Source organism: Diadema setosum, chromosome 10, assembly GCF_964275005.1.
Source record: "Diadema setosum chromosome 10, eeDiaSeto1, whole genome shotgun sequence".
Classification (NCBI taxonomy): domain Eukaryota; kingdom Metazoa; phylum Echinodermata; class Echinoidea; order Diadematoida; family Diadematidae; genus Diadema; species Diadema setosum.
Genome location: NC_092694.1, coordinates 31,874,967 through 32,002,466, shown reverse-complemented (window position 1 = coordinate 32,002,466; position 127,500 = coordinate 31,874,967). Strand labels below are relative to the sequence as shown.

Genomic DNA, 127,500 nt, shown 5'->3' with positions numbered 1-127,500 from the left:
AAGAAAGTAGATTGCACATGTTGTTTATGGATCTCTTCCTTATACGATAACACGGTGGGGAAACTAAAACAAAATCCAGTTCAGACTAATCAGTTTGACTTCCGCTTAGATACGAGAGGATGTCGTTGTTTTCATGCGGGTACAATGCGATCCAGACTAAAACATTAATGTACACTTAAAGGACATATTACAGAGAGAACTAAACGAAGGACTAAAGAAAGAAAGAAAGAAAGAAAGAAAGAAAGAAAGAAAGTGTAAAATGAAACGTGCCTGACACAGGTATATCTAGGCAGACTGTATCACTCCTTGGGTGGTTTAAGTCCTTGTCTTTACAGTATGATTGCAGGGGGTTTGAGGATTGCGTAAAAGTAAGATTAATATTCATATTGACAATACACTCTATACCGTTCTCGTGTGAAGACATCAAAGAGCTTGATAAACGGAGATTCAGTTCAAACAGGCCATGACGGCATCCATTGATCAAGGGAGACAGGGAATAGGTCTCATGGTAAGAAGGTAAACCGCGGCTTCATATTGAAAACATCGAGGCCAATGGACGTAGCTGTCGCTCAGTAACAAAATTATCATGCTTATATTGAGTGGAATTATTGGAGGGTTCTTACTAGTAGGCCTAAGTATTATAGGCCACCACGATGGGGCATGGGACATGGGGCATGGACTCCTATGACGGTGCCTCAGTTCTTCTTTGTTTGAAGCATCATAATTATACAGTGGCTGTTTTCTCATAAATTCAGGCATGAGCGTATAATGTTATGCACGGCTGAACAAATAACCTGCTAAATCTCTAATCGTTGGTTGAAGTTGCAGCGGGAAGATCAAAAGATTATTCTGGTAGTATTTGCTTGCTTCGACATTTTAAGCACTGGAAGTCGTTAGCTTTCATTTTGCCGCTCGACTTTCCTTTCTAGTAACAATCATGGAGTCCGGAGATGTGGTAGCCCTGCACTCTGCCGACGGTCAGAATCTTTGGAACGACACGGCCATCAGACAGACACTTTTAGTCCGCATCTTCAGCAAGCAGCGCGCAATGGGATACTGCGGAGTACAGACCGCCGGACTCCTCATGAGCGCGCGCTACTTCGGGAAAAAATACCCCGAGGAACGGGAACAGACACTCTGTGACGTCAGCGACGTTCCCTACAGGGACACCAATTTGTTCTCCTTTCCTGAGACGACCAAGGTCCTCGACGAAGAACGAGTTCGCGAAGTCGGAGCCACTTTGAAACAGCTCCAAGACCTTTTCCAGTCCTTTGAGATTCCCGCCAGGAGAGTTCACGCAGACGACAGCAACGTGGATGAGTTCCGATCCCTAGCAACGGCGGCGCTCTCACACACGGATTCCAGCCAAGGGGTCGTGGTCAACTACGAGTATCACTGGAGGCAGAGTAACAAAGTGGTCAAGGTAGGCCATTTTAGTCCGCTGGCAGCATATCATCAACAGAGTGACCGCTTCCTGCTGCTGGACACGTGGCTTGACGGTCAGGAGGAGTGGGTCAAAACGGAAGATATATTCAAGCAAATGAATGGGGTCGATCCAGATGTCTTTGTTCGAAGGGGTTACATTATCACTGGATGAACACCTCCAGCCGCTGCTAGTGTTGGATACATTAATTCCCTTTGTTGTTTTGGCGTTGCTGTGTGGTGAGGGACTCTCAACGCAATACAAAACAAACATAGCACACACGCACACACACAAACATACTCTCTCTCTCTCTCTCTCTCTCTCTCGATATATTTATATATATATATATATATATATATATATATATATATATATATATATATATATATATATGTATATAATATAATTATATATTCTTCCCTCTCTCTCCCTCACACAAATATATATATACACACACACATACACACACACACACACACACACTCAGTCAAAACAACACGGTCTACCATAAGACAGTACAGTACATGTAGCTTATAACATTCCGTTAAAAAAAAAAGTGTGATCTTCGTCCCCTATAATTATTCATTTATTCTAAACATGTCTGAACTTAGTATCATTACAAAAGGACAAAGTGCACTGGGTACGGCTATCTAATTTTAAAGCCTGAAAGGCTGCATAGAGGATATGATACTTTTACTATGCAATACACACATCAAACGTTTGTTTGTTTGTTTGTTTTTCAGTCACACTTCGGAGACGTTCTCATTGGAATCCTTCATTTAACAGCTGAAGCGGCTGAAGAATATCTTTGTTAGTTAGTTTGTTTTTGTTTTCTTTTTTTTTACTTCAGTTTCGGAAAGGCTAATCACTTTTGGCGCCCATGCTATTTCGCATTGGTCGATCAATATCAATTTGTTTACGTACAGCTATGTTTCACTCAAGACATTCGATCACAGCCGTCCGAAACTATAGGACTCGAGTCAGTTTCTTGAAAAGTACGTGTGCAAAATTTCCCCTCATTTAGTGTGAATTCATAACATTCACACGATAATGGTACCAAAATATATTTCCCGAAGTTCTTAAGCCATAAACCCATCGCTACCGGGAACGAACTATATATATATTTTTTCGACATCGTCGCTTCAAGTTACTCCTTTTTGTTTTCTTTCAGTATCCCATGATATTGGGAATAAACTGCGTCTTCTAAATGGCAACGTCGTTGAGGATTTTACTCGTTTCCGGCAATTTCACTGATTGAAAATTTTAGAAAATATCAGTACATGTATATCTGTCGGCATATTATTCTCATGAAATTCTGTGAATGTTTTAGAAGAAGGATTACATATGATGTGTTTTTCGAAATAATAATAAAAAAAGAAAGATAAATGAAGTACCCCTGGAGAAGGGAAAATAAAATCAGAGTTAATTGGATTTTGACGGGGTCATTATTTTCCACTTTGTTTTACTCATTCGATTTCTTGTACCTCTGACGTGGGTGCATGATACAATCATGTACCTCAATAAACATCTGTGTCATTCCATCAAAACTTTCGCCCCTCTTGTTGTCTTGTTGTTGGTGTTGTTTTTAGATGATATCATCATGATCGTATAGGCTTGCATCTACCATACCCTCCAACCATGAACAGTTATTTTTGAACATCGGTGCTCGTGAACATCAGCTGTTCAGTGGTGAGCTCCGTTTCTGTGCCAGGAACTTTGGACAGTGCATACAATAATGTGAGGTTTTCGGTTCCAGTCCGCTCTGCACTCGAACTACCGCCTGTATGACGTCACAATCACAAACTGACAGTTGCAAGGTATAGTTTATGTATTGAGATGCCCAAATGAATCTAATGTCCGTTGTTTCATTTGAATACGTTCAAGTAGTCATGCCAATTACATTTTAGTGTGAATAAATCGACACAAAGTTAGTGTATCTCAAGTCGTTCAAATATTTCAAATAATCGTCTGGAACGATGGAGGTTGGAGGATTCTTTGCAGCATAATCGAGTGCGATAGTCGAAGTGACTATTACATAAGTCACAAAAAATTCATATTTTTGGTTTTACTGCAAAATTTTTACATGGTAGGATGTTTTGTGATACAACTGACCTACACATATCACTGCTCCCAATGGTAAACAGTATACCTTTTAGGGGAAGGAATTGTACCCTGGACAAGATATATTACTTCATACACAAACTAATGAAAATGTTGTGAAGTGGTGCCATCGTCATCTTTTTTTTTTCCTTTGCATGTGGTGAAATACAAAAGTGGCAAACAAGAGAAAACAATTTTTTTCTTCCATCGATGCGGATGATACTGGCAAAATCTTTGGCAGTAAATTTGGGCACGCCGAATACAACTCGCTAGAGTAAAAAAAAAAAAATAATAATAATAAAGACATATGGAGGGTAATCATCTCCTTCTTCGGAGATCTCTGCAGGCATATAATGTGATCACGGAGGGGGGGGGGGAGTTAATGTGCTACCCCGATACACGTCCACACACCTCAAAAATACAGCCTAAATGGCGTATTAGGGCACACCCAGTTGGCGCCACTGAATGGCGTCACACCTGTAAAACATACACAGGTGGTGTCACCTCGGGGCGTTGTCTCAAGTAGGCCTTCAACACCTACAAAACTCCCAAGTCCTACAAAAACCCCAAATGGCGTTTTACAAAAATGCCTAATTCACCAGTTTGAAAAATACAACAAAATGATATTTTCCTGAAATATGATAAATAAGGTAGTTGAACAGATGTCACCTATATTGTTAAATCCACTACATTTTCTAGGGATCTTCATTTTTTAAATTTACCCCCCTTGAATGTCAAAAATCTACTTTGAGAAAAAGGACCCTTAAAGGAGACCTCTGGATGATTTTCAGATTTTTACATATAAACAACTATAAATTAGTTATACTAAGGACAGAGTTTCAGAGTTTGTGTTGATTTGGATGAAGAATAAGAATATTTTTCAAAATGTAGAACAAAATTGCAATGAACAAGGATGATGACATGGCAGAGTCACCCTAAGTATGCATGAGTTGGGGCTGAAGGAAACAAAACAAAAGAAGAAGGCATGCATAGATTATACACAGGTGAACTCGCAAGCAAGCGGTATTGTAATGGAATTACACTGCTACATTTCTGAAATATGTGAACCTCCTATGTCATCATCCTTGTTCAGTGTAATTTGTTTAAGGTTTTTCAAAGTATTGTTTCTCTGCTAAAAAAACCACAATAAATTTCACAAATCTGTACGTGGAGTTGTCCATTTATGTAATACGTGATGTGAAATTATGAAAATCGTCTGGAATGTCCCTTTAAGTGGCGATAGAAAAAAGAAAAAAAAAAGAACAACGCATGCACCCCTTTTTTTTAAAGGAAAAACGTCCATGACTCCGTACGTATAAAAACATGCCCTTTTCGACTATTTATCTACACTCGATGAGAGGCAAGCCCTATAAAGGGGCACCCCACCCCTCCATCCGCGCCGTGCGTAGTCACTGAGCTCGCGGGTGCTCGTAACCACCTGCGCAGAGTACTGAGTGTAAAGTGCATTGTATTTCTTGACATAGCAGACGTTAGTTGCTGCGGCGAGATAATCGTGAGTGAGTATTGATTACTTTCAAACCACTGCTTCGAACATTTTTCCTTGCCCTGGTCACTTATCTTTAATAACGTCGCCACTTTGACTTTACTACTCTAGTCTGATCTTAAGCACACCATGTAGCCCCATGAACACACCACGGTTACCAGTGTGTTTAACTGCTTGTAGCAAGCGGTTAGAGCAAAGGAGTCAATGCTGAGCTGCTGTGCTGCCTACACAATGTTAATGACATCTACTGTATGTAGTGGCAAATGGATTCACGTATCGCTTTCATACATGAACAATGCTTCTTTTTCTATGAGCCTAATCTTCTGGTAAAAGCACGGTGTTATTATGAAAATGTGCAACTGGGATCATGCCAAAAACCTCGATTTTATGCCATCAAATCGTTCATACAAATTTAATACTGAGCATGACGTCTCGGTGGGTGTAGTTGCATTTACATGCGCGCCATTCATGTTCAAGGTCTGAATGTCATTGGGAATAATTACATAGTACACGACGTTTATGATGCAGACTAACGAACGAAACCGTCGTGCGTTTATCAACTCCTTTTCTCGGTAGAAACAGGTTATCCAAACAGCTTTCAAGGAATTTTTACGAGTTGATAAACGCAAAGCTGTTTTGAAAGCCCTTTAGGAAAGCCTTTACGAAAGGGTGCGTTTATCAACTCTCCTTTCTCGGCAGAAACAGGTTATCCAAACAGCTTTCAAGGAATTTTAACGAGTTGATAAACGCAAAGCTCTTTTGAAAGCCCTTTAGGAAAGCCTTTTCGAAAGCCCCAAATTTGTGGCGATCCAAACAGCTCTCCTAAACAGGTTTTCAGAAACCTGTTTGTAAAAGCCTTTTGGAAGTTGATAAACGCAAAGCTGTTTTGAAACGGCTTTGTAGTCTTGTACTTCAGGCACGCCTTATGACCTCTTCTCCTCTGGTCGAATTGCGGAATGCAGCTGTGCAGTGACAGGCCAGTTAAAAAAATCGTGTTCGCGAAGGAGTTGATAAACGCAACTATTTTGAAAGCCGTTTCTAAAGGCCCGGTCCCACTGCACTTACGGATGCAAAGAGGATGTAAAGCGTACAAAAAATCTTGCCATCCGTTGGAAAACGCTACGAATCCGCTGTGTACCCATCGCATACGTGTTTCATCCGCTCTATCCATCGAGCATCCGTCCACTGTGATTTCATCCGCGCAAAAAGTTTTAAGCTGCTTAAAACTTTTAGAACGGATGAACTTTCCGCTGTGTACGATGTAAATCCGCGACATACGAGCAACAAACGTTGTATGTCCGTGCGGCATCCCTTAAACGTCCGCTGCATCCTCTCTACATCCTCTGGGCATCCTCGCAACTCACATCCGCTGCAGCTAAAAACGGAAAGAGGGAGGAAAGATATGGTACGTGGAACGTCTTTACATCGTTAATAGCACGTTAATAGAAAGGATGTAAAGCGTATGCATCTCGTATATAAAGCATTTCGAAAGCATCCCCCCTGCATCCGCTCTGCATCCGCTCTGCATCCACTCTGCATCCGCTTTTTCTGCTATGCGTCCGTTTCGCAATTATCTCCCGTAACCTCTTCAGAGCTGTCATCCCCTTCCATCCGCTTTCATCCGCTAGGCTTCCGATGAACATCCGTTTAACATCCCCGCTACATACTACCCACGTCCGTTCTATTTCCGTTCTGTTACCGCCAATTTTCGCCAATTTTGTCAATTTCTGGAGCGGATGAAAGCGGATGAAGCCATCCCCGAAATTTTGCTCGTCCGCTGTGTCCTTTCTGCATACGCTTTGTGTCCGTCGGCCAGTGGGACCGGGCCTTAAAGGGCTTTGGAAAGGGCTATCGAAAGCCGTTTAAACAGGGGAGAGTTGATAAACGCAGCCAAAGTCGCATGCCGCCACTCAGAAATATTTGAAGTATGTGCTAAACTTAGACCGGGGGCCCAGAAGATTTATTCAGCTGAAAAGGGTCACACTTTTTAATGGTCTCATCATATAAGGATGTGTCCAAGGGTCAATAAAATGAATTGCTGGCAAGTCACATCCTGTACCGTAAGCCTAGGGACCACAAAAAGGGACCCCGAAAAATGGATTTATTCAGCCGAAGGGGGTCACGGACAAAAGTTGGTGGATATTGTTCCTTTGGGTGTACTTATCATGAAAACAGCAATGCCAGCTATTTCATCCTGTACGGGGCCCCAGACAGTAGCTCCAAAGGGCCCCACAAAATATGGTGTTATTCAGCTGAAAAGGGTCACGGCTAATTTCTTTTGCAATTGAAGTAGTTCCCATCAGAGATATCCAAAACACCAATGGCAGCTATTTTATCCTGTACGGGGCCCTAGACAGTAGGCCCAAAGGGCCCCACCCCCATAGGCCTACGTACAAACACACACATACATTGATTTTATTCAGTTGAAAAGAGTCACGGCTAATTTCTTTTGCAATTGAAGTAGTTCCCATGAGAGATATTCAAAACACCAATACCAGCTACTTTATCCTGTACGGGGCTCCAGACAGTAGCCCCAAAGTGCCCCACCCCCCCCCCCATATAGGCCATACGTACAAACACACACAAACATTGATTTCATTCGTGCAGCTGAGAAGAGTCACGGCTAATTTCATTTGCAATGGAAGGAGTACCCATCAGAGATATCAAAAACACCAAAGTCAGCTATGTTATCCAGTACGGAGCCCCGGACAGTAGCCCCAAAGGAGCTCCCCCCCCCCCCCCAACACACACACACATTAGTTTCATTCAGCTGAAAAGAGTCACGGCTAATTTCTTTTGCAATGGAAGTAGTACCCATCAGAGATATCCAAAATACCAAAGCCAGCTATTTTATCCTGCACGGGGCCCCAGTCAGTAGCCCCAAATTGCTCCCCCCCCCCCACACACACATTGATTTTATTCAGCTGAAAAGGGTCATGGCTACTTTCTTTTGCAATTGGAAGTAGTAGGCATACTCATCAGAGATATCCAAAACACTAAAGCCAGTTATTTTATCTTGTACGGGGTCCCAGACAGTAGCCCCGAAGTGCACCCCCCAACACGCACACACACACACACACACACACACACACACACACACACACACACTCACACATTAGTTTCATTCAGCCAAAATGGGTCACGGCTAATTTCTTTTGCAATTGAAGTATACCCATCATCAGAGATATCCAAAGCACCAAAGCCAGTTATATCCTGAACGGGGCCCCAGACAGTAGCCCCAAAGTGCCCCCCCCCCCCCTCTCCACACACACACACCTACACACACATACACACTCACACTCACACATTAGTTTCATTCAGCCAAAATGGGTCACGGCTAATTTCTTTTGCAATGGAAGTATACCAATCATCAGAGATATCCAAAGCACCAAAGCCAGTTATATCCTGAACGGGGCCCCAGACAGTAGCCCCAAAGTGCCCCCCCCCCCTCTCCACACACACACACACACACACACACATACACATACATACACACACACTCACACATTAGTTTCATTCAGCCAAAATGGGTCACGGCTAATTTCTTTTGCAATGGAAATATACCAATCATCAGAGATATCCAAAGCACCAAAGCCAGTTATATCCTGAACGGGGCCCCAGCAACGGCGTAGCCAGGATTTGATCTTAGGGGGGGGGGGCGGTTAGTCTGCGAGGGAGCGAAGCGACCGAGCCCGAGCGAGCGGAGCGAGCGAGGGGGGGATGGTGTGGGAGGGGGGTGTCCCCCCTCTCACGGTAAGAACTTTTTGCATTTTGATGTTGTAAATGGTGCAATTTGATGCATGTTTTTGCGCGTTTTATCGACGAGAAACAGTCCCACTTGTTTAAGGTAGCAGTATATTTTGATGTAGATTATTATTTAACAATTTGACTATAAAATGGTACAATTTAAATACACTTCTTGTGTTAATTCTTTTCACTGAATATCATGAACGCGACTGAACCCGAGCGAGCGGAGCGAGCGAGGGGGGAGGGGAGGGTGTGGGAGGGGGGTTTCCCCCCTCCCACGGTAAGAACTTTTTGCATTTTGATGTTGTAAATGGTGCAATTTGATGCATGTTTTTGCGCGTTTTATCGACGTGAAACAGTCCCACTTGTTTAAGGTAGCAGTATATTTTAGTGTAGATTATTATTGATCAATTTGCCCATAAAATGGTATAATTTAAATACACTTCTTGTATTAATTCTTTTCACTGAATATCATGAACGCGACTGAACCCGAGCGAGCGGAGCGAGCGAGGGGGAGGGGAGGGTGTGGGAGGGGGGTGTCCCCCCTCCCACGGTAAGAACTTTTTGCATTTTGATGTTGTAAATGGTGCAATTTGATGCATGTTTTTGCGCGTTTTATCAACGAGAAACAGTCCCAGCACTTGTTTAAGGTAGCAGTATATTTTGATGTAGATTATTATTGAACAATTTGACTATAAAATGGTACAATTGAAATACACTTCTTGTGTTAATTCTTTTCACTGAATATCATGAACGCGACTGAACCCGAGCGAGCGGAGCGAGCGAGGGGGGAGGGGAGGGTGTGGGAGGGGGGTGTCCCCCCTCCCACGGTAAGAACTTTTTGCATTTTGATGTTGTAAATGGTGCAATTTGATGCATGTTTTTGCGCGTTTTATCGACGTGAAACAGTCCCACTTGTTTAAGGTAGCAGTATATTTTAGTGTAGATTATTATTGAACAATTTGCCCATAAAATGGTATAATTTAAATACACTTCTTGTATTAATTCTTTTCACTGAATATCATGAACGCGACTGAACCCGAGCGAGCGGAGCGAGCGAGGGGGAGGGGAGGGTGTGGGAGGGGGGTGTCCCCCCTCCCACGGTAAGAACTTTTTGCATTTTGATGTTGTAAATGGTGCAATTTGATGCATGTTTTTGCGCGTTTTATTAACGAGAAACAGTCCCAGCACTTGTTTAAGGTAGCAGTATATTTTGATGTAGATTATTATTGAACAATTTGACTATAAAATGGTACAATTTGAATACACTTCTTGTGTTAATTCTTTTCACTGAACATCATGAACGCGACTGAACCCGAGCGAGCGGAGCGAGCGAGGGGGAGGGGAGGGTGTGGGAGGGGGGTGTCCCCCCTCCCACGGTAAGAACTTTTTGCATTTTGATGTTGTAAATGGTGCAATTTGATGCATGTTTTTGCGCGTTTTATCGACGAGAAACAGTCCCACTTGTTTGAGGTAGCAGTATATTTTGATGTAGATTATTATTGAACAATTTGACTATAAAATGGTACAATTTAAATACACTTCTTGTGTTAATTCTTTTCACTGAATATCATGAACGCGACTGAACCCGAGCGAGCGGAGCGAGCGAGGGGGGAGGGGAGGGTGTGGGAGGGGGTGTCCCCCCTCCCACGGTAAGAACTTTTTGCATTTTGATGTTGTAAATGGTGCAATTTGATGCATGTTTTTGCGCGTTTTATCGACGAGAAACAGTCCCACTTGTTTAAGGTAGCAGTATATTTTGATGTAGATTATTATTGAACAATTTGACTATAAAATGATACAATTTAAATACACTTCTTGTGTTAATTCTTTTCACTGAATATCATGAACGCGACTGAACCCGAGCGAGCGGAGCGAGCGAAAGGGGAGCGGAGGGTGTGGGAGGGGGGTGTCCCCCCTCCCACGGTGAGAACTTTTTGCATTTTGATGTTGCAAATGGTGCAATTTGTTGCATGTTTTTGCGTGTTTTAACGAGTTGAAACAGTCCTACTTGTTTAAGGTTGCAGTATATTTTAGTGTAGATTATTATTGAACAATTTGCCCATAAAATGGTATATCATTTAAATAATCTTCTTGTATTAATTCTTACACTGAATACTGATATGAACGCTGTCTGCAGTTCAGCAATCAAACAGAAAAAGCATGCACACGAGGGTGCGTAGATAGGGGCATATCCCCTCCCACACGAAGGTGATTTTACGTTTTCAGACCTGAAATTCAGCGATCTGGTGCAAATTTTTGGTGCAATACTTTTTCATCGAAGTGTTAAAATCACGGAATTTAGCTTTTATTCCGAATGTGCACCATTTGTGTGTATGTATAAAGTCTAGTGAGGTAGAGCTTAGGGGAAGGGGGATTCCCCCTCCCGCTCGCGGAGCTTTTGCGTTTTTAGAATTGAAATAAAGCGATCTGGGTATAGCCACAGTCTACTTCTATGCATGGCGGAAAGGGGAGGGGGAGGGGCGGGCGAGCAGGGAGAAGACGTGGGCGAGTGTTATCTCCACCCTTCCCTTCCGATGGAGCTTTTGCCTTTTTAAGGTTGAAATTGAGATATCTCGTATACGCATATTTGATGGAATCAACATTTGGGAAATCACAAAACAAAACAAAACAAAAAAACTGATGGGGGGGGGGGGCTGAGGGAGGAAAGGGTCGATTAAAAGGGGAAATTCCCCTTATACATGACGGAACCTTGAGTTTTCGGAATATAAGTGATAAGTCTTGTGCATTCAGAATTATTCATTTTTTTTTTGTAAATCCCAAAAGTGTACTAAGCTAGGGAAAGAGGCACAGAGGGGGAGAGTTTGGGAGGGGGATACCCCCTCCCAAGCACGAGAGATTTTGCATATTTTGAATTGAAATTCAACGATCTGGTGCACACTTTGAGTGAAATATTCAAAAAAATATCTTATTTGATGAAAGGTTGCAAAGGAGACCCGCTTCATGTGCATGCATACAGTATACACGCATTTTTTTTCCGCCTCCCAAATCCCCGGTCCAAATCTTAGGGGGGGGGGGGGGGCGACCGCCCCCATCGCCCCCCCCCCCCCTGGCTACGCCAGTGGGCCCCAGACAGTAGCCCCAAAGTGCCCCCCCCCCCTCTCCACACACACACACATACACACACACACACACACACACACGGCTCACGGCTAATTTCTTTTGCAATGGAAGTAGTATCCATCAGAGATATCCAAAATACCAAAGCCAGTTATTTTATCCTGTATGGGGCCCCGCACAGTATAGCCCCAAACATGGTAATTTCTTTTGCACTGGAAGAAGTACCTATCAGAGATATTCAACACACCAAGGCTAGTTATTTTATCCTGCACAGAGCCCCAGACAGTAGCTCCACAGTGTCCCATCCATTATACATGTACTGTGAATCAGTTGAAAATGGTCTTACAAATTCTTTTGTAACGCTAATATCAGGGCCTACTGAACAGAGATATCACAAACACTAAAGCAAGTCATCTTATCCTGTATACGGGGTCCCATAGGTTACAGTAGCAAAACACTCAAGAAATTTGCAAAGGAAGCATACTTCTGTACAGTGCACAACCAAGATGACCATATTACGAAAACCAGTCATTTCATCTTGTACTGGGCCCAGGTTACAGGAGCCATAAAAGTGTCCCTTCCCCACATAATTATTATGACATCATTTAGCTGAAAAGAGTCATAGTTGTTTTTCTTTTACAATCGAAGTAGGCCTTAGTTTACATCATAGATACCCAAAACATCAAAGCCAGTTAGGTTTTCACAGCCAATTTCGCACTTTTGTTGGTTCATTTGGTAGAAGGTTCGAATTCGTGAAATGGGTATTCAAATTGGCTGGTACCCTACGTTCATTCAAATTCGCCTTGACTTGCCGAAAGGGTATTTCAGTCATTAAATTTCGCGAAAGACAGTCAAATTCCAAACGTGTTCATTCAAATTCAAATCATGCTATTTCTTTGTTTCAGATCATTTTAACATGTCTTTCTATGCGTGTTTTCGTTTCATCTATAAATTACTGTTATAAAGCAGTAAAAGTATCATATTTCTTATCTAGTATAACCAGACTGGTAACGCTCCTTCTCTTTCATATACATGTCATTATAGGCCTATATGTGTACCAGTAATGCAGATTAACTTCATTTTTTATAGGCATGACAGCACAATAGATACAGACGTATATCCCTAGAAGACATAGAAAGAATTATTAAAAAAAAAAAAATTGAGGATCATAACCTTGACTTCTTGGAACTGGCCGACCTCTCGTAATAAAGCGCTCGTAACGGCCAGATAATTTGTGGCTTCTTACTTCTTTGGATTCAAAAAGCACGTTAAAAAAAATGGTGTCAAAGTCTCTTAAACGAATACGAAAACATGAAATGCTATGATGCTTACAAAACAATAACTACGACGAAAGAAAATAAGGAAAGAGGCCAAGCATGAACATATCTGTTTAATTGACTGCAGAACATGTTAAATTAGATGGCCAGAAATCAATTTGAATGAACGAGCGCAGCATGTAATCATGTGACTATATCATTATGAATTTATGAATGAACGGATAGTAGAATGGTACTTGTCTTATATATATGGATTTCAGTTGAAAAAGTGTTATTTAGAATAAGGCTACAGGTAATGTGAATGTTTCAAAATAAATTTGAATGAAGAGATTAATATGACATTGAACTACTATGTCATCTAGGCGAAATTTTTGCTAAATTTAATTCAACATTAAAGAATTCGATTAAAAGAGGTGCGATATTGGCCCGGATGCAGGGCCCTTGACAGGTATAGCCCCGAGGTATTCCCACTCCATATGAATTAATTGTTTTTAGGTGAAAAGAGTCATGTATGCCTATTTTCCTCGGCAGTGGAATTAACAGCTGAGATACGTAAAACACAAACCCATCCAGTTAAGGGGCCCCCAGCCAGTAGCTGGAAAGTGCTCCCGTATTATTTTATTCTAAGTGAAAATAATCACTGCTATAATTTCTTTTGCAATGGAAGTAGTACTCAAGGTATCAAAACACCGAAACCAGTTATATAGCTGTACGGGGCCCCACGGAGTGTTCCTAAAGTGTCCCCACATGTAATTCCACTATCAAGATCTGCATCCCGATCTATTCAATCTGTCAGATCGGGATAGAGCGGCAAAAGTGTACAGGGACCGGGAGCATCATAGCAGCAGCGTTTGGGTGATGGGGTTGGATCTGGCAATTTTACAGATCAGGAAGAAATTTTGAACTGGTTCAAAATTTCTTCCTCATCTCCCCATCAAGATTCACCTATTTTGAATCGTAGCTCAAACGGGGAGAGAGCAGTGACAGTGTAAATACCGCGGGATGAGCGTAACAATTCCAGGTTTTTCTGACCGTAGTAACAGCGGCACAAGAACGGGAAATATAGTCTAAACTAGACACCGACGACATGATCCCGCTGCTGCGCCGCTTTCTTGATCAAAGCACGACCTTCCCGCTTTAACGACGCTCTCACTAAGTTCTCTACTCTCGTATAAAATCAAGGCCTGTTCCTATGACGCTTCATTCGTGCTTCGATAACGCTGTTGGCCACATTAGCTACGCTGTTCCTACGCTTTCCCAGACTCAATTATGCGCGTATTCCGCTCTCGCCGCTCTAAAATCGAACGTAGCCGATACGCTGGAAAATGTTTGCCAGAACAGCAAAACTGATGATGATGAGGAGGACGCGTTGTCGTTGTCGCGAAAATGAAGACGCTCTCTAAAAAAAATCGTGTGAAAATATTCACTCTTGAAAGAGTGAATTAAAAAAAGAGTGAATTTAGAGTGAAATTGGAGTGAATTTTGAGTGAAAATGTTCATTTTCACTCGTTTTAGAGTGAAATCAGGGATCACTCCCAAATCTTCGAGTGATCCCTGAGGTCACTCCAAAATGAGTGAAAATGAACATTTTCACTCAAAATTCACTCCAATTTCACTCTAAATTCACTCTTTTTTGTATTCGCTCCTTCAAGAGTGAATATTTTCACTCGATTTTTTTTTTTTTTTAGAGAGAAGGAGCGCATATTTAAGAAGAAGAGATGCTAACAATAAAGAGAATAAAGCAAAACACTTTGGAGCTACTGTACGGGACCCCGTGCAGGATAAAATATCTGACTTTGGTATTTTGATATCCGATGGATACTACTTCCATTGCAAAAGAAATTAGCCGTGACCCTTTTCGGTTGAATGAAACCAATCTATGTGTGTGTGTGTGTGTGTGTGTGTGTGTGTGTGTGTGTGTGTTGTGTGTGTGTGTGTGTGTGTGTGTGTGTGTGTGTGTGTGTGTGTGTGTGTGTGTGTGTGTGTGTGTAGGGGACACTTTGGGGCTATATACTGTCTGGGGCCCCGTACAGGATAAAATAACTGGCTGTAGTGCTTTGGATATCTCTGATGAGTACTACTTCCGATTGCAAAAGAAAGTAGCCGTGACCCTTTTCAGCTGAATAAAATCAATGTGTTTGGGGGGGGGGGGGGAGGGGGAGGGGGTAAGGGGCAATTTGGGGCTACTGTCTGGGGCCCCGTGCAGGATAAAGTAACTGGCTTTGGTATTTTGGATTTCTCTGATGGGTACTAATTCCATTGCAAAGAAATTAGCAGTGACCCTTTTTCAGCTGAATGAAACTATTGTGTGAGTATGTGTGTTGGGGGGGGGGGGCACTTTGGGGCTACTGTCTGGGGCCCCGTACAGGACAAAATAACTGGCTTTGGTGTTTTGTATGTCTCTGATGAGTACTACTTCCATTGCAAATGAAATTAGCCGTTAGTCTTATCAGCTGAATAAAGTCAATGTGTGTGTAAAAGAATCACTGCTATAATTTCTTTTGCAATGGAAGTAGTACTCAAGGAGGTATCAAAAACACCGAAACCAGTTATATGGCTGTACGGGTCCCCACGGAGTGTTCCTAAAGTGTCCCCACATGTAATTCCACTATCAAGATCTGCATTCCGATCTATTCAATCTGTCAGATCGGGATAGAGCGGCAAAAGTGATATGTACGGGGACCGGGAGCATTGTAGCAGCAGCGTTTGGGTGATGGGGTTGGATCTGGCAATTTTACAGATCGGGAAGAAATTTTGAACTGGTTCAAAATTTCTTCCTCATCTCCCCATCAAGATTCACCTATTTTGAATCGTAGCTCAAACGGGGAGAGATCAGTGACAGTGTAAATACCGCTGGATAGGCGTAACAATTCCAGGTTTTTCTGACCGTAGTAACAGCGGCACAAGAACGGGAAATATAGTCTAAACTAGACACCGACGACATGGTCCCGCTGTTGCGCCGCTTTCTTGATCAAAGCACGACATTCCCGCTTTAACGACGCTCTCACTAAGTTCTCTACTCTCGTATAAAATCAAGGCCTGTTCCTATGACGCTTCATTCCTGCTTCGCTAACGCTGTTGGTCGCTTTAGCTACGCTGTTCCTACGCTTTCCCAGACATTATGCACGTCTTCCGCTCTCGCCGCTCTAAAATCGAACGTAGCCGAAAAACTGATGATGATGAGGAGGACGCGTTGTCGTTGTCGCGAAAATGAAGACGAAAGAGCACATAATTATTAACAAGAAGAAGAGATGCAAACAATAAAGAGAATAAAGCAAAACACTTTGGAGCTACTGTACGGGACCCCGTGCAGGATAAAATATCTGACTTTGGTATTTTGATATCCGATGGATACATATCTACTTCCATTGCAAAAGAAATTAGCCGTGACCATTTTCGGCTGAATGAAACCAATATAATTATGTGTGTATGTGTGTGTGTATGTGTGTGTGTAGGGGGCACTTTGGGGCTACTGTCTGGGGCCCCGTACAGGATAAAATAACTGGCTTTAGTGCTTTGGATATCTCTGATGAGTACTACTTCCGATTGCAAAAGAAAGTAGCCGTGACCCTTTTCAGCTGAATAAAATCAATGTGTGTGTGTGTGTGGGGGGGGGGGGGGGGGGGAGGGGGTATAAAGGGGGCAATTTGGGGCTACTGTCTGGAGCTACTGTCTGGAGCCACATGCAGGATAAAATAACTGGCTTTGGTATTTTGGATTTCTCTGATGGGTACTAATTCCATTGCAAAAGAAATTAGCCGTGACCCTTTTTCAGCTGAATGAAACTATTGTGTGAGTATGTGTGTTGGGGGGGGGGTGGCACTTTGGGGCTACTGTCTGGGGCCCCGTATAGGACAAAATAACTGGCTTTGGTGTTTTGTATGTCTCTGATGGGTACTTCCATTGCAAATGAAATTAGCCGTTACTCTTATGAGCTGAATAAAGTCAATGTGTGTGTGTGTGTTTGTACGTATGTAGGGCTTATAGGGGGTGGGGCACTTTGGGGCTACTGTCTGGGGCCCCGTGCAGGATAAAATAGCTGGCTTTGGTGTTTTGGATATCTCTGATTGGTTCTCCTTCCATTGCAAAAGAAATTAGCCGTGACTCTTTTTAACTGAATAAAATCAATGTTTGTGTGTGTTTGTATACGTAGGCCTATGGGGGTGGGGCCTTTGGGGCTACTGTTAGGGCCCCGTACAGGATAAAATAGCTGGCATTGGTGTTTTGGATATTTCTGATGAGAACTACTTCAATTGCAAAAGAAATTAGCCGTGACCCTTTTCAGCTGAATAACATCATATTTGTGGGGCCCTTTGGGGCTACTGTCTGGGGCCCCGTACAGGATGAAATAGCTGGCATTGCTGTTTTCATGATAAGTACACCCAAAAGAACAATATCCACCAACTTTTGTCCGTGACCCCCTTCGGCTGAATAAATCCATTTTTCGGGGTCCCTTTTTGTGGTCCCTAGGCTTACGGTACAGGATGTGACTTGCCAGCAATTCATTTTATTGACCCTTGGCCACATCCTTACATGATGAGACCATCAAAAAGTGTGACCCTTTTCAGCTGAATAAATGCTCTGGGCCCCCGGTCTAACTGGAGCTGCCTCACAGATAGGAAGACAATTGATTCATGTGGCATTGCATCATGACTCGTCACTCTCAAAGGAAGATATGTCTTTATTATGGTAATTGCTTTTCGCCGTCCCTTCTTAGAAAACAAGCGGCACATTAATAGTACAGGCAGTCAGGGCTTTGGAAAGGGCTCTCGAAAGGGCTACGGAAAGGGCTTTCGAAAGGGCTATCGAAAGGGCTATCGAAAGCCGTTTAAACAGGGGAAAGTTGATAAACGCAGCCTATGGCAGCCTGTGTCGTAAGGAAATTTAAAATCGATTTTATCTTTTGATAAAACGGGGCCCTGGTGTGACCATCCTCATTGTTGGAGTGTTCACTATAATAATACTTTGGGATAAGGTTTCAATAAACTATCTGCCTTTCATAGAAGTGTAAGTAACGGTATTTGATGAAATTGAAACGTTTGGTGTGAAACTGTGAATCTCTCTGAGGGAGATCGTGTAGATGGTTGATCTAGTACATACTAGTTGATCGGCGTCCAGTATATCATCGATATACGTCATGTACTATATAGGTGTTACAAAAACATTTCCCGCTTTCGATCCTTAATAGGTCAAAAACTATATCAGATAACACCGACATTGATATAAGCAATATCAATGTCAGTATTATCTACAACCCTTTGTACAAAACTTAAACTTTGCACAGTAGTCAACTGGTGTGTATGGGAATGTGTGGTTAACACCCAGACAATGGTCCTGAACAATGGCCAGGGTTTGAATGCTCTGTTACATAATTATTACACTTTACCATTAATTCGGAAGCAGTGCCAAGGGCAATACATCATGAATTATTAATAAAGCATTCATGTGCCTTGGAGCAAAGGACCAGAAACCTAGTCAGCTACAGAGCTCTGAAAAGGTGGTGTTCGTGGTATTCATGTCAATTGTTCAGGGTCATTGTAAGCAAAGACTCACATACACATCAATAATTGTTCCTGTGTGAAGTTCAAATTGTACAGAGGGTTAAAGGTAGGGGATTTTTACCTTTTACAGAACTCCCAAAATGCAGCAAAACATTAAATATGAACCTCAGGGGACTTGTTTAGGCCACTGCTGAGAAATTTGGAAGTCAACAGTTATCTAAATTTGAATAATGCACAAAACTCAACTACTCAGTAGTTCTGTGTGTCAGCCACCAGGGGCGGATCTAGCTTTTTATAAAGGAGGGGGTTGGGGGCGGTATGCAAGGGAGCGTAGCGACCGAGCCCGAGCGAGCGGAGCGAGCGAGGGGGGGGGGGGGGGGGGAGGGTGTAGGAGGGGGTTGTCCCCCCTCCCACAGTAGGGAGAATTTTTGAAAATCTGTCTGTGAAAATGGCGTTTTCTTGCATCTAAAACACCACTATTTTGGGTATAGAGGTCATTGCCATAAATAGAAAAAAATAAAATTACAAGTTTAAAATAAAAAGAGATAAGATTAAAAAAAAATGGTCCCCGGATTTTTTTTTTGGGAGGGGGGGGGGGTTGCAACCCCCCCCCCCCCCAACCCCCCTCTAGATCCGCTTCTGGCCACACTTTTTTTTTATCTATAAACACAAATCTAAAACTATAAGAGCTGATGTAGTAACATGTAGAGTGTGTGGCAAGAATGTATATAGAAATGTTTGTAAGTTTTGATGAACTTTCGCCACAAAATATACATGATGGACACACGTGCAGTGCATGGGTCTGCAAAGGTAGCCTATAGTAATGTACTGGAATTTACGGTGAGCCCCGAAAAAAAAAATCCATTTCAAAATCTAACGGTCAATAAAAATGTATACTAAATGTTACCTTCCACTTTCAATACTTTATGGGAGTTTCTAAAATGATACTCTCTTCAACATACCACTGTATTTATACAACTCTTCATTTAAGGCATGCAAATGGGATTCCCTACCTTTAAAATTTGACCAGAATCTGGAACCTAACTCAAGATTATCATGGATTTAATGAAACTTATTCATGCTTTTCTATTCAAATTGTTTGGTTTCTTATTTATGATGTATTTATGTCGTGTTTTATCCGCACGGACCTGCGGAAGAACAGTCTCCGGACTGAAGCATGTGCCGTGCGTAAATAAAGGAATGAAATGAAATGAAATGAAAAATCACCTCCAACTAAACTGCACACTATTCAGCTATTTCTCATGTCAATTATAGTGTCATTTGATATATGGTTTTCGAACTATTAAGGATCAAAAGTGGGAAGTGCGTTTTTGTAACACCTAGTACTAATAGAATGAATAAGATTAGTAATGCAAGCTTATAGAGCATTAGAGAGTAATATTTGAAGTTCGTATTAGTGGGATGTTAGTAAAATATAAAAAAAAAATGTCTCGGAAAGGTTCCAGCGTAAATTGAAGAAAAAGTTGTCCACTACACTCTTTTATGTAATCCCAGAGAGTATACTGAATCCAAACATTCTTGTCCTCCAGCAAAATCAATAGAGCTTAACTATCTATAACCAAAATGTCTGCCGAATCACCCTAAATTGTCAATTTGGGAAACACAATCTTTAGTAAATTTGTAAAATCATTCAGTCTTTTTGTAGGAATTTACACTTCGATAGGCGAACATTTCGGGGGTTCTTGATTGTTCATATCATCAATCAATTTAGAAATCGTAGTATTCAAATATTCAAATACAGATCATCAGCACTGCTAGCCGAATTTACAACAATATTTTGTGATGTTGTTGTTGTTGTCCGAGGGAGGCGAATCCAACACACGGCGTCATATTTGTTATTTTCTATACAGGGTTAAAACAAAATGCTGAATCTTAAAATACAGTGTGTAGTATGCAAATCAGATGCAGGTTTTGTGAATTTCATGGGTATTATGTGTAACAGAGTCATATTTTGCGCAACAGTGAAATAATATGATATTTCATTCTAAAAGCTTGTTTAAGCGTCTTTGCCTTCCAGGATGTTTTTTTTTTTTTTTTTTTAGAAATGTTATTGTCTCAATGTCAACATAATACAAATCATAATCTTCAGCCATACTCTCGTTTTCTCTTAACATTTCTCTCGTTATCTTTTACACAAACAAATATTGGAGTGACTGCCACTTGACTGCCAAATTGAATCTGTTTGAGCACTCGACACAGAATAAGTATATATCTCATCTGCATAATATTCAAATATTTTTTTCCTCATAAACTTAAATCTAGGAACTTTGTTCGTTGACATTTTTTTTTCCCGAACAATTGTTGCTTCATCAGAATCACAACACAGTTTAAAGCGTCGTTTCTCTTTCGATTTTTAGTTTATAGGAATTCCTTTAAAACCAAAATACAAATTTTCAGACTAAGCTTAAATGTGCTGTATAGAACCTTCATTTATCATTTTTTCTGTTTCATTCCAGATTGACTTATACACGTCTCACATTTATTTAAAAAAAGAAAGATGTGCAACATCTTTCAACACTTCTTTCCAAAACAAACATTTCACACTGCTGACTTTTTTTTCATATGATACAGTTTCTTTTTTGTATCTCAAGCCAATTTCCAGAGTGAAACGAAATATCATATTATGATACTCTCCATTCTTGCAGTTTCAGCAGGACTGTGCAAATGTCCCCATTTAGAATATATCGAGGTTAAACATTTAGTTTTCCAATAAGGGTTTTATAAATTCCTCTACATCCTTTTAATTCCTGTAGTGGTATTTTAATATGTGACGGTAATAGCGGATCTACAATATAATTATATATATGTATATACACACACACACACACAAATATATATATCTATCTATATATATATATACATATATATATATATATATATATATATATATATATATATATATATATATATATATAATGTATATATATATATATATATATATATATATATATATATATATAATGTATATATATATATATTTATTTATTTAATATTTTATATATTTACATATCTTTCAAAATAAACGCCATACCGACACTCAATTACTTGACGTGTGTGTGTGTGTGAATGGAAGGGGGGGGGGCACCCCTGAAATTGTTCGGGCGCATACCCTGTACCCCGTCGCACCCTGTCCCCCTATCGACACCCTTCTACACTGACGCCAATCTGCATATCAGCATAATCAAGTTGACATAATCCTAACATGTTCCGGGGAGGCAAAGGAGGCACACACACACACACACACACACACACACACACACACACACACACACACATGTACTCATAAATTCATACATTATTGAAGAAGTGGACCAAAGAAAATACTATCCTGATTTGTACTCGTTAGCATTAATAAAATATTGAGGAAATAAATAGAAGTACTACAATAGTAATATCTCCTCATTGTACGTTCCTCTCGATCCTCCTTCCCTTTCTTCTCCTTCTCGGAAAAATCTGAAAAAAAAAATATATGGGGTCCGTTTCATGAAAGTCTTATGAGAGACTTCTCACTCATAAGACACACTTTTGGGAGTTCATGAATTGGATAAAAAAAGTCTCTAATAGCTACAGAGTACATTATGAGCGTAAAGACTTTTATACAATGACTTTATGAAACGAACCCCAGGTCTCTACGACTTACTCTGTTCATGTAGTGACTTTAAATGTTCTACACATATCTCAGAAATCACCAAGAAGGCCACTGAACAAAATTTGTTCAGTGGCCTTCTTGGTGTGGGTGTCACATAATTTAATTATGTGACACCCACAAACACAATCACTCAGACGTGCTATTGTGTCAGAGAAGCTGCCTACTTTGAAACCCCTCGTGCGTTCACACTAATATATAGATAATACTTGAGTACTTCTCCGACGTCTGAAACTGCCATTCAATCTGGGAAATTTGGAGGCTGGAAAGATTTCTATGGCAAGTGTATAGTTTGGTGCGTCACAGCTGACTACAGAAGAATAAAGTAGCGCGACTTGTCTGATCAGTATAAGACTATATGTTACGATCCACTTTGTCCATGAGGCGTACAGTGTCAGTGTGCAGACTCAGCATGGCATTATAACAAGCTCGTTGCAATACCTCCGGAGGATTTTTCACTTTATAAGAAGGAGCCCCATTACCTTTAAGCCCCATTAACTTTACATTTCACGCCAGGATACCATCACGGATTATCCCGGATCTTAATCCTGGGTGATTCGGCGTGGAACATCACGATATCCTTTCAGTGGATAATAATACGATTCGAACTATAAAGTATGGTTTGTACACGGACAGACAAGGTAGCAACGCGGACCACATCGGAAACTCATAGGCCCGAATTCACGAAGGTGGTACAAATGAAACCATGGTTTAAACCATGGACAAAAACCATGGAGCGCCAAGTCTCGCACAGAATATTTCGTTACGAAATTGGTCATTTCGTCGACAAAATGACCGTTTTGTTTAACAAAATTATCATTTCGTGGACGAAATGTTCATTTAGTTACAAAATGTTGTCATTTTGTTACAAAATAATAATTTCATCTACGAAATGACTGATTTCGTAAAGAAATATTCCATGCGACACTTGGCACTCCATGGTTTTTGTCCATGGTTTAAACCATGGTTTCATTTGTACCACCTTCGTGAAATCGGGCCATAGGGAGCTAGTTTGATCAGATCTCAAAGATAGAGCACTGAGGCCCCTGGATGAGTTCATACGCGGTCCTTACATGGAGGTGTATGTACATCGTCTACTAGGATATCCGCAAACGACTGGTTATTGTATCATTGTATACAGCAGGTCAATGGACCTAGACCGTTTCACAACATACCGTTCCTGTTCTTCACAAAGGTACAGGTCTGACGCCTTCTTAGGCTCAGACGGACAGGGCTAATGAATTTGAGGGCTGCCTTTCAATATGTTTTTCTCTCCCTCTCTCGAGTATGAGCTCCGATGGCTGAGGAGTTGCTACCCTAGGTGACTCGTTGCCTTCAACAGATTTGCTTCGAGGTGGAGATGAGATCGGAAGTGGATCTTTTTTTTTCTTTTTTTTTTTTTTTTTTTTTTGTAAGTGCCTTTCGACCGCTTCCGATCCTAGGTACGTCTGCTACAGTATCTGCAAAATGATAGTGTGTGTAGGCCTTCATCCATGTCCGTCAAATAGTAATTTGCACTAGGATTATTTGTATTGGTAACGTACATGGAATTTCAATCCTGGATGAAACCTGTGTTAGCACGGATCGGACCTCCCGGATCCCAGATATATGATATATGATATTCGGAGGCTACATGGATGCACACGGTGCCTTCAAGAGAGAATAGGGAGTTCCTTCCACCCGTAAACGGTTTACGCTGTACGTAATTATACGCATGATGTCGGAGGGAGCAGTGATGATCACGGAGAGACGATTCGGAATGATTGTGACACAATCCGTTAAGGTGTGAAGGGGCTTTAATCGGGTAAATGCTTTGTTTAACACTACCCGATCCAACTTTACTTGTTCAGTGATGATTATGTTTGTGTGTGTGTGTGTGTTTGTGTGTGTGTGTGTGTTTTCAGGGTGTTGTTTGTTCGTCGATCGGAAATTGAAATAGCTGGGGTCCACTAATCCGAACCTTTGTCTGTTTGTGCGGTATTCCAGAGGTTCGCTATTCCGGAGGTACCGAAATCGAAAATAGAATAAAGTCCTTAAGGATACTTATTTCTTTTTCGGATTAACCTTCGGAATAACAAACTGAAAACGCGTGGTTCAGACTGTGTTAGAAAGTGAAGAAGAAAAAAACTTTTATTTATATTCGGCCCAAGACTGTTCCGATATTTCGGACTGACAAAAGTTAATTGTTTTGTCGTTGTTGTTGTTTTAGCAAACCCATTCTTCATGGGGGAGTCGGAAATGAGCATACGCATGATTTTGAGGTCTTGGAGCTAGTGAGGGACTCGGGAACACAAATCGGGAAAGTCAAGGCTCAAAGCGCAGAGAAAAGGCAGAAAAACAAAAACGACCTAGTTAATGAAACGAGACAGGAATAACACATGCAGAATATTCTATATACTTGATTGAAATCCTGTTGAAGGAGGAGAGCTTACAACTTTTGTAGGTCTATAGCACAAAACATCTGCGAAATAGCACCTGCATAACCCTTAGAATGAAATATTTTTTGTAAATTATATTCCGGAAAACAAAAAGTCACTGACTTTTTCGATATGGACAGTTATTCTCAGTGTGAAACAGAACATCACTATATGAACACTGTGTGAAAACCACATCACAGTGTTAAATTCGAGCGTTTTCACATAGTTAAACGCTCGAATTTAAGCGCGTGAAAAGATTTCACACTGTGTTTCACAGTCTTTCACAATGTGGACACTGTTCTTTCCAGCAGAGTTGAAACGCTCGAATTTAAAAGTGTGAAATACAATGTGAAACACAATAATGAACACAGTCATTGTGAACACAGTGTTCACCAGTGTGAAATCTCTTCACACTTTTAAATTCGAGCGTTTCAACTCTGCTGGAAAGAACAGTGTCCCACAGTGTGTTCACATAGTAGACTATGTGAAAACGCTCGAATTTAACAGTGTGAGGATAATTTCACACTGTGATGTGGTTTTCACACAGTGTTCACATAGTGATGTTCTGTTTCACACTGAGAATAACTGATTCACAATGTGTTCACAATGTTAAAACGCTCGAATTTAACAGCGTGAAAAGATTTCACACTGTGTTTCACAGTCTTTCACACTGTGGATGCTGTTTTCTTTCCAGCAGGGGTCATTGTGAACACATTCACAGTGTGAAACAGAACTTGCTATGTGAGCTCTCTCTGAAAAACCAAACAACAGAGTGAAACATTTTAACATTGTCGACGATGTGAACACATTGTGAACACACTGTGTTCTTTTCAGGAGGGGATCAAAAGGTAAATTGGACTAAAAACGGACATCAGTCTTATCCTTAAATCTCATTTCCGCCTGACGGTCGCAAATTTCACAGATTGTCAAAAAACACCAAAACACCAAAACAACAGCAACAAAATAACAACAACGTATCATTCTGTCGTTTGGTACAGATTGAAATTGTCTTCACAAAATGCTACTGCGGAGAATGTAGCAAAAATTGAACAGCCTTCCCATAGGTGAACATTATATAGGTGATGACTGGCGGGGGAGGGAACATGCCGAATGTTCCACCCGAAGGGTTTGAAATGCTATTGAGGGCGGTTATAAGTCCCGAGACGAAGTCGAGGGACCTTATAGCCTTCCGAAATAGCATATCAAACCCTGAGAGTGGAACGTTTGGTACATGTTCTCGACAACAAATATGGGTTAGTCAATACGTCAAATACGTCAACGTCAACCACCAGCACAACGCACTCGATCGCTCGCGCAGAGCCAAATTAACTGTGCGCGGGTCCTTCTGTCATTTGTTACGTGAAAATGTTTTCCCATGGGAGAACATAACCAATGTTCCTCCATCATGTGACTGTGTTTAGCCAATCACTAACCGGTATTTGACTAACCCATTTAATATAGCAAAATGTTCCACTATCAGCTGATTATCTGCTTTCTCAAGTCGCTGGTTTGTAGGCTTGGAGAATGCGCAGACCAACACATAATTACACGTCTATCATACTGATTTACCGTGTTTGATGAGTGTTTAGTTATGAAAATGAGATTACTACATTTTCATCATGATTATACTTGAAGTAGTACATTGTAATAGTTATGTTACTGTTAATGATAGTGGTGGTGACATATTGATTTCACTTGAAAACGGCCATCGTGACATGCTGGTTATATTTGATTTATGTCCATTAGACTCGACTCCTGCAAAGCCTAGCAAACGGCATCAAGCTAGGACCACCGATGACATATGGCTGATATTTCGCAGAACGCCGTGGTGCTACAATCTCCAGAGGGGCAGCGTCTCCTACACGGGACCGCCGTAGGGCAGACACTGCTCATCCGCATTTTCAGCAAGCAGTTCGTCAACGGATATTGTGGTCTCCATTCTGCCGCCCTCCTCATGAGCGCGTGCCACTTCGGCAAGAAATATCCAGACACCCTCCAGCACAGCGATTGTGACGTCAGCAATGTCCCTTTCTTGGACACCAACATGTTCGAGTTCCCAGAGACGAACCGAGTACTGAGGAATGAGAATCTCCTAAGAGAGGGGACCACTTTAAAGGAGATCCAGGAACTCTTTCACGCATTCGGCGTGGGCTGCGAGAGGTTTCACACCAGCGACAGCAGTGTTGACGATTTTCGTTCTCGAGCGGTGGCGGCGCTCTCTCACGCGGACTCCAATCACGGAGTGGTCGTTAATTTCGAAATGGAATTAAATTTGGACGGCAAATTCATCATTCTTGGGCATTTAAGTCCACTGGCAGCGTACCATGAAGCAAGTGACTGCTTTCTTCTTCTCGACACGTCCGTTCACAAAAGAGAATTGTGGGTCCCAACGAGAGATTTGTTCGAAAAGATGAATACAAGGGACAACGTGTCTGCACTCACAAGAGGATTTTTAATTGCGAATTTTATGTCGGCTCCAGCATGAGAGATGAAATCTATGAGTATTTTCGAATCTCGAAAAGATATTACAACAATTACTCAGAAGATTTTCTTGCCATCTCTAGAATATCATGTGCATAATAGTACGTCCCACTGTTGTATAGTTACAGTTCGTAATTCCGAAGGTACGTTATTCCGAAGGTTTATTATACCGAAGGTTCGCCATTCTGAAGGTTAGTTTAAGCGAAAAAAGAAATGGTTCGTCATTCTGAAGATTCGTTAATCCGAAGATTTATTAGTCCAAATTCGAGTGTTTTATTTTCACAATAACGAACCATCGGAACAGCACCACAAATGTTTAGATATAACGTACCCTGTTTCATGGTAAGATTATTAACGAACATGTAGGTAATACTTAATTCATCGGAAAAGCGAACATTCGGTATAAGGAGCCTTCGGATAAACGAACATCACCCCTGTTATATCACAACCTCGCTGAATTCAATCTTATCTGCTTCATCAATATCGATCCAAAATTGATGGGTTAATCGATTTTTGTAATGGGTTTTGGTACCGGTCGATACAATTTTAACTATTTTTCACCATAACCTCACTGTCGTGGTACAGTTTCCGTATCCATGTTGGCATAAAAATCTATGAGTCGGTATCACTTTCTGCACACTCCCCCCCCCCCCCCCCTTTCCAAATCAAACATATTGTATGAAGCAGGTACGAGCAAACGAAAATAAACAACTATTAAACACCAAATACACACATTTTCAGCCAGGAGCTATTCAACGAATCGTTTTATGTATTATTCTTATATGTATTGTGTGTTTGCATGGTTCAGATTAGATTAAAGTATGCAATAAAAAAATCATCCAACTGAGTCGTTTTGAAAATTAGTTCAGAAGGATGTTTGGGATAATCTCATGATGCGTTCCAACTCTGTGTATAACACAAAAGTAAAATGTCCTCTGTTACAAAAAAAAAACAACAACAACAACAACAGCAAGCCACAAACAAACAGCTTAATCAAACTAGTGTATTTATTCAAAGCTGGACCTGTGCGAAGTAAATTACATCCCTGTAATCATTATCACTATGTACGTTAGCTCCCTTATCAAACTACAGGGAAAAGCAGCTTTGAAAAGTATGAAAACGCATTTTTGTGTGTGTGTGTTATTTGGTATACGGGTGGTGAAGGTTCCGTGGTCTTGTAAAGCGTGTGCATGTTGTGCATTAGGTTTCGAATGATGTGCAGTGAGTTTTCATTAAGAAGGCACTATTCATCCATTGAGGTGCAATTGGAATGATACCCCTCCCATTCATCTCACAATGGATATGTATTAAAGAGGCTCTGAAAGAGAAGCCAAAATATTATCATGATCGCATTTTGCTTAATGTATACATGGGAAGTAACATGATTATGTCCTTTATATAGCTTCCGAGGGCGCTGTTCAGGCTGTTGTCTATCATAATTAGGAGAGAGGGAAATTATAGTCTTACCTGAACTTAAAATATAATAGGAAGAAAATCACCATAATAATGTCTTCTGCCTGTTATATTGTTAAAACATACAATGACTTTAATCATTATTATACATCCTCATAACTGTTACAACTATCAATATCATCAAGGTGTTTTGTCATTGGTATTATCGTAGCCATTATAACATCATCATCATTGCCATGAAATTTATGCGGGTTTAGATCAATTTAATTTAATCAATCAAAATCTTCAATTTGCTACTTCTCTGTCATTTATGAGCCAATTTTGATTCTGTTTGCTTTATTTGATAGCACTACATGGGAGCTTTGAAACTTCTACACAAAATTTTAGTTGTGACCTTTGACCTTGACCTTTGACCTATATTGTACATTTTGCTACAAAATGCTACTCCTTCGCCATTTCTAACCCGATTTCGATTCCGTTTGCTTTATGTGATGGCACTAGTTGAGGGCTTCAAAACGTCTACACAGAATTTTGACCTTTGACTTCTTTGACCATGATTTTTGACCTATATTGTACATTGGCTACAAAATGCTCCTTCAAAACTTCTACATATTAATTTTGACCTTTGACTTCTTTGACCTTTGACCTTGATTTTTGACCTACATTTTATTGTACATTGGCTACAAAATGCTACTCCTTCGCCATTTCTAACCCGATTTCGATTCCGTTTGCTTTATGTGATGGCACTAGGTGAGGGCTTCAAAACTTCAACACAGAATTTTGACCTTTGACTTCTTTGACCTTTTTGACCTATATTGTACATTTTGCTACAAATTGCTACTTCCGGCGGGGACATATATTATGCACCGCGTAATTTCTACTTCTCCTTGCCTTTATTTTTTTCCTGTTTGCTTCATAGTGGAAATCTACCCCCAAAATAAATAAACTCAAGAGAGAAGAGGAAAAAAATCCTACAGAGCGTTCAAAAAGATGACAAAAATCAGATAAGACACAAAATATGACATTTCCAAATTTCACATTTTTATTTAAACATTTCTTGACCAGTCCTTATGAATATTCAAATGAACGAGTTGAAAACATATTCCAATACCAAAACTATCAGAGTAAACATTGTGTTCTTTTTTTTATGTTGGGTGGTTTTAAGGCAAGCTTTTTATTTATGCAGCTAAAATATGAGATTTCTGTCATTAATTCTGTATATAAAATGAATGCCGAAAAATTGCAAAATTCAGAATGTCATATAAAGTTCCTTTTTCTTATTCGCCTTTCATAATTTTTTGCACTGCTCTGCAGTGTCCTTTTTTCTCTCTCTCATAAAATTGGTGAAAGTTTTGAGTGGATTTCTTCTCTAAAAGGGGGGTTCAAGCAGGAGCCTTGTTGGAAGCGAATTAAAGAACTGTGAACGATACGTTGTGATCTGTAAAATATTCCTTAACCCAGATTGGCCTCTCACCTTATGTTCCAACGAGTGCTGCCATTTACAACACAGTAACCGCCGTATCATCAGCAAGGCACCGGACACGGTTCAAGCCTGGTATTTCCCGTTAGTACGTCCGAAGCCAAGTCCACTACTAGTATAGGCCACATTGTGCTACATCCGGTCAGCTCCTGACCTATGGACAAGCCCAACTAATCTTCTATTTCATCCCACAGTGGTCCTATAGCTACATCCGGTCAAACCTGAAACCTGGATTCGTCGATACATCTCATTGACCACGGTGCCCGGTTCGAGTTTACTTACTGATACCCAGCTAACACCAACATGCGGGACCCACGTGGGTAAAAGGTGGGCAAGCCGGGTTAGAGGTGGGCAAGTGCTGCTCGAGGGTCATCCTTCAAGGAGCCCTTTTGGGCCAGCCTACTCGAGCGTCATCCTTCAAGGGGCCCTTGTGGGACAGCCAAGGGCAGAGATGGGAAAAGTTGACATGGGTTTCAAATGGGCTTGCCACTTGGGTTTCATATGGGCACAGACAGAGCCGGCAGGGAGCGTGATGGGCTTTTGTAGGGCTAGCCCTGCTTTTTTTGTGAGTGTGTGTGCGTGTGCAATTGTAAGTGTTCTTGTGTGTTTGTACAAACAAGTGTGTGCGTGTGTGTGGCACCTATTTGTAAACATGAAAATTTGATAGCAAATCCCTGTTGGTACTTATGGTTTCCCTACCCACACGGGTCCCACAATGGCCCCACATAGGACATACAGGGCACATTCATGAATATTCATGAATTTTTATGAATATTAAAATGACACACTTGGGTGAACTAATTCAAGTGGGGGTGAGGCATATTTTACTGCCTATAACACTTCTCTCTAAATGATGTTTGTGTATGAAAAGTACATTTTAAGATTTCAACTATTTTCAGGCAAAGGATATATTTTTCCTCTGTATCAATCTGGAATATGTTCATAGAAATGGACTGTAATGTTTGTCGAGTTATAGACAAGCAATATTCACGTTCATATACATCTGGATTGAGTGAATGCAGTAATATCAGCAGAACATGTCAGTGAAAGTTTGAGGAAATTCAGACAATCCAGTAGTATATGAGGGTCATTTGACCGCCAATTGAGGCGCTGTTTTGAAGGATCACTCGCGGAAAACAATAGATAATGCCCTAGAGAACAATAGCGATCCTCAAAAAGAACAATAGGAGGGAGGATCTCAAGAACAATAGGAGGCGCAGGATCTTAGAGGAGAGAACAATAGGAGGCGCAGGATCTTGGAGGAGAGAATAGGAGGCGCAGGATCCTCCGCGGACTGAGAGTGCGCTTAACTGAGACGGTCGGTACCTGTACTGATGGACGTGAGACAGTTCTCTCTCTCTCACTTTTTTTTTTTTTTTTTTTGTTTTTGTTGAACGCATGGGTTATATCACCAGAGACAAGAACAGTAGGGTTTCATCATCACGTACACTAAGTTGTATAGTGCTGGGATTTTGTTCCACTGCCATGTTGGCTACAATAATGCTTCTGGTTAGGTTAATTGACGAAATGTCGTATTGCGTTGTGAATGGTCATTTCCGATTATATGTCATGTTGTTGTTGTCGTTGTTGTTTTAAGTTGAAAAGGGATATTCCATTTTGGACGTAACGGTAAAAAGAAGTTGCATCTCATGCACGTTAAAGTATGATTTGTGTTTTCTTTTGTTTATGTATAGCAACTCCTCTATAGCGATTACCATTTGGCATGATGAAATTGATTGTACTCCGAAACAGCTATCATTGACATTGTTAGCAAACACTCCCGCAGATACACAACGATGAATAATATTCAATGAAAGCATTCATCGCGGGCTCACGACATAGATGTAGTTGAGAAAGAAATCACGATGAGGCTCTTGATGACGCAAAATGTGTGTCTCCTATACCACCTAAATCATTGTCTACTTAAGTGGCGACAGTCTCATCCATGAAAGACCATCGATGATGGTTATAATGTTTCTCACTGAAAAATTTATTCCCTATTTCTATTTGTCGTTTTGTCACAATACTAGAATTGTAATTCCAGTCTGTTGGGGTGTAGGTTTACACACCCAACATCTCACTCGCAGTTATGTATACCACTCCGAGGATATATACACACATAATTATTATGATATATATATATATATATATATATATATATATATATATATATATATATACATATATACGTTCCGTTAGGGAAACGGCTCGTAACTTCTGAGGCTCTGTTTTCCCCCGTTATGTTCCAAAGTCATCGTCACAAGGTTGTTGATATTGCTATATAGCTACAGGTTATACGTTGAAAGTTCATTAGTGACTGATAAACCCGCTTGTTGCCGTTGTTGTTAGGATATTTGTTGATTGATTCGTATTGCTCTTCTTGAGGAACGATAGAACGAGCTCATCTCTGTTTTATCACTACAATGTGGCTGTTCAGCAGGTGTTGAATCAGATATTATATTATGAAAACGTGTTCATATTCGACGTATTGGCACTTCCAAAAGAGTTTCCAACAAAAGCGGCTAAGAGAACCAGCGAAGGAAATGAGTGTCTTTCAGGTTTGTCATTCTTGTAAAGGTGACAATAAAACAGTTCCATCGCAGTTATCTATAGAAAGTGCTTTGCAGACATAATCGATCGGCAGTACCTGCTCACCCTCTATTCTTCCATTATTTGATGGGCAGTCAAAGTGTCCGAAATAGAAGGACAGTGCGGGTGTGACGTCACATGCAGTAAACCTCTCCTTTCAGTGGCTTTTGTGAATGAGACACGTTGAGACGTGTTCTCGAGGTGTCTAAATAGGGTGTATACAAACAGGTCGCCAGGATCGCAGACGTCTGAGCAGGTAAGCCATATAGACCAGCATCTCATTTCATTACGAATATGGGATAATCCAAAATTATCCGCAGCTATCCCACAAACAGTAGTCATGTAATGGTGGAAGAACTAACGGGATCCTTACAAACGGCGCTTTCATCCGATGGCCATTATTTTTTAGAATAAAAAACTGAGGAACCTTCGATCGGTGTATGCATGGACAGTCACGTGAAACGCTTTAAGTTTGTGACTACGTGTTAAAAAAAAAGTGAACTCTGTTGACAAACTGTGCCACTCGATTATACTTCATATTATTGCGTTGATATGTTTTATCTACAATGATTAATGTTTCGTGCATTACAGGAATGTTCCGTTTAAGCAGTGATTGACAGCTGTGAGGCCGCATAAACAAAATAGAACTCATAACGATGATTGTAACGCAAGTGATGATATTTTTAACGAATCTGCTGATAATACCGGATATGGAGACTGTGCGCCCTTCATTACTATATACACTATGTTGTTACGTTGTCAATAGCATTATACAGCGTTAAACGAGTTATTTTACCCGTGATGCAAAATTAAATGTCGGGAAAGAGGGAGCATGTTAGTTACTCTGCATATGCATGACTGGGCAATGATTGTACATCACACGCAGACAACAATGGTCTATATCGAAGAGTGTAAGGTAATTATAGCCTTGAAACGGAAGAGGGTCAAAGAAATATACTCACTAGCATCGTACAGTATACTCTACATCTCAGTATAAGACAACCAATAGTGAAGTGACATCGTGAAGTATCGTACATAATTGAAATTTTATTGTGTTATTGCTTGTTTTCAGAGATTACGGACTTAATGAACCAAATCGGTCAGTATCAGCGATAGACATAACGTCAAAGGAAAATGACCTGGATGTTGTGTTCAGTTGTTGTTTAAACATGTTGTATTAGCTGAAAATACGTCCCAATAAAGATGAATGGGAAAAATGGAATTTAAAGGCGCCGGGCTAATATGATGTTTAATGCGCAGCTTGTGCAAAACATGAATTACAGGAACAGTAAAGGTATAAGGATAATTAAGTCCTGTAGGCAAAGTTAAACAAAGAGCACGTCCCATTTTAGCTCTTCCCACACCAGACACATTTGAATGAGATTGACCGCAACGAAAATACTGAATGAGACCTGTCGCAGATCGCAAAGTACATTCGCATTGAACTCCAATTCAAGAACGCTGTCGCCAAAAATGAATTATGTACGTGTTGTACTGTAGTGTGTATATATATATATATATATATATATATATATATATATATATATATAATATATTTCCTTGTTTTCGTTTTCCGCTTCGATATTATGGCATGGTGGCAAAAAAAAAAATATATATATATATCAGCTGTGTTGGTATATCTATATGTCATTTCTTAACAAGGAATGCTCTAATTGCATGTAAATTTACTACCAACGACGCAGTAAGTACAGACTAACGTTATACGCACAGTACGTATTGATTTTGTATAAACACGTTGCCCCTTCTTCGAGAATTCACCCACTCATTATTCTGAGCGAAGGGACTGTGTATAAATCCCCATTGAAGGGATTGAATGAAAGTTCTCCAGACAGTAATATGCAAATAGCGTGTGAAAGGGGTGTATTGACGTTCGGCAAACTCACTGAACCATAAGGGGTATTTGTTGTTACTATATATAAACAGATTAAAGCTCCTATTACGCAATGCAGACACCTGCATCATCAGTCGAGCTCTGCATCTTCGTGTCCACTCTGGAAGACAGAAGGTTGACCATCTGATATACATCATCATTCTGTACAGACAACTCCAACTAGACACCGTGAGAAGTATCAACCAATTTTACATGTTCTTCGTTGGATTACACCGTTGAACAGGTGAGACGAGAACGTATTGAAATATCAAACCAGGTCAACAGTTCCTATTAATAAAGCCAAGTATGTACGCTTAAGGCGTATGCAGGTTGTGATTGAGGCAGGGAGCATATTAGTAGATTAAACGTGTTATTTTGTGAAAATATATCTGTGTTCAGTCAGGGTGGTACTCCTCCCTGGTTCAGTGTTGCGTATACGTGTACATTGTTTAGCATGAACAGAATGGTCGCAAAGACATGTATATTTGTTTCCGTCATCCTAGCATATCACGAAGAATATCTTTGTTTACAGCCTCTGCGCAGTCATTCTGGATGAGAAGAGTAATACAGTGTATGATGTCACATGCGTATATAGGACGCCAGGAATATGTAAAGAGAATTAGACAAAATTTCATTCGCATTCGTTAGTGATATGTGGTAAGGGTGATATTATTCCCCCTGTCCTTTTAAAGAGACAAGTCGAGTACTCTTTTATTATGTGAGAAAAGTGAAAATATGTTGAATTTTGTTATATTTTCTCCATATCGTTCAGCTCTGATGACATCACAAGTTGTAGTAGTCTTCTCATCCAGCGATGGCGGCATTGAAACTTTAAAAGTTCATAACTTTTTAACGGATCGTCCCATTTTCCTCAAACTTTCACTGATGTATTTTACCGATATTACTGTATTCTCCCAATCTTTATGTAAAGGAAGATAAACTTGCCCTTTAAAAAGCGCGGGAGACTCGTAAGTTCATGACCTCCTTATATGTTACTTGCATGACGATTAAGTTACTGTTTCGTGAAGACACTGTGGTGATCGACTGAACATGAGAAATTCAGACTTTTAATTTTTGCCCAAATAAAAAAATGACAACTTAGGTGTTTACTTTGCTTGAACATGCTTCACTGTGCAGTGAAAACAGTTGAACATGTGGAATTTGAAAAAACAACAACAAACAAACAACTAAACAATCACCCGGAATCACCGTGATCCTCAAACGAATCTTCATTGAAGTACCTTACACCGGTCCACAAAAAGTCAATAATGTTTGCATATCATGAACTTAACGTGCCCTTCGTTATTTGCTAGACAATAGTTTCACCCCATTGTCACTACTGGGAATTGGCTTTAAAACCAAAGTACAGCATTTATAGTGACAGCTGTATATCATTTGTGAATCTGACTGGAAAGGAGCTACGTCATGATTTGTCACGTGTGGAGGTATAATACGCTGCATTTTTTTTTTCTTTTGGACTTTGGCCTCTTAGTACATAGGCGCTGTATACAAATACTCGGGGTTACGGTGCAGAATTTTCCCCCGCCATTTCCCCAGCAATTTATCCGGTCTGGGCCGACTACTTCGTGCAAGAGAAGCTTTACCGGCAAAAAGTTGTGAGTATGACATACTTGCCTATCATATTTTGTAACGTAGCCGTGATCGGATTGCCGGCCGACCTATAAGATAAATCAGTTCGTTATAGCTCCTTTCAGAGTACAAAATTGATTCTAATAGTGACAGCCGTATCCATATTTATTTTTCTCATTTTTGCTAATGGGTATGACATATGAAGTCCTGTAGGTATATGATATCTCCAAGTCGGCATACATGGGCATGCCAACGCTGAACTACACGTCTAATCAGGACGGTGAATGCTAATTCGGTTGTGGGTTAGCAGTAACATCTAACCACAAACGCATACGAGCTCATTCCTAGGAAAGATGGCGGATCGGGGGGGGGGGGGGCGCACCGGACACGCGCCCCTCTTTTTTTTTTTTTTTGAACATAGAAAAAAAAATGGGGGGGGGGGGCGTGCGCCCCCTTTAATTTTGTAAAGGCGCCTACCCTTTATGGAATTCCTTGATCCGCCCCTGAGATATTATATAATATCCTGCAATGTTCGAGGGTGAAGAAGTTATGAACATTTTTTTTTGTTGCGATTGTTTGTTGCGACAAACTGCCATTATCACCATCGTATGTGAAAAAACAAACAGAAAGGACGAGTGGAGTAAACGTGTAAGCCGATGATGCCTTCTCTGGTAGAGATTTAAAGTAGGACATCAAAGGGGGTAGAGGAGGGCAAAGAAATGTGATGTACCTCATTGGCTACAGTTCGTTATTCCGAAGGTTCATTAGTCCAAAGGTTCATTAATCCGAACATGAAATGAGGTTAATTATTCCGAAGGTTCGTTATTCCCAACAATGCAGAAGATTTTTACGAATACGAAATTCGAAATAAGGTTCGTAATTCCGATAGTTTGTATTTGTGGGCACTTGTGGTTCCATTTTCGGATTTACAAACTTTCGGAAAAACGAACTTTATTTCATATAGGATAAACGAGCTTTCGAAATAACGAATCTTCGGAGTAAGGACAAAATGTTCGAATTAATCAACCCTGTATCATTTTCGGATTAGCGAACATCAAGATATCGGGAATTTGTGTGTGAGACCCTACGAATCACTACAGACACTATTGTTCAATACACATTATCAGATAAAGTCTGAAATGTTACAACAAATTCAAAGGCTTCACAAAGAAAATGATAATATCGTAAAAACAATGTTCATCTTGACATTCCTAACGATGATCATGCTCATAATCAAAACAACGATCAGAAATTTATTTCTACAGCGCTTTGAGGTACGCGTTTGAAGATGCATAAGCCCTTATTCATAAAAGTATATCGGTAGTTTTAATTAAATCTATGGTTTAGTATTAGTTGCGTGGACTAACAACAGCCATAAGTGCGCCCAATTAGAACCATTGCTTGTTCGCTTTCCCTTATTAATGGATGCTTGTTGGCGTTGTCAACGTATTTTACGTTTGCAAAATCCATGATAATATGTGAATTCTGGCCAAAAAACGTATTCCGTACTAGCAACCTTGTGAAGTCTCTTGCTGATTCAAGGTTGGGTATATCACAGTAACACCATGGACTGGCTGGACAGTAATGTAATAATACAAAAGCGTCCTAATAAGTGATGCTGGCGTGTACGTCATTTCTTGACATATCACCTTTCAAGTTATAACCATTGAAGATAGAAGAGGAGAGTAACAAAGCTGTACCATGTGGATCCTTATTTCATAGAGACCACGTAAATTGCGAATAATGCACGAAGCAACAGTGCAAAATACACAAGATACACAGTGACCCTATTTCCTTACAACGCTATGACATCAACGTATGTATTAAGGCGTATCACGTTTAAAGCTGCACAAACTAAGAGTAAGTTATTCAGTCTTTTACTAATATTTTTCAAAGAGATAATAATCAACCGTAACAATCGTATACATACAATACCGAAGACTATCTTTAATTGAGGGGCAAAAATGCGCGAACGAAAAAATTTGAAATTATGTATCTAAGCCTACATCACACAGTGAAAAATGATGTCATAGCACGATGAATGAGATTTACTATACAAAGGTTCTTAGGATCGCCGACAAGGGGCTCACGTGTGTCTAATTGCTTATGACGTCACTATAATGTAGAGGAAAGATCATAACATGACACGTCTCGCAGCATGAACGTTCTTCTTCATTCTATACTGCAAAGGCACCACCTTCCTGCTGCAACAGATGCAAATATGGCACATACGCCCGACCAGCACATAGTTCTGCAGTCGTCCGAGGGACAGAATCTCCTGAATGGGACATCCATCCGGCAGACATTGCTCCTTAGGATCTTCAGCAAGCAGCTCAAGAGTGGCTACTGCGGAGTACACACTGCCGCCCTCCTAATGAGTGCGCGCCTCTTCGGCCAGAAGTACCCGGATGAGCGGCAGCACTGCGATTGTGACGTCAGCGACGTGCCGTTCACGGACACAAACATGTTCACCTTTAAGGAGACCACCCGAGTGGTGACCGACGAAGTTTTGGTCAAACAAGGGGCAACACTGATGGATATCCAAGAATTATTTCATCAGCACGGCATCTTCAAGCAGTGCGAAATATACCTTACGAGCGAAAATAACGTTGACGATTTTCGTTCGAAGGCGTTGGCGGCGCTCTCACATGGCGACTCCAGCCAGGGTATCATGATCAACTTCGAAAGTAACTTCATCCACGGTAACAAATCATACACTTACGGACATTTGAGCCCGCTGGCCGCCTATCACGAAGCTAGCGACCGTTTCCTTCTGCTCGATACTGCTGTCCAGAAGAAAGAGGTCTGGGTATCAACAGAGGACATATACAGGAAGATGGACACTCGAGACCCTACTAGTGGACGTAAGCGCGGCTTCTTAATTGCAAGATGAAGGGAGCCTTCAGACCATTATTTTAAAACCAAAATTTGATAAATCATTACCAACGATATTATGTCAATAGGCCAGTTTATACATGATTATTAAAATTTATGGATGTTTCTCCCGTCTTGACGTTGTGACGAGCTATTCTATAAACCTGCACCTCAAGAACATTTATCAATATTTAGAATCCAGCTTCCATAACATAGTTCAAAGTAAAACCTCGGGCAAGCGTTCAGGTTCTCAAGAAGAACTATCGTCAATAAGACATGCATAAAATTTGGATTGACGCTCATAAAACCGGACTATTAATTTTCATGGACTACCTTCGGTTTTGACTAAACGTTTCTTATATAACGCGACGAGAAGACTGTGGGAACATCTTCCTTTTTTTTTTTCTAAATGTGTATGTGTGTGTGTGTGTGAGACACAGCATTCGTGGACAGGTGAGTTTTGCTTTCCACTATTCTCACAGAGAGCCACGCTATAGGTATGATTCATATGGACCAAAGATAGTAGAGATAATAGGGAGCTTTAGATTTTAGACGCGCGGACGTTAAAAGGGGAAAAAACATGGTCTGAGCGTGCGCAGTAACTTGACGTGCGCTACTGCGCACGCTCAGATCATGTTTTTTTTTTCTCTTTGAACGTCCGCGCGTCTAAAATCTAAAGCTCCCTATTAAGATACGAAGGCGCGCGATAACAATGGACCAAAGAGATTATACCAAAAGAGGGCGTAGTCCAGTAGAGAGGCAGCCGCGCGAGGGAGCTGCCATTTTGCGTTGTGGGAGCCGCCATTGCACGGATCCTGTACAGTAGATGGCAGCGCACTGTTAAATGCGCTCGACTTGAATATTCGGCGCAGTGACCTTGCGTTGTTTTATTGTGACGTCACAATGGTCATGTTTAAGCGTCATAATGGTGCTGATGTTGTTTGATTTTATGGCGTGAGTGGGAATGTACGCGAAACAAACGTCATAGTCAAGCGTCTTTGGTCATAGTGCTCAACTACTGTCTAGTCTACACCCAAGTTCCCACTGTTAATTTTGAGAACAACAAAAAGGTCTGGACTCTACTAAATGGTTCAAATGATATGGTATCATCGCAGAAACTATTATCTAACCACATTGCGATTCTGAAAATGAAAATGTGTGATGAAGAATAACATATCACTCCAGATATGATATGAGAAGATATGACTTGAACGTAGACTTAGATCCAGTGCCAGGAGCTGAGTGTGCGCTTCCTCTTCAATTTTGGACGCACTATTTGTACGCACGCGTATGGCGACTACTTACTCTATAGGTATAATCTCTTTGCAATGGACACAAAATGGCTACCCTACATGACGATACAAAAGAGAGCTAAGTACAAACTCAGTACACCTAGGAACACCATTCATTTCCAAAGGTAGTGGTATTTTTATTATCGGAAAAAGATTTAAAAATTATAGTCATAGCTTTTTTTTCGATTAAGGGGATTATTTTGAAGAACGGGATTTTAGAGTAATAAGGATTATTTCGTGGAGGTAAAAATTTGGCAACAACATGATCTCACAATCAAAAACGCTTGATAAACAACAACAACATCTGCAAAGACAGCGCGTCTCAGGCAAAGACACACATCACCTGAGACGCGCTGTCCCTGAAGCCGCTGCTGTTGTTTATCAAGCGTCAAGGCAGCGCGTCTCAGGTGATGTGCGTATACGCTTGAAGACCGCGCGCTGTCCATTTGTTTTGTACAGGATTAGCGCGCACTTTCGTGTCTTATTAGTTAAGCGTCTTTGATATGGACAGTGGCAACTACTTGTACAGTTAAGCCCGCCGCACACTACACGATTTTACCCCGATTCACCGGTCTTAAGACCTTAAGACTAGAAGTGTGACGTCACAGTCTTGCCATTTTCTAGTCGTACGACTGGGTCTTAGCGCCAGTCGTAGAGATTTGACATGTTGAATTTCTACGACCAGTTGTGAGCTTTCAGCCATTCACAATGCAGTAAAATGCAAGCGCACGCAGTGCGCACTGCCCGCGCTTTACAGTCGGGTCGTATAGTGTACGGTGTCCGGTCGTACGACTGGTCTTAAGACCCAGCTTGGCTCAAGACCTTAAGACCAGTCTGATCGTGTAGTGTGCGGTGGCCTTAGACGGTGATCCCTATTCTTGAGGATAACTTCTATGGGGCGCCAAATGTCGCACGGTCGATTTCGTAACGAAATCAACCGTACGACACTTGGTGCCCCATAGAACGTATTATCATCGATGTTAGATCCTTGAGGGTAAGAATCGCCGTCTGAACGTAACTAATATTATGTGCATGCATGAAATAATGTACGAGACACTTGAGCAACGACTGCGCAAAGAACTGTTTGAACAGCGCTTGGCCCGTTTCATGCCAGCCTGCATCCCTGGAAGCTTCGATGATCTCCAGTCTGTACATGTGGCGCCAGTGACCAGACTACCGGTACACTGCATGTCCTCCAGCAGTGTCACGACGTTGGCCAACCCATATACGTATACCTCACCATCACCGATAAATCTGGATCCCATCAAAATTTAGAATAGCATTTAGAATAGATTTAGAATAATAGCTGATTGGACGAAAGAAAAAAAAAATCAGATAGTCGTCGAACAGGCCCAACGAGAGCAACTACCTTTTAGACATGTGCGACATACATGTGTACTTTGTGTCCAGAATGTTCTGTTGCAATTTCAGTTGTTTATTTCACGTTAGGATTTTCTTGCATATTCTCGCTTAGTTTATAATATGATCATATTTAATTTCGATGTCCCAAATCAATCATGTTATGCAAAAAATAGCATTAAATATCATATCTAAGCCACAATTTTTGTATCCATAACAGTCAACTTTAGAAATCACTATATTACCCATGCACACATTAATATTTTAAATTGTCTTCTCTTGAATCAACGTTCTTGTTGTTGAATGAATGATGACGGAAAAAAGGACTAAAGTATCGTTACGGTTGCGTGAATGATTGGGGCGTCTTATTAGGATTTTAGGGAAACGTTCAATCCGTCAAATGTTTATATCACTTCACATATTATTTTGAACTATACACGTATCATACCTTTACTGTGTTTATCGTAAAGCTACATTGCAACTTAAAAACTCTTTTACAGGATGTAATTTTGATTAATATCTATAATTTTGTATAATGTGCTCTTTTAACATATAAATCCGCATACTGACTTGTATCATGCAAAAGTTGTAATAATAACTGGGATTTGCCGCGTTAGTGTTAAAGTACAAATTTTCATTTGGTACAATTTCGTTTTAGGGCTTTAAAATAGTTCCAAAATGTGAGTTAGAAAATAGTGCTGCTGATATGTATATATATAGTTTATATATAATATATATATATATATATATATATATATATATATATATATATCTTCTTCTTTTTTAATTGGATGGTAAATCTCTTATGAAGAAGAACAAATCACCAGGAAATCAGCAAGAGTTATCCCGAAGGTTTATTATCAACCTGATTGACTTGTGAGCCACAGTATTTTAGATTTGTGATTACCGTGCGTCCAAGTTTACCTCGAATAAAATTTCATTTGAACATTACACGAAAAACATGTGGGCTTGCATTGTTTTGCGGTATATTTTGATTTTGTTAAGTACATTTTACCTAACACAGTCTTGCAAACAATACGTACAATGTAACTGCACGTAGCGCTATGGCAACAACATAAAAAAGTATTTCCCCTCAGTTTCCTCTAAATCCTAAATGTATTTTCCTTCTCATGAGCAGCAGTCGCCAACGCTCGCTTGAGATTCATTTAATTGCTTGCACCAAGTACGCGATTTATAGTCAAGTAAGAATCATTATACCCAATTAACGGTCGGGTATTAAATTCGGCAACCGGTTGTTTTGCAGTTACCCGATCACGGAGAAAGAGAGTTTTCTTTAAACATTTATTTAAGTCATTAACATCGAATTCATTTCAAATACAAACAGAAAAGATCTTAACACATCATACTTGTCTGTCTTGCCCATTGAAGGAACAATTAAGAAGAAGAGGAAGAAGAAGAAAGAGAGAGAGAGAAGAGAATTACGAGAATAAAGAGCAGGAAAAAAGGCAAATCACCTTAAGCGAAAGTATTGAAAGAAGCAAATATAGATCGGAAGGAAGAGAAAGAGTCGATCGTTTACTGATTTGAAGTTTATTCATCCTCTGTATAACTTATTAAAGGTAACGACAGACTGAAAGTGGCAGCTATATCTTTTTCCCTTTATTTCACTTAGTTCATCCTGTACATTTCACCCCATCATTCTACACTGAAGAACACTACTGATCTTCAGATATTCTAAACAGCAGCTGAACATTATTCCAAGCATCCCGCTAATGTGAATTTAAATTCCATGATATACTGATTAAAAACAGAGATGACCCTCAGACTGTCGGAACACATGCATTACATAAACAGATAATATTCGTATGCCTGTTCAACATTCTTTGAAGAGACCTACTTACCAAGTGTCAAAATCCGACAGGGAGAAAAAAAAAATCGCACAAACACAATGATTTAGCAGAAGTGAGCTGAATAGTAAATGCTTAGTCATCGCGCTATGTTATCAACGATGTTGAACTTTGAGACCGCGCTGAACTGATGACGCGCTGTGACAACTCCGGAACTCCGAGAACAATTATCATTCTGAAGGCGGAGAATCACATTTTCTGTCCTACCCTCCTCATCTCCTACAAATGCACCTCTTGTATTAAGTTATTAGGCCTCAATACAGATTACAGATTTCTTTCAGGCTTATCACAATTTCAGGCTCTGCTTTTTGTGTCAACCCTTGCAATCCCATATTCACAGGAGAACTTATAACCTTAATTGCTCAATGATTTTGAGAAGCCTGTGTTATGTTTTATCATGACCTCAACGTGTACCCTTAGTTTCATTTTCTGTTGAATATTTTATTAGTGTAAAACATTGTTCATGTTAAAAAAAAAGTGCAGATAGCAATAAATGAAATAAAATGAAATGAAACGAAATGAAATGAAATTAATTGAGTGATTATAATAAACTTGGTTAGAAAATAACTATGTTTCCTGCAAACAAGAAAACAAAATAAGGCCCCTCAAAAAGAAATAAAAATAATAATAGAGAAGAAAGAAGTAAAAAAAAAATAATAAAATAAAAGCCCTCATTTTAAACAGTTGGTTTCTAGAAGTAATGTCGGAATATTGTCAAAGTGGATGCTACGGTACCTGGACCCCGTCGACGCCAAATTAATTTGATGTATATGTCACAGTGTGCCATTGTCACATTAGCTAAATCCTCACTCTCTTGGGGCGAAGTGACGAGATTTAATTCAATTTAACTCTTTGAGTGTTTTGAGTGCCGAATGGCCCAGAAAACTCTATAGCTTTATACACACTGTCCAAAGTCGCTGGCGTTGAAAGGGTTAATAAGATTCCGGCATATTTCCCTTGGAGTGCAACAAAACATTCAAAATAATATAATATTGATGCAACGAAAAGAGGATTACTGTTTGACTCCCCGGAGACTCCCTTTCCCCCTGAAGTTCCTGTAGTCCGAAAGTTTCTTTATTGAGAAGGTTTGTTAGTGATCAGACTTGTTTCATCTTCATACTGTCGAAGCTTTGGACTGGCGAACCGTATTTCATTTTCGGATAAAGGATCCTTTGGCATAATGCCACAATAATATTCGGATTAACAAACCCTGTTTCATTTTCGGAGTAACGAACATCTATAGCATATGAATTTGTGTATCTTCGAAAGAATGAACCTTCTGAATAACGAATATCAGCCGAAAAGAGACGGTTTCACAGTACAGTGTATGACGTTTATTTCCATGCTAGATATCGAAAAGTAAAGAAAGAACCCCAACAAAGTGAACGTCATAATCTGAAAATTGGAGAAGAACCTCCCAGAGACCACCGCCATCTGCAGAGCTCCATGTATAAGATGGCTGAACGTACAAGGATAAGAAAAGATTCAGAAATTTGCATATACTATCCCTTCACTGGAATATATCAAATATTACGAAACTGCGCGTTAATTTGAGACGGTATGAGGGAGGAGCACAAAGGTCAAGTCATGATTTTCTTTAGTTAATGCTTGTGAGCCTGCAATATGCAGTGTGTAGTGTGTGTGTGTGTGTGTGTGTGACTTATATGTAAGCATACACACATGTGATTATTTTGTTTTGCATAAGAAAATCATAATATATGGGTACCTAGGTTACACGTTTTTAAAAATGATGACTTTCGTTCGATGAACATTATAAGATTTTAGTTTACTGCACTTGATGTTGTCTAACAAGAACACAAATGTTTGGATACATTCACAGGGTGCGTCAAATTTCCAAAGTGTATTGAGATATTCTTTATGAATCTACAAGGTTGCCCTCAATAACGACAGTGTATCACGGCAAGTGCCTTTTGTAACATCATTCTTTCTTGCGCTCAATAGACCTATACTGTATCAAAAAAAACAGTACAGATATTTTACCGAGTCAAATAAAGTAACTGACTCATTTCGCCAAACGTGCTTGTTTCGTTTCTTCAGCTCATCATAATCAACATCAGCATCATGATGACAGTGAGTTTGTAATCTATATGTACTGGCATTTTTCTGATGACTATGACTTTGGAATTGTCTGTTTTTACGTCAATAGACGACATCGTATGAGAACACCTTTAAAACATGGAAACAACATCGAAGCAGATAGTTCCGCTTCAGTTATCGGAGGGACAAAGACTTTTGAATGAGACCAACATCAAACAGACTTTACTTGTCCGGATCTTCAGCAAGCAAAGCAAGAGTGGATACTGCGGAGTGCATACGGCCGCTCTTCTCATGAGTGCGCGCCACTTCGGACTGAAGTACCCGGATGAGCGGCAACAAAAGGCTTGCGATGTCAGTGACGTTCCATTTTCAGATACCAACATGTTTACTTTCGATGAGACAACTCGAGTGGTGAGCAGCGAAAAATTGGTTGTAGAGGGCGCCAGCTTGAGTGATCTCGAAGAGCTATTTCGCCAACATGGTCTTTTCAATCACTGCGAGAGATTTTACGCGGACAGTTGTGGTGTCGACGATTTCCGTTCTAGATCGGTGGTGGCGCTCTCTCACTCCGACTCTCGACAGGGCGTGCTTGTCAACTTTAAATGTGACTTTATCTTGAATGACAAACTCTTCAGTTCTGGACACGTGAGTCCACTGGCGGCATATCATGAACCCAGCGATCGCTTTCTTCTTCTTGACACCGCAATTCCAAATAAGGATGTGTGGATCCCAACTGAGGAACTGCATCGGAGGATGAACACCCGAGATCCGATAAGTGGAATAAATCGGGGATTTTTGATCGCAAGTTAAGAATAAAAGCTCTCCAAACGCTTTATGTTCGTAATCAGAAAAAAGTCAGATATATATATATATATATATATCAATTTCACTGGTTTGGTTTTCCTTTCTTCTTGCTCTCCTTCATTGTTCCTTCTTGTTTCCACTTCCAAGCGTATACATCATAAATGTTGATTATTAATTTTTTTTCCCCCGATGATCTTTGTGGGTAATCGACCAGCAAGGAGTACCTCTTTTTTTTTCCAAAAGGGTCTACAGACAAGGCAAACTTTTATTGCTGTCATTTCGATAAGTATATGTGGTACTAGAAACACATTTTCCTCGCAGTTTAACTTACTTCAGTTTCAATTTCATTTTTTTTTCAAATTCAAATGAATTTATTAGGAATTTTCTGCATCGAATATATGAAGAGCTTGCTTCCAAAAGGCTCTAAATCCATAAATTTTCAATGATTTTAGCGCCTTTTGGTTGAAAGCTCTTCATACACATTACAAATGAAATACAGTCATTTCTTTTTGCTTACAAGACAATAGAACATATAAAGTGTGTACACCCGAATATAAAACTGAGATATATAATGAGGGAACACGTCAAATGGGAACCACTCCACATTTGAACCTACTAAACGTTTAACTCGTTTTGAAATAGACAATAGGATATACTACGAGTATGTCGATTCTTGATGCTATTATAGTAATACATGCTTCGTTTTGAAAATCACCCATCCATCATAGGCTCTTGTGGTAATGATAAGTATATCAGGAACACGACCTGTGTAGTTTAGGACCTTTTGCGATATTTTTGGACACTCGGGTGGGAGCGATTAGCTTTCATGTAATCTTAGCAATACGTTATCATCTTTGTAACCATGGAAACCGAGAGTGTCCGTTATAGACACAGATGCATCTACCTCCTGCATTGCATCATGAAGGTACGACGACATATATGTTTCCTCTTGAATTACGCAATTACGACAACAAAATTATACCGGTGAGTGTTTTGCCGTCCAGGTGCAGAGCTCAGTCATATTTTACATTGCCATAACATGGTCTGGAATACTCTTGAAAGAAGACTAGATTAGTGAGTTTTGTGAGTTCCAAATGGCGAAGGCGTGTTGCGTCATTTGTATATTATTCATATCTAATTACATGTCAAGCGATTTTCGATATTTGCGTTGTTAGGACATTTAAAAATCAGACATGTTTCTTGGATCAGTAGGTAATAGGCTTACTGTATATGTTGAAGACCAAAAGTTTAAAACCATTCAAGTGTGCTTTCAGAAAATAATCCTATACAGTAAAGAAAATTCGTGCAACTTTTAGTCAATGCAGAACGTCAGAGAATTTGCAGTGCAATTATTTTAAGCGGCCGTCGCAGTGCAGTCTCTTCGTGAGCCTGTTTGGCTTAAACTCTGTACATGTAATATGTATTCCAATTTGGGATTACACAAGTTTTTTCATTGTCAGGTTGTAAAGAATTGATAGTTTGGGATCTGACAGGCTGATAATGTTGACTGATAATGCTGTATTGTCTGGGAAGGTTTTGAAGGTTGTTAGGATGAATTTGTAGAGAAGGTCTGGATTAAGTTGATGATATCTACCGATGTGAAATGTTGAGAAGTTGGAGGAAATTGGAGCTCATCAGAGTAAGAATATTTAGGTATATCATTTCATCTGGTGATTATAAACGAACGATTTGTAGGATTTTGTATATAGTACCCTAAAGACACGATAATAAACCATCCATATCAGTTTTGTTGTATTCACAGTTTATATCAATTATATAAAAATACATAAATGTTGCATGTTTGAAAACTGAAGATATGTTATATGATTATTTTCCGCATTTTATGATGCTGGCAAAATGATGTCATCTAAATGTTGTTTGTGTATTTGTACGATACATAGGCTGTGTGTGTGCGTGTGTGTGTGTGTGTGTGCGTGCGTGTGTGTGTGTGTGCGTGTGTGTGTGTGTGCGTGCGTGTGTGTGTGTGTGTGTGCGTGTGTGTGTGTGTGTGTGTGTTTGCAAAAAAGCATGTGAACAAACCATATATCCATGATATGGACAATAAAATAGATGATTGAAATGAAATGAAATAAGACTACTGAGAAGTAAATAAAGATGACTATAAAGATGAGGTGCCTTGGTTTACATAGTAGGACCTACACGTAGGTGGTAATTCATCACGCATTATAAAGTAAGCTTACCTGCATGAATGCTCCATAGGAATTAAACAATATGTCTATATGTAGAGATTATACACTTGATTGTCTCAAGGCAAGTGTATCAGATAATGAGTTTTACTCATTATCTGCTACTGCTAATTTACTACTTTAGTCATGTGGTTTGTTAATCAACAGTCAACCAGAACTGTGACGGTGTTAATAGAAAAGCAGCACGCATGATATCCTCAGGAAATAATAGATTGCCTGGTATTACATTATGTATCATCGTTAGGACTTAGAGTTTCAGTGTTATATCATGCAGATAGAATGGACAGTCTGTCGCGATTCAAAGCTAAATGACGACTCTTTTCTGTGTTCCAGCTAAAATTAATCCCATTTGGCTTATAAGGACTCCATTAAAATCTTAAATGAAATTAAATGAGAAAATGATGTAAAGTGGAAAGTTTTTTTCTTGGTCATTCAGTAAACAAACTTTTTATCAGCAACGACATTTTCCTTACATGCCGAGTGACACCATGAAGCTACATGGAGCTATACAAACGTTTGTAGCTCCATAGTGACACCAATGCTTGACAAGTTAAAAGCGTGATCCTTTATCCTCATAATATCATAGTCTGGCCAACTTACGCGACTGTTCGGCGCCACCACCTGCATTCCAATTACTCCTCAATATTGATATTACTGTATGCCAGTCTCGACATTATGAATAAATATAGATTAAAATATAAGTTAAAAGAATAAGAACCTTATACATAGGTGCGTTAGTACGAAAGGCACAATGGATCGTTCCGCTTGCTTGGCTTATAGTTCAAGAATGTTGCGCTGATCCATGACCTGAGTGGGCTAGTATATTAAGAAGTATCTAATGGCACTTGTATCGGGATCTCTTGTCATTTCTGTAAACTGTACACCGTGTCAATAACATGTTGAGCTTATTGTCATAATTATGAGGATGGATAATAGATTAACGGGACTGTACAGTTCTGGTTGAGGTGCACGGAGGATTCAGCTTTTAACATTTTGCGAGATATTCAGAAACCACTCGATGAGATGTCAAAGAGCATGCAATTCTATGGGGTATCAAAATTTATTTGATGAAAATCCGTTTTGGAATGGCTGAGATATCCAAAAACAAGATGAAACAATCCTAATAAAAGTCGTGGCCTGTCGCCTTTCATTATTATCACTTTTTTTTTTAATATCCCAGCCATTTGAACACCAATTTTCATAAAAAAAAAAAAAATCCCGATGAATCCTTCTTAGAATTACATGCTCTTTCATATTTCATAAGAGGTTTCTCATTATGTCACTTAGGAATGTTGTAAACCTGAATCCTCACCTCAACCAGTACTATACAGTTCCTTTAATACAGAGCAGCAAACTTGGCTGATTGTGGAGTTTCAAGGGAATGAGAGAGAGAGAGAGAGAGAGAGAGAGAGAGAGAGAGAGAGAGGGAGAGAGAGAGAGAGGAAGAGAGAGAAAGAAACCACTTATACACGTATACGCATCAAACGTAAAGAACAAGAACAAATTAATATTCAAATTCATGAAATTCTTCCGTCGAGATGTTTCATTGCAACTGATTGACAAATTGCCCTACATCGACGTAAAGAAGCACTGATTTGATCAGTTGCAATGAAAACATCTCGACGGAAGAATTTCATGAATTTGAATAATCACGCAGTACCCGCTGCAACGCTAGTATCAGGATTAGAACCAACACTAGCTGTCGGGCGAAAGCTTGGTGGTCTAGTGGAGATGACGCCTGTCCGGTGATCAGGAGGTCGTAGGTTCAAATCCTGCTCGAGTATGTATATGTACGCCCATGATTTTTATCATGGCTACTACTAAAACACTGATCAATTCATTGCTTATTTACGTCGATGTAGGGCAATTTGTCAATCAGTTGCAAAGAACAAATATGTAATGACTCAGCAACAGAGAACGGAATGGCGATGGGATCGCTGGAGATAATAAGTATTCTATCAAGAGGGAAACTGGTAGGCCTACTGAATCATTTCTCAAAGATTTGCATTATCAAAGGAACTTTTGTTTTTCAATTGTCGGACTAACGAACCGAGGGAAATGTAGCATTTTGAAAAGGGGGAGGGGGACTTGAAGTTTGGGTCATGACAAGAAAAAAAAAAATCGTCACCTTTGTGTGTGTGTGTGTGTGTGTGTGTGTGTGCCATTTCTCTCCCCAAATCGGCTGACAATTATTGGAAAAAGGAAAACCTCAGGGGGGGGGGGGGGGGTAAAACCCCCTATAATGGATACATTATACACAAGAGTACTAACGTTTTGTCTGAGTAGCTTTTTAAAAGTTTATATAGTAGCACCATTAATTCCGCATTGACGTAAATTAGCTACAAGAATTTTGTGATTAAATGCATCAAACGCTTATAGCTGAGGTCTAAAAGTAAGGCAAACAAATTTCCGATAGAATCTCTATAGTAGGGGGGGGGGGGGGATTTTCGCTCGACGAAATCCTCCCCGAGAATTATTAAAAAAGGAGGTGTATTTAACTCATCACCTGGATATTTCTTATAAAAACTTCTGTTTTCGTTTTTCTCTCTCTCTTTCTCTTTGGACTCATGGAAAATAAAGAGGGAAGGGGCTTTGAAATAATTACCTCCAAAATCATACTAGAAGAAACCTGCTATATATACAGTTGACAGTTCATTCTTCATTCAGGATTATTTCATTCTATAAGTTAGTAACTCACTTGGCACCACTTCTCCCCGACTCTCGGAGGAATCTGGCTTGAGATGGGGGTGCATTTGGTCCGGATTTAGAGGGGGTGTCTTGGAACGCAAGAGAAGCCTACGAAAAGCCCGCGAAAAGGTCGGTTCAGCAATTTTAGCATGCAGTTCCGATAGATGGTGCTGTGAGTATATGCATATCCTAAATAATACTGAAGGGGGAGGGGCACACCACACAACCGTAAGAAGATGATGGCAGATATGGCGGACTTAAAGACACAAACGATGGATTACTGAAGACGCTATCACACAAGATGCGTTACGCTCCTGGAATGAGATGTATCTTACGAATGCCATTGAGCGTAATAGGGATTTACGCTTGGAGCAGGAAGGTGTCGACTCTGTGTAAAAGTCAACAAAAAACAGGGGGGGGGGGGTGGCCTAATGACAATATTCTCAATTCTCAAATCGGCTGACAAACAAACAAACAAAAAAAAAGTCTTCACATTTTTTTTTTTTTTTTTTTTTTTTTTTTGCGGCCACTTCTCTCCCCAAGCGACAAATTGGCGTGATGCCTTTTTTTTTTCTATAGGGCCTACACATCAAATTAATTTTGGCAATAGGATGGGGGTGTAGAGCCACCACTGTAGACAGAGTGATACAATTTCATGTTACACATTTCATATTCCCTAAGAAGGGTGCTACCCTCCCACTACCGTCATAACAGCATAGAAAGACCTATCATTAGAAAACATGGCAGCGCACTACCTTTTACTCAAAACTGCAGCAGCCGACACTGCGTGAACTTCCACCATTCGGTAAACGCGGGAACAACGCATTTTTGTTTTCCCTCATGTACTTTGATGAACGCGTGCGCTGTGACGACTTCTTGAGGTCAAAAACACGACCCTTGTTTCCTCGGATCTAACCTGTTTTTTATGAACCGCCACCGATACATAACTCTGAGCAGCGAGGTCTTGGGTTTATCTACCTCCCTGGTTCCATGTACAGCTGTACTAGATTGTACTCCACTCCTGAGAGTTACAGAGTTGCACAACACCACGTTACCTATCGCGCGGAGACGGTGAGAGATTGCTTCGCTGACGCCCCTGGCTGGAACAGCCGCAAGCGAGCCTTTCTGGCTATTAAAATTGGTACTGCATTTGTAGATACAGGTGGTATCTAGTTGCTGGATGAAAGTCCAAGAGTTCCTGTGAAAGCATCGATAGTGAAATTATCTTGCTACTACAATAGTATACAGAAAGATACATGCTCAGGATGCATCTCAGGTTGCCGGGTTACCTGCTGAGTTTCGTCGTCGTCCTCGTCGCTTTCCTCTCCCGAGGAGTGGCGGGGAGAGAGAGGGTGTACTACGTGGGTATCGTCGAGGAAGACTGGGACTACTCACCAGACAAGAGAAACGAAGTCACGGGGGAGAACATCACGGCGGACAGGTGGGGCTATAATTATTCCTAGACTTCAGTCACTTATGTCTTTGAGTTGTTAGAGATAGTTTACCCCTTGCCCAATTGTCTTGGTTTAACTAGATTGCATGGGTTAATACACACCCACTAAACCAATCACATGTACAGCTAGCCTATGTCACTCAATCATTTATGATATTTAACTTTTAGGGACCAGTGGGGATATGGCAGTTTGTTGTGCCATCATGATCATGTAGGGTCTTTGTTTATTGTAAGAGGTATGTTTGAGATAAAACTCTCACTTTCGAAAAATACAGAAATTGCGTTTGAAATCATAAGGTCTAATTTTGAAAGGAAATATGATACAAAGGTTTTGATATCCTTACCACTGACACTGTTGCTTTCATTGTTGTATTTATCACTCTCATTAGGGGCATCACTGCCAATTTCATTTTCTGTATTTTTGATTTCATATTCTTAGTTTAATTTGTCATGTCTCTGAAGGATGAATGTAATCCAAAATTCAAAGCATCATGTTTAATTCCAAAAAAATATACTTACAAAATCCAAGCTTTTTTGTATTTCATCCCCTAGCTGAACCTTCTTTTATCATTCTTATGGTTGATTTATCATTTTCTACCAAGTTCAAAATGTCAATTCCCTTTATGAGTTCATACTCTGGTAGGCCTAAATAATTGTTGTTTTCCCCCAGGTTTTTAGATAAAAGAGTTTGGTGGGATTCCCCTCTTATGATGACCTTGTCACAGTATGTTCAGTGGTTGAAGCACCCTAAAACTTCCTCTATTGTTCACATTGCTCTTTTTTCGAAACTTTTGCAGTGGAAACTTCTCTGACATTGAATGAACAAAAGAGACCATTACGTGCTTTTAAATGCATTCCACCCACCCACCCACACACAAGAAACATGGTTACAGCTATATGTGACCATGAATAGCTCTTCCCCCCCCCCCCAATCCCTGACATTTTGCCAAGTAGTGATGAATGATGACTAGTGAAAAATATGGTATTAGCCTTCACCAAGGTCTGGTGTGATGGAACCAACAGCTTGGAATAGATCAGAAATAAAAGGCTTGCTGAGAGCTTTTTTCCTCTTCTTTCTCTACAATCAGCATGATTATTCTATACAGTGCTTGGCATAAACCTGTGAAGTTTGATGCATTGGGTGACATTTTAGTTTTTGTGTGATCTGCAGGCCCTAAGCAAACCCATTGTTATAGTTGTCTTAACTATTCAACTGTCCATCAAATGAAGACTTCCTTGTATGTTTAGAAAAAATTGATGATATATCTATATCATTTTTATGGGATGTTGTGCATATGGAAGACAATCCACAAGTGGACATTTGTGGCATTCTAGTGATAACTATTAGGATAAAATGTTATGTTTTGTTTCTTCTTTGATGTTTGGACAGGAGGAGCTGATAGTGTTCTGTTCAGTAATAATTTTGGATTTCCTTCTCTTCTCAAAAAAAAAAAAAAAAAAAAAAACACCAAACTTTTGTCATGCTGCCAGTAGCTGTTTGTGAGCCAGATATGTGGCCAGCAAAATTTTGGTCTTTACATTGCCTGAATGCACGTCAACAGTTGTTTGTATCTGTTGCCATTCATATCAGTTTAAAGAGATCATATAGTTTTGGTTGAGACGTATAAACTTCAAGTTTTTAACATTTCTACCTGAGATACTGAGAAACCTTTTATGAAATATGAAAGAGAATGCACTTCCAAGAGGGATTTAGCATTAATTTGATGAAAATTGGTTTTGAAATGGTTGAGATAGCCAAACCAGAGCAATCCTAATGATGGGATCCACCTTTTATTAGGATTGCTTTGTTTTTACTTTGTTCTTGGATGTCTCAGCCGTTTCAAATCTGAATTTCATTTAATAAACTTTCAATTCCTCTTGGATTTAAAAGCTCTTTATTATTTCATAAGTGGTTTCATGGTATCTTGCAAAATGCTAAAAGTTCAGTCCTCATCTCCACCATTAATACCATACCATCCCTTCAAGCTTTTGTAACTCAGCTACAAGCAGGGCACTTTGATCTGGGGCATGACCCTGGGCACCTGTTACCTCACGAAGGCTTAGTGTAGTTGGTTGAAACATCACATAAAAACTTACTTGCGTGCCATTCACAAACACTGCATGATCCAAAAATGTTTGTGTGTGTGTGTGTGTGTGGGGGGGGGGGGGGGTTGGGGGGTGGGGGGGGGGGGGATTAACCCATTCCTTACAGGAACCTGGTTCCCATGGGAGCAACTGATATACAGGAACCTGGTATACCAGGTTCCCAAGATGACTTAGGACAAGAGGTGCCTGCTTCTGTTGCCTAAATCAGTGTTTCTTTGTGTTATAATGCCCAGAAAAATGGGTTTGATAAAAAGATTTATAGAGTTTATTGTATCACCATTTGTTCTCTTCCTGTTGGAAAAATGCGTATATTACAGTATTATTTACCTCTTTTCTGATTTAGTTTGCACTTGCTCTGCTATAAAACTCGTATGAGCATGTACATAGCGATCAAAGCTGAGTTCAGTAGATTTCTGTGTTCGCTGACCCCAGTCATCCCAATCAGTTGCCTGGTTTTGTAAAGAACAAAAGAGTCTGTGAGCCCATCAGCGCATGCTCTATTCATACCTCGCACCAGATCGATATTTCCATAGTTCAAGGGCACATGTATAGTTGACCGTGGAGAGGGGAAACATGTACCATTTGACTGCTTTCGCACAGGTGGATTGCCAACCTGTCCGTTCTCTGTCGACGGGCAAAAAGAATCTCGTTCTGGGGCATGAAAGGCACTCAGAGAATTGCGGAAGGAACCTCGGGTTAAAAAAAGTCAAGATTGATTGATTCTGTCATGCAATGTTGATTGTAATACTACATTTGTCACACACAATAAGTATAATTATCTAATTCAAGTTGAAGTTTATTTCACATTTGACAGCATAATACACGGTCATCTCACTTTTTTATGGAGAGAAATAACAAGATATTGTGGATTGAACAGAGTCAAGAACAATAATTGAAACTTTATAGTAACCGTACATTGTAATGAGTACTGAAGTAATGAAAGTGAAGTATATCAATATACATTGTTATACTTATACATAATCATTTTTCCATATCATTGCCCTTTTTGGGTAAAATTCCTTTTGGCTGGAGGTGAACATAAAAACCCTACTTGTAGATCCCTCCCCAACTCCCCTACCCTATTAATTCCCTTGCTCTGATATATTTCTCTCTGTTCCTCTCTCTCTTCTTCTTCTCTCTCTCTCACCAAGTTTCTCTATCTCTGTCCTTATCTCTCTCTCTCTCTCTCTCTCTCTGTTTTATTCTATATGTGTCTTCTCTGTCTTTCTATGCTTTGTCTCTGTGTTCTGTGTCTCCTTTTCTAATTCTCTTTTTTTTTGTTTTGTTCATTTTTTTTTGTCCCTACCTCACTGCCTACCCATCTGTTTTCTGCTCATATTATCCCACTCTCTATCTGCAATATATCTTCCCAACATGTATGTAACATATGAAATATAAACATATTTATGATTATATTCCCACTCTCATTTCTCTGTGTGTTTTCTATTCTCAGTGTCTCCATCTCTTGCCTTTCTATTTTATTAAAGGACTTTGAATGCATGTTGCCCTTAAGCCTGCATGACCCTCGTCATGAGTCATTTCAACCCATTGGATGTAGGAAGAATCACTCTTTTCCTTGAACTACTACCATTTTGTCTATTTTAGCAATTACAGTCCACATATTCCTTCAGGTCCAAGACTTTCTTTGAAGAAATAAACTTTATCGCTATCCACATTGAAATTGGTACAAGAGTGACTTCATAAAGGGGAATTTGCAAAGCAAATTTTGAGTGAGCAGTGAATGCCACCTTAGTATATCTATCACAAATCCTTTTAGAATTCTGCCAGAAAACTTATGTTATCTATTCAGACAGAAAGATCCGGTCTAAAGTACCCCTTCTATTTACATCATTATCATTGTCGAGGCAATACACCCCAAATCTTTGTCCACAACACAGTCTTTGCATCCACTTGGTCAAATCACGGCTGCCAACAATGTTTGCAAAACCTATTACAGAAGATCAATGTTCAGTGGGGTATTGTAACACTTCATTTTGATATTCTGAGTACCTTTCAGATAGAAGCTAGTGCTAAAATTCACCTTTGCATGATGTAATAGAATAGTTGGAAAGCCTGGGAAGTTAAAGGTAAACATTCATTTTGATAGTATGTAGAACATTGAAGCACATTGTTGAAATTGGAAGCCTTGCTTGTCAAACTTGATTGAGGTATCACTGGAGATTCCACAATCCATCTGTTGGATGTAATGTGATAGTCTAGCATACACTTTAACATTACTGACTGAGCTCCAAATCTCTAAGGGTGCGTTTGAGCGCTCTCCTAAAGTGAACTGTACCGTACCATACCACGCTGGAGGAGCGTTCGAACGCTCCTAAAGTGCACCGTACCGTACTGTACCGAGCCAAAAGTGGATCACTTCCCGATGTGCTCCAAAAGCGTACCAAAGCGTACCAAAAGTTCGTTGTAAAGCATGCGCGTATCATGCGCATACGTCACAATGCGAAGACATCATTCTCTTTGTTCGTGACAGCTGTAAGTAGGTCAAGCGCCAGGTGAATGACCTTCTTGCTACAAACAAGCGTGACCTTTTCTAGAAATGACCCGAGAGGTACGCTTTCTCAACAGAGCATTTGAACGCTCCCAAACTGGCACAGTACGGTACGGTACGCTTTAGTTCAGTTCGCTTTGGTTCGCTTTAGAGCGCTCGAACGCACCCTAACCCATTGTGTGCTGTGAGTGCTACTTGGTACAGAAAACCCCATAGCGTTGTATACACTGTCCAAAGTCCATGGCACAGAAAGAGGTAATTATTTGTGTGTCCATATCCTGACAGGAACTCATGGAAGGCTCCCTGATTTGGGAATTATTTTAGCCTACTGAGAATGATGCATTAAGTGCATATGGGTATGGGACACATCCAGTTTCCAGACTGCTCTTTGGTACCGGTACCTCTCCAGATTCAGTGTATGCTGACACGAAACTGAGTCGCTGAATGCAGACTTGTTGATAATCGATGAATGGTTGAGAAGGAATAGATTAGCTCTTGATGTTAACAAATGTGAATTTCTTTTGATTGGAACTAAAAAAAAGACTCAAATCTGTCAAAGTTCCAAATGTATATATTCAAAATATTCCAATTTCCCGGGTCACTCACTGTAAGTACGTGGGAGTTTTCATAGATAACTGGGATAAACACATTGACTATTTGGCAAAAAAGATAGCCAAAGATATTTATTTGTTAAAGAGAATAAGATATTGTGTTACTCAACAAGCTGCATTTACATTTTACAAATCTGTCATACAGAGTAGATTAGAATATTGTAGCATTATTTGGGAAGATACTAGGAAAGGAAGACTGGATAAATTACAGAAATTGCAAAATAGAGCTCTCAGGATTATATTGAAGAAGGAATGGAGTTTTCCCAGTCAGGATTTGTTTGATATTGTGAAAATTGATAATAATTGATAGAGAATGTAAGCCTGTAAGCCTGTAAGCTCAAGTGTTTTTTTCTTTTCTTCTTCTTCTTCTTCTTCTTCTTCTTCTTCTTCTTCTTCTTCCTCTTCTTCAGTATGATTTTGTGTATTATGATGTTTTTGTATTACGTGATGTAACTGTTTTTTTATTAAGATGCACGGACTTGTTGAAGAACAGCCTGTGGCTGAAACAAGTGACCGTGTGGAAATAATGAATGAATGAATGAATGAATGAGATGGCAGCTTGGTTTAAATGCTTGACTTGCATTTGAATGATGTTTGTTAGAAAATCTTGCAGTGTATGGAATGGAGAACATAATATTATTACCTTTGATTTCAGTTCTTCATGTAAGCAAAATCATCCCCCCCCCCATATCAGCATTTTTAACTGTTATTCTGCCCTGTTGGGCTGGCCAGATATCCTGAGATAAAGGTAAAACAATAAAAGCTGAAGGAAGTGAGAAATGTAGGCCTACTAAATGGCGAAAAAACACGTTGCGGAAAGTGATATGATTTACGAGGTACAGGAGGTCATTGATATCAAGTAAATGCTGATCTAATTTGAGCAAAAGTGGTATTGACCCTGGGAAAATGGAATAAACCTTTGAGAAAACTTTATCCTATCCATTTCAAGTTCAACTGAACTTTAGATTAGAAAAAAAGGCAATTTCCTACATAATTACCATATGTATTTGGAATTACAGTTATTTCATAAGATTGCAGAGTTGTAATATTAGGACAAGATGATTTGAGAGAGAACACCTCCATATGGTAAGTGTATTTCCTTTTGAACAAAAATATTCTTCTTTATGCCCAAAACAATGAACAAAATGTAACAAAGTGACATCAGTGCTTCACTTTAATGTCTTATTTCACCATCAAATGAACTAATAATGAAAGTTGAGTTCTCCAATCTAGATAGCTGTATATGGCATGAAATTTCTTCCAGAAACAATAGAGACCTAACTTTTAAAGTTATGTACCTTTCGAGGGTCCAACTTCATCGTCCTCTTTCACAGATTCTAGGACAAGTTTGAAAAAGTAATTCAGATTGATTTTCAGATTAGTTCAGTTTGTTTTAGTTTTGCACGGTACCTGCTTCAGCCAATGGCTGTTTTTCAGCTGGTCTGTACGGATAAAAAGAAAAATGCAGACATCAGTACATACAAAAACGCACATGTAAATGGAATGTCTGAAGATGGTAAAGATGTTGCTTGAATTACACATGCAGTAGGTCCCATTCACTCACAAGAGTTTAGCACTTAGCAGTTTCTAGATCACGATGCAAAAATCTATTTTATTCACCACCTTTCACACATGGCTAAAGACACTCAGTTGGCTGTGATCAAAACACTTTAAATATCCAAACTGTACAGCACAGGAATAACAGTCTATATATATTTCATAAAAATGCATTGTTGCTTTTTGGTCAAACTATGTGAAGAAAGTTAAAGAGGGTTTGAAAAATAAAAGTCTAGATGGACTGAATTTTTGCATCACAGTGTGGATTGCAATAGTTTTCGAATAGTGATTTGTTTTGTGCCACACACAAAAAGTTTTGCATTGTGTCGCAAAAAAAAAAATAAAAAAAAATAGAATGATTAGAAAGTAAACATATGTTTAAGGGTATGTGAGTGAACAGATCCAGTGTGAGCTATCATGTTGTTAATTCGCATTTTGACATAATAATTGAGATTGCTCTCAAAATCTTTCAGGAAAGCAAGGTTTTCCCCATCAAAATGCAACAATTTCCAGTAGAGCACTGCACATTAGATGACAATGTGTGTCATATAGTATATCATCCCTGGGGTGACATGACCTTGTCATGTCAACTGGCATGTAATTGTTTTTCCCCTCTCCTAAAAATTCATGATTTTTAGAGATTCAAGGTCTTTTTACCCAATGGCTATTAGCCAAATGATATCAGAATCATGTAGCCACTGGTTACTGGAGATCATTACCTTGCCAAATACTGCAATATTTTGCATGCATCATTTTGAAACAAGAGAAAAACAATCCCATGAGAAAGTCATAGGAGACCTATCCTTGTACCACTTTCCCTGGAGGGCTGTACATCAACTGTGATACAGCGAAACAAGTTGGCATTGAAAAGAATGAGCGTCAACCTTTGCCAACAGAACATTTCTTAAGCCTTTGCATGTCAGGTACAGTGTGCAGTGTGCAGTGTGTACAAAGCTATGCAGGTTTTTTGTGCCAATCCGCACTTGTAGCACATTCAGCTTAAAGTGTTGATCATGTTTCAAGGTTGAAAAATCTATAATGGTACTGCTTGCATCCAGATTCTTTTGCGCTTCTGTGTATGTATGTGAAACTTAGGACAAATTTAAGGACAAGAAGTTCACCCAAATATAGGCCCTTATGTATGGATTAAAGGTCCTGTTTACCTTTGGGAGCAGTGATTTTAAAAATGTTCAAGAAATCACTTTTGGTGCATATGTATCACAAAATATCCTACTATATAAAAATTTTGCAATAAAGCCTAAAATATATGGAGATATCACTATTTTAGGCTAAACTATAACTGTAGACGGTTTAGTCTAAGAACATTTTTATTACCCGTGGTACAACCATTGTTCACATTTTGTATATTAAACGATACTTAACATTGATTATACTGGTTCAAATCTTTACATTGGTTGACAGGTCATGAAATGGAACTTGTTAAAGTTGTAAAAATATACACGAATTCAGAAAGAAACGCATACAAAATTGCATATTGAAGATAGGAACATGAACTTTAATCTTCTAAACTGTGTTGCCAATGTAGGAATCAAGTGAAAAATTTAAAATGATTCTGTACCTGAAATAGACAATTAAAATAAACAGCAAAGTACTCAAATGTGCTATCATGATTCATTCGCAAATTGCATTATTATTTCAAGCTGCATTATGCCTCAATATCAGTTGTAATATAACCCAAATTTTGAGTTCACAATATGCAAGCATTTATATAAAGGTAAGCACTATTTGGGCACCCGTCCCGCTTCATCATGAATATTCATCAGGCAGTAAGATACTGTACTAGTAAATGGCAGAACGCTGGATACGTGCCATAGAATGTAAAAACGTATCGCCGGGAAATATTAAAATCTTGAAAAATTGCATCAACGGGGAATGTTAAAACGTCTCGCCGGGATATGGAAAAATGTTCAGTTTTGCCGGGAAATGTAAAAACGCTGCCGGGAAATGTAAAAATCATGTATTTCCACAGTATTATGGATACATGTAGATGATGAATATATTCATGATGAAGCGGGACGGGTGCCCAAATAATGCTTACCTTATATAAACCATCACGAAAGACATGGTGTTCTTTTTCATTTTCCATAAATGCCACTTCTAATTTGACTACCCTTCTTTCCTTTATTTCATCTTCTACTACACACAGACACTTACACCCACCCACACACATATACACACACACACACTTACACACGCAAGTACACAAGTTGTTTGCTGTGAACTGCTTGTTAAGTTTGTTCAACTGTAATTGTTATGGCACCATGAGGCATGATTAGTTTCAAAAGGGACTTTCCCTCCCATGTACCGCTTCTCCTTCTCCCTACCCCCCCCCCCCTTCCTCTGCACGAAATCTGACTTGACCTTTAGACACCACATAAATCTGGAGGCCACACGTCTCTCTGATGTAAGCCCAATGCAAGTATCTTCTGCCTTTCTTTGGTAGATTATGGCATTCTTCCAGGAAGAACCTGGTTTTATATTCTCATCAGATGATGATTATATTAACCCATATGGGGCCGACGCACCTGTGTACACAAACACCCAAGTGGCCCAGCGCCGTTCGCACACACACGCCGACAAACAGACAACTCTCCAAACAATCGCTCTTCATTAGCAAGCAATTAAAAAAACATAGACAAGTTTATATCATATGAAAGAGGAAAACAATCTTTTTAATATGGTATATAACATGCTGCCATTTAATGCATAGTACAGTCATAGTACTCAGCGGAAGTGAATGACGTCATTCACATGTCATTTTATACACAACTGGATATTCCGTATGTGGCCCCTGCGGCGTTTGGACGAACTACGGAATATCCCGTAGATAGCCCGATATGGGTTAAAGGGATCGTCTAGTTTTGGTTTTGGTAACTTCAGGTCTCAAACATTTTGTGGTGAGATACTGAGAAACCTCTTCTAAAATGTGAAAGGACATGTAGTTTCAAGAGGAATTCAATGCTTATTTGATGAAAATTGGTTTTGAAATGGCCGAGATATTCAAAACAGAGCAATTCTAATAAAAGGTGGGACCCACTTTTTTTTACGATTGTTTTGTTTTACTTTGTTTTTGGATGTCTCAGCCATTCCAAAACCAATTTTTATCAAATAAACTTCGAATTCCTCTTAGAGTAGTATGCTCTGTACTATTTCATAAGTGGTTTCTTGGTATCTTGCAAAAAGTTAAAAGCCAAATCTCAATCTTTACCAATACCATCCCTTTAAAGGAAGTCGCTTACTGCCATTGGTAGATTGTGGCATTCTTCCAGGAAGAACCTGGACATGTGTTCCCATCAAATGTTAATTATGTATAATGGTGTGCCAAGAAGAAGTGACAGAAAATGGAGGGGGAGGGGTAAATTGGAGGGGACATTAACAGAATAATGACTGTCTCGATTACTGGTAGGTGTTTTTTTGTTTTTTTTAACCAGTTGAAGATGCGCGCCCCAGAATTCTCAAACAGGTGTCTATGGGAAATAGCAGGGTGCTACATAAGCACTTGCCCGATTGCCTGGGGCAAGCGAAAAATCAAATTTGGGCGAGTGTTTTTGAACAGTGAGAACAAATGCTTTCCCGAATTGGGCAAGCAAAGTTTTGAAGCCACCTTTTTTTTTCCCACTTATTCCCCCCAACAAACCCACAAAGTCTACCATACAGAAGCCCAAGACAATGACTCCTGAGACAGTGATGCAAGACACTTCATATTTCACTTCAGCAACTTTCCAAAACTTACATGAAGCAATGCAATGCAACAACAACACTTCACTGGACCAAGTTTGTTACTCCATTGTTTTGAGAATCAATATGCGCTGTTTATTCAAATGATTGTGTTTTATCAAGCCCTTGACTTACACATGATTTTCTATATTATACTTCCTTATATTTTGGACTTTCTTTTCGGGCAAGCAAAATTACTGTTTGGGCAAGTGTTTTGCAGCAAATTTGACAAAAAGTTATGTAGCACCCTGAATAGTATAGCAAAATCAGTCCGTCCGCAATGGGTAAAAGGGGCGGGGGAATACTGTAAAACAGGAAACATTCGTGGCATGAAACTTTTGCAATTTATCACTGGCATTCAATGCACTGACTAGACAAAACCTTTCATGTGCATTATGTATTTTGTGAATCTTGGCTCCTTGCAAAATTTACAAAATTTTCTGGTTTGGACAGTACGGTGTGTCACAAGTTTCATTTTATATTTATTTTAATGTTTTTGTTGCTTCTACCGCACAGAAAACCAAACCACAATGTTTTGGGTTTGGGGATATTCTCCATATCCTATGAGCCAGGATATCCCCTCAAAGTGTCAATAAATTCAGATTTCTTTTGTTTTTGAGACATCACATGAGGCATATCCCAATATTATGTCACGTAGTCAGTGCTGGATATGGAAGAAATGTCATCATCTGAAAAAAAGACACGTCTTGCATTATTAAAGGAACCATCTGTGCTACCTTACCCTTAATAAAATTTGTATCTAGTTGTAGATTTGCTAATCATTTTTTGGTTATACTACATACATGTAGTCCAGTAAAATGTAGATAAGCCTTCAGGTCTTCTAATGATATTGTCAAACCAAACAAACGAACAAACAAAGTAAACTTGGCAGAATTCATATATCTGCGACCAGACAGGCATATCTCACACTTGCAACTTGATTCACAACTATTTAAAGTTTTCAATTTCAGCCTATGTCTGGAGTTTTGAAAATGATAAGCCTGTGTCTGGAAGAGGCGGGGGGGGGGGGGGGGGGGGGGGGAGGAGGATGGATTTCCTCTTTAGTCATGAAATTTAGTATTTCAGTGCTGAAATATAATACAGACAAAACCCCAACTAATATTTCACTCTGACATCAGGTTGATAAATGTCAGAAGTATGAAGTATTTCTAGAAATGCAAGTGACTGAGGACTGTCAAAATGGGACTATCCACTTATGTAAATGTTAAATTGCATTGAAAGAGAAGATATGTGGCCGTCAATCTTAATTGTGTTTTTCTTTTTTTGCTTCCTGGACCATAAAGTGGTATCTCATCATATCATTAATTTTGATTGAAAATGGGCATATCTTACTTTGTATTCAGAACTCACTATGTTCTATCCTTTTATATATGATTTTAGAATTAATACTGTGACTTTTTTCTTCTCTTTGCGCGGCTAAAAATTTATTTGGGTTTTAACATTATCTTGAACTAAATTTTCCAGGCAACATAACTCAGTTCACAGATCTCAAAAAGGCCCGTGTGATGTTTGCGCCACCCCACTGCTTAGTTGACTCCTAGTTGATTGTCAATGCTTACACTAGTTAGAAAGGAGACCATTGAATAAGGCTCTGTAGTCTTCACCTACACGTACAGCTTTCAGTCTACCATATCATAGCCATCAGGCTAAACTCAGGCAGATCCAGAAATTCTGTAGAATTAAAGGGGGGCGAAAGCACCCCCATTTTTTTCTTCTTATTTCTTTTGTTTTAACGAAAACTTAAAAAAGTAAAGGGGGGGGGGGGGTAGTGCGCCCGGTGCGCTCCGTCCTGGAGCCGCTACTGAAACTTTATGTTTTAGAAAACTAAAGAGCTGCTCCATTTGCGTAATTGCTTCTTTATGTTCCTTTCCTCCGTGCAGTCCTGAAGGCCAGTATGTGATCCAAGGTCCGGACCGCATCGGCAGCGTGTACAAGAAGGCCCTGTATTATGAGTACACGGACGACACCTACATGGAGCGGGTCCCTAAGTCTGCCTGGCAGGGCTTTCTGGGACCCATGCTCTATGCCGAGGTCGGGGACACCATCCTGGTGCATGCCAATAACATGGCATCCAAGAACTTCAGTTTCCATCCGCACGGAGTCTTTTACTTTAAAGATTCCGAAGGTAAGTACATGTACACTGTAGAAGTTTTTTGGGTAGCTGTGCTATGTGAGCACCCAACTTGCCATAGTCCTCAACTTTCCTTACATTGTACAATATTGCCTTGTTTCTTACTCACAAAAGAACAAAATCTGTAAACATAGATTTTAAAAATACTGACAGAAATCATAAAATGATCTGAGGTGTCATTCCTTTTTGTCTTTTGTTGCCTTTTTGTTTTGAGAATCATGATTGGGAAACATCTTTGGACCTTCATTTAAATCATGATGGGAATTCTGATTGTAATCATGACCCTCCACCATTCCAGTTGCCTTTACACGAGGCTAAAATGCATCATTCGAATCATGATTCTAGCTGTGATCCATCAGTAGGATCGTGATTCAAATTATGCGCTTGTGGCACGTGTGACAATTACACTGACAGCCAGATAGTTCCTTTTATGTTTGCTAGAGGTTCCATCCTTGCCCCACACACCACAGCAAGTCAGTCCAGGATGTTCAGTAATCAATTTGTGACCATTTACACTCAAAGGAAGGTTCTGTTGACATGGCAGAATGTATATTTGACCAGGAAGTAAGTTGACCTTAAGAAGAAGACTGGTCAACATGTACAAGTGAATGATATGGTGCTGGTCCAGTGGGAGTGACCAAACAGCAATTTTCAATCAGGTAGAACATACTTTAAAAATAATAATTGCTTAAACAGGCATGTGATTGTTGTTTTTTAGTCCTTCTTTTTTACCCTTGCTTGTTTATTAAGGTGCTGTGTATGAGGACAATGTCCCGGAGAAGGGAGGGGACTACCTCCCACCAGGGACCAGCCACACCTACCGGTGGGTCGCCAATGAAAGGGCGGGGCCAGCCGAGGGTGGTCCAAACTGTGTGCCCTGGATGTACCACTCCCACATCGAGAGCACTTTTGGCACTAACAGCGGCCTGGTCGGATTCATGCTTATCTGTCGGGCAGGTAAATTAAATTTTGATAGAGGATATTCACTAAAATGATATGATTCTTCAAAATTTGGTACTCCAAACCCATTGAAATATGTGACAGAAAACCTCAACCTACAGGTACCACCATATTACTTTCTAGAGAAAGGGCCTGACATATAATGAGGTCTAAGACAACAAGGGGATGCAGAACTCCATAATTACCACTGTGAAGGGATTATTAGATTAGCCTGAAGTCGGGCTTACTCATCTATTCTATTCATGACCATGTCAACGTAGCAGTTGGATGGGCAAGTGTTTTGAATTTCTAAGTCTGTATTGTAATATGAAAATATACCTGAAATGTATGCACATATTTGTTATGGGTGCCATTGTGATTAGCAATTTATGTTTTATTTATTTTTGTATTCCCCAATGAAAATACAGTCATCAAATTTAATATACCAAATAGAATAATGCATGATATCCAGTCTGCATGTACAGTAAAATGTTACTAACATGGAATATGATGGTCAATTTATCAGAATTTTAATCTAAGTGAATATGTAAGAGATATCATGTGGGGATTCACTTTAAAAAAGGCTCATTAAGCCTTGGTTCCATTGGTTTCTCTGTCCAACGTAGGCATTCTGAACGACCAGAACAAGAGGACCGATGTTGCCGAGGACTTCCTCCTAATGTTTACTGTCACCGACGAAAACCTCAGCTACTACATCGAGGAGAACATTGACAGGTTCACGACGTCGACCACGCTGGATCCAGGTATTAAAGATAATATAAAGTTTTGGTATTACCTCAAAAGTTTCCCTGAATTTCCTTGTCTTAGTTTGTGTTTCAGGTTAAAGTACCTTTCATATAACTATCACTGTGAGACTTACTCGCCCTAAAGTGCTCTCATGTCTTCGTAATCATGCAATAATGTTTCGTACCAGAGCCGCCGCCGTACGGCGGCGAGGTAGTACACGTATTGTACGAAACCATTATTGCATGATAACTGCGACCAGCAGCGTGCAGCCCCATACGCATACTGAGTAGCTAACTGCGACCAGCAGCCCCACACGCATAGCAAAATGGGGCTTCGCATTGTAGCTTACAGGATCATGACAGATTTAGTATCGCGGGTAAATATCAACTTAAAATCCAAAAATTTCTTCAATTTGAAGACTTACCAGTTAAGTTGAAGTATTAAAAACAGGCTTCGGGCAACGTTTGGTTCTGCCAGTAGTCCCTTTCTGTTGGAGTTGATGACTGAATGTGACTCGGTCGAGAGGACCTTGGGAGAGCTACACTGAATTGATGGCCTGCGCATGTGCACACAAACATCTTATCTGTTCATGGATTGAGATTTGTTTGCATGTGATGTGTGCGTATGCGCTGGCCGTAGTAATCAGTGTATGTAGCTCTCCCAAGGTCCTCTCGACAGAGTCACATTCAGTCATCGATTCGAACAGAAGCGAAGGGACTATTGGCAGAACCAAACGTTGCCCGAAGCCTGTTTTCAAGACTTCAATTTAATTGGTAAGTCTTCAAATTGAAGAATTTTTTTGGATTTTAAGTTGATATTTACCCGCGATACTAAATCTGTCATGATCCTGAATGCTACAATGCGAAGCCCCATCACGTTATGAATACTTAACCCACTGACAATGTCTGTGACATAATTAGGATATGTGCCATATCAGGCCTCCACAATCACTGGACAATCTTTTTTTTTTGTTTCTTTGGAGCATGATCAATTATTCACATGCACTGATTGATGTTGGTAGCACTGGAGTTGGAATAGTCAAAAACTTAAGAACTTGATATCTCTTCTTGTTTTTCCTTATATTTTTCTTCCAAAAAACAGAGGATGAAGACTTTCTCGAAAGTAACAGGATGGACAGCGTCAACGGCTACTTGTTTGGTAGTCTGCCAGGACTGGACGTCTGTCTGGGGGACACAGTAGCGTGGCACATCATGTGTATCGGCACGGAGATTGATGTGCACACCGTCAGTTTCCATGGAAACATTTTGGTGAGAAATACCATGAGGGATTGCGAGGGTAAAACTTTTTCTACCCTCGGCACCCTCTAGTTGTTGATATTTTCCGACCAGAATTGCAGAAGTTTATCAGAGAGAAAGAGAGAAAGAGGAAGAGTACCAAGAAATATTTGTTATGTTTTAGAGTTTTATGAAGCAGTCGCGACATTTTTCACATGAGAGTACAATTTCCAAATCTCATACATTTATATCTTAGTTGTAGAAGCCCCGCCCTTGTTCTTTTTTTTTTTTTTACTTGTGTGAAAATGTTGTACCATTCCAATAGTAGAGTGGATGCAAAATTTTGATGCAAACTAAAAGATTTTTACAAAATTGATTTTTTTTTTTTACAGAGGCAGAGCATCTTATTCATGATATCATAAATTTCAAGAATCAATTTAGGTAATCCCATTTTGCCAGAAACCACAGTAAACAAGTAATTTTTTTTTTCCAAAATGATTTTCTTTTCCATCCTGTTCTTTAGTACCTTATTCATGTCAGCAGGAGAAACTTGGACTATGCAGAGTGTTTCCCTTCCTCTTGTGTCAATTTTTTTTTTACACCTCAGATGAATGACTATGCAGTTAAACTTTCAAAATTTTCTCATAATATTATCATGAGACCATGTCATCTCAAGCTTGAAATGGAGAGCAAAAACCTCTTTCCAATATTCTGTTGGTCTTCCTCACTCTCAAGGAGTTGCGCAATCGTCGTGTGGACACTCTCAGCCTGACACCAGCTGTCATAGCCACAGGGAACATGGAAGCAATCAACCCAGGCACCTGGCTGGCCAAGTCACATGTTGTCACGCACAAACTCGGTGGGTTGCCCTTTCAAAGTCGTTTGTGTCATTTGTCCAGTGTTACTATGTTGGACAAGCCTTGGACAAGCTTTTAGCTTATCAAGAACAACCTCTGCTTAACCTGTTGAGGAGAGTCCCGAGTACTGTATACTCGGGCAAGTTTCAATGGGGAAATTCGTGTTGTAGCAAAATCAGCCCATTCCCATTGGGTTAAAACCCAGATGAGGGAATCTGCCCTGAATACACACAGGGAAATTACACCATCATACCAGTTGGTTAATTGAACTGGAAGGAGAAGAAGAAGAAGAAAGAGTGTGATCAGGAGCTGGAGGAGGAGAGTGGAGTTAAAAGCTGTGCATAGAATTTGTATGCATATGTTATATGGTGTGCGGAAACTGCCTATTGTGCTCTAGAGATATTATGTTGCATGTTGGCAGTTGCTTCTGTCTAGTGGTATGTCATATTGGCGAAGTTCCAACAGATAATTGTGCTTTGAATTTTCACCAAGCATTTGCATGCAGCTATTGTCTCTGTCTTTGGATCTTGGTATGTTTGCATTAGCTGCAAGACTGATTCCATGATTTTGAGGTAATTCCCACGGGCATCTTAGTTGTATTTCTTTGCCTTTTCCAGAAGTCTTTCTGTGCTGTACCAACAGCTGCTAACATTTAAAGGCATGAATCTGAAACCAGAAAGCTGTCACCATTGCACTGGATGAAAAAGTCACTAGTTAACGCTGTTTCCAGTTTGAAATATGTGGTCTGCATGGTCCTTACATGCTACCAGAATCTCTGATATTGTACAGATACGAAATTGTAAAAAAAATTAAAAAAAAATAATAATAAAATGATGGTACAGTGTAATGCCAAATTATTTGGTAACCATATAACAATGTTTAATGAAATTGCTTAAAATTGGTTAAATTATAAAGCAATACCATGCAGAGAATATATCAAATCAAACGAAGTTAAATTAAATCAAATCAAATCAGAATAAATCAGAATAATACAAATAGCATGCTTCAAAGATTAAAATCATCAAATTTACTATGCACAATATTTCCCATCCACAGAGAAAAATGTTCAAATAATAATATATCATTCCATGAATGGTTTCTATTGGCCAGATAAGTTGCTAATAGACCTCTTGATAGTGAAATTATGAGCAAAAAAAAACTTTTTGTGCTGGAGTGTTTTTTTTTTTTCATGCGTTTGAACATCATCAAAATTTAATTCTCAGGTGGTAAAGTTTGGAACTTCCAATAAAGTGACATGCCCACCACAATATTAAACCATTGATCTACAATGGTCCGTGGTTAAACAGTGCCTTTTTATGCCTCCGCCCAAAGGATGACGGAGGCATTATGTTTCGGGTTGTCTGTCCCTCCGTCCGTACGTCCGTATGTCCGTCCCCATTCGTTTACGCGATAACTTGAATAATATTGAGTGGAATTTTACCAAACTTGGTCCAACTATAAAGTATGATAAGGCAATTACGTGATGAGATTTTGGGTGAAAGCGGTTAGAGGTCAAAGGTCAAGGCCAAATCATGAAATTGTATCTGTTTACGCGATAACTCAAGACTGGATCGAGTAAATTTCACCAAACTTTGTCTAAGGATGACATATGATAGGGCAATTACTTGATTAGGTTTTGAGTGAAATAAGCCAGAGCTCGAAGGTCAAAGATCAAGGTCAAATCAAAAAATTTATCTGTTTATGCAATAACTCAAGACTGGATGAAGCAACTTTCACCGAACTTGGTCCAAGGATGACGTATGATGTGGCAATTAAGTAAGTAGTTTTTGAGTGAAATTGGCAAGAGGTCAAGATCAAATGCTATCAATTTTGCTATTTCCCTCATATCCATGCGATGCCGGAAGATATTTTCTTGAAACTTAGTGTAGACATGTACTACTGAATAAAGATTCTCCAGAGAGAGTTCCAGGTTGTGAGGTCAAAGGTCAAAAGGTCAAAGGTCAGTTGAAAATGTTAAAATATCACTTTTTTTCCATATCTCACAAATGGTTCAAGGTATCGCCATGGAACGTGGTACATATGCATGTACTGACTGGCAGGGGTTATCTAGGGAATCTAGGGGTCAGGGTGAAAGGTCAAGGTCCACCCCTCAAAATTTCACTATTTCCCTCATGTATATGCAATGCTTGCAGGATTTTTCTTGAAACTTGATAAATACATGTATTACCTAATGGAGATTCTCAGGGAAATTTCCTGCATGAAGGTCAAAGGTCAAAAGGTCAAAAGTAAAGGGTCAAAGGCCAGGCTAAAATGAAAAAAAAAATATATATCTTATACTATATAAATTACACTTTTTCTTCATACCTTGAAAATTACTCAATGCATAAGCTTATAAAAGGGTTGAAAGTCAAGTAAAAATCCTCAAATCCCTAAATACGGTACATGTACCGTACGGTACATGTCTGCACTCTTAGAGAATATAGCAAACCTATTTCAAGGAAGATGAACATTCAACACATTTTTAACAAACCTGTCATTGCAATATTTTGCCAGTTATGTGAAACTGTCATCACACATTGTGAAGACACTGTACTATGCACCTATTAGGGGAATCATGCATTATGGCGGAGGCATACCAGTCGCCATAGCGACATTTCTTATTAATTGACAGAGGCAGCGCTTTTCAAGGAGTTAGAATTGATGCATTGCCAACTCATAGTCATGATCATGGTCACATAGAACATTTTTTTTTTTCAAATATCCGAGGATACACTGAATATCATGTAATGATTTATCAGAGCCCATGTTAAAGGAGAACTCCGTATGATTTTCAAACTTCTGTGTTTGAACAACTATAAATTGGTTATTCTGGGTACAGAGTTTCAGAATCCATAGTGATGATGATAAGGAACGAGAACTTTAATTTTCAAAATTTATAACAAATCACAATGAACGAGGATGATGACATGGCAGCTGCATCATATAAATACTCAAATCTCCAAATACATGTACCTGCACCATTCAACACATTTGTGACAAACCTGTCATTTCAGTATTTTGCCAGTTATGTGAAACTGTCATCACACATTGTGAAGACATTGTACTATACACCTATTAGGAGAACCGTGCATTATGGCGGAGGCATACCAGTCGCCATAGCGACATTTCTAATTAATTGACTGAGGCAGCACTTTTCAAGGAGTTAGAATTGATGCATTAAAAAAAAATTGCCAACTCAGAGTCATGGTCATGGTCACATAGATTTTTTTTTCAAATATCTGAGGATACACTGAATATAATTGATCAGAGCCCATGTTAAAGGAGAACTCTGTATGATTTTCAGACTTCTATGTTTGAACAACTATAAATTGGTTATTCTGGGTACTGAATTTCAGAATCCATAGTGATTATAAGGGTAAGGAATGAGAACTTTTTCAAAATTTATAACAAATCACAATGAACGAGGATGATGACATAGCAGCTGCACCATAAGAATGCATGAGTGGGGTCTCAAGGAAGTGGAACAAAAGAAAAATCTACACAGTATTGAAACAGAATTGCATTAGGCGTTTTCACATCTACCCGATGTTTCGAAATAGTGTGCTATTTCCTGACTTGGGGAAAATAACCTGATCAAGAAATAGTGCGCTTTGATAATGTGAATACAAATTAGCGCGCTAATTGATTGAGAAAATTTCTCGAGTCCAACTTGGAAAATTTCCGAAATAGCAGGATAATTAATGCAGACTAGCGCGCTGTCTGATAATGTCCGGGTTGATGTGAATGGGAAATGAAATAGCGCGCTAATTTGCGATCGCGAAAAATATCTTGAGCTTGGATTTTTATCGGGCTGATGTGAAAACGCCTATTGCTACATTTCTGAAATATGTGAGCTTCATACTCATGCATTCTTATAGAAGCTGCAATGTCATCATCCTTGTTCAGTGTATTTATTTATTTCATTTTATTTATTCATTTATTTATTTAGTTAGTTATTTAGTTATTCATTCATTTATTTATTCATTATTACTATTATTATTATTTTTTTTTTTTTTGGGGGGGGGGGGGGGTTCCAGAGTAAGTTTTACTGCTCAAGGACCATAAAAACATTAATTCCACAAATCTAAACATTTAGCTGTCAGTTTATGTAGGCCTTGTACAGTACATGATGTGAAATTATGAAAATTGCCTTGAATTATTTTAGAAACTGAACATCAGAGAAAAAAAAAGACCACACCCCATAAAACAAAGTGTGAAGTGTGACAATGAATTTCACTCGTGCCACACAAACATCAACCTTCCCTGAGATTGTCAGTAGGGCGTATCCCTTCTTTTCTATTATTTTATCTCATTTTGTTTGGTTTGCTTTGTATTGTGTTTGTTTTGTTTGTTTGTGTGTGTGTGTGTGCTATGGAGCTTGAGATGCTGATAGGGGAATAAAAGAACTGCTATAATCTCTATGGTCTCCTAAAGATAACACATTATTGTTTACTTCGTTCCAAGATAATGCAAAGTACACATAGATACCAAGTGCCGTCATAAAGTCTCTTGAAATTTTGAGATAAAATGTTCTAATGGAGAATAAAACACTATTTCAGCTATTGCAGTGATCACATCTCATTTTTTCCCCAACTCACATACAGTCAATACTGTCTTGTTAGGTTATCCACAATTGGAGGAATGCTAATGTGTGGGCACAAACATTTGAAGAGTTTGTTCGCAAAAACCGATAAGTCCATTTTTGAAGTTATGGTCAAAAGAAGCAAAAATTTTCTTATTATTCTCTTTATTTTTCTTGACCTTTAATCGCAAATATCTCCATTTGGCAAATATGGACTTATCTGTTTTTGCAAACAAACTCTTCATTTACTCATTCATGTCGTATAGATAAATATGGCACACGAGTTGTACGTGCCTTGCCAGCACCATCACACATTAAAGGCTCAATGTATGAAACTGTCAAAGTTTTCTGAATCAAGATAACCATAAACAAATATCACCATGCTAGGAGACTGATACCCAAATAGTGATGACTACTGTATTATCTATCTTGGTAAAACACCCTAATCTCAATGAGAAATATATTATTGTCCCACCCTAATAACAAACATTAAGATTATGGGCCTGCAAATGTAAGCAAGAAGAACATATTTTGCAGTCTTGAATACAACTTTATAAATCTTTTATCATAGTCATTGTAAAACCTTTTTGATCTCCAGTAAAAGAGGAAGGGAAAATTCCCTTTTGATTTCTTGAATCCTACTGAAAGGAAGTTCTTTTGTTGTTTTAGCTATGTGAATGAGATTGAAGTGATTGGATGGTAGAACCCACTCTATCATGTCCACATTTTGCAAAGGCTAGTTTACAAGTTTGCTCTTCACCTTTTATTATAGTCAGATTAAACACTAGCTTGATGCAAGATTGCATTATGTGTTGTAAAATGGTTTAATTTACAATCAAGGAAATATCACTTTCTTGTTTCACGCTGTTATAGGCAAAAGATATTTTTCTTTTGTTGATGCATTAATAAAAACTAATATTTGCTTGCATTATCAGCATAATGTAAATAGTGTACAAATTCAATGCAGCAATAAAGGCTCCTGTTTGGCACGATTGCATCCAGTCTGTTTTGATGTGCATATACTTTGCATTGGCGGGTTATAGACCTCATCTCCAGATGGTCCACCATGACAAGGCACCCTTTGGCTTAATTGCTCTGACAAACTTTTGAAATTTGACATTGAACACGACCATGGAGTAAAGCAGAAAATGGCTTTCGACAAGCTTGTTTAACGTGGGCCTCTCCTTTCCAATAACACAATTATTTTGAACAATTAGTTTCATATGTTGAAGTAATGTTATTGTGTATATAATTATATTGTTGTGATTCATTGTACATTGTTTTCCTTCAACTTGTATTGACAATGAAAATGTGCAGTTGGTAATAAAATTTCATTTGATTTTTGAAATGAATTTGAATTGAATTTGAATTTGAAAAAGCAGAAACAAACAAAAACAAAACAAAACAAAAACAGTGTGACCATGATGAATTCCTCTTTCAATTGAACACTACAGCTGGAGCAGAAGTTTTGTACAGAGTGAATCAGGACTGCGGAGCAGGGTACACCCCTGAGCTGCTCTCTGGCCAAACGAGGGAGTACTTCATCGCCGCTGAACCGCAGGTTTGGAACTACGGCCCAACGGGAATGAACGGTCTGGATTACACTTCACTCACTGAGCCAGACAGGTGCAAATCTACGCCATCTGAACATATTTTCGACAGACATTTTCCAACAGTGATATCAGGCTGCTAGTAAATTGCACACTCTGAAAGACAGGGACCCCCATTCTACCAAACTGTCTCTTTTTAATGTAGCATTTTGTCAGTATACACTTTTAATCTCTATCGAGCAAGCCTTGGAGGAAAAGTTATTTGAAACCACCGGCTAATCTCCAATTGATAGATATAATTGCTGTATGTGATCTTTCAATTGAAAATTTTCAACTGTTATAAATGTATAGGGTGACATCCTAAATTTTTTTTTTTTTTTTTTTTGGGGGGGGGGGGAGTTACATTGTCATGTTATCATTTGACCGTGCCATATTGAGTGTAATTGTAGGTCCTATATGCTTAAAAAGTTGTCGTTTGCATCTTTGTTTAATGGTAACAAGAAAATATATGAAGAGTTTGTTTGCAAAAACCGATAAGTCCATTTTTGAAGATTTTGAAGTACGGCCTATGTCATAGAGTACAAAATAAAACCTTTTAAATGACATATTGGTCACTACATATAAAGGTATATTTTTGAAGTTATGGTCAAAAGAAGCAAAAATTTTCTTATTATTCTCCTTATTTTTCTTGACCTTTAATCGCAAATATCTCCATTTGGCAAATATGGACTTATCGGTTTTTGCAAACAAACTCTTCATATATTGTAATAAAGATTTGAATGAAGTAAGTATACCTCATTTAGTGAAATGTGTTTGTACGATTTTTGTAAATGCTAAATTATGGCGGTTCAACCACAAATGAATGACATGAGAATAGTAAACCTCACAGTGGATTGACAATAGATATGATTGCTGAGTGAGAACCACATTATTATGAACTCTGCCTTGCTTTCATCTTGTCTCTTTTCACAGTGCGTCATACAGTTTCTTCTCCGATGAATGTAACAGAATTCCTGGCTCGTACATAAAAGCCAGGTATGTCCAATACACCAACGAGCAGTTCACCCAGGTTGTTGGGCGCAGCTCCGCGGAAGAGTACCTGGGCATTCTGGGTCCGGTGATCCGGGCGGAGGTCGGCGACACCATCCGCGTCACCTTCAGGAACAATGGCAACTTCACCCACAGCATCCATCCAAAAGGCGTGCTCTACAACAAAACCAACGAGGGGATGAACTACGAAGACGGCACAGACGGTACGTTGTCCTGAACAAGTTTGGCCAGTTTTTATCACTGTACCATACTTACTGGTATGCTTACTTCTCTTTCTCTTTTTTTTTTGTTGCCAATGGGAAGACTTGCAAAACAGGGATAATGTGGTACTATAAGGCCTATCCAATGACAGCAAAGTTTACCCCCATGAAAGGCGGGAAAGTCTACATTGGGGGGATCTTCCAAGGAATATGTTGTGGTAGCACGTAAGGGTCCCCAAGCATGTTGGCTGGTAGGATATCTTGATGGACTGATGTAGAAAGGCATGTCACTTTCCTCCCCCCCCCCCCCAATCATGAGCACTACAGGGCACACTGTCATAGCTATAATTTAATCATCACTTTTGTTTTCATGAACAAACTTTGATCAAAACACTCGATCTGTTGATCTTAAACCTTCAGATGAAGTTGCAGGGGTGTCAGTATGAACATCAAGATCTGAATCTATAATATGCATTCTTTTTTCTGTCAAATTGGCCAGGATTTTCAGTCTGACTAAGGTACAGATGCATAAATTTGATACACTGACACATAGGCCATACCATATTTCAATTCATTATTGTTTTTCCCCATTTGCCCTTTGGTGAGGTCTTTAACGCTCAGTTTGTAACATAATTCAATTGTCTGATCCCTTTTTCCTGCATGGGTCTTGGCTTTGAATATGTATATCAGGAGCAACTTGAGCAGGCAAGCTTTCTAGTTGTTTTGCTCAATTTTCTATCATAAAACTATGCAGTGCTATCAATAATATTGCTAATCTTGTGTAGACAACTTTAGGAACACAAGTAAAGTAATGATTTTTAGTCAGTGAATATAAGAGGCTCACTGAAATACTTGATGGATTGATGAATTAATGAATGAATGAGAAGAAAAATGAAAAAAAAAAGAAGTAATTGTTACAATCTAGAAACTTTGTATTGTGGTATACAGTTGAACAGATTACAGTTGATCAATGTCATTAGATTAAAGCTGTGCTAAATCAGTGATTCCATAAACTGATGCTTCTACTGGACATTTATGGGTCTACAAAACCGATTTCTACAGGCTCTGACCGATCAAGAGCTAGCAAAGTTGGAGGTCATTCATTTGTCTGCAGCTATTAAAACCAGTTTTACCATCGCATTTTGACCCAAGTACACTTGCGTACATATCAAACTATATCAATATATCACCTTGTTCCCTGACCTGTCTCTACAAACTTTAACTGTGTTTGTAATTGTTGATTTGAGCCATTGTCAATTCTTCGATATACCAGTGTCCAAAGGTTACATTGCTTGTCTCTCTGAATTCCATGCATTGTGTTGAGAAAGAAATTATCTTGCCTGTTTGGTATAACATAAAGGGGAAGTGGAAAGGGGGGGGGGGTGTAGAAGTGATACGGTTAAATTCTAGGTGACTGAATTACCCCCATACAAAGTCTCTAGAATTGTTGAGTATCTGGCTTCCTTACAAGTAGTGGTATCCACTTTAACCTGTTGAGGACTTGCTGATAATGCTATAGCCCTAATTTCCCATAGACAGCTTCCCAAGCTTATTCGGGACTTAAGTCTTCAAAGGGAAATTAGCTTTTTGGCTTTGATTGAAACTGAGTAACTTAAGCTAGTAAAGACAAGTGTCTAGGAAAGACTGAATTCTCTTTATGCTTTCTAGCTTGTGCCATATTGATCTGAGAGATCTGCATATTGTTTAAATGAGACAGAAAGCAATCAACTCCCTCTTGCATTAACTGATGTGAAAAGAATTAAAAGACTCCAAGCAGCCAAGCCTCCTTATTTGTAAAGTCTGTTGAAGGCAACCTGAAAACTTAGAAATTTCTTCACATCTTAACCAGGAAATATATAAAAAGCCTCCTTAATTCTAGGAATTATCAGCTCTTTCTATGCCAAGGAGTCTCATGTGCACAATTTCACACACACCTATGGACATGTTAGTAACATGGTGCACAGAGGGTTGAACCCTATTAAGATACATGCAATATACAAGTATCTCCTCAAACTTGCTCACTGGAACTACTGCGATTTTTAATGTGTGAATATGAACAGTCTCCCAAATAGTAGCTTACAGAAAGTATACAATGTACCAGAAAAAAAAGAGAGAAAAAAACAAACAAACTGATAAATCTTTTATGTGCCCAGGAATGTAGCTTTACTTGCAACTCTTTCTTTTTCACCAGCATTTTCGCAAAACATCCAAGCTTGATATGACCTAGCTGTAAAGTTTATCAAGCGTAGTCAGGTGTCGCAATGTGCCTCAGTCCAAGAGGAAGGCTATGGGGATGCAATAGGGATTAGGACAATATGTAATATCTTGTTGCCTACCTGGCAGCAGGGTCCTCAGGCTTGCAGGCTCAAAATATCACAAACAAATAATGATTGAATCATAATGAAAGAGCTTTCAAAACTGTGTCAAATCATGTCATGAACAATAATTTGATTTTGTGATAAAGTTTCAGGTGACAAAACATTTGCTCCTGTGACTGGTCATATTTTCTCCAAGGACTTAGGGTTAGGGTTTTGGTAGGACTTAAGGTTTAGTTTAATATGAGGATTAGGATTAGATTAAGGGTTATGTTTGAGGGTAGAAATCATTACGGAATTCGGAGAAGGGCATTAGAATGGTTCACCGATTATCTAACAAATAGAAAACAATTTGTAAGTGTCCACGGTCATGACTCCCAACCAAAACTGATTTCTTGTGGTGTTCCACAGGGTTCCTTGTTAGGCCCACTTCTCTTTATTTTATACATTAACGACATCCAGAACTCTTCTAAGATTCTTTCCTTCGTTTATTTTGCAGATAATACAAATTTGTTTTTCTCTCATCAAAATCCTGATGCGCTAATAAATATCACAAATGAAGAACTTGTTTCTGTTCATTGTTGGATTTTTGCAAACAAATTATCCTTAAACATCGATAAAACTCAGTATATGTTGTTTAGTAATTTGCCACCTGTCGTACCTCTCCCTGTCAAGATAAACAACATTGATTTGTCACAGGTCAATAGTACAAAATTTTTGTGTCTTTATATTGATAGTGATTTATCTTGGAGAACCCATGTTAATTATGTAAGCAGAATTATTGCTAGAAATACCGGGGTTCTTATAACAAACTTAGCTATTACTTTCCATGTAATATTCTACAGAGCATATATTCAACTTTGATATCTCCCTATCTTAATTATGGGATTCTATCGTGGGGAAATGCTTCTAAAAACCTTATCGATTCGTTATTTCTTGTACAAAAACGCTCCGTTAGAATCGTTAACCACGCTGGATATTTGAAGGGGTCGATGCAATATAGTGCAAACCCGCACTTTTGTCAAAATTGAGTTACATGCATTTTCATAATTCTTATCCTTCACTCTAACCTCCGTGAAAATATCATGTTTGAATTCAACCAATAAGATGGTAAAAAAATGCATGCATTCATGTTTTATTAGTGTACAATGGACTTTCCAAAGATTCAACAGCGATTATCTAAAAATGACTATTGTATGGGTTAGCACTATATTGCTCCGACCCCTTCATTTATCCCACACGAACAAACTTTTTGTTGGTAACAAAATTTTGAAAATTCCCAAGTTATTCTGTTACAACGTTGGCCTGTTTATGTTTCAATTTTCAACTGGCCAATTACCAGATGTATTATCCCAAATGTTTACAAGAAATTATACAGTTGATGATTACCCAACTCGTCAACGTTACGCTTATCACCTTCCACGTAGCCGAACAATTTTCGCGAAAAAAACCATTATGTTCACTGGGCCCAAGTATTGGAACGAACTCCCTACGGAACTTAAAAGTTGTACCACTGTAATCTCATTCAAACGAAAATTGAAGCAATATCTTCTTAGCAGCTACATTGTACGGCATACATAGTGTAACTATAGTACTTGTTGCTCTTTATTTTACCTCTTGTCCATCCCATGTTAGTAGTCTGGCGGGATCCTAACCAGGAACACTATTTTTGATCAGTCTGGCTGTTTTGCTCTACAGGCACCTATTGTTCCACTCGATTATCGAAATTCTTGCACGTGACAGCTGTCGGTTACCATGGTCACATGGCCTGCATGGTTTTAGGACCCATGCTGGAATGTTACTCCTGAGCTCTATTGCCCTATTACACGGCATTGTTTACATTCACAACAAATCTCATTATTACCTCCGCCAAGGGAGGAGGTTATGTTTTTGTTACCGTTGGTTTGTGTGTTCGTTTGTTAGTTAGTTAGTTTGTCTGTGTGCAAAATAACTCAGAAAGTAGTTAATGGATTGGGATGAAACTTGCAGGAAAGGTTGAGAATGACACAAGTAACGAACGGTTAACTTTTAGTAGTGATCCGAGAATTTATGGGGAATTTATGAAGGATTTTTGATATTTGGGCAGGTAGGGTCAATGAACTTGGGAGTTCAGGCTGTGCGTATTGAGGTTTGCATGCGCGCACTAAAGTGCGTGCTCTAGTTTCTGCTAGAGCGAGGCGCGCTGTGCAGCTAAGGGTTTATGACATAACAAAGGCTTCTATATTGGGAAATCGGGCGACTTTCAGCACACAATGCTATAAGTACGTATGGGTGGAAATCACTGATATCTCTATGGAAGAACAAGATCAGTCTGTGGTGAAAATGATTTACATGCTTGGCAGAGGTCTGCGCTCTCAGAGTGCTTCTCTAGTTATTCCAACTTCTACTTATGTAATTATGCCATATTGTTACGTCATTTTCTATACTTCATATCCCTTGAATCTCTGCAATCCAAGTTGTTGTTCTACCAATGTCCTTACTTGTAGTAGGTTATAATCCTGCAACATGTGACCTTTACGTATTTTATTTAGTAACACTTATTTAATTGTTTTTTGTTTGTTTGTTATAATCGTTTCCCCCAGTTATAGTTGGTCTTAAAAACATCTGCATTTTAAACTTCCCCTAATCGTGATTTATCACGGGACCTGTGGCTGTACAAGCTAATGCTTTTACGCTGGCCCCATCATATTTTTTCGCATCATGACCACTGTTCAATTCGCATGTATACAGACCTTGTGTTCATAACAAATCAAACTTTTGTACATTCCGATGAAGTCTCATCTAATTTATGTTTTGTATAATTTTCGTATTTATATACTTTATTATGATATATGTGAGAAATATAAAAATAAATTGAAATGAAATGAAATGAAAATTATATATGTTTGGCTTAGCTTGCAAATATTTCATGGGAGCAATTGTCGCAGGGGCAAATGTCATGGAATGCACATTTCATGATAGCATCCTTCTGCCTGGTAGGAGATGGTTTCTTCATTGACAATTAGTTTCCAGACATCTGTGCAAATCAGCAAAAAAAAAAAAGAAAAGAAAAGAAAAGAAAAAGGCATTCCAGCATCAGGGAATCAGGAAAAAAGAACAGGTAAGGGTTAACAAATTCTTTTCTTTGTCGGCAGCTGCCTCTCGGGAGGACGGTGCGGTAGCTCCCGGAGAAACATACGTCTACGAGTGGAGCGTACCTCCCTCGTTTGGCCCCACGGACCTTGACGATGAGTGTCTCGTCTGGACCTACTCGTCAGCCTTCGACGAAGTGCGGGACCTCTACTCGGGCCTGGTTGGTCCTCTCCTGATCTGCAAGGAAGGAACTCTGAACGATGCAGGCCAGAGGGTAAGAGAAAAGAAAGTGTATGTTTTTAATCTCTTAGTTGAAAAATGAGCAAAGAAAATGGGATTCCATCGGGATTTGTACCTGAGACCACCATATTAGTAGTCCGGTGCTCTACGGACTGAGCTATACAAAGCCCTAGTGCAGTTTTCGTCCTAGAAACCCTTAATTCTCGATGCTTGTGTGGTCTGAAACTAATCTCATCAGAATCCCACATACTTTTAATGCGATGTTTGTGTAGTTTGGTCAATGCTGATAAAGGTGGTAGAGATATATATTGCCAGAGCTGTATGTGATGAATTTTATAACTGGTATCGGAGATGCCATACGGAGAACATACAGAATATTCCATCCAAAAGGGTTTGAAATACTCTTAAAGCACATTTAATGCTCTTATGATTTAGATACTGAAGATGTTTAGCTGATATTACATTGGATTTCAGACTGACGTTGCCCAGGAGTTCATCCTCCTCTTCATGATCTTCGATGAAAATCTCAGCTGGTACATTGATGAAAACATCGCCACCTATACTTCCTGTCTTAATGATACTGAAGATGGAGACTTTATGAGCTCTAATTTGTTGACAGGTGCAGTCTCTTTCCATCTCTCTGTGATTGTCTGAATGAATGATTGAATGAATGAATGAATCAATCAATCAATCAGTGAATGAATGGATGAATGAATGAATGAATGAATGAATGAATGAATGAATGAATGAATGAATGAATGAATGAATGAATGAATAAGTGAATGAATGAGTGAGTAAATGAATGAATGAATGAATGAATGAATGAATGAATGAATGAATGACTGAGTGAGTGAATGAATGAGTGAAACTAATACTAATATCCTTTGTTTGAATTAAAAAGCAGAATAACACCATCTATAAAAAAAAAAATAAAGTAAGTTCATCATAAAGATAGAGAAAAGGAATCTTTTCAATAATACTGCTCTTGTTGCATCAAAAGAAATATTTTTGAAGATATTATGGAAGTTATAACATATTTCTTAATTATTTTCTTTTTTCTCAACAGCTTCACTCTGAAATATCTCAAGTTGATAAAAATAGATATGAGATAAAGGTAGATGTGTAAGTCTTTTTTTTTTCAAAATCTTGTCAAAGGTTTGATATCTTGAGTGCTTCATGTGTAGAAACAATCTGCCCCCCCCCCCCCCCCCACGGAAGAAAGCAGTAACTGCATAGCTGCTGAGCTGAAATAAATGCGATTTTGTGTTTTTTGCAGATTCTTTAAAAACACAGAAACATTCAAAAATAATTTTGTGGTATGATTATGCACCATACCCAGTTGTCTAACAATACCTAGGAAACAATGATGTTTCCGTTATTTTTTAAACGTTATTTAGGAAAATGCAGTTACTGCGGTGGCTCACCCTTGATTCTGGGTAGTTTCCCCACGGAAAAAAGCAGTAACTGCAGACGGCCAGGAGTCTGCTGTTTTCCCCATGGAAAAAAGCAGTAACTGCACATGTCACATGACCATAGGAGGAGAATTGTTACCACCACCAGGTTATAAAGTTCTTCTACTTTCTGGTTAGTCTAGATCTATAAGATCTAGGACCTATCGCTAGACCTAGACTAGGTCTTGTAGATTGAATGGCATTCTGTGTAAAAATAAGGTAGACACCTATGTACCCTAATTGAACTTTGGAGTGCCCGGCCTGGCCCCTGACACATGACCCTGGACTAGACAATAAAGTCAAGTCTCTTCGTCTTAGATCCTAGTCGAACTCTGACGTTACACTTAAGCTAGACTACAGATATATGCCCAATGTTAGTGCTAGACCTAGATCTATTACGTTAGATTAGGCCTACTGACATTTTGTCTAACACTAAACAGTTAACAATAGATTAGAATCTAGATCTACTCTGTCTGTAACTTTAGTAGGGTGTCTGTAGCATTTTTGCAACTTTTGAAATTCTATAAATGGTGGATTATAAACTATTTCATATGAAAGAAAAATATGTCATTAGCATATATTTCAAATTTTATGGCAAAATAATTATTCTATCTCGAGAAATTCAACTTTCAAATCACTGCAATATTACAACTTTTTTTTGACGAGCACGCACGAAATTGTGTCCAAATCATGTTTGCAAACAAGACCGGTAAGTAGCATTCGCGTGCAGGTCGCCAGCGACCGGTTAATGAGCGTACAGCGGATTGCTAAAACGCGTAACCAGCGCAGAAGCCACTCCCCCTCGTGTCGTCATAATACATGTTGTGCATACGTATAAAGCGCTCAGCGTTGTGAATGAATACGTAGCGCATGCATTCCGGCCCAGCCAACGCATCGGCGGACGAGCTACCGCTAGCGAGCGTGCATTTGAGTATTTTGTACTACCTACACACTGTACTCACACGCTATATGCGCTACATTACGTACGTGTGTACACACTTTCACAGCTGGCTACTGAATGCGACGACTACATAACACGTCGATGCTGTCGAGATCTATGGCAGTTCATGTGAAAATGTTATATGGCTATTTAGCCATGACTGCCACTTTACCACCATTCGTGGCTGAAGAGTATAGCTTCCAAAATCGTCGTTTGCCCTTTTTTGTCGATTGGAAGTTCAGTCGTAAAAATCGGTATTTGTACCTACCTTCCACCGCGGTACCGCTTCACAATTGACTTGCCTGATATGGTGCGTTGTGTAGCCTAGGCCTATCTGTTGTGCTGCATAAGATCGCGAGAAAGACTAACTCGTGCATCGTTAGTGCACTTTTCTATTGAAGTATTAAAAAAAATAAATAAATATGACTCTACATGGTCATTCGTTTGGATTGCTAACTCATACACTGTAGGCCTGTTATGATCATTATCAATCCAGTAATAGTACATGTACTTTGACTACGTTGAAACTGATGCGCCAGGTGGTTTACGAGCGCGTTTACTACATACATGCACACTGTGAATGCTGGGCAATCGTAACCCCATAGAACTCAGTGCTGTAGAACTATATCGCAAGCGAAGCGACGTGACAGCTAGCTAGCTAGCTCAGTCTGCACTGTTTTCATCAGTGGCACGGGTGTGCGCGCGCGCATGTACTCGTATACGTACATTGTATGTAGCTACGTAGCTACCTTGCGACGGTAGACACACTGCTGACCTACATGTGTAGGTCCGTGAGATACACACCATGGAACTCTTGATACACACACACACAGCGCGCGAGCTAGCTGCATGCGCGCCATGTGGCGGCGAATGCGTGTAGATTTACATATGTATGAGCGTATTTGCTCGGACGTTACTATGGTTGTTGCATACGAAGCCACGCCTAACACGTTCGCTGAGATCAAAAAGTTATTGCAAGGGGTATCTTCTAGACAATATCCCCGGTCCAAGACGTGGAGCTAGCGAAAAACCGACCTCACCATCGGATTCAGCACATCCTAAACTACTCGCATGCCACACGCTGGTACAAGTAGCGAAGCAGACGCCGAGATATCGAGATAGGTGTGATTCTAACGACATTTACACCAATTTATCGTCGGAGTCATGTACCAGCGCTTTGATAGATTATGGAGCAAAACTTCCTCTTTCATGTGATACCAAAGTTGTTAGGATTCGATAGCGGCATGGACCGGGGATTTTGCAATAAATGCGATTTTTTAGCACAAAACGCGGGGTCAAAACAGCGTAGGCGCGCGACTCCATTGTGTTCTATGGGGCTTGCGTGTTGTAAGATAGGGGCGCGTTTTGTCCGAAGGTTGGCAGTGCGCAATCAGACACCCTAACTTTAGATCTGGTAGACCTATTTTAAACTTTAGGGCCTACATCTAACATTAGACTAACGTTAGTGCATTAATACTAGTGCTCATCTCCCTTCAATATATTTTCAGCTCACCTAGATTTTCTGGTTCTGGCCAAAGCCATGGCTACCATGACTTTTCCTCTGCAATTCATGATAGATTTACAGGCATGCCTGGACCGCAGAAACTGTGTGACAGCATGGTTAGCACTGGCATGATCACTCAGACTGTACCAGACCTGCAATACTGTGCATGCAAGTACCTGTGATGTGATGCAATGTTTAGTATACAAATGATGCACAGGATAGAGTGCATTAGTGTAGGCGTAGTGCACTCGAGGGTATTTACAATTGTGAAACATGCACGAGGCGAAGCCGAGTGCATGTTGCACTACATTGTAAATACCCGAGAGTGAGCTACGCCTACACTAACGCCACGAAATAATCCTGTGCATCATTTGTTTTATAAAATGGGTCGAAAATTCGAAAACTAACATCATTTTTCAGCGTTTTTCACGTACCTTTGTGGGTCAAGACGTCCGAAGATGTTCGTCCCAAACTTTTACGCACGTCGCACTCGCGGAAGTCCCGCACATACAGTATAAGTATAATGGGGGGTTGGGTTTCCGGACACCCGCATGAAAACTTACTTATTTTACATAGAATATGCACCCTTTACCTTAAAGACTTGATATAGACTCCTCATATAGGCCTACTAGACAACATACTCTGAAAACGGCGTGAGAATTAACCTGCTAAATCGTTGGATTTGCTCTTCAAAGTGACTCCATGTACGCGTCCGGTCCCATAACACTTGGTCTACTGTACTGTACAAAGTGTACGTATATGTATAGTATAGTACAGTATACGTACGTACGCCACATATGTTATGCACAAGGGAAGACAGGCCGGCCGGCCGGCAGCCCGAACTAAAAGTTGTTTACAGGATTGACAGCGCGTACGCGTATGCATGCAATTCATCAAAGGAGCCGCCGCGCGCACAGACGATCGGCAATCTACCATAGGATTACAGGCAGTGCAATAGTACTGAAGTAAAGGAAGGAGGTGTGTCTCATTTCAGAGCTTCCTATTGGCTACATTCTTGAACCCATTTTATAACTAGTTATACTGTATGCTGCAGAATTTATGCGCATGCAGCTGCTGCACGCGTATTCTGCACTCTGAGCGCGCTGAGTCTGCCAGGTTTGCTAGTCTCCAGAAAGAAGCTTTTTCTACAACTTGTCATATGATTCCCTGCGGGCAGAGTCAAATTACTGGTGAAACAATCTTTTTATATCTACTCTCCTAAATTATGGGAGAAACTGCTGTTTACATTGTTAAAAAAAAAAATTAGTAGAAAAAATAAATGGTATTAGGGAAAAAAATATACAGGAAGGACTATACAGAGTCTGAATGATAAAGACTAAATTGTTAGTTACTGCTTTCTTCCGTGGGCTTTGTTAGTTACTGCTTTTTTTCCGTGGGGAAACTTGCAAAGTTGAATCAACTGGATGCAGTTACTGCTTTTTGCAAAAGTGAAAAATTGTATTTTTGGTCACTTTCATTTTTCTTTTTGCAAAACTGACCTATTAACATTGGAGAGCATTGGGTAAACTATTCATTTTTGCAAAAAAGTAAACATTCATAAAAATGTCAGTTACTGCTTTTTTCCGTGGGGGGGGGGGGGGGGGAGATGTCCAGTGTAGCAGTCCAGATCCTGAAATAATTTATGTTGCCATAGTGTTTCAAATTTGATGTACTGAGTCTAAAAACAATGTTTGACATGTGTGACATCAACTGATGTCTCAAAAACCTAGGCTGTCATTATAAACCCAATGTTCTGGTTGGTTTTAATTTTTGTTACCTTTGAGATATTTCTGTTTTTGTGAGATATGGAAGTAAACTTATGATTAGAGCTTTGAAACAGAAGAGACAGAATGCATAGATAGAGTATTTTTTTTTGTTCTTGTTCAGAACTACGATTATTTTATTTGTGCCTGCTCGTTGTCCTCTATAGGTATCAATGGTTTCTCTTTCGCCAACTTGCCTCAGCCTGTGATGACCTCGGGTCAAAGGGTCGCCTGGCACATTCTCGATCTCGGCAAGGACACAGACCAGCACACAGCTTACTTCCACCAGCTCAGTTTCCTCTGGGAGGGGCGGAGAGTGGACAGTGTGCCCCTCTTCCCTGGCACTACCCAGTCCTTTGTGAGCACGCCCAGAAACCCTGGTGAGTTTATGTTCATAAATTATGTGCTCTCAGATACACCAAGTTAGTGTAAAACCATGAATGTTCATGTACATTTTAATTTTGCGAGAGCCAAGATTTGCGAAAAAATGCATGCAAAGGCTCTTGTCTACACTATATGCATTGAATGCCAGAGGCACTTCGTGAAAATTTCATTCTGCTATTAAAGATATCATGTTTTACAGTATTGTATATTTCCTAGATGTATGGAAATACGACGTATGATATTAAACCACATAGACACAATGTCTTGATCTACAATAACTGTATGGTTGCATCATACCTTGTGCACCATCATTTTTTTATGAGTTGAGCTCATGAGTATGTATGAATCTCTTGGGCAGTATGAACTTTGCGCAGGCGGCTTTGGGCTGTGTGCTTTGAGGTCATGTTGGAGTCATTTGGTAGTTTGTAGAGATGCCCCATCCACTTAATATATCACATGTAGGAGAACATTCAGACATGGATAATTATGCTAAATATTGAAACAGTGCTCAAATCATCGTGCTAATATATGGTATTATATAGTCATACAATATAGTGATATACCAAATATAGTGTATAAATACAACATGGCCATTTAGATGCATAAATCTGTTGAATATCCATGCCATATATCCAGGTTTGTTTATCCATATTAGAACCTTCTGGCTTGAAAGGAGGGTCAGTCTACATATAGAATTAAGTCTTGAATTAATACTCAAAACACAATGTATATTGATATTGTACAGATATAAATTTTGTTGTGCACCAGTGCTTGACAAATTTCACGTGCATATATATCAATTAGAATTGTATAATACAATGTATGTGACACACATTTTACACGTTTCTTGTTTGTTTTACCAAACTAAGTTAACATGGGCATTATTGGGTCTCTTCTTCTTATTCTGACATCTAAGTTAGGTCACCAGATTTGCTCTCTACTGTATTTTACATCTGCAGTCTCAAAGCAAATAATGTCTGCCATTTTGGAAGTGGAAACAGATGTTAGGTAAATATGAGATGTCGTCTGCTGTGGCACAAGCCCTGCACAGCAGAATGTTTCACCCTCTTTCTTTTTAACCCGTTGATGATGGACTGATTTTGCTATGACACATATATCCCATAGACTCTTGCCCGAATATTCTCAGGACTTGTCCTCAATTGCGTAATTATTGGACCCATGTGAGAAACAAACAAACCAAATGTGTACCAGTCAATATTTGGCTGTCATCATCATCAACAACATCATTGTCATCAGCAACATCATTGTCATCAACATCAGCAGCATCATCATCATCATTGTCATCATCATCATCATCATCATCATTATCATTATCATCATCATCATCATTAACATCATTGTCATCATCCGTATTAGCATTATCATCCTCACAGTCATCATCATTGATACCACATCACTTGATCAATATCAATGTCATCATCATCATTATTATCACCACCATCCTGAACATCGTCATCATAATCACCATCATCATCACTATCATTAACATGATTACTACAATATTTTCATCATTAACATCATCATTATTATCACCGTCACAATCTTCAACACCATCACATATCATCATCATCATCATTATCACTATCATCATCATCAGCAGCTTCAATATCATCTGTGTCATCATTATTTTGCTATATTATTATTGTTATGATTGTTTTCATCAAATATTATCGTTATCTTTATCATTGTGACAATTTAATCTTGCAATATATTCTACACCCAGGTACATGGCTTATTGAGTGCCATACGAACACACATCTTGTGGACGGCATGTATGCACTCTACAAGGTAGAAGAAGACACCTCCTCCTCCAACCAGGAGGAAACGGAGCCAGAGGATGGAGTTGTCCCTGAGAGTGGTACAGTGAGGCGGTTCTTCATCGGAGCAGTGGAGGTGGAGTGGGACTACACACCGGTTCTCTACGACCCCGTCAGGAGCCAGGCTCTTACAGATGAAGCGAGGTTAGGATGGCTGCAGTTGGGGAATGTTTCTCCTTTTCACTTTCAACCACTTTCAGTCTTACTTTTATTAACCTGTTGAGGACGAATCCTGAGTATACTCCGACAAGTGCCTATGAGAAATGTCTGTTGTAGCAAAATCGGTCCGTCCTCAACGGGTTGAGGTGGTTGCCTCATTGAATGTCATCTTGCATCATGTACTGTAAAACCACCAAACACACAAAAAAGAATACACAGGGCAATTCTTCAGCTGTGTATATTCAGCCAGTTTTTGTATGTTTAACACCTCCACGCTCATGCAGCGATGCATGCTGGCATTGGTGCGACGGTCCAGACTGGTAGAAATCACTGTTGGAAAAGTAACTTTTTTCAGGAATGGGCCAATAAAGAATGGAAAAACTGTGCACCTACTGGTCCAGCAGACAGGTCGGACCTGTAGAAAAAAATGGGTTAGTGTGCAGCTCTGCATTCGTGTATATATATCTTTTATCATTGTACTTTCACAAGCTAGAATGTTTTATGACATGCGTCATGCACCATGTTTAGTAACAAATCCCCAATTTCTGTTAATATATCTTTTTTCTCTCTCAAAAAAAAAAACACACAACAACAAGAAGGCATTTTCCCCCATGAAATAATTATGAACTTGTGCTCTTTGTCAATGTTTAAATGATATTTCCAGCCCTGGCTACGTCTTTGTGACAAGAGGAGATACCATGATTGGGAGCCGGTACCGCAAAGCCCTCTTCCGAGAGTATGAGGATGGCACGTTCGTCCGGCAGGTGATGCGGACGTCCAACGAGGACCTCTCCCTCGGGCTGCTGGGCCCTGTCATCAGGGCCGAGGTCGGCGACACCATCGAGGTCGTCTTCAAGAACATGGCGACGCGACCGTACAGCATCCATCCCCAAAATCTCCTCTACGATAAGGCCAATGAGGGTGAGGTTTACGGGAATCGGACCGTCAGTGACACGCCCGTCCAGCCCCAAGAACAGAGGACATACACCTGGTATGTGTCCGAAGAGCACGGACCTTCCGCAACCGAAGATGCCTGCATCACCTCGGTGTACTACTCCGGTGTCCTGCGGGTTGAAGATACCAACAGTGGCCTCGTGGGACCAATGGTCCTTTGTCGTCCAGGAACTCTTGGAGGTACGTCTACATCAAGCTACACAGGGCTACCTGTGCAAATCCGCATTGATACACTTTAACCGATAAAGTCTCAGAAATCACATAATTGTTCTTTTGTGATTTTTTTTTCCATCACAAGTTTTTCACTTCTTTATTAGTGTTCCATTAGGTAGAGTAGACAATTTTCTCAAATCTTGCAACTGAAGCAGAGTTTAATATGTGAGCAACAGGATATAAGCTCAAATAAATGGTAATCATTTTTACTCTGTGTCTCTGATATCAAATACTAATATTAAACAGTAAAGATTGTGACAGCAAAATACAGCACCAAAGGACATAAATGTGAATCACCTCAGGCGATTAGAAGTGGTCAACAAACCTATAATCTATAGACTTGCCACAGAAAGTATACAAAGAAAGTACTGAATAAAAAAATGCTCCATAGGTCAGGCGGGAGTATATCTACCAAGCAGGGTTTGCGATTGATCGTGTGATATCCGTACCTGTTACAGAGAATGGGCGGAGGAGGGATGTCGATAGGGAGTTCCACCTCTACTTCTCAGTCCTGAATGAAAACAAGAGCTGGTACCTGAAACAGAACATCCAGCACTACTGCCTGACACCAGACGCAGTAGATGAGAGCGATCCTGACTTTGAAGAAAGTAACCTTATGCACGGTAAGAGGAAAGTTTGGTCAAAAATACTAGTACTTATTCTCAAGGTCGGGTACTTCCAGTAGCTGGGGTGAGAAAAAAAAAACAAAACAGCTTGCCTGCACGTTTGAGGAGCTTAAGAGTGCAGTGTACAAATCTATCTGGCGATACAGACGACACGATATGGCATTCATGAACTTGGACTGTTGGCGTTCAGGATCATCGATCCACTATTTTTTTCTGTATGATGTGCCCATGAAATTTTTTGTGGCTATGAGATTAATCTGATGGTTTCAGGGAATTTCAAAGCAGATAACAGAAGAAAAGTTGATAATTTTGTCTCAAAGTATGCTGAGCATAGGTTTGTTTTTACTCTACCTGCCGCCCTCCCATGACTCATGTCACATTAGATACCTGGATGTCCGACCATGAAAAAATTACAAATCCAAACTAGTTAAAAGATACTCTGAAAGGAAAGAGTCAATGTTTACAAGCACAACAGTAAAGATTTAATCAAAGTGAAATAAAAAATTGGGAATTTATGAAATTGTGAATTTTTTGGCTAAATTTCGTCAAACAGTTCTCGAACAGTAGATGCAAATGATATAAATTCAAGTTTGCCTTGCAATTGAGGCCTGGCAAGTCTTGCTGAACAATTTTGTGTGTTTTCATGCCTACCCCCCTTGGAGAAGCAAAACACTTTGCCCTTCTGATAAGACACAAAGTGGAGATTCCCATGAGCAAAAGAATCCAAAGTTTAGCACGTACACAATCTCACTTCATTCTTTCCTTGCAAAGAGCAGGCTGCTATACCCATTGTTGTCCAGACATATAATTGCTTTTCAAAAGAAGTCTACTTCTGTCTTGTTCCCATATGCCATGAAAATGGAAAGATATGTGTGTGCACCGATATGTTTTTGTTCTATAGGCATTTTTTACCTCTGAAAAAATAATGGCCATACTAAATTCAAAAGTAGGCCCTACACAAATTTTTAGATGGACACTCCTTCAGAAAAGAAATGATTTTAAAGCTATTATTAACCATTTGCAGATGAAACAAAAACCCAGCTTTAAAGCTTCAAAATAGTTCTAGAATGTGATAGAAACAACCAATGCAAAATTGTTAATCAGTATAATTAATGTTAAGTATTGTTAAATATACAACATATGAACAATAGTTCTGATAGAATTGTTTCTGGAATAAACTGTCTACACTTACCATATTTATTGCAAAAAATAGTGATATCTTCTTTAGTATATTTAGGGTTTGTTGCAAATTTTTTATGTGGTAGGATGTTTTATGATACAACTGACCTGAACATATGAATCAAATGTGATAACTCGGACATTTTTAAAGTCACTGTTCCCAATGGTAAAGTTTAAGATTTGACATTGAAGTTTCAGAGTTGATGGTATAATTTATTCTTCTGTGAAAAATTTGCTATTTTACAGGTTCGCTCAGCATCAGAAGTCAAATGGATTATGTACTGAAACATGTGTATTTGTAGTCTTTTTTATGCCTCCGCCACTAAGTGGTGCCGGAGGCATTATGTTTTCGGGTTGTCCGTCCGTCCGTCCGTCCTTTCTTCCGTAATGAATTTTGTGGACAGCGTAACTAAAAAACCTTTTGAGGTATCCTAATGAAACTTGGCATGTATATGTATTAGGGGGTGAAGTTGTGCCTATCAACTTTTGGGTGCACATGCTCAAGGTCAAAGGTCAAAAGGTCAAGGTCAAATACATAAAATTTCACTATTTCCACCATATCTATGCAATGCCTGAAGATATTTTCTTGAAACTTAGTGTATACACGTATTACCCAATTAAGATTCTTTGTTGAAAGTTTGGGGTCATGAGGTCAAAGGTCAAGTAAAAATATTAAAACTTAACTTTTTTCTCTGTATCTTGGAAACTGTTCAAGGTATCTTCATGGAACATAGTATGTATACATGTACTGACTGGCAGTGAATATCTAGAGAATTTAGGGTTCATGGGTCAAAGGTCAGGGGTCAAAGGTCAAGGGCAACACTTCAAAATTTTACTATTTCCCTCATATTTATGCAACTAGTCAGTGCACCCGGGGAGTGCCAGAAATCCTCTATGGGGATTCCCCCAGCAATGGTCAAGGTCACTGGGTCAACGGAGGTCAAATAACTGTTTTGCGCTACTCCTTGGTCCGATCTTGGCCAAACTTGCTGGAAGCATAAGTAGGCGTACACCTGGGAATCCCCATATTATGAGTAGGACAAAGAGATTTTCCCCAGTGACTGCTAGAGTGCGGAGTCTTCATACGCCCTGTACTATTGTTTTGTGAGCGCAAGGGGAGCATTGGATGACAACGAGGCGGTACAACGGTAGGCTCACCCCTCGTGCTAACACGCTAGCAAAGGAGCAACCGAGGAGCAGCCAAAATCAAGTGCGTACTCGCGTAAAAGTTCAGAAGTTCGCGTAATACGCGCTGCTATGTAGAAATGTATACATAGTACGCAAAGTCCGCCATTGTTAAGTGAGCTATGGCGGCCCCCATGAAATCACTGACTCCATTGTAGAGTCCGCCCTCTAGTGGTGGGGAGGAGAAAAATCTCTTTGGAGTAGGACTACATAGCGCCCTCTATCGGGTGTCTGATTATATTTCTGGGGAATCCCCGTATAAGTAGGCCTACATAGCGCCCTCTATCGGGTGTTTGCTTATTGCAGCTGACGAAGATTAGAAGTTATTTGACCTTTAACCCCAGTGACCTTGACCTTTTCAAAAATGAACCCCTCAAGGGCAAGTTCGTGTTCAACCTGCATCCACCCACTAAGTTTGATGGAGATCGGACCAAGGACCTGGGAGGAGTATAAGAGGAACAAACAGACAGACAGACAGACAGACAGACAGACAGACAAACGTTGCTCAAATTATAGTGTGATGCCAGCAGGATTATCTTTTTTTTTACACTTGGTGTATGCATGTATAACCTAATAGAGATTCTCTGGAAGCTTTCGTTTTTCTTCTTTCTTTTTTTTTGTTTGCCTCAAAGGTCAAAAGGTCAAAGATCAAGGGAAAGTGCTGAACTAACTTTTTCCTCCATATCTCAGAAGTGGCTCAAGTTATCTTGGAACTTACTACGTATTTATGCATGTTGTACCTGACAGTGATTATCCTATGAATTTTAGGGTCAAAGGCCAGATGAAAATGGTAACAATGAATTTTTCATTATAGAAATTGCACTTTTTCTCCATACCTTGAAAATTACTCAATGCATAAACTATGAATGGGTCAAAGTCAAGTTAAAGTCTTTAAATCCCCAAGTACATGCTCTCCTATTCATCCAATTAAACCTAGGTCAAGGAAGATGAACATTCAACACATTTGTGACAAACTTGTCATTTTAATATTTTGCCAATTTTGTGAAAATGTAATCACACATTGTCTACATGTACTATAGACCTATTAGGAAAATCGTGCATTATGGCGGAGGCATACCAGTCGCCTTAGTGACATTTCTAGTTGTTGCTTTCATTTGGATGACAAAAATTGTGTCTCTACTCAAACATGCACCAATGGGCCATGTCATTAACTCTCATTTTTCTCATATCCTTTGCCCTCCAGGAATCAATGGCTACTTGTACAACAACCTCCACCACCTGGAGATGAGGGTTGGGGAGCGAGTGGCGTGGAATCTCATCGGTCTCGGCGATGAAGTGGACCTCCACACAGTCCACTTCCATGGACACACCCTGACCTATGAGACGGAACATACCAACAGACTGGATGTCTCTGAACTCATACCAGGTGTGTATCGGATCTTGTGTAATTTTAATTTGTTACCTCCACCAAGGAAGGAGTAGGTTAAGGTGATCATCGGCGTTGGTTTGACTATTTGCAGAATAACTCAAAAAGTTGTGAGTAAACGGATTTGAATGAAAATTGCAGGAAAAGTTGATAATGACACAAGGAACAGATGATGAAATTTTGGTAGTCATCTGGAAATTTTTATGGATTTTTGAAGGATTGGGGGGGGGGTATTTTGGCGTATAAAGTCAGTGAACTTGGGAGTTCTAGCTGCATGTACTGAAGGTTTACATACGCACGCACTAAAGCGCCTGCTCTGCTGATTATGTAAACAAAAGGCTTTTATATTGGGAAATTGCCTGTGTGTTTTGTGGAAATTAGTTGCTGGCTAAATTAGCGGAGGTCTGCACTCTCCAAGTGCTTTTCTAGTTTATTTTTGTCATATCTTTAAGTTTATGTTATTTCATTTCATATTATATTACCGTATGGTTATTGAATCTACTCTATATCATATTATTTAATATGAATCATACCAGTTATTCTTGTTTTGACTGTATTTCATCCCATCTTGTATCATTTAATCATATTCCATTTTTAGTTTGATTTAATTTGATTTTATTTGATTATTGGTCAGCAACATTCTCATCATTCTCAAGAAATAATCCTTTTGGTCAGGTCAAACATACATAGTAATAGAGTTAAGAAAGCACAAAGTACAAGCTTTGGCTGATTGCTTTGCACAGTGCAAATCAGTAGAGGTATGAATACAAGACTAGTCATAGAACTTGACTATTTGCAAATTTTGTTCACAGCCTATACTAAAAAAATGTAACAAAACACTATGATGATGGAAAATGAAGAAGCCAAATGTTTTTAGGCAAATGGCTCAATCTTGAATATTACTATTTTATTGATATAATAATGAAGATAATAGTGATGATGAGATAGTAATTGTGATAATGATATTGGTAGTAACATGTTATAGTGGTAATTACATCATAGATAGTGTATACTGCCATTGCTGAAGCTTATAGGGACAGTGCAGCTATCACCTCATTTTTATGTAAGCAGGTGGTATTTTGAGTTAATGATGTAGTCAGTTTTCAGTGGATGTTGAATTATAAGTAAGAATTTGTGATGGCAGCAGTCAGTGTGAAAGTGAAAAAGTTACTAGCATGAGTTGTAATTGCCGGCAAGATGGTCAAATTACTCTATTTATGTCTCAAATCCTGTGTGTGAAATCTAGGGACTTTCTTGACCCTTAACATGGTGCTCGACGACCCCGGAGTCTGGCTGCTCCATTGCCATGTCAACGACCACATCCTTGGAGGAATGGAGACATATTACATCGTTCACGATGCAGATGGTGAGTGGTTTATTCTGCCCTACCGCTGGAGTGGATGTTTCAATTTTATGTGTTTGAAATTTGTTTCCCTAACAAAGAGCCTTAAATGCTTATGGTGAAGCTAACATGGCACCAGTGGCCTTTTAAGAATGATGCTTTGTTCTAAGTTTGTGAATGTAATTTTCTTAACAGCAATGGTTATTAACCTAAAGCAAACTGAATACTAGTAGATCACAGAGCCAGTTTGGAGGTGACAATTTCCACTTTCACAAATTCTGTCAGATACACAATTTCAACAAATAAGCATGATGCAATATGTATAAACATGAAAGTACAAGAGTATATTGAGCAAGTGGATAGGCTTTATGAAACTATTTGTTGAAAGTCATTGTGTTTATGGAATAGAGATAATATGTGATAATGGAAGGGTCAGGAAAGAAAGGTCAATAGAATTAATGGTCTATCAAAATAGTTCTACAAAGTAGTATGCCTTGTAAAACCTGCTCCAAGAAAAACTGGAAGACTTTGACAATTGAAATATCTTGAATAACTTATCTGTTATCCCCTCCTAGAGTTTCGAAGTGCAGCACCACTTTTTGATTTGTATTGAGAAAGAAAGATTACATGGTTGTGGGTCATTCAAATTGGTGCTGTCGTTGTTTTGTTTCTAGTGTTCCACGTCTTACAAGCTTGGCTTTTTAGTGGAACACTTTTTTCCGTCGATATGAATACTTACTTTTTTCCTGTTACCATGACAAAGTGTACATTGTTTCTTTTTTTAAGACATCATTCATACATATACTTTATATTGTATTCGAAAAAAAAAAAAACTGTCCTTATCAGATGAATGAAAGACAAATTGATAACTTGAAAGAAGGAAAAGCCTAATCATTGGGCCTCTTGAACCACTGTTGCCAAGAAAGTTAGATGCAAATCAGATCATGGATTTTCATGAAAAAGTGAAATTCCTCCCATTCGTCCCACTTCAAGCTGTACTACCTGCTAGCTGAACCAAGAGAAATTCCTCTCTGCAAAGCTAGATGACATCTCGTAGATTAGTCAGCAAGCATGATGAGAGATTTTTCATCCCATGCTCTTTCCTTCCACCTTTCTTCCAAACTACAGAAACAACGACCCCAGAAACTACAACTTCGGTGTCTCCCACAAACAAAAGCATGGTTGTTCTCACCTTCCTTTTGGCATGGACTGTTACACTGTGGACAACGTTTTAAATGGAAGTTTCCTGTTTGAGTGTGTGTGTGGGTTTTTTTTTTTTTTTTTTTCGTAAGAATTGATAATGGTACAAGAGATCATACAAAAACTTTTTTTTTGTCTTCACAATGACAATTTCATTCCATGATTATAGAGCTGTTGGTACATGTAGTTGTAAGTTGTGAATGAGTAGATTGTACCAGGCTTTTCCATCTGGTTGTGATATGTACTTGGTCCTAGAATGAGCATAATTTGCTGATATGCTAAATTGAGGACTCCATGCTGTCCTGAAGTCATTTATTGCAACATAGAAATACCTAATCGGAAGTATAAAGCACTCTTTGATTTATAAAGGTCACCTGTACCGTGTATGATGGACAAACCAATGGATTTAAAAAGAAAGTATGAGGATTAAAAAAAAATAGATGGACTTGTCGCTATTATTCAAAGTTGAGCAAGGAATTGCCAATTTTGATATGTAGAAGTTGACTTAAAACAGAAAATGAAGCTTTACCCTTCAGGTAGACAAAACTTTATATTGCTTTATTTCTATGTTAATAGTCAGATAGCAAGAGATGGTACATACAATATCTGCCTCTCTCCACCTTTGGTGGGACACAAATGTTACTTATTTGTCGTAATGACAGAAGCTAGCAAGCAGACCAAGATATGGACTCTTTGCAGATTGTAATGAGTGTTTCAGGTAAAGTATAGCTTCTTCTCTTGTGTCTGCATTTTACCTCTTCATACAATACAATTTTGGTTGAATGTGTGAATGTCACTTTACATTTTTAATACGTGTGTTTTAAAGCTGTACTTCATAAATGACATGAAATGTTTTGTTGTCCCCGCCGAACGAGTTCGAGCAGGGGACTATGAAACGGGCTCCGTACGTGTGTGTGTCCGTCCGTGTGTCCGTCCGTGTGTCCGTCCGTGTGTCCGTCCGTGTGTCCGTCCGTGTGTGCGTCCGTGTGTGATCAAAATGTTCAAAATGCTACTCCTTCGCCATTTCTAACCCGATTTTGATTCTGTTTGCTTTATATGATAGCACTACATGGGAGCTTTGAAACTTCTATACAGAATTTAAATTGTGACCTTTGACCTTGACCTTTGACCTATATTGTACATTTTGCTTCAAAATGCTACTCCTTCGCCATTTCTAACCCGATTTTGATTCCGTTTGCTTTATATGATGGCAATAGGTGAGGGCTTCAAAACTTCTACACAGAATTTTGACCTTTGACTTCTTTGACCTTTGACCTTGATTTTTGACCTATATTGTACATTTTGCTACAAAATGCTACTCCTTCGCCATTTGTAACCCGATTTCAATTCCATTTGCTTTAAGTGATGGCACTAGGTGAGGGCTTCAAAACTTCTACACAGAATTTTGACCTTTGACTTCTTTGACCTTTGACCTTGATTTTTGACCTATATTGTACATTGCCTACAAAATGCTACTCCTTCGCCATTTCTAACCCGATTTTGATTCCGTTTGCTTTATGTGATGGCACTAGGTGAGGGCTTCAAAACTTCTACACAGAATTTTGACCTTTGACTTCTTTGACCTTTGACCTTGATTTTTGACCTATATTGTACATTTTGCTACAAAATGCTACTCCTTTGCCATTTGTAACCCGATTTCGATTCCGTTTGCTTTAAGTGATGGCACTAGGTGAGGGCTTCAAAACTTCTACATAGAATTTTGACCTTTGACTTCTTTGACCTTTGACCTTCATCTTTTTACCTATATTGTACATTTTGCTACTAAATGCTACTTCCGGCGGGGACATATATTACGCACCGCGTAATTTCTACTTTTCCTTGTTAAACTTGCCATATCCTTGAAATCTTTCAGTGTAGACAAGAGCTTTCAAATCAACATGCAAATTAGAATAATTTGTGGCTTCTTTGTTTTACTAGCTAAGAATAGAATATTTCTCATTTAACATGCTGATGTTGATTTCAAAAGAGTAAGAAACAAAGCCTTGTCATTGGGCTGTTTATATATATAAACATTTCTTTTTAAAGACAACAAAATGGTGAGATGCATTGCTTGCTATTATTGTGATGACAAATCTTTGGTATGAATTTCATGACAGCACTTGAAAGTGTATGAATATCAGTTTTCTGACAATGGAGAAACTTTCATTGAGCCAATATTTTGTAATTTCTATGCAATACAGTTAGACAATCTAATTCACATTGCTCCATTTTGGTGATGGTGGTATGGCAAATTGTATTGGCAAATTTTCACACCATTCATCGGTGATCAAACATACTGATTGATAGCAATTGAGAACATGCTTCAAAGTAAATCAAATCTCTTTAAATCTAAAGAGAGCTCAAATCTCTTTAACACTTTGACACATACTGTCTAACTGTGACTATTACGGCATGCCATGTCGACAGTTTTCTAGTGGTAATGACAGAGGTATTGTTAAAAGGCAACTGCTACCATGCTTGACATCCTTCTTATAATATCTTGCATGTTGCTTCACCTACAACTTTGGGCAATCCATGAGTGTTAATCAGCCGAAGAGTTGTACCAAGGATGTGTGGTGTCTCAATGGTGTGTAGATACAAGAGCTGTTCTGGCATCCCAACCCACAGGAGATTCACATTTAACATCGTAACAGTCGGATTCTATCAAAGCACAGGTGAAAATGGATGCAGTTTGAATGCCTCCAAAGCAGAAAGACTGAAACCTTTATGCCATTATAATGAACAATCAGAGATACGTGAGCAGCAAAATGAAGGCAATGCATGCATGACAATTTCTTATTTCGTATCAATAAAGCCCACTTGCAACATAGCGGTAACTCAAAACACTGTTGTCTCTTGAAAAATCAGAACCCTTAGGGTCTACTTTGAAACTGTGTGCGCAAACTCTTGTGCTTTCAGAATTTTAAAGAAACACGATATTGCGTGACGTGAAAGTGTTCATGAATGAGACATTTACATAATGGAATTTGATCAAGTGAAGCATACTTTTGTAAAGTTATCTGTGACCTTGAGAAAGGTATAGAGTTTCAATGGTACTGGGTAGGATAAGAAAGGAGGGCGTGCATAAATGTGGTATACAATCTAGAGCAGGAAAAAAAAAACACACACACACAAAACGGGGAGACACCCATGCAAACTTTTATTGAAAGAAAGTCGAATGAGAGGGATAATAAAATTGAGAGAAAGTGAATGTGATTTTTGTTCATGCTGCAATGAGAATTCTGAGGAGTCTAAAAAGCAAGTGCATGAAAAAAAACAAACAAAGAAAATAAAGGTTCAGATGACGGGCTTCCTTCTCAGGCATGGTGAAGTAGTGTCAGCCTCTGGTTTTGAATATACCCGTACAAACTAGTCAAGGTTATTTCAAATCAAGATTATTTCAAATATTGCTGGTACACTGTGCAGCAGGGAATTTTTGTACCTTGTATTAGTAAAGGTAATGAACATTGTGCTTTGACCAGTCTGACTGGTAGATAATCAGTGTGAGTGTATATATCTGGATTTTTGTATTTTGTGTTTCTTATTAATTGTTGTACATGTGTAAACTTATTGGTTGTACAGGACTTTTTATTGACTTTTATCCATTGTACAGCCATGAAGTTTTGTAAGTGCATTTGCGCCTTCAGAAGGGGTCATTTCACTCTTGTACATGGAAAATTTCACCCTCTTCTGTATTATTTTATTGCTTTTACATACAGTGTATATTAAATCAATAAATGGAGAAAAACTATCAACCTGTATTGTAATCCCCTTTCTGTTCTTTATCATTAATTGTGATAAGTATATATGATTGATTGATAGATAGATAGATAGATAAATAGATATATTGATTGATTGATTGATTGATTGATTGATTGATTGATTGATTGATTGATTGATTGATTGATTGATTGATTGATTGATTGATGTTATCATTATGATGAGTGTATGTCTTGAATGTTGATTTCACTGTTTTATACGTGAATATGTCACCTTCATCACGTTGTTTAACTTGACATAGGAGTCTAGATACTTATATTTTCAGTCTGCTCTTCTCACATCAAGCAAATACAACCAAGTACAAGCAAAACAAAAAGAAACTAAATTTATTGTAAAAGACGTGCAGTCTTTTATAAAAATGCCTTTAACAAATTACAAAGAGTGCAAACTGGAACGAAATTGTGTGCGGAAATTTACTGAAAGTATTGGAATACAACAGACATACACGTGCAGTATAATGATGACGATGTAAATAATGTGTCTACTATTTTGATAGACAAGCTGTTGTGGCATATGATATGCTATACAAATTCCTCGTCTCATGACCCTTTTGTCCTGTGTTGTTTATGGGTTTTCCCGCTCTGTTTCATACTTTTGTCACTCAAATCAATTAAAGTGCATTCAAATTCACACACTGACGTCAAACAATCGATATCGGTCTTTCAAGATTAAAATTTGGGCAATGGAATTCATTTGGCGGCACGCGATTTGACTTACGAGCATTCAAATAAATTAATCTGCAAAATTAGTTTCATATCTGAGCATTTGATTTTTTGTTATCATTCGATTTATTTTTAGAGCAAAACAATTAATTAACATGCATACGAAATCGTGAACGTACTTACAATTTCAGATGCTGTGTATTGGATTTCGATACTTGTGCATTCAAATTAAAAAAAAAAAAAAAGTAGGCCTGAGGAGCCTGTTTGGGCGCCCAATTTCATTTTGGGGGATTCAGTTTAATGATTCGTTATTTGGTTTTAATGATTTTTTCATTTTTATTTTTTTTTCTATTATCTATATATTTAATCATGTCTATATTTCTCTTGAAAAGCTTTGCCATTATATATTTTCATTTTGTTAACGGCAGTTCATTTTACCTCAAATCAATCAAATTTCAAACCATTTCACAACTTTAAAATTGTATATTTATTCATATGTGTGTTTATATTGATAACATGGTTGTTATTTATATTTTTATATGTATTCATATTTTCCATTTGTCATCAATGTTCGTTTACACAATGAAGGGGCTCTGTAAAGCCGTTGCATGATATATATTAACTGGTTCTTATTGTTTACAACTTGTAAGATGCATCTTGAATTAGATGCACTTATTTAAGACTTGCTTGCCCTTTCATGATTTTGAATGACTGAAGAAACACCTAACATGCTACTGCCATCTGATTTTGAATGCCCCTTTTCTAATCTCCTAGTTTAAATGTGAATGATTTTCTTGAAAATTGTGTTGCAAGAATAATTATTTCGAACGAAGGAAAACTATTTTGAATGGCCATTCCTTAATCTGCATGCTCTCTATCTAAATTGCAGGTGACTCATTTGAATTTTGTTTTGCACAAAGAGCAAATTCCAACGAGAGAAATTGAAATTAAATAACCATTCGTTAAATCGTGTGCTCTTTCTATAAATTTAAATGACCCATTTGAAAAGCGTTTTGAAAGAATAGGGCCTAACTAAATCGAATGAACAAAATACGAAATCCAATGCCAATTTGCATTGGCGATCACAACTATCGCAAATTTTAATGATGTTATCATTAAACTGAGTGATAAAATTTTGAAATTGAGCGGGAAACCTATATTAATTGCTCGGGTTTGCATGGATTGTCTGTGTCTGTGCCAGTATCTGTGTATTTGTGTGTGTGTGTGTGCGTGTATGTGTGTGCGTGCGTGTGTTTGTGTGTGTGTGCATACGTACAAACACACAGTATCCACGTAATTGCAGTTTAAAGGGATGGGTATATATTGGTGGAGTTGAGAATTTTGCTTTTAACTTTTTGCGAAGATATCAAGAAGCCAATTATGAAAGAGTACAGACCGTATCATTTTGAGAGGAATTCAATGTTTATTTGATGAAAATCGGTTTTGAAATGGCTGAGACATAAAAAAAAAAACAAAGAAAAAAACCGCTTTGTTTTTATATCTCGGCCATTTCAAAAACAATGTTCATCAAATAAACATTGAATTCCTCTTTGAATTACATGTTTTTTCATATTTTCTAAAAGTTTTCTCATTACCTCACCAAAAACTGTTAGAAACCTGAAGTTAGGTCTCAACCAAAACTATACGATCCCTTTAAGCGCTTCCATCTATACGTTAGGCCCTCGAGAACGGGGAAAATAATATTCTGACGTGAGTGTCCTTCTAAAACCTTGGAAAACTTTAAAGTCAATGTCTTCATTAATGAGAAGCTACTGTCGATGAAACACATGGCCATTTTTCTGCAAATAACTAGATGGCTGATTCGGTTCCTGCCTATTAATAGCGATGATATATGTTATGCGCGGCTTGGGAAGATAAGCGTCTTTCTGATGACAACATTTTCTCGCCCCTCTGTCTGTCTGGGTTTTTTTCCCCGTGACATAAGAAAAGGAGCAACAGGACTCTTTCGTGCATCTTTCCCATGTCATGGGAATTTTGAAATTATCATGAAAACGTAAGAGGATCCGTTTATCATTTATTTGAACTGCATTAGGACAACAAGAACAAACGAAGTCTTCAAGTTATCAAGGTATCAAACTATCTAAGGACACCAACCAAGCATGGAGAGGGTGTTTAAAGGTCTGATGGAGTATCCCGCTTCCACATCAGAGAGCGTTTGCATTAGAATTTAATTTCAACGATCTCACCGTGGGTGACAATTGTTAATTTTTTAAAAATAAAATATCATCCTATGTTGTTTATTCATTTCTGTTTAAAAGAAAAAGAATTGGGAATTGAAGTACATTGTAATAATTTCTGGTGTCCTTGCCTTCCGCTGCATAATTACAATGCAAACGAAGGGTAACGCTTATAAAGTTGAAACAATACTATTCTGAAGACAATCCCTTCTCATCTTTAGGCAAGACAAGCATCGGGTCAAAAAGGGCGTGACGGCGCCAAATGCGTTTTCCTGTTGAGTTACGAAACTACAAACTACCAACATATATCATTCTTTTAAAGACCCTGTCACACCTTTCGGGCAAGCCTTGCGTGTGACTTGTGAAGAACAATTTTTGCTACCCGGAGGTCCCCGCAGATTTCCCGCACATGACAGTATATACCTAGCACCAGGGAGGTTTCCTCTCACCTCCCTGCTAGCACTTATCTCGCCCGTATATATAGTTGCCCGGAGTTGCGCACGCAAGTCCTGTTTACCCGCAGCCAAGTTTATAGGCCCTGTCACACCTTTCCGGGCAAGCTACGCGAGCTTGTTGCTTGTGGGAATTTTCCAGCATGCAGGACTTTTTTTTTTCTTTCTTTTTTTGCGGGCGGACAAAGATTTGGGAGAGTTTTGCATGCGTCTTACCTGCTGGACCCGTGCTACTTACGTTATATTCCGTGTGACCTGCGTGTCAGGTGCATGGGTGGTGCGTGAGGGCTGACAACTCGGTGAAGGAATCCCAGAGGTCCCACAGAATGTCATTAACTTGGCCGCACCCGACTCTCAACTGTAAACCAGCAGAAAGGCGGTAACTGACCCTCATTATGCACGAAATTATCTCGTATAGGGCCCGTAGAGCTGACTAGCTGCACGGATTTTTTTGATTTTTTTTGATTTTTTTTTTTTTGTTATCATCGACATGGTTCTTTGCCAGTTAAACACCCGTATTGTGCTCGTAGAATGCCTACAAATGACGGGCAACTTACGTACTTCAAGCGGGTTAATTGCCTCTGACCTGCGGCAGCTACGGGCCTCTTACTGGTGTTCTGCCTGGACCTGGGATCTGCGGGCAATCCCCGCGACTAACCCGGAACAAGTTTCGAGCTGCGGGTATATCGGACTTACGTGCGCATCAGCTCCAGGCGACTACGGGCAATATGTACGTGCTAGGTAGGCACTGTCAGGTGCGGGTCATCTGCGGGGAGCTCCGGGTTTCAAAAAAAAAAAAAAAAAAATGTCCCCCGCAAGTCAACACGCAAAGCTTCCCCGGACATCATCCTCGTTCATTGTGATTCGCAATGTATTTTCGAAGCTTTCTTATTCCTCATCCCAAACACTATAAATTCGAAAACTCTGTACCCAGTATTACAGATGTTCAAATGCTAACATCTGAAAATCATCCGGTTCTCTCTTTAACAGGAATCCTAGAAATGATAAGGAAATGATACAGTAAAAACTGAAAGAAAGAAAGAAATGGACAAGCATTGTGTAGGATATGGAGATGCAAAAGATGAAAAATTAAAATAATTATAATGAAGTAGACCGTATTATTGTTTCTTGCATTATAAAATATTATGTGAATAAAGTATGAAAAGTGTGACGAAGCAGGGGATATTTTAGAAATCACGACTTCAGGGATAGAAGAAAATAAGGCGCTGAGTTGAAAAACCGTGGTTATGCCGTAAACACTCTTGAGGCCCCATTTCATAAAAGATGTTAGGATGGCAACTCTTGCTGGAATGTCAATTTCCAATAGCAACAGCAAATCAGAAAGCTGGATTAATTCTTGTCATTACCATGACAATTGCCATTCCAGCAAAATGTTGCTATCATATCAACTTTTTATGAAATGGGAAGAGTACCTCGTCAGTCATTTCTGTCCCTTTTTCATTTTACAATAGAAACGATCGAACGATTGAAAACACACACACACACACACACACACACACGTGCACACACTCACACACACGCACACACACACGCACGCACTCACACATAATTGACACACACTCACAAACTTAGGTACACGCACTTTTACTGTCTGCGTCACTCTGCAACAACAACCGTCTAATTCAAACGCCTTTATCTTCCAATGCAATTAGGTCTTATCGTAGGGCAGGAACTAGAATAGTCGTCTACAGTATTTACAATCATTTGCGAGTAGACATCCATATGTGTCGTAGCGGCAATTTCTCACGCAATTAGTTACTAGTTAAATGAGGTTAATCGCCCAGATATATTATTATGCGTCACTTCCTTCCACGTAGCGCTGGGGTTAATGGACGAAGCTTTCCTTTCTTTTCATTCATCTTTATTATCATAATTCTCATGTTATGGAATATCTTATTTACTACATTATCATGTATCAAATTTGATTACACATGAAAATGATACACTCTAAAAGATAAAAATGCTAAAACCAACATTTTGAGTGTAAAATTTTACATTTACAAAAGGTTAGAGGAGTGAGAACATTTAAAGTGTTGATTTACCATTTCATTCTTTAGGGTGTATCTGTTACCCATTATAAGAAACAGAGCTGATAGTCACAGAGATCTTATACAAGATGGAACTCTATGATTACATTGCTCAGCTATAGACTCGTTCAGACTGGACCCAGAGCATTGTACACGACCGACTCACGTGAGTCATCCCTCAAGCTAGTGTACACCCACGAGTCATAATACGGCCCACGAGCTAGGCATCGGAAATAAAGTCTGAGTAATATAACCACGAGTCATACGACTGCACGTCACGAGTTCGACACCCACAAATCATACAGCCCATGAGCTCGACACTAGGCAAACAAGGCCCACGAGTTCGACACTCATTACATCACGTCACATCACATTACATCACATCACATGTAGTGTCGTCTCGTGAGCCTTGTTTGCCTAGTGTCGGACTCGTGAGCCTTTTTGCCTAATGTCGGAGTCGTGGGTCTTGTTTGCCTACCGTCGGACTCGTAGGTCTTGTATGCCTTGTGTTGAGCTCATGGGCTGTATGACTCATGGACCTTTTTCAATGTCGAAATCGTGGGTCGTATGACTCGTGGGGTGTCGGTCTCGTGAATGGAATGACCTCGAGTCATAGAGTCCAAAAGCGTGCACCAGTCACACAGTCAACGACCTAGACACCAAGTAACAAACACACTAAGACACTATAGACAATTTAGGCCCACGAGCTTGACACTAGGAAAAGAAAAGTGGCCAAGAGCAGGACATTAGACAAAAAGTTCATGAGCTCGACTCTACGGAAATTGACATTGGTTTATAGATGGCGTAGTTCGTGGGCAGTATAAGACTGGTGGATTGTTTCCATCATGAATATAATGTTACGTCTCTCATTTCTTCCAAGATATTTTGTGGCAAGGCATATAGGCCTATTACTGTGTTGGATTCTCAGTAAAATCATGTCAAATGGGAAAAAGGGGATGTAGTGTTGCATTCATTTTTATTATCAAGTTATCAAATCATTTTGCATAAACACAGAATATGACAAACAGGGAGGGTTAAAGAGTCGTCTAAAGGTTTTTTTCAAAGACAACTAGATAGGGTTCAGTATTGCAGACGATGATGAAAACTGAACATGGGAATGTCTGAAACAGAACCAGCTAACTAAACACAGGCCCGTAGCCAGGGGGGGTGCGTCGGGTGCGTACGCACCCCCCCCCCCCCCCCAAATTCTGAAAGGTCCACTTTTTCATAATAACGGTTTTTAGCAATTCTCAAGATAACAATCCAAATAAATGTAAAGACACATTATATGCTACGTAAATGTGGAAGAGTACGTTTAACAATGTTAAAAATAATTGTACGAAACCCTTTTGTTGTATGAACCATCGGATCGTCCCCATGCACACAAACACAAATGTTATGTATCAATTTGTGCGAGCTATTTATATTGGCACTGCATGCCATGGCCCTTGGCGCGTGTGACCGGTGTTTTTTTTTTTTTTTTTTTTCCACTGGCCGCCCGAGTACGTGCGATTCGTGGATGACATTGAGGTTGACACTTGCATTTTTTTCACAGGAACAGAGGTATAAAATAAGTGGATGAAAATCTAATAGCCTCAAGTTTACATATATGATAAAAATTAAAGAAATTTCCTCGAAATTACTATAATCGAAAACCTGAGACATTGTATCTTTATATCTACGTCTCACAAAGATATAGTACATGTATATATAAGTACATGTTGGCATGATAATGCCTGGGGATAGATTATTATGTCAACTATTTTCCATTATGAATGCATGCTCCAATCAAATTGTGAAAAGGTGGTCATGAATTAGCATTTCTTACGAACGATCAGGAGAGACAAAACAAAATGAAAGGCCTGTCTTACTCCAGTTCTCTTGTAACACTCATTGGGCCATTATGCATGCCTAACGAATTATAATAGCTGCTTTTTCTAGCCCTTTTGCTAGTACCAACATTCGAGAAAAGATCATCTATCAAGTAACTGTACGATCTCCGTGCATAATCTAATGCTTTTAAACACACTTGCCTACTCGCCTTCAGCTGGCATTTGCTTACGGTTCCAATATTGTTCGCCAGAAAGCATCCCAGAAGACTGGAACTTCAAACAATGCTTAAAGACTAGAAAAAGACTAAGCGAAGATCACACTGCACAAGTGCACATTCAAAGGAACGGCAAATGCTCCCCTCTAACTCCTGTTATGTAATCATCATTTTCTATTTTGGATGATTACTTGCCTGTCTCAATATATTGTTAATTATTAGTTATACATTTTCTCATGTTGTGACAGTTCGATTGGTTCTCATTTTGAAGTGAGCCAATGCAAGAACATTCTCACTTATAATTTCCAAAGAGTATTATGCAGGCACGCAAACTCAATTTAGTTGTATTTCATTTAAATGTAATGGGTAAGAGGGTATGAGAGAGAATGCTGAGCTATGAAGTAAAATGGTAAAGTAAAAAGTTTGTCAGATAGTATTACAAAAGCCTGAATATTGCAAGAGCTCCGGAGTAAAAACAGTCAGGGAAAACCCCTATGTATGATAACATTGTGAGAGCGTTAGACTGCATTGTGACGCGTCGTTATTTAATTTACATTCTTTATTCATAGTTTTCATAAAAAACACAGGTAATGAGCCGGATTGGGATAAAATTCTCACTAAACTTACAGCTTTGTAGAAGTCTGAGTCAACAGTATCACACAGTACTTCAAGACGTATAAGTACAAACGATTTCTTGAGCCTGCACCGTTTCAGGCTCTGTTCTGGATACGGCGGTAGAAACTCATTCTTTTTTGTTGTTTACTTTATCATTATTTACTAATCTCTTTTCTAACTTACAGGTAGCGGATTTCTTTGCAGGCCAAATTCGGAAATGTAGTGTTGATTATTACTTATACATTTTCTCATGTTGTGACAGTTCTATTGGTTCTCATTTTAAAGTGAGCCAAAACCTAAGAACATTCTCACTTATAATTTCCAAAGAGTATTATGCAGGCACGCAAATTCATTTTAGTTGTATTTCATTTAAATGTAATGGGTAAGAGGGTATGAGAGAGAATGGAAAGTGCTGAGCTATGAAGTAAAATGGTAAAGTAAAAAGTTTGTCAGATAGTATTACAAAAGCCTGAATATTGCAAGAGCTCCGGAGTAAAAACAGTCAGTGAAAAACCCTATGTATGATAGCATTGTGAGAGCGTTAGACTGCATTGTGACGCATCGTTATTCAATTTACATTCTTTATTGATATATTTTCATAAATATCTCAGGTAATGAGTTTTTTGTTTGTTAATTTTATCATTATTTACTTATCTCTCTTCTAACTTAAAGGTAGTGGATCTCTTTGCAGCCCAAATTCGAAAATGCCTAGAGACAGCTAGTAACCAAATATGCTACTATAATTTAATAAATAAGAAATAACCATTCCAGTATGTATCTTAGTGTGCACAGTAAGACAGATCAAATCAAATAGGAAAACATCTGAGCACTAAGCCTGAGGTCTGAATTTGCACTCAACTTCTTCCAATGGCTAACGGATGTTTAATTTTTGAATTTCACTGACCTCCACATTTCACAAATAAAACCTTCTTAGCATGATGGTTAATATGACATTTGACTGATATTGGAGATGTTTGCGAATCGGATCTACTACCTTTAATATTATTAAATCTAAAATGATTATTTGAAAGTTCGGAAATGCTGGAAATATCCTACCACAAGGAGGCAAAATATAAATGGTTCACATTTACAATTCATTTTGTTTTTAAAATTTTCTTATTTATTTTCGTTTTTGACAAACTCGCATACCAACGGCTGATATACTGTATAGTAAAGTGAATGTTTCATCTTCCAAACAGCATCCAATGGGATGGAAAACTCCAACTGAAAGGTGGACACCGTGACCATACTCGCTAAAGAAAACGCGTAATAGGGGTCGTTTTTTCTCACGGATTAGATGGAAAGTGTGATGTACGAGCGTATAAAGGGTATCAAAAAGGCCGAAATTTGGGAAAATGGTATATTGTTCAATCATGATGAAGTACTTCTTTAGGGTGCAGGAAACATTTAAGGAATACTTGTTTTTATGGCCCGAAAAAATCATATGATCATTACTCGTTTAGGGGGCATTTTGAAAGTCCATGTATGAGCATGGTGTCCACCTTTTAATTGTCGCTACCCCTCCCGGGACAGTATCAAAGGACCGTTTTGTTAATTAACGCAATCCCCCCTTCCTTTAAAAATCCTGGCTTCAGGCCTGCTAACGCGGGTATACAATAGAAAAAATAAAAGTTAAAACAACACCAGGAAAATCACTATTCTTAATTTTGCGGCGCGCTACGCGCGCAGAGTCTCGAACACAATTAAACTTTGCAACTTCCTGGCAAAATGAGTTTTTACTATTTCCTAGATGAAATACCGTAACGTTGCATGCAACAGACAAAAATACAAATTTCCTCGAGACTTAAAAACGTCATTAAAACAGTCAAAATTCACAATTTGCGGCGCGCTTCGCGCGCAAATTCTTATACAACTTTTGTTGTTCGGTCGTCCAAAGAATATATATATATATATATATATATATATATATATATATATATATATATATATATATAATTGTGTGTGTGTGTCATCATTGGTATTGGCACCGAAGGTCCGTTTTTTTTAGTGACCGCACCCCCCCCCCCCCCCCCCTTGAAAAATCCTGGCTACGGGCCTGAAACATGATAGCATTCCCACCGTCTCTGACACAGCCTCTCCTCACCGACGACGCAGATTTTGCCAGACCAGTACAAACATGGTCACGTGGATTCGCTCAAATTCAATTTTGTCAGCATTATCTTACACTACTGTACAGCAAGTAGTGCCTATCTCCTAACATCTTAACTTAGCCTTTTGAAATTCTGCAAGTCATTATCATAGAACAAAGTTAATATTGAACTCCGGAAGGGCTGCCGCATCTCCCTCTGCTTGGATGGCCTACGTGCGGACTGGAAGCAGCATCTCTCTGGGCTGAAACATATAAATAGCCGCTGCCGTCCTCACTTCAATCAACAGATCCAGCAAGAAGTCTTCGGCTTTCTTCCAGGCTGTCAACCAAGTCTTCATCCGCTAAGGTGAGCTCGATTATCCCATGCATCAATGTTTTCACATTTGAAATTTCTACCTTACTTTCCACAGGCTCTCTATCATCAGTCGGCTGCCAGTGTCAAACCTGCGATGGTATCCATTCGTGGTCTCCGATCTGCCTCTAATGTGCTTCTTCCGTTTAAAGGCAGCCATGTCTTGTACTATAGGTGTTGCAAAAAACATTTCCCACTTCTGATCCTTAATACTAACGTTCAAAAACTACATTTCAGATAACACTGACATTGATATCATGAGCAATAGCTGGATAGTGTACAATATTTTGTTGGAGATATTTTAAAAATGAAAGCATAAATCAATTTCATTGAATGCAAGATTGATTCTAAAGTTGTAGAATTCAGATTGTGCTCTATTTTCAACCCTCTGTACAAAACTTTAACTTTGCACAGGGGTCAATAAATGGTGCGTATGGAAGTAGGCCTATGTGGTTAATACCCAGAAAATGGCCAGGGTTTGCACAGCTAGTCTTTATTCATCTTGAAATATAACGCATGGGAACATGTGCATACATATTCATGTGAATGCATTTTACCCTTTACCATGAATTCAGACTAGCAGTGCCCAGGGCAATCCATCATGAATAGAGCATTCATGTGCCTTGGAGCAAGATACCAGAAGCATATACCAGAAGCATCAACAGAGCTCTGAATAGGTGGTAATTATGTCCATTGTTCAGGGTAAAAAATAACGTCACACACTCACAAACACATCATTTGTTCCTGTGTAAAGTTTTTTTTTTTTTTTTTTTTTTTTTTACGGGGAGGATTAAAATTTGACCAAAAGCTGGCACCAAATTTTAGAGTTAATCATGGATTTAATGAAACTGATTTATGTTTTCACATTCACCTCCAAACATAATTGGACACTAGTCAGCTATTATTCATATCAGTGACAATTATAGCTGATATATAATTTTCGAACTATTAAGGATCAAAAGTGGGAAATACTTTTTGTAACACGTAGTGTAAATCACATCGAAATCATAAATACTCCACACTAAATCACCAAGCGGGAAGGGATTTTCATAAAGCACTTGTTACCTCTTGTATAAGGTCTTGGTCTAGGTCTAAATAATCAGACCTAGACCTCATAACTTTGGCTCAGTCGGTAGCACGTCTGCCTTCAGATCCAAAGGACCTGGGTTCGATTCCCGAGTCGCACTGAGCAATGTTGTGTGTAATCATATTACCGTCCCCTCTAGTAAGAGGGGACGGTACTCTCTATCAGAGATTACCGGGCAGAGTGTTCCTCTCCGGGCCTATCAGGGGTACACTCTGTTCCTCTGATAGGACATAAAATGGAGGTTCTGTGTGTAAGAGTAGTGTTTGGATTTGTCAGGATGTCTGTATAGGGCTAGTTAGGTTTTTATTCGTAATTTGTGTAATTCATTTTTGTGAATTGAATTTCGTGTACAAAAGTAAAAGATCAATGATATCTTATATATTTTTGTTTCACGATATTAGGGGGGGATGCACCCTACAAGCATTGCTACTTCGGCATTCTTCCCCATCTCCTGCATTTACTAAACTTCAAAATGTTTTATACTTTTTTCCACCCTGTCATTTGTTTATCCTTAAATATAATTTTTCATATTTTGTAATTGTTGACACATAATGTACTTATGTTTTATGTGAGAAAAAAAAATGTATTTACAAGTTTTGTTGGAGATGAAAAAATGAATGAATGAATGAATGAATGAATGAATGAATGAATGAATGAAAGAGCACCAGTGTGTATAGAGGTCCTTCTCCTTTTTCTTTTTCTTTTCCTTCTACTTCTTCTTCTTCTTCTACTTCTTCATCATCTTCATCTACTGCTTCTTCTTCTTATTATTAATATTATTATCATTATGGTTTTTGCGAAAGCATAGCGATGGCACAATTTCCGATGGCTAACGCTTGGTTTTCTGTGTATTCTTTCGTATGTGTGTGTGTGTGTGTGTGTGTGTGTGTGTGTGTGTTTGTGATTTTGTGTGCATTGTTGCATCAGCCACATAGCATGTAGTCAAAACAGTGATTAAAGACATGTAATTTCCTTTAAAAAAGTAGTCTTGAAATTTCTCCGTTCTAATACTCTTTTCTAGTCCATGTTGTTTTTAATGAATTGTAATTAGAAATAAATCACTTAGGATCAAAATTTTCCACTGTGCTGCTGTGACTTCTGTTAATTTGGCATTAGATCTGCTGGTACAGATCCAGGTGACCTTGATCGTGATCAATTTGTATCCTCCATTTTCAGAGTATATGGGAATTATAAAACACAAGAACAATATTTAGGACTCATTATAATACTGTTTTCATAAAACACTGCTACGGATAGACGACATGGGTTTGTTTTTAGCGAAAACACAAACAGAGAACAAAATAATGCTGGATTACTTAAAACATATTATATCAGAGTTATAGCTGCAAGCTATTAGTAGTCTAGTAATTATTAGTTGGCCTAATTTCGAACATGTGATTGCTGTTTTGTCACAGTAAGATTCTGCGTATTAGTTTTTGTTTTTGTTTTTCTTACAAAAATAGTGCGTGCTTGTATGCAAAACAACCCACTCTTTGTAATTTCCATAAGAATGAGTAGTAAATATTGTATACAGAAATGTTGATGGTATGGCGTAAACCATAAAGAAACTTTATCATATTTTTTTCCTTCTATTGATTCTGACTTCAACTGCTATCAGTTTGTTAAGTTAAGCTTGTTAATTTATTTTCCCTGGATCTAGAATTTTTACTCTTGACATAAGCCGTAATTTTTTTTTGGATGGTTATGTACACCCGCGCGTGCGCGCGCGCGGACACACACGCACACACACACACACATACTGGAGTACATGAAATATAAATTCCAGTCCATCTGTGTGTGTGTGTGTGTGTATGTGTGTGTGGGTGTGTATGTTTGTTGTGTATTTGTGAGCTCATAGAAAAACAAAAGTACGCCTTCAGGATTTTTCTCTGAAATTGCTCCTCAAAACCGTGCCATGACAGTTTTACGTTACGTAATAATTATGTCGAAACCTTAATTGATGTGCAGGTGCGTCGACTCCCCGCCGTAGATTACATTGAGGAAGATGGCGTTGTCCGTGCCATGGACGCCACGTGGGGTCTCGACCGTATCGACCAGAGAGACCTCCCCTTGGACGGTTCCTACAACCCGCACACCTCAGGTGGTAAGTAGTTTTTTTTTCGGGGTCATCCCACGAGATCGACACCCACGAGTCATACAGCCCACGTGTCATACAGCCCATGAATTCGACACTATAAAGGCAAATAAGGCCCATGAGTTCGACACCATAGGTAAAAACAGCCCACGAGTTCGACATTACAACACGGGGCTAAATGTGTCCGTCTCGTCGGCTTGCGTTTGTTTAGTGTCGAGCTCATGGGCTGTATGACACGTGGGCTGTATAAATGATTCGTGGGTGTCGGTCTCGTGACGTGCACCCGTTTTCTCGGATGTAGAACATATTGCATAATCTGTGCCTACATGTTGCACTTTGCAATTGGTTAAAAGATCACTGTTGCCTTTTTTGGGGCGGGATTTCCAATGGATTTACGCCATATAAAAATGTATTACCCCAGCACATAATACTTCCATATCTTTCCATGGTTGCATGAATATAGTTTACAGTACCATCCGTCTGTTTTTTCCTTCCTTGTTCGTTCCTTTTTCTCGTGCTTCTCGAGTTATTATTATGTTTTTTTTTTTTTTAATGTATCAGTGTTAGGCAATTTCGGCACCATATCAAAGGTAAATCAAATCTCGTGTCGATTGAATTCTTGTTACATATTTTTGATTATGATGTTGGAGTGTTTGCTGAAGCAGTAAGGATAGTACGTGTAATACAATGATAGTACCTTACATTCATGGCAATGCACGGATAAGCGTTACAGTGGACTCCCGGTATAACGAAGGCCGCGGGACCAGCATTTATTTTTTTCCTGTAATATCGAAACTTCGTTATAACTGAACAAAAAAAAAAAAAAAATAACATACATAGAGTAGACTACGTTGCGACCTAAATTTTTACTTCGTTGTAACAGGATTTTCGTTATGACCGTATTCGCTATAACGGGAGTGCACTGTATTACAGTAAGAAGGGATAGAGTTTGTAAACCCAATATAACAAACTGGTTCATTCAGGATATCCCTGTTCTCGTAGGGTTTTCAGTCCAATCATTTCACTATCTTTTAATGCATGCTATTTCGTATGGCCAGCAATCATTAAATATATATATATATATATATATATATATATATATATATGCTTAAAAATATAGAAAAGAGATACGCTGATTCTAGGCATGGTATATTTGGTGATGGCTATTTCAACCTTGAACCACTCCCTTCTTCGTAGAAAGTGGCAAAACACTTGTACGCTCAATCACTATTAAACCTCAACTTCAGTTAACGTATTCCTGTTTCAATTCCTATTGAAAACCTATATTCCTATATTCAATTCCAAACAGGTGGCTCGGGTAGAACTGTATGGGTAATAGACACTGGTGTACGCGAAACCCATAGCCAGTTCGGCAACCGCGCTGAGCAAGTGAAGAACTACGCCGGCGATGGACAAAATGCAAGTAAACCCACTCGTGTTGATTAGTTAAAGATGTGAAACTGCTTTAAATACAAAGCGGGACAGGAGGGGTTGACGCGAACGTTAGCTCAATTGACTTGAACCTTATGAAACAATCATTATAGTAAAAGTCAATGGTATTTTAATCACTCATCTACAAGACCTAGACCCCGTTTACAGTGCGAGGCTCGGCCGCGGCCGAGCCGCGGCCGAGCCCAGCCCCGCTTCAGTGTAAACGCGCAAAAGGCCAAATGCGAGGCCAAAATTGGCCTCGCAATTGGCCTCGCTCTGGAGGTGGTCTCGGCCGCGGCCGAGCCGCGGCCGAGCCCAGCCCCCGCTTCAGTGTAAACGCGCAAAAGGCCAAATGCAAGGCCAAAATTGGCCTCGCAATTGGCCTCGCTCTGGAGGTGGTCTCGGCCGCGGCCGAGCCGCGGCCGAGCCCAGCCTCTTCTTGGTGTAAACGCAAACTGGGCCAAATACGCGGCCAATTGGGCGGCCAATTTTAGTCTGGCTTCCAAACCCTCTGCTGTATCTTTCGCTATTCAGGATATTAACCCCCTCAACGTCGAAAACTAGTATAGTTTAAGGTGGTTTTGTCCTGCAAAGGATTTTTTCCTTCGGCAAAGGCCTTTGCCCGAACGGCGACTTCGTCGCCACGGAATTAATTTGGCAAAGGGTCTGAAAACCAGACAATACCAAACTGCATTTGTTTACAAGCAGAGCGCCACTACGACAAAATATTGAAAGGTTTGAATCAAAAGCGCGGCCGAGCTCAGCAGTGTAAACGGACAAAATCATTTGAAAATTGCGAACTCTCTCAGCTCCCTGGTTTGGTTTTATTGTTGCACATGCCACGTTCTGCAAATTACATGTAAACATAATACAGATTTGAATGTGCACACTGTCAAATATATAAAAATAAGATAATGAATTCATGGGAAATATGAAAAATCTACTTAGAAAAAAAAAAATGCTTGTATGGAGTAGATTCCTATCCTAGAATCTATCATGAATTGACTTGCTCATTAGGCGTTTTCACATCAGCCGGATAAAAATCCAAGCTCGAGATATTATTCGCGATCGCAAATTAGCGCGCTATTTGATTTCCTATTCACATCAGCCCGAAGAGAATTAGCCCGAATTTTTTTCGAGTTAATTCGACAGCTGAGCATGCGCAAACAGTGTCGGGTATACCAGTAGAGCGCACGCTTTCGGGTGACACACGCTAGGCATGATGGGATGCATCGCGCTAATTTCTTGAGGCGATTTCCACATTATCAAATAGCGCGCTAGTTCGCTATGTTATCCCGCTATTTCAGAACTTTCCCGAGTTGGACTCCAGAAATTTTCTCGATCAGAGCAATACAATTAGCGCGCTAATTTGTGTTCACATTATCAAATAGCGCGCTATTTCGTGATCGGGTTAATTTCCCAAGTCACAAAATATCGCGCTGTTTCGAATCATCGGGCTGATGTGAAAACGCCTAATTATTCATAGTTATGACGAATGACAAATCATGAAGTGTGAAACGCATGTGTCTAAAAGTAGAACAAAATTAATATCCAGGGGAGAGCGGGGTGAGTTGGGACGCGGGTCAAGTGGGACACGTTCTCTGAATCAAAAACTGTTCAACCAATCAGCGATTGGCTTCTACAATAAGCCCCTAGCAACCATACATCACACTAAGAAAGCCATGCAGTTCGGCAAATTCTAAGTAAGTATAAATTGCTATTGAAAATTTTCCCCAAAATAAAATATTTTTTTTTTTAAAAATCAGGTTGATTAACCTGTTGTCTTTGTATTCATGATTTCAAGGGCACAATTTAAGCTGGTGGTGAGCCTTATTAATATGCAACTAATATAACTTGCTTTTGACAAATGCCTGCATGGTTACTGAGTAGTCCTACATAGGTAGGCCTATGTATATGTCATGTGAGGGACAGTTGGGACAACGTGTCCCATTTGTCCCTCATAATACCATTACATGTATTTGGAATTCATACAAAACAAACAGACATATTAAGATGAAAGCAGACCTAAGTTTATTTTTATTAACTACTGGGCATAATTTGTTCAGGAAACAAAAGCAGTTCAGATTTTCAAACATGTTGTTCAAACTTGTTTTGTTGAAATAAAGATCATTTTAAAGCATGTTTGACTGTTTTCATTACCAATGTTTCATTACGCCTTCCAACTTTGACATTTCTATAGGATGTCCCACTTTACCCCCACCGTCCCATTTCTCCCTTGCCGTTGTCCCACTTGACCCACGGGTGGGTCAATTTCTCCCCCAAAATAAGGTTTTTTCTTTTCATTAACTGCAGAAAAATGAGAACAGTGCCACCCCCAGCTTATGGCTCTTTATGTAACCTACCATACGAACCTTCATGCAAGCTCGAAAGGAAATGTAATCATCTCTTCTATAAAAAGATATAAGAAGAAAATCGGCGAACTTGAAATTATGTCCCACTTCTCCCCGCTCTCCCCCATTACATTTATATAATAGATATCGCACCGCCTTGATGAACAATCACATTATTTTTTTTTTTCACATGTAGAAATATGATAGATCGATAAACAAATTACTTTTTGCATGATGTGTCCTTTTCTGGATTGATGGACTGAGGGATGGCTGTTGCACTTTGTAAGAGCCTAGTTTCACCATGGACCTACTACAGATATGGACTATGAACGGAGGTCTTTCTTTGATCGAATGTTCACCACCGCCACCTGATTATGTGCATCTTAATGAGTACATTCAGACGTTTGGACAACGACGATTGTGCAATCGTGCATCGTCACTGACAAAAGAACCGTTTCCCTCATTTCGGTCCTTTTTGGCTGAGGTGCCTTTTTAAGACTCAACTGCCTTTGAATAAACACCAATGATGGGGAGTAGCAAACCTCAAACAAAGACAAATTTTGCGTCACAAAGTTGGTAATTACTCAAGCGGACACAGCGGCCACTCATGTAACGCCCCTGAATGTCGAGACAAGCATGTCGTCTTAACTGATACTGTCCATGTTTACTCTGAAACAATGTGCGACAAATAGGGAAAAATAGATTACAAAGCACAGTCAACCTGCCTAATATTATTGTTTGCTTTTTTCTTGTAAAGTACTTGTATTTCGCAAATGAAATTGCTTTAGCGATGATTTCGCAATATACACTACAACTACACATGCATTTTTCTTGATTTAAGAGAATTATCATCTTCTGCGCATGTTCTCTTTGGTAAAATCTTCAACGTTTTGGGTTTTTTTAATTTATTTTTTAAATTGATCAGGCGGACTGCAATGGGCACGGGACTCACTGCGCTGGTACGGTTGGCTCCAGCACCTACGGAGTTGCCCCGAGCGTCACCATCAAAGGAATCCAAAGTTCTGGGATGTGAAGGAACTGGAGCCACGTCTGATGTTATAGATGGTAAATAAACTAAGTCTTCCATAATTCAGCAACATGATAGTGTCGAATTATCTTTACAATGTTTTCAATCATCCTACCGATAGAACGATTCTCCCAGTGTATCACTCGATTTAAAAATCATGCTTACCAATTTATTTTTCCCCAAATTCTAATATCAATTTTCTATATTTGGACGTTCAGGTTACTTAACATGAGATTCTGACTTTGAAACCAAGATCAATGGGACACACAAAAAACAACAACATTAAAATGAGGCAGCATACGCAACTTTTCAGTTTCATATTCAATTTCAAATTTTGAAAAAAGAATAATGTCAGGTGAAACTATTTCTAATGTTAATAATGTGTTACTGATATTGCTACATCACTTGACTTCTCTGTATTTTCTTAAGAATATTTGTTGCAGTGTTGTTGTTGTTTTTTTTTTAAATCATTTCCCGTCAGTCATAATAGATATCTGTTTTATGTTCCCTACATCTGATTTTTATCCTGGGACCTACAACTAAGCAAGCTATATTTTGTGATTTTCGTGTCGTATGATTGCATTTTTTCCTGTGTCATTTTCATGTGAAATATGAAAATAAATTGAAATTGAAATTGAAATAAAAAGAGCCCACCGATCTTCGAAAGCACCTGCAGTCTTGACGAATACCCCGCCAAAACAAAACAAAGCTAAATAAAGCAAAGCAAAATTGTAACCTGCTGGTCCACTTTATAATGATTACCAAATTCCTGCTAGAATTCGATCACCTGCCTGCCTGAAGGCAAAAAAAAAAAAAAAAAAAAAACCCAAACAAACCAACAATGATAAAAATATTTTTTTTTTTAAATCGTGAGATGTTATGCGTAGTGTTGAGGGAGTGTCGATATCATGAAAGTAAATCGCTACAAACTGAAACGCTCTCTCAATAGGGGTTGACTACGTAGCGGCAAACGGTAATACGTACGATATTGCCTCCATGTCTCTCCGCGGAGGCGCGTCCATTATGATGGACAATGCAGTTGAGGATCTGATGGCTAAAAACATATTCGCCGTCGTCGCTGCTGGCAATGAGGATACGAATGCATGCAACGGCTCGCCAGCTCGGTGTCTGACGTCAGTATACCAGAATTAAAGGACAAGTTCACCCAATTAGGTGTGTGGATTGAGTGGAACACACCTGTGAAAGTTTGAGGAAAATCGGACAATCCGTTCAAAAGTTATATATACATTCTTTTTAAGTTTCAGCGCCGCCATCGCTGGATGAGAAGACTATAACAGTTTCGGATGTCACTGTACTGCGATGACTGCAGGAAAACGATTTATAAAGAACATAATATGAACAGAATACAATACATTTTCGTATACTTTTTCAGAAAGCACGGGGAACAATATTATCCTTAACATGTGTCAGTAACAAGCCGGGGGAATGTGTACTCTTCGTAATAAAAGAAATTTTGTGGAATTCTATTCATATTTTCTATATCGTTGTACATACGTGACATCACAAAGTCTAGTAGTCTTCTCATCCAGCGATATGTACACAGAAACTTCAACTATTCATAACTTTTGAACCTGGATTGTCTGATTTTCCTCAAATTGTCACTGTGTTCTACTAATATCGCTGTATTCACACATACATTTGGGTGAACGTGTCCTTTAATTGTGCTCTTTTCATCATGACTGAGGAACGAAATCTAAAATGCATGCATTTTTAGTATTTGAAATTGTAGGATTATGACCTCCCTTTTATTGCTGTATATCATAACCCACCAGTGATTGGTGAATAGACACAGTGCTGGCGTATGTGATGCGTACATCGTATAGATACATTGACTGTCATAACGTGAAGTGGTATCATATAAAGGGGATGGCTACTAACTGATCAGTGGGAATCAGTAGGAATGCTGGGGGATGATTGTTCCAATTCTTGTGGGATTCATTTAAGAGTACATTATATATCTATTGTTGGGTGAAAATGATTTGCTTCAAAATGGTCTCATATTCAAGTAATGTGCAGTTTAATGGTTCCAGGCTAGCATGCCTGTACAGTGACGGGGCATTAAACTGCACATTACTTGAATATGAGACCATTCTGAAGCAAATAATTTTCACACAATAATAGATATATAATGTACTCTTAAATGAATCCCAGAAGGATTAGAACAATCATCCCCCAGCATTCCCACTGATTCCCACTGATCAGTTACTAGCCATCCCCTTTAAGCTAGAACGTAGGGGTGGAGGTCCTTCCTACACCCATCTGGTCAGATAATTTTCTGTAAAATATGTAGAAATACCATATCAATTGCTTGATCTCCTCGTACAAAGGCAATCACTGTAGGAGCCACCAGCATCGACGACACCCGCTGGTACTGGAATCCCTGGCAAGGCTCAAACTACGGCTCCTGCGTCGACATCTTCGCTCCTGGTGAGGACATCACCTCCACCTGGTACACGGGCAACTATGCCACCAATACTATCTCCGGAACGTCCATGGCGACCCCCCATGTTGCAGGTACGTTAGAGATATATCATTTTTTTAGTGACTCATATAATTATATGGTAAGATATTTTCAGCTTTTAAGATTGTTTTGCAGCACGTATTGATTATTGCAGTTCAATTCAATTTTACTGTCGTACCATTTTGAAATGAAAAAACAAAGTATATAAAACAATGGATTATTGATAATTCCGTGATAGAATATTTCACGACTCTGATGGCGAATGCAATATAAATATATATATATATATATATATATATATATATATATATATATATATAAAGTTAAATCCGGGCGGTATATAATAATGAGACGAAAGAAACATGCAATGACGTCAAATGCTTTGCTTGGAATAAACAAATAATGATAATGTGATCAGATGCACATGAGTTGACGGTTATATAGAGACAGTACTTGTAAGTCAACGGTTCTTCTATTTGTTTGTTTATACGCTTGAATTTAGTCTGTTAGTTGAAAAAGAAATGTGACACAAAATGAACGTGCTCAGTGCATGGACATGACAAAATACAAATGTAGGGCCTACTGCTTAAAAAAGATAAGCTGTGAGTACAATATGTCTGAGTGCATTTATCACGATTCATTCGCTTACCACTAAAGCTGCAGACTAATGGTCAATATCATGTTTAATGCATGGGTCTCTTAAATCTCCAGGTGCGCTGGCACTGATCGGTGGATGGAACTCTTGGAACACTATCTTGAACCAAGCCACCTCTAACCGCCTCACAAACATCGAGAGCGGTTCACCAAACAAACTGCTCTACGTCTAAGGTGACTAGAAAACTATTTGTATAAATCTTTGCTCCCTGCACTATCCGACTCCGTGGCCAGTTTAGCCTTAGCAAATGATAAAATCAAAATATTCCCCACATATACCCTGAATATCAGTTCGAAGAAAATAAATATAAATGGTAATTGTGTGTTTTGGAATGCCTCGAAAGGGACAATATTTTGTCGAATTAGTTGCAACATACAAGCACAATAGGGCAATGTTGATTCTCTCAAAATCCACCAAACGATAAAATTTGAGTGATATGATTATGTTTTCTTTCAAGGTGTATGTAATACCACACAATGATTTTTCAAAGAAAGTGCTGGGTTATGGAGTCTCAGGGTAATGATGAAGTTACAGTTTTGATTTTTTTTTAAAATTTGTAATGTGTATCGAAGATGGTTTGGGGTATGTTGATGATACTTGCTGGCATCATACACTTGCTTTCTGACAGTGATTTCTTTGTTTGTTTGTTTGTTTGTTTGTTTGTTTGTTTGTTTTTTTTTGGGGGCGGAGGTTTTGGGCCATGGGATAGAGTATGGGTGCAAAGTATACATTATTAGTCAGTAGTGCAGTTAGAGGGGATTTTGTTCTTGTTGAGATGTACTCTGATAACACTTTTTTGTACACTGGATTTTTTTAAATTTTTTTAGGGGGGGGGGGTGGAATGAATACCCATTTGCCACAATGATGTTTTTAGTTTGTATATATAATCCACCTGGTGTACACGCTCAATTCAAAATTGTATTATTTATTTTCTTTTATGTTCAACTACTTCCTGATGTGCTTCCTTAAGTTGGTTGGAGAGGTCCAAGGGTCATAGTGATTTTGATTGCTTTTTCCAACCCGGCTCCTTAGGGAAGCTCAACAGGGAAAGCCTGACACTTTGTTTTCTTGTGTTTTGTTTGTTTATTGTGTTTCTCTGTTATCACTTGTACTGTTTTGCAAATGCCGAATAAATAATAATAATAATAATAATAATAATAATAATAATAATAATAATAATAATAATAATAATAATGAAAATAAGTATAACATCTTAGTGCAAGGATCTTAGCCACACATGAAATTGTACAGGTTGGACAATGCAAGTAGGATTTTCCACGAGCCTATAAGCTTCTGGTTTAATCACTTAATTGTCCATTGATTGTATACTACTTAAAAAGAAGAAATATCTGCTTCAATTAACTCAAAAGATATTAATGATATTCCTGTGTGATGCGGAAGAAGAAAGAGTGAGGAGATAGAGAGATAAAAAAATAAGAGACGAAGAGAAATGAAGACGACAGGAAAGATGACGGAAAAGAAGCAAGAAGAGAGTACTTGTAGAAAATAAAACGGGATGTGCACTTTGTGGGTGACGTTAGCTATTCCGAAGATTCGTTATTCCGAAACAGAAATTCCCTATACATAGACGTTCATTATTCCCATCATTTATGGCGTCATTCCGAAGATTAGTAATTCTGGAGCTGAAGTAAGGTTTGTTAATCCGGAAATCAAGGAAAGAATGTTATTCCGAAGTTTCGTTGATCCGAAAATGAAATAAGGTTCGTTAATCCGAAAATATAAAGACATCAGGTACTAACAAACCTCCGGAATTACGAACATTTTTGTTTTCTTTTTCGAAATAACGAACATTCGGAATAACGAACCTTATATCGTTTTCGAATTGACGAATCTCCAGAATAACGAATTTACTTTGATTTCGAATTAACGAGCCTTCGGAATTATACTGTAACCTGTCCAGCTGTGACACATTTTTTGATGAACTTTTACTTATCTTTCCTTTATTCCGCACTATGAAAAAAAAAAACCCTGTGCGGAGAAAACATCGCAAGTAACTTCGAAAATATAACTAAGAACATTTCAAAGTAACGAAGTCTTTAAGTTGTAAGCTGTCTATATACCAGGCTCTGCAAAAACGTCTTTCGTTTGTTTGTTTTTTTTTCCTGCCATATTACAGACGGAGAAACGAAGCACCACGGCTTGCAAGATCAACGTTCGCAATCCTTTAAACTTATCAGAGTCATTTTGATTTTGCTTCCGAATTGTATGATCATGTAATAACATGTTGCTTTTTTTTGGGGGGGGGGTTCAGTTTGATCTCAAAGCTGCATTTTTCACAAAAATCATATATAAATGAAGAATGCACGCATATGAACGAAAATGTTGTTGAAACAGTGTTGTTGAAACAGGAGTTGAAACAGTGTGCCTCCTTGTTTTCATTCAAAGCAAACTTAAAGAAGCATATTTTATCACAGTATACTTCAAATACGAATTAAGTACGAATAATTTATATGACTTATGTTGGTCTCCCGATAGTAGCAACATCGTAAGTCATTCCCTCTTCCAGCAAACCAATTTTATCACTCCAAATCCCAGCCTATCTGCCCCTGTGCACTCTCAAGCACTCGCACGCACATTCACCACCATCACACATCAGAGTTTATTTTCCCCTGCTATCTTCGCAGCAGAATTTGTATTGTTTACCAGTTTACCTACCTACCTTTTCCTCGGGCCGGCCATCTTTTCAAGCAATGCTTACAATGGCGGCCCTCTGCATTATCATTTCTTAAATATAATATTGTTATTGTAATCCCAGCTGCATAGACATGCATACTGTAATATCATTAATTTCCTTTTATATCGTTGTTTATGCAAGTCAAACGACTCTGTTTCAAATATACTTTGTATGTTTCCCATGTTCACGATTATTCAATTTATGTATATATTGATTTGCAGAAAATAAAGTATCTATCAAACAAATGTAAGTAATAAACTCGCAGTACATGATTATGATAATTGTAAGGAGCTGCCCGAGCTGGTTACAATTTGGTCAGCTCTTATACATTTTCCCCATTGATTATAAGTACACACAGGAAATTGTGACCTAACCCTAGCATTATAAATTCACTAGGAGACAAAGAAAATGTATTCATCGTCATATCTTTAGCTTTGATTTCTCAAAGAATGTTATGTTCTGAGTCCCAAAAAGAATATGGCACTTTTGGGGAAAATGTTGATTATTAAGTATGATTTGAACAAATACCTTGAAATATAAAAAAAAAAGAATTATTTCCAGTTTGAATGAAAGAAATGCAGGAGTCTACCATCGCAAGAAGATAGATGAAGGCAGCCTAAAAAGAAAGAAAATAAACACAGAGTAATGGGCAACTTGCCAGTAAAACTCGTTTTAAAGAAGGGAAGTGAGTTGGGGAGGAAGACACGAAGGACAGGATAACCTAAGTGTGCAATTGGCATTTTCTTTTTCCTGTGGGGTCTATAGGGCAATTATCTACCCCCTGGACTATTGCCCCGACCCTTCCACTGACCCTAACCCTTATCCTAATCCTGTACCTAATCGTAACCCTAACCTGAACTCTAACCCTAAACCTAACTCTTACCCTAATTTTTCCTCTTACCATATTACTTACCAGTATTTAGCCGGAGGTTAATGGCCCTGATACATTTCCTTAGGTATTCCCCAGCAACACCACACCAGATTAAATAGTTTTTTTCCTAGCTATACCCAACAGTGAGACGCTCCTAAGTGTGGCTATAATGCACTACACGAAAACTTTTCCA

At 39.1% G+C, this 127,500-nt stretch overlaps 5 protein-coding genes and 1 pseudogene across 5 annotated transcripts; all 6 read left to right on the top strand.

Annotated features, from left to right (window-relative positions):
• Positions 1-937: 937 nt before the first annotated feature.
• Positions 938-1,597, top strand: LOC140233649 (uncharacterized). The gene has a single exon (XM_072313752.1). The coding sequence runs from the start codon at positions 938-940 to the stop codon at positions 1,595-1,597; it is 660 nt and encodes a 219-aa protein (XP_072169853.1).
• A 24,921-nt stretch (positions 1,598-26,518) lies between these two features.
• Positions 26,519-27,336, top strand: LOC140234514 (uncharacterized). The gene has a single exon (XM_072314556.1). It carries the CDS (start codon positions 26,519-26,521, stop codon positions 27,200-27,202), a length of 684 nt encoding a protein of 227 aa, XP_072170657.1. The 3' UTR covers positions 27,203-27,336.
• An 11,046-nt stretch (positions 27,337-38,382) lies between these two features.
• Positions 38,383-39,054, top strand: LOC140233944 (uncharacterized). The gene has a single exon (XM_072314031.1). It carries the CDS (start codon positions 38,383-38,385, stop codon positions 39,052-39,054), a length of 672 nt encoding a protein of 223 aa, XP_072170132.1.
• Positions 39,055-45,750: 6,696 nt separating this feature from the next.
• Positions 45,751-46,422, top strand: LOC140233943 (uncharacterized). Its single transcript, XM_072314029.1, has one exon. The coding sequence runs from the start codon at positions 45,751-45,753 to the stop codon at positions 46,420-46,422; it is 672 nt and encodes a 223-aa protein (XP_072170130.1).
• A 6,032-nt stretch (positions 46,423-52,454) lies between these two features.
• LOC140233942 (hephaestin-like protein) lies at positions 52,455-106,098 on the top strand. Its single transcript, XM_072314028.1, has 17 exons — positions 52,455-52,752; positions 65,187-65,431; positions 66,188-66,394; positions 67,003-67,140; positions 68,225-68,391; positions 69,094-69,217; positions 75,252-75,423; positions 76,320-76,600; positions 82,047-82,258; positions 82,699-82,843; positions 88,050-88,262; positions 90,011-90,248; positions 90,928-91,397; positions 91,889-92,053; positions 95,625-95,807; positions 97,054-97,173; positions 106,037-106,098. The coding sequence occupies exons 1-17, from the start codon at positions 52,568-52,570 to the stop codon at positions 106,096-106,098; spliced, it is 3,327 nt and encodes a 1,108-aa protein (XP_072170129.1). The 5' UTR covers positions 52,455-52,567.
• A 6,116-nt stretch (positions 106,099-112,214) lies between these two features.
• On the top strand, positions 112,215-123,913 carry LOC140233941 (aqualysin-1-like; annotated as a pseudogene).
• The last annotated feature ends 3,587 nt before the right edge of the window (positions 123,914-127,500 follow it).

What these genes read in the sequence shown, in the direction of transcription:
- LOC140233942 (XM_072314028.1), top strand. Translation starts at nt 52,568, where the DNA reads ATGCTCAGGATGCATCTCAGGTTGCCGGGTTACCTGCTGAGTTTCGTC. An exon ending in TTACTTTAAAGATTCCGAAG is followed by an intron (nt 65,432 to 66,187) that starts GTAAGTACATGT and finishes TTGTTTATTAAG; the next exon opens with GTGCTGTGTATGAGGACAAT. An exon ending in TGTCTCTGAACTCATACCAG is followed by an intron (nt 95,808 to 97,053) that starts GTGTGTATCGGA and finishes TGTGAAATCTAG; the next exon opens with GGACTTTCTTGACCCTTAAC.
- LOC140233944 (XM_072314031.1), top strand. Translation starts at nt 38,383, where the DNA reads ATGGCACATACGCCCGACCAGCACATAGTTCTGCAGTCGTCCGAGGGA.
- LOC140233943 (XM_072314029.1), top strand. Translation starts at nt 45,751, where the DNA reads ATGGAAACAACATCGAAGCAGATAGTTCCGCTTCAGTTATCGGAGGGA.
- LOC140234514 (XM_072314556.1), top strand. Translation starts at nt 26,519, where the DNA reads ATGGCTGATATTTCGCAGAACGCCGTGGTGCTACAATCTCCAGAGGGG.
- LOC140233649 (XM_072313752.1), top strand. Translation starts at nt 938, where the DNA reads ATGGAGTCCGGAGATGTGGTAGCCCTGCACTCTGCCGACGGTCAGAAT.